This window comes from Muntiacus reevesi, chromosome 7 (genome assembly GCF_963930625.1).
Source record: "Muntiacus reevesi chromosome 7, mMunRee1.1, whole genome shotgun sequence".
NCBI classification, from domain to species: Eukaryota; Metazoa; Chordata; class Mammalia; order Artiodactyla; family Cervidae; genus Muntiacus; species Muntiacus reevesi.
In genome coordinates, this window is record NC_089255.1 from 78941128 (window position 1) to 79058937 (window position 117810).

At 39.7% G+C, this 117810-nt stretch overlaps 4 protein-coding genes and 2 pseudogenes across 5 annotated transcripts; 2 read left to right on the top strand and 4 right to left on the bottom strand.

The window, feature by feature from the left end:
- The first annotated feature begins 15644 nt into the window (after positions 1-15644).
- On the top strand, positions 15645-17874 carry ADAM21 (ADAM metallopeptidase domain 21). Its single transcript, XM_065942044.1, has one exon. It carries the CDS (start codon positions 15718-15720, stop codon positions 17872-17874), a length of 2157 nt encoding a protein of 718 aa, XP_065798116.1. The 5' UTR covers positions 15645-15717.
- An 11281-nt stretch (positions 17875-29155) lies between these two features.
- Positions 29156-30116, bottom strand: LOC136172654 (syntenin-1 pseudogene; annotated as a pseudogene).
- A 9452-nt stretch (positions 30117-39568) lies between these two features.
- On the bottom strand, positions 39569-41949 carry LOC136172656 (disintegrin and metalloproteinase domain-containing protein 20-like). Its single transcript, XM_065942045.1, is given in 3 exon segments — positions 39569-41816; positions 41818-41919; positions 41921-41949. Coding segments are annotated over 3 exon segments (2379 nt in total).
- Positions 41950-48898: 6949 nt separating this feature from the next.
- On the top strand, positions 48899-49538 carry LOC136171717 (histone H2A.V). Its single transcript, XM_065940617.1, has one exon. It carries the CDS (start codon positions 48962-48964, stop codon positions 49346-49348), a length of 387 nt encoding a protein of 128 aa, XP_065796689.1. The 5' UTR covers positions 48899-48961; the 3' UTR covers positions 49349-49538.
- Positions 49539-53187: 3649 nt separating this feature from the next.
- On the bottom strand, positions 53188-81068 carry MED6 (mediator complex subunit 6). 2 transcript variants are annotated; one of them, XM_065940527.1, is made up of 8 exons: positions 80961-81068; positions 76078-76237; positions 74937-75028; positions 73556-73638; positions 73148-73256; positions 71634-71749; positions 62459-62486; positions 61595-62000 (listed from the first exon to the last, which is right to left on the bottom strand). In XM_065940527.1, exons 1-8 carry the CDS (start codon positions 80980-80982, stop codon positions 61870-61872), a joined length of 741 nt encoding a protein of 246 aa, XP_065796599.1. In that variant the 5' UTR covers positions 80983-81068; the 3' UTR covers positions 61595-61869. The 2 variants fall into 2 exon arrangements, with proteins under 2 accessions (XP_065796600.1, XP_065796599.1); XM_065940528.1 differs by lacking the exons at positions 61595-62000; positions 62459-62486 and adding an exon at positions 53188-53223.
- Positions 62495-67444, bottom strand: LOC136171674 (proteasome subunit alpha type-2 pseudogene; annotated as a pseudogene).
- Positions 81069-117810: the final 36742 nt, after the last annotated feature.

The window sequence follows — 117810 nt, forward strand, 5'->3', positions numbered from 1 at the left end:
TGAGCGGGGACAAACCCAGTGTGGCCAAGACACTGCGAGCACTCCCCACACATGCCAGTGATATATGTTTGCAGTGTCCCTCCCTCTCCACAGTACGACTGAACAAGCAAGCCTAAAAAAGTGACCACCACTGCCCCAATGTGTCAGGGTGGAAATTAGACACTGAAGAGGCCAGGAAACAGAAGAGGCTAAAATAAACAGAGGGGACCACTTTGGAACTGACAGGTACAATAGATAAAACCCTGAAGTTAGCACCAACTACCTAGGAAGGGGAGTGTGGATCTTGAAAATGTAAGTCAGATCAAGGAACTATCTGAAAATGAACTGACCCCACACGGTCCACAACACCACCAGAGAAAGTCCTAGATATACTTTTACTATTATCATTTTTTTAATTAAAAAAATTTTTTTTAATTTTAAGTCCTCTATTATTCCTTTAATTTTCATTTTTATAACCTACTATTACTTTGCAAAAAAAAGACCCTATTTTTAAAGCAAACTTCATATATATATATTTTATAATTTTTGTGACTTTGTTTTCTCTTTAATATTGTATTTTTGAGAATCTAACCTCTACTCTAGATTTTTAATCTTTGCTTTTTGGTATTTGATATCAAATTTGTACCTTTAAGAACCCAATCTTCAATACCAATTTTTACTAGGGAGTGAGATTACTGACTTGATTGCTCTCTCCCCCTGTTGACTCTCTTTCTCCACCAGATCGCCTCTATCTCCTCCCTCCCCCTTCTCTTCTTTATCCAACTCGATGAATCTCTTTGTGGGTTCCGGGCTGTGGAGAACACTTAGGGAACTGATTACTGGCTGGATCTGTCTCTCTCCTTTTGATTCCCCCTTTTATCCTCCTGGCCACTGCTGTCTCCTTCCTCCCTCTTCTCCTCTCTGTGTAGCTCTGTGAACGTCTCTGAGGGATCCAGACTGTGGAGAGCACATAGGGAAGTGATTACTGGCTAGCTTGCTCTCGCCCTTTTTGATTCCCCCTCTTCTCCTCCTGGTCACCTCTTCTCTCTCTCTCTCACCTCCCTCCTCCCTCTTCTCTCCTCTATGTAACTCTGTATACCTCTCTGGGTGTCACTCACTATGGAGAAACTTTTCATCATTAACCTAGATGGTTTCTCATCAGTGCTGTACAGATGGAGAAGTCTTGAGGCTCCTGTAAGAATAAGACTGAAAATCAGAGGGAGGAGGCTTAAGTCCAAAACTTGAGAACACCAGAGAACTCCTGACTCCAGGGAACATTAATCGATAGGAGCTCATCAAAAGCCTCCATACCTACACTGAAACCAAGCACCACCCAAGGGTCAGCAAGCTCCAGAGCAAGATATACCATGCAAATTCTCCAGCAACACAGGAACAAAGCCCTGAGCTCCAATATACAGACTACCCAAAGTCCCATCAAACCCATTGACATCTCAAAACTCATTACTGGACACTTCATTGCACTCCAGAGAGAAGTCCAGCTCCACCCACCAGAACACTGACACAAGCTTCTCTAACCAGGAAACCTTGACCAGCCACACGTCCAACCCCACCCACAGTGAGGAACCTCCACAGCAAAGAGGAACCACAAACTGCCAGAATATGGAAAGGCCACCCCAAACACAGCAACATTAACAAGATGAAAAGGCAGAGAAATACCCAGCAGGTAAAGGAATGGGATAAATGCCCACCAAACTCAACAAAAGAGGAAGAGATAGGGAATCTACCTGATAAAGAATTTTGGATGATGATAGTGAAAATGATCCAAAATCCTGAAAACAAAATGGAGTTACAGATAAATAGCCTGGAAACAAGGATCGAGAAAGATACAAGAAAGGTTTAACAAGGACCTAGAAGAAATAAAAAAAGAGTCAATATACAATGAATAAGGCAATAAATGAGATCAAAAACACTCTGGAGGGAACCAACAGTAGAATAATGGAGGCAAAAGATAGGATAAGTGAGGTACAAGATAGAATGGTAGAAATAAATGAAACACAGAGGAAAAAAGAAAAAAGAATTAAAAGAAATGAGGACAACCTCAGAGACCTCTGGGAAAAGTTAAACACCCCAACATTTGAATCATTGGAGTCCCAGAAGAAGAAGACAAAAAGAAAGACCATGAGAAAATACTTCAGGAGATAATAGTTGAAAATTTCCCTAAAATGGGCAAGGAAATAATCACTCAAGTCCAAGAAACCCAGAGAGTCTGAAACAGGATAAACTGAAGGTGAAACACCCCAGGACACCTATTAATCAAATTAACAAAGATGAAACACAAAGAACAAATATTAAAAGCAGCAAGGGAAAAACAACAAATAACACACAAGGGGATTCCCATAAGGATAATAGCTGATCTTTCAATAGAAACTCTTCAGACTCGAAGGGAATGGCAAGACATACTTAAAGTGATGAAAGAAAAAAACCTTCAGCCCAGATTACTGTACCCAACAAGGATATCATCCAAATATGAAGGAGAAATCAAAAGTTTTACAGACAAGCAAAAGCTGAGAGAATTCGGCACCACCAAACCAGCTCTCCAACAAATGCTAAAGGATCTTCTCCAGACAGGAAACACAGAAAGGGTGTATAAACTCGAACCCAAAACAACAAAGTAAATGGCAACGGGATCATACTTATCAATAATTACCTTAAATGTAAATGGGTTGAATGCTCCAACCAAAAGACAAAGGCTGGCTGAATGGATACAAAAACAAGACCGCTATGTATGTTATCTACAGGAGACCCACCTCAAAACAAAGGACACATACAGACCGAAAGTGAAGGGCTGGAAAAAGATATTCCACACAAATAGAGACCAAAAGAAAACAGGAGTAGCCATACTAATATCAGATAAAGTAGACTTTAAAACAAAGGCTGTGAAAAGAGACAAAGAGGGACACTACATAATGATCAAAGGATCAATCCAAGAAGAAGATATAACAATCATAAATATATATGCACCCAACATAGGAGCACTGCAATATGTAAGACAAATGCTAACAAGTATGAAAGGGGAAATTAACAGTAACACAATAATAGTGGGAGACTTTAATACCCCACTCACACCTATGGATAGATCAACTAAACAGAAAATTGACAAGGAAACACAAACTTTAAATGATACAATAGACCAGTTAGACCTAATTGATACCTATAGGACATTTCATCCCAAAACAATAAATTTCACATTTTCCTCAAGTGCACATGGAACGTTCTCCAGGATAGATCACATCCTGGGCCATAAATCTAGCCTTGGTAAATTTAAAAAAATTGAAATCATTCCAAGCATCTTTTCTGGTCACAGTGCAATAAGATTAGATGTTAATTACAGGAGAAAAACTATTAAAAATTCCAACATATGGAGGCTGAACAACACGCTGCTGAGTAACCAACAAATCACAGAAGAAATTTTTTAAAAATTCAAAATATGCATAGAAATGAATGAAAATGAAAACACAACAACCCAAAACCTATTGGATGCTGTAAAAGCAGGGCTAAGGGGGAAGGTTCGTAGCAATACAGGCTTACCTCAAGAAACAAGAAAAAGGTCAAATAAATAACCTAACTGTACACCTAAGGCAACTCGTAAAGGATGAAATGAAGAACCCCAGGATTAGTAGAAGGAAGGAAATCTTAAAAATTAGGGCAGAAATAAATGGGAAAGAAACAAAAGAGACCATAGCAAAACTCAACAAAGCCAAAAGCTCAGTCTTTGAGAAGATAAATAAAACTGACAAACTATTAGTCAGACTTATCAAAAAACAAAGGGAGAAAAATCAAATGAACAAAATTGGAAATGAAAATGGAGATATCACAACAGATAACACAGAAATACAAAGATTAAGAGACTATTATCAGCAACTATATGCCAATAAAATGGACAACTTGTAACAAATGGACAAATTCTGAGAAAAGTACAATTTTCCAAAACTGAACCAGGAAGAAATGGAAAATCTTAACAGACCGATCACAAGCACAGAAATTGAAACTGTAATTAGAAATCTTCCAGCAAACAAAAGCCCCAGACCAGATGGTTTCACAGCTGAATTCTACCAAAAATTTAGAGAAGACCTAACACCTATCTTACTCAAACTCTTCCAGAAAATTGGAGAGGAAGTTAAACTTCCAAACTTCATCACCATAATACCAAAACCTGACAAAGATGCCACAAAAAAAGAAAACTACAGGCCAATATCACTGATGAATATAGATGCAAAAATCCTTAACAAAATTCTAGCAAACAGAATCCAAAAACATATTAAAAACAAATCATACATCATGACCAAGTGGGCTTTATCCCAGGGATGCAAGGATTCCTCAATATCCGCAAATCAATCAATGTAATATACCACATTAACAAGTTGAAAGATAAGAACCATATGATTATCTCAATAGATGCAGAGAAAGCCTTTGACAAAATTCAACATCCATTTATGATAAAAAAAAAAAAAAACCTTCAGAAAGCAGGAATAGAAGGAACATACCTCAACATAATAAAAGCTATGTATGACAAACTCACAGCAAACATTATCCTCAATGGTGAAAAATTGAAAGCATTTCCCCTAAAGTCAGGAACAAGACAAGGGTGCCCACTCTCACCACTACTATTCAACTTAGTTTTGGCCACAGCCATCAGAGCAGGAAAAGAAATAAAAGGAATCCAGATTGGAAAAGAAGAAGTAAAACTCTCACTATTTGCAGATGACATGATCCTCTACATAGAAAACCCTAAAGACTCCACCAGAAAATTACTAGAGCTAATCAATGAATATAGTAAAGTTTCAGGATATTAAATTAACACACAGAAATCCCTTGCATTCCTATACACTAACAATGAGAAAACAGAAAGAGAAATCAAGGAAATAATTTCATTCACCATTGCAATGAAAAGAATAAAATACTTAGGAATAAATCTACCTAAAGAAACAAAAGATCTATATATAGAAAACTATAAAACATTGGTGAAAGAAATCAAAGAGGACAAAAATAGATGGAGAAATATACCATGTTCATGGATCAGAAGATTCAACATAGTGAAAATGAGTATACTACCCAAAGCAATCTATAGATTCAACGCAATCCCTACCAAGCTACAAACGGTATTTTTCAGAGAACTAGAACAAATAATTTCACAATTTGTATGGAAATACAAAAAAACTCAAATAGCCAAAACAATCTTGAGAAAGAAGAATGGAACTGGAGGAATCAACCTGCCTGACTTCAGTCTCTACTGCAAAGCCATAGTCATCAAGATAGTGTGGTACTGGCACAAAGACAGAAATATAGATCAATGGAACAAAATAGAAATCCCAGAGAAAAATCCACATACCTATGGACACCTTATCTTTGACAAATCAGGCAAGAATATACAATGGAAAAAAGAGAATCTCTTTAACAAGTGGTGCTGGGAAAACTGGTCAACCACTTGTAAAAGAATGAAACTAGAACACTTTCTAACACCATACACAAAAATAAACTCAAAACGGATTAAAGATCTAAATGTAAGACCAGAAACTATAAAACTCCTAGAGGAAAACATAGGCAAAACACTCTCCAATATGAACCATAGCAGGATCCTCTTTGACCCCCCTCCTGGAATATTGGAAATTCTGGTTTCCTTGGTGCGTATGCCCAGAAGTGGTATTGCTGGGTCATATGGTAGTTCTATTTCCAGTTTTTTAAGAAATCTCCACACTGATTTCCATAGTGGCTGTACTAGTTTGCATTCCCACCAACAGTGTAAGAGGGTTCCCTTTTCTCCACACCCTCTCCAGCATTTATTGCTTGTAGACTTTTGGATAGCAGACATCCTGACTGGCGTGTAATGGTACCTCATTGTGGTTTTGATTTGCATTTCTCTGATAATGAGTGATGTGGAGCATCTTTTCATGTGTTTGTTAGCCATCTGTATGTCTTCTTTGGAGAAATGTCTGTTTAGTTCTTTGTCCCATTTTTTGATTGGGTCATTTATTTTTCTGGAATTGAGCTTCAGGAGTTGCTTGTATACTTTTGAGATTAATCCTTTGTCTGTTTCCTCATTTGCTATTATTTTCTCCCAATCTGAGGGCTGTCTTTTCACCTTACTTATAGTTTCCTTTGTTGTGCAAAAGCTTTTAAGTTTCATTAGGTCCCATTTGTTTATTTTTGCTTTTATTTCCAGTATTCTGGGAGGTGGTTCATAGAAGATCTTGATGTGATTTATGTCGGAGAGTGTTTTGCCTATGTTCTCCTCTAGGAGTTTTATAGTTTCTGGTCTTACATTTAGATCTTTAATCCGTTTTGAGTTTATTTTTGTGTATGGTGTTAGAAAGTGTTCTAGTTTCATTCTTTTACAAGTGGTTGACCAGTTTTCCCAGCACCACTTGTTAAAGAGATTCTCTTTTTTCCATTGTATATCCTTGCCTCCTTTGTCGAAGATAAGTTGTCCATAGGTTCGTGGATTTATCTCTGGGCTTTCTATTCTGTTCCATTGATCTATATTTCTGTCTTTGTGCCAGTACCATACTGTCTTGATGACTGTGGCTTTGTAGTAGAGTCTGAAGTCAGGCAGGTTGATTCCTCCAGTTCCATTCTTCTTTCTCAAGATTACTTTGGCTATTCGAGGTTTCTTGTATTTCCATACAAATTGTGAAATTATTTGTTCTAGTTCTCTGAAAAATACCATTGGTAGCTTGATAGGGATTGCATTGAATCTATAGATTGCTTTGTGTAGAATAGCCATTTTGACAATATTGATTCTTCCAATCCATGAACACGGTATGTTTCTCCATCTGTTTGTGTCCTCTTTGATTTCTTTCATCAATGTTTTATAGTTTTCTGTGTATAGGTCTTTTGTTTCTTTAGGTAGATATACTCCTAAGTATTTTATTCTTTTTGTTGCAATGGTGAATGGTATTGTTTCCTTAATTTCTCTTTCTGTTTTCTCATTGTTAGTATATAGTAATGCAAAGGATTTCTGTGTGTTAATTTTATATCCTGCAACTTTACTATATTCATTGATTAGCTCTAGTAATTTTCTGGTGGAGTCTTTAGGGTTTTCTATGTAGAGGATCATGTCATCTGCAAACAGCGAGAGTTTCACTTCTTCTTTTCCTATCTGGATTCCATTTACGTCTTTTTCTGCTCTGATTGCTGTGGCCAAAACTTCCAACACTATGTTGAATAGTAGTGGTGAGAGTGGGCATCCTTGTCTTGTTCCTGATTTCAGAGGAAATGCTTTCAATTTTTCACCATTGAGGGTGATGCTTGCTGTGGGTTTGTCATATATAGCTTTTATTATGTTGAGGTATGTTCCTTCTATTCCTGCTTTCTGGAGAGTTTTAATCATAAATGAGTGTTGAATTTTGTCAAAGGCTTTCTCTGCATCTATTGAGATAATCATATGGTTTTTATCTTCCAATTTGTTAATGTGGTGTATTACATTGATTGATTTGCAGATATTAAAGAATCCTTGCATTCCTGGGATAAAGCCCACTTGGTCATGGTGTATGATTTTTTTAATATGTTGTTGGATTCTGTTTGCTAGAATTTTGTTAAGGATTTTTGCATCTATGTTCAGCAGTGATATTGGCCTGTAGTTTTCTTTTTTTGTGGCATCTTTGTCTGGTTTTGGAATTAGGGTGATGGTGGCCTCATAGAATGAGTTTGGAAGTTTACCTTCATCTGCAATTTTCTGGAAGAGTTTGAGTAAGATAGGTGTTAGCTCTTCTCTAAATGTTTGGTAGAATTCAGCTGTGAAGCCATCTGGTCCTGGGCTTTTGTTTGTTGGAAGATTTTTTATTACGGTTTCGATTTCCTTGCTTGTGATGGAGGAAGATTCTTTACCAGTTGAGCCACAAGGGAAGCCCTGAAAAGATGCTAAACATCAATAATTAGAGAAATTAAACTCAAAACTACAATGAAGTGTAATTTCACACTGGTCACAGTGGTCATCATCAAAAAAATCTACAAACTGTAAATGCTGGAGACATTCTAGAGAAAAGGGAATCCTCCTACACTGTTGCTAGAAATGTAAATTGGTACAGACACTATGGAGAACAGTACAGAAGTTCCTTTAAAACCTAAAAATAGAGCTACAGTGTGTGATCCAGCAATCCCATTCCTGGGCATATATTTTGGGAAAAAAACCTAATTTGAAAAGACACATGCACTTCAATGTTCATTGCAGCACTATTTACAATAGCCAAGGCAAGGAAGTAGCCTAAGTGTTCATCAAGAGAGATATGGGTAAATAAGATGTAGTATATATATATATATATATATATATATATATATATATACACACACACACACACACACAATGGGATGTTATTCGGCCATAAAAAGGAATGAAACAATGCCATTTGCAGCAACATAGATGGACCTAGAGATTATCATACTAAGTGAAGTAAGTCAGATAGAGAAAGTCAAAATTCATATAATATCACTTATATGTGGAATTTAAAAAGTGGTTAAAATGAACTTATTTACAAAACAGAAATAGATTCACAGACTTTGAAAACAAACATATATATATATGTAGTTATCAAAGAAAAAATTAGGAGTTTGGGATTAATATACATATACACTATTATATATAAGGGCTTCCCTCATAGCTCAGTTGGTAAAGAATCCGTCTGCAATGAAGAAGACCCCAATTTGATTCCTGGGTCAGGAAGATCCACTGGAGAATTCCTGTGGATTCTTGGGCTTCCCTTGTGGCTCAGCTGGTAAAGAATATGCCTGCAATGTGAGAGACCTGGGATCAATCCCTGGCTTGGGAAGATCCCCTGGAAAAGAGAAAGGATACCCACTCCAGTATTCTGGCCTGGAGAGTTCCATGGATTGTATAATCCATGGAGTCCCAAAGAGTCGGACACAACTGAGCAACCTTCATTTTCACTTACTATATATAAAATAGACAACTAAAAGTACCTACTCTATAGTACAGGGAACTCTACTCAATATTCTATAATAACCTATATGGGAAAAGAATCTGAAAAAGAATGGATACATGTATATATATATATATATATAAATGAATCACTTTACTGTACATGTGTAACTAACACAGCCTTGTATATCAACTACACCCTGTTATAAAATAAAAATTAAATTAAGCAAAACCAAAAAGACAACCTACTGAGTAGGTGGCAATATTTGCAAATAATATGACCAATAAGGGATTAATACCCAAAGTATATAAACAACTCATACAACTCAACATCAAAGAAATAAACAGCCTAATTTAAAAATGAGCAGAGAACTAAACAGACATATTTCCAAAGAGGAAAGGCAGATGGCCACAGGTACAGGAAAAGATACCCAACATTGCTAATGATTAGAGAAATGCAAATCAAAACCACAGTGACATCACTTCACACTAGTCTGACCGGCTATCATCAACAGAAAGACAAATAACTAATGTTGGTGAGCATGTGGATAAAAGGGAACCCTCATACACTGTTGGTAGGAATGTAAATTGGTGCAACCACTATGAAAACAGTATGAAGGTTTCTCAAAAACTAAAAGATAGAACTTCCATATGACCCAGGAATGTACTTCTGGGTGTATACCTTAAAAAGCACAAACATTAATTCGAAAAGATACATGCACTCTATTGTTAATAGCAGCATATGGAAACAACAGAAGTGTCCATCGACAGAGGAATGGATAAAGAAGATGTGCTATATACATATAATGTAATACCACTCAAGTATAAAAAAGAATGAAATTTTGCCATTTGCAGCAACATGCATGGACTTTGAGGGCTTTACGTTATGTGAAGTCAATCAGAAAGAGAAAGATATATATTGCATGATATCACTTATAAGTGGAATCTAAGAAAACAGCAAACTAGTTACTATAAAATAAAAGATTCACAGATATAGAGAACAAATGGGTGGTTATTACTGTTGGATAGGAAGGAGGGATTTATAGGAATAGGGATGTGTGAAGTGCAAACTATTCAGGGTAAGACAGGTTCAAAGATGCCTTGTACAACCCAGGGAATATAGCCAATATTTTGCAATAACATTAAATGAAAAGTAACCTTTTAAAATTATATAAAAATAAAAAATATTAATCCAATGACCCTTGATTCAAACTGATATTTGCTCCAACTCTTAAAATTTAACAAAACAGATGATTCAATGTCTAAAATAAATAAATAGCAGACTAAGTGATAAAAAAAGAACACATAAGTGATCTGGAAGATAGAATAATGGAAATCACCCAATCAGAACAGCAGACAGGAACAAAACAAAACAAAAGCAATCTATGACATCATTATTTGAACCATCACTACAAACAAAGCTAGTGGAGATGATGCAATTCCAGCTGATCTATTTTAAATCCTAAAAGATGATGCTGTGAAAGTGCTGCACTCAATATGACAGCAAATTTGGAAAACTCAGCAGTGGCCATGGGACTGGAAAAGTTCAGTTTTCATTCCAATCCCAAAGAAGGGCAATGTCGAAGAATGTTCAAACCACTGCACAATTGCACTCATCCCACATGCGAGCAAATAATGCTCAAAATTCTCCCAGTCAGGCTTCAACAGAACATGAACTGAAAACTTGCAGATGTTCAAGTTGGATTTAGAAAAGGCAGAGGAACTAGAGGTCAAATTGCTAACATCCATTGCATCATCAAAAAAGCAAGAGAGTTCTCAAGAAAACATCTATTTCTGCTACATTGACTGTGCTAAAGCCTTTGACTGTGTGGATCACAACAAACTGTGGAAAATTCTGAAAGAGATGGGAATACCATACCACCTGACCTGCCTCCTGCAAAACCTGTATGCAGGTCAAGAAGCAACAGTTAGAACTGGACATGGAACAAAAGACTGGTTCCAAACTGGGAAAAGAATATGTCAAGGCTGTATATTGCCACCTTACTTATTTAACTTAGACGCAGAGTACATCATGCAAAATGCCAGGATGGAGGAAGCACATGCAGGAATTAAGATTGCCGGGAGAAATATCAATAACCTCAGATATGCAGATGACACCACCCTTATGGCAGAAAGCGAAGAAGAACTAAAGAACCTCTTGATGCAAGTGAAAGAGAAGAGTGAAAAAGCTGGCTTCATACTCAACATTCAAAAAACTAAGATCATGGCATCCAGTCCCATCACTTGATGGCAAACAGATGGGATACAATGGAAACAGTGACAGACTTAATTTTTTTGGGCTCCAAGATCACTGGGGATGGTGACTGCAGTCATGAAATTAAAAGATGCTTGCTCCTTGGAAGAAAAGCTATGACCAACCTAGTTCAGTTCAGTTCACTCAGTCATGTCCAACTCTTTGAGACCTCATGGACTGCAGCATGCCAGGTCTCCCTGTCCATCAGCAACTCCCAGAGTTTACTCAAACTCATGTCCATTGAGTTGGTGATGCCATCCAACCATCTCATCCTCTGTCATCCCCTTCTCCCACCATCAATCTTTCCCAGCATCAGGATCTTCTCCAATGAGTCAGTTCTTCACATCAGGTGACCAAAGTATTGGAGCTTCAGCTTCAACATCAGTCCTTCCAATAAATATTCAGGACTTATTTCTTTTAGGATAGACTGGTTGGATCTCTTTGCAGTCCAAGGGACTCTCAAGGGTCTCCTCCAACACCATAGTTCAAAAGCATCAATTCTTCGGCGCTCAGTTTTCTCTATAGTCGAACTCTCACATCCATACATGACTACTGGAAAATCCATAGCCTTGACTAGATGGACCTCATCAACAGTTTCTTTAGTTCCTCTTTGCTTTCTGCCATTATAGTGGTAACATTTGCATATCTGAGGTTGTTGATATTTCTCCTGGCAATCTTGATTCCAGCTTGTGATTCATCCAGCCTGGCATTTTGCATGATGTACTCTGCATCTAAGTTAAACAAGCAGGGTGACAATATACAGCCTTGCAAAGTATAGAGAAATACAAATGAAAACCACAATGAAGTATCACCTCACACCAGTCAGAATGGTTATTATCAAAAAGTCTACAGATAAAAAATGATGGAGAGGCTGTGAAGAAAAGGGAACACTCCTATACTGTTGGTGGGAATGTAAAGTGGTTCAGCCACTATGGAAAACAGTATGGCGTTTCTTTTAAAAAACAAAAAATAGAACTACCATGTTATCCTGCAATCCCACTCCTAATTATATATCCTGAAACACCAATTCAAAAAGATACATGCACCCCAATGTTCATAGCAGCAGTATTTACCATAGATAAGACATGGAAACAACCTGAGGACCCATCAACAGATGACTGGCTTAAGAGGATGTCATATATACATATATATATATGTGTGTGTGTATATATTTATATATATGTATATATTTATATATACATATATATATTGCAAATGGCAATATTTCATTCTTTTTATGCCTGAGTGGTGTTCCATTGTGTGTGGGTGTACACACACTCACACACACATGCATATGTATATGTGTGTGTGCATATGCATGTGTGTGCATGCATGTACACCCACACACAATGGGACACCACTCAAGCATAAAAAGAATGAAATATTGCCATTTGCAGCAACACGGATAAACCTAGAGAATATTATATTTAGTGAAGTAAGGCAGACAGACAAATATTGTATATTACTTGTAAGTGGAATCTAAAAAACAGTATAAACGAATCTATGTACAAAATGGAAACAGACTCAAAGAAATAGTAAATAAACTTATGGTTACCAAAGGGGATGAAAGTGAAGAAGGATAAATCAGAAATATGGGATTAATAGATACAAACTACTATACATAAAACAGATAAGTAACAATGATCTAGTGTATAGTACCGGGAACTATATTCAGTACCCACTAGTAAACTACAATGGAAGATAAGAAAATAATCTTAAATATCTATCTAAATAATTTGGCTGTACACCTGAAACTAAACACAATGTTGTAAATCAACTCAACTTCAATTTAAAAAGCTTGACTTAAATAACAAATACAAAAACAAAAAACCACATTGAAAAACCCTCCTGGTTTTCAGATGGGTTGTCTATATGCTTGCTAGCATTAGTTATGATGAAGGTAGGATTTTTGTTGGAGAACAATTCTATCAGTCAGGTGTCAAATCTTTGAAGTCTGTGCAAGAATGATAGAGACTGGCTGATGGAAGAGTGAGAAAGAAAGGTTAAAACTTACTGTAGTCAGAAGCAGTTGGATAAATGGTCTGGATTTGACTTGGTGAACTGTGGGCAACAGGAACCCAGCCTGTGGACCATAAAGACATATGACTTCTATGATATGGGTTTCTCTAGAGTGAGCTTTAGGGCAGCAGTAAATTGTGAGGAAGCTCAAGTTTAAGAAGGTAAGTATATGTAGGGAGCTTTGTGCAGAGGTGAGGATTGATTTTGGTTGTCTCTCTCTGTCTGCCTGCCTGTCACTTTCAACAAATGAAAACTGCAGAAGTAATAGGGCAAGTTGTATGTAGGGATGATAAAGAGGAATTCAAATTAAAGTAAAAGAAGTATTGACTAGGAATGGATTTAGAATCCAGGAGATGATTGGTACTGGGTCAAACATCTTCATTTTCATACCACCTATGAAAGGCTTCTTAGATTAGCTTGGCTTAGTTGCTCTTCAAAGGACATTGAACTTACCTTGGCAGTACATTTATCATAGTCATGGATGAAATCAGATTTTTGAGCCTGAAGCATCTACAAGAGGAGAGGCCACTTTAAGAAAAAGAATAGAAAATTACAATAAGGAAAAAATGTACATTTATTTAGCATGGGAAGAAGTCACAACAAACAATAACTTTCAAAAGTTTGAAAATACCATAAGCATCACAAAAAAATTCAAAAACCCAATACTTCCATTAACTTCCTAACACACATCTATGTTTCCCTACAGTTTTATAATCACTTCCTCTCTAGCTGCCTCCCTCATGAGAATTATTTTGTTATATTTTCTCTGGAGGGAACAGAATGTAATTGCCTGTCCCTAGTGTATTCAACCAAAATTTCTTTTTTATTATTGATATGTAGAAAAATTCAGCTTTACAACTTGTTACTGGTAAAAACAATAAAAATTACCTAAGTTATTGAATTTTAGGAAACACTTACCAAGTCTTTAATATATGAACCATTTTATTTCAGGGCACTTCAAATTTTTTTGTGTAGTAACTAATTTTGAACACTCTTACATGGATGACTCTCATAAACTGCATTACTAAGCACCTCCTAGGGGTTTATGGAGGTCTATACAATGAGGGTCCCTGAATCATTAACTTTATTACTCAGATTAATCTGATTCAGATCCTATTATAATAATCTGATTATTTGTCTTTTTCCCACAGGCTCAATGCTTCTTAGCCTCTTTTTTGTCACTTAACTGAGACTATGATGATATCTATAAACAATCTCCTCAGCCATAGAAAAGGGCACATAATATATAAAGTATTGAATACAATGTTATAGAGCCTTCTAAAACTTATTCTTGCTCTCGCCACATATTTCTGCACTAAATTGATAATCTGCTTAATGCACTGTATTTTAATTTTATTTCCCTAGTATCTAGCACAATGTCCTACATTTTGTATGCTCCAGACATAAATTAAAGAAATTAATGAATGTAGCCAGGCAGATTGTATACCAGGTAATACAGAAATTCTTCACTTTCAAAAACTGTTGGTAAATACATTTTAGCAGACATTGGGAATTTTCCCCTGCAGTCTTAAAATACCAGGCACTCTGATGCCTTTGCCCCTAGAAGACAGAATTCCTTTTCTCAAACTTTTAAATTTCATGAATTCTTATTATCCCTTCTGAAGTTATTTCCTCTTGTATTTCATATTCTCCTACAGGTAACTGGGGAGAACAACCTCGTTTTCCTCATTCCTTTAGAAAATGTCAGTATTTATGACTTTTTTCTCTTATAAAAATTATATTCACATATGAATACATTTTAAGTGGCATTCATCTGTAACCCAAGTACTTCACCACCACTCCCTTACCCCACCCACCTTTTCCATTTTTCGCTGTATGGAGGGCTATACTAGGTATTATAGACCCTATAATAGAGGGGATATTAAAATGAGTTAAAATCATAAACCTTGCACTAAATGACTCAATGAATGAAGGAGAATATCACAAGGAGATAAGCAAATAACTTGAGATAAATAGTCTAAAGTAAATCATAAGACTGATGCAAATTGACATAAGGATTGTGATGGTCTCTGACCTCTCCACTTTTGGCAGGAGAAAGTAACAAGAGTTATGCAAGGGCAACAGGCACAAACCAACACAGTTTTGGACAAATTGAAATACAGTGTCACTGTACTCTGAAGTTTCTTTAGTTTTGCTTTAACTTTATATTAAGGAGATTTTTATACAACCTATCTGTGTTTGAGATAATTGTATAATGAAAACCCAAGTGCCTATCATCCAGTTCCAACAACTATCTGCTATCGATAGGGCCAATATTGTTTTATCTTTGTCCCCTCTAACTTTACATCCCCAGTTATTGAAAGCACATCCAAAGCTTTTTGCTGCATTAATCACTCTTGACACATTCAGATTCTATCCCCTATTTTCCTTACCCAATCCCACTACCATCCCGCACCCTTCTTTTTATTTTCACTTTTCAGCACTGCCCACTCTGATGATCACACTCTGACAGGACACAGATCCTTAAAGCTGAGCTCAGAGGGAGGAGCAAGGTCAGCAGTGCCTGAGAAGTTCTTCTCTGGACAGATGGCTCCACAGTGGCTGCTCCATCATGGTGACTGGTGAGGCCATAGTGTCCATGCGACTTGTTGAACTGCTCTGGCTTGAGGTGTCTCTGTTCTCTTCTGGTCTCTCCCAGGAAAGGCACTCTCAAAGCCTCAACTCCCCAGATGTGGTGATTCCCTTGAAGGTTACCAACAGGGGCAGAGGTCCAAATGCTCCAGGTTGGCTCTCCTACAGCCTGCAGTTTGGGGGTCAGAGACGTGTTGTCTACATAAGAGCTAAGAAGATCTTAGTTTCCAAACCCCTCCCAGTGTTCACCTACACGGACCAGCACGCCCTTCAGCAGGATCAACCTTTTGTTTCTAATGACTGCTATTATCATGGTTATGTGGAGGGGGTCCCCGAGTCCCTTGTTGCCCTCAGTACTTGTGCTGGGGGCTTTCAAGGAATGCTGCGGATAAATGACTTTACCTATGAAATCAAGCCCATCAGACACTCTACTAGATTTGAACACCTGGTTTATAAGGTAAACACTAAAGAGACACAGTTCTCGCCTATGAAATGTGGCTTAACAAATAAAGCAGCACACCAGCAGCTGGAATTCGAAGAGGCTGAGAGATTAACTCTGAAACAAAATTCTGCTTATAACCGGTGGGCCCATTTGTGGTTTCTGGAGCTGGTTGTGGTGGTCGATCACAATTTCTTCATTTATTCTCAAAGTAATTTCTCAAAGGTGCAGGAGAATGTATTTGTTGTTGTCAACATAGTGGATTCCATTTATCAGCAGTTGGGAACCTATGTGATTTTGATGGGGATTGAGATTTGGAATCATGGAAATGTTTTTCCACTGATAAGCATAGAACAGGTTCTGGAGGACTTCTCTCAGTGGAAACAAATCAGTCTTTCCGAGCTACAGTATGATGCTGCACATATTTTCATTGAAAATTCACTTATAAGTGTCCTCGGTATAGCCTATGTGGCAGGAATATGTCGCCCTCCTCTCGACTGCGGAGTTAATAATTTCAAAGGAGACCCCTGGTCTGTTTTTGCCCTCACCGTAGCTCATGAGTTAGGTCATACTCTGGGTATGCAGCATGATGAAGAATTCTGTGTGTGTGGACAAAGAGCTTGCATCATGAATGCTATCAGGTTGCCAGCAGAGAGATTCACGAATTGTAGCTATGCAGAATTTACAAAGACCACTTTAAACCAGGGATCATGTCTGCACAATCCTCCGATTCCAGGGGCAGTCTTCATGCTGAAGCGCTGTGGGAATGGTGTGATTGAAGGAGGAGAGCAGTGTGACTGTGGATCTGTAAAGCAGTGTGAACAAGAGCCCTGTTGTCTGCTGAACTGCACGCTAAGACCTGGGGCTGCTTGTGCTTTCGGGCTTTGCTGCAAAGACTGCAAGTTCATGCCGTCAGGGGAGCTCTGTAGACCTCAGATCAATGAATGTGACCTTCCAGAGTGGTGCAATGGGACATCTCATCAGTGCCCAGAAGATGTCCACGTGCAGGACGGGATTCCCTGCAGTGACAGTGCTTTTTGCTATCAAAAGAGCTGTAATAGCCGTGATGAACAGTGCAGGGAGATTTTTGGTGAAGGTGCAAAGAGTGCATCTCAGAGATGCTATAAAGAAATCAACTCCCAGGGAAACCGTTTTGGCCACTGTGGTGTAAATGGCACAACATACTTAAAATGCCCTATTTCAGATAGCTTTTGTGGGAGGGTTCATTGTGAGAATGTGAGAAATATCCCCCACCTGAGAGATCACTCAAATTTTCAACATACTCACATCAATGGTGTCACCTGCTGGAGTATAGACTATCACTTAGAGATGAGTATACCTGATGTTGGTGAAGTGAAAGATGGCACCATGTGTGGTCCAGGAAAGATCTGCATACACAAGAAGTGTGTCAGCCTATCTCTTCTGTCACAGGTCTGCTTGCCTGAGACCTGTAACATGAAGGGGATATGCAATAACAAACATCACTGCCACTGCGGCTATGGGTGGTCCCCGCCCTACTGCCTACACAGAGGCACTGGAGGTAGTGTTGACAGTGGCCCAGCATCTGCCAGAAGAATTTTCTTGCCAATAGTTGTGCCTCTTGGTTTGTTTGTTTTGCTTTTGCCTTTAATTGCTGTATTTATGTATCTTCAAAAATGTTTTAGACCCAAGAAGACTAAGACTCACTCTCCCAAATAAGAATATGACTGTAACCTCATAGTCTATACATTAAGTTTTAGTCTATTGGCAGTAGAAATATTCCAACATGCCTGAAACTGAACACATTTCTGACAGTTTGCAGAAAAATGCAGAAACCTTGCCTTCTGTCAGTATCAAAAATGTTGCCATCAAGCAAAGGTAATTCCTAACATATTCCTATCTACTGTTCATGGTTGTAAGCGGCAAATAAAATTCATTTCCTGCAAGTGAGTCCTCTTTGTGTTTCTTGAGCACAGATATGACTTAGGAAAGGCAGGAGATAGACATCTGGGGACCCAGGGATGAGTTTGCCTCTTTTCATTTCTTCCCAAAGTAACTTCTCAAAGGCACACAGGATGTATTTGCTGTTGTCAGCCTAGTGGATTCCATTTATCAGCAGTTGGGTACTGATGTGATTTTGATTGGGATTGAGGTTTGGAATCATGGAAATGTTTTCCCATTGAAATGCACAGAACAAGCAAAGACTACAATGCAATTCATGCCATCAGTGGAACTTTGTAGATATAAGGTCAACAAGAGTGATCTTCCAGAGTGCTGCAATGGGACATCTCATCAGCACCCAGAAGATGTACATGTGCAGGACAGGTTTTCCCTGTAGTGACAGTGCATACTGTTACCAAAAGTGAAATAATAAAGTTGTAAAATTACTTAATTAATTTTCTAATACTGTGATCCAAAATCTGAAAAGAAGGGTAACAATAATGGGGTAACAATAACCCCATCCAACCTCTAGGGGTTATTAGGTAAACAAAAGAGAGAAAGGAATGGTTTCTCATTAAAGTATAAACAAATTGTTTTTAACAAAAATTCCTGACACTGTTCCTTCTGCTTCCTAGCCAAGCTTATCTGCTCTAACACTTTGCCTTAATTTGGCAGTTTGTGTATCCTCTTAGAGGATTTTCTTTGAATACCAGAATATACTCTTCATGAGGGCAGAGTTGTTTTAACTGTTTTCTGCTCACTGTTGTGTCCCAATACCTAGAACAGTGCCAGATACACAATAAAAGTTTAAATGGACTATTAATTGCATAAAATTAATTAAAAATGAAAAAAAAATACTTTGGTCCTCTTTTAAAATCTACTATAGCTCTTCTTCAAAATTGAACTTTGAATATTTAAAATGTGTATTTATAATGCTCTTTTTGTACTTGTCCTTCGCTATCTTTTAGCCCCTGGTTTATGATCTCCTCAGTCTATTCTAAATATAGCTGGAAGTCTTGTCTCTTAAAAACACATTTCTGTATCAGATACCTTCTGTATATGGTCCAGACCACTTCTACATGCCTCTCTTTGTCAAATGAATTAAACTTTTTGATATCATTTTCCACTATCCTTTGTACATTTTGCATCCTCCAGCTATTTTCTGTTTTAAATATACTTAGCTGTGTCATACCTCTGCACATCTGTACATCAATTCCCATTCCCCAAATTCTGTTTACCACCCTCTCCAACCCCCTTGCCTTGGAAAACTCCCATTTTCCTCTCAACAGAGGTTAAACAAAACATCTTTGGAAAAGCATTTCCTTGTGAAATGCTTGTTCTGCTTGGGTGCTTCTGTCACTCTGCTCATCGCTTTGAGGCATTCCAGGAACAGATGAGGAATAGACAGCAACAATGGATCCCCCAGAAACAGAAGGAAGAAACCAATGTTAGCGGAGTCACAGAAACAGAGAAGCAAGAACCAAGGAAACCTGCTGATTAAATTTAGTTTTAGAACATAAATCAGAGATATACTCACACGTTTTCAGCATACATGATCATATGGAGACAAAAGGCAGCTGCTCCAATTTATTGTTTCTCTTTTGAAATTATTTTGTGTATGTTGTCGTTGTTCAGTTGCTAGGTCATATCCAGCTCTTACAACCCCAAGGAGCCCGTTAGGCTTCTCTGTCTATGGGATTTTCCAGGCAAAAATACTGGAGTGGGTTGCCATTTCCTTCTCCAGGGGATCTTCCCAACCAGTGATGGAACACACGTCTCCTACATTGACAAATGGATTCTTAACCGTTGAACCACAAGGTAAGCTCCTGTTTTTGTATAAAAATATTAAATTTGGTTACAGTAAAATTTATCAGTCTAATATTATTTTACATTCACTGGGTTTACATTTTTCACTTGCGGTAATTTTGAGATAATCCTTTTTATTTTCTAGGATTATGCTGACTTCAGTTTTCAAGCTCAAATTTGGACTTTATTTTGCTATAAGAAATTAAATCCTCAATTATCTACTAAGAAAAAAACCCTCAAATTGTCAGAGAGCAAATAGAATCATCAAGAAGTAAAATTTCTTAAATATATTAAAAAATTAAACACATATCCATTGTAGCAATGGACATGCAAAATAGAATTTGTATAATTGAGAGTTTCTTTCTATAGATCAGAATTGAAAAGCGGAAACAATGAGAAAAAACAGAATGCTCAAATATTTTTCCTTTAAACTTCTTTATGACTTAGCATGGCTAGATTAGGAAATTAGAAAACAAAACATATCCTTACCTAGGAGTGCCGCCAGGGTTAGCAGAATCACAATGTGTTTCATTCCTTTTCTTTTATGGAAATACAAAAGAATGCAGAAAATTAATATTTCTAAAATCTTAAAAGGGAAAAGATAGGAAGAGGAAAGTGTAAATTATTCTACACAAAGTCTTCAGAATGCCACACTTCTCCTTTTGATTTTGCAACGATTATCGTATGAGGGTTGAGGGTGATTAGTGTTCCCAAGAACAATTCTAAATGTATGAGAACAACATAAGGGGCCGCAGCCATCCAGACTGTAACGTCCCCTGCAGGGGAGTGACACCAGGCTCTAGCTCTTCAGTTCTCCCTGCCACCCCACTCTCATTTACCCAGTTGTATACCAGACATTCCCACATGCATGTTCAACAGTCATATCATATGAATATGGGCAACACTTACCTCTTTTTGAGGGGAAGGGCCTGTACCATGTGGCATGTGGGATCTTGGTTCCCTGACCAGGGATGGAACCTGTGTACCCTTCACTTGAAGTGTGGAGTCTTAACCACTGGACTGCCAGAGAAGTCCCAACACTTAACTTTTTTCTCCCCCTCTCCATCAACAAGGTTTAATTGTTATGGCTCATTCCAGTGATAACAAAAATAAAGAATCAATGGCACAACAACAATGACAAAAAAAGAAATGAAACAGAAACCCAACCATATGTTTTTTTTTTCAAATGGCTATCCAGTTGTTCCAATGTTTTACTAACAAATTAAGATTCTGTATTGTACTTTAATTTGTTAGAGTCATATTATTTTCCTTGCAGAGTTTTTTCAAGAAGTTGTAATGTTTGCAATATTTCTAATTTTAGGAAAAGCTGCATTGTTATTTTATGTTGGCTGAGTTAATTAGGGCTGAATCTGTCAATTATATCAAGATTAGTGGTTAAAATTAACCTCCTCATAATGAACATAGAGTCATAATTGGAGTTCCCTAAAAAGTATGCACTGAGATTAGGGTTTAGGTGGAGTTAATTTATGTGGGAGGCACAAAATTGAGTATATTATGAGCAAATTTCCCCTGTGGGCTACTGGAGCCATTCCCTGTAAACTCTCTAAGTCATGTGAAACACACTTTAGAATATTCCTCCATGGTGTATAAGGCTGTCAGAAAAAGAAGTGAGATACAGTATTTGAAGTAGGAAACTGCCACAGGATGGAAAATTGTCACAGCAGGAAACTGCCTCCTGCACAGTAAACTTAGGTGGAACAGGGAGGTGGAAGGTGGATCATCATCTACTGTACCCAGGTTCCCTAGAAAATAGATGCTGAGTCAAGGATTACATGCATTTGATCTTCTGTGGTATGATGACAATTCCTATATAGACTAGTGGCTTCTGACTTTACAGCAGTGTATTTGGCCAATCCACGGAGCAGGCTAGAAGCAAAAAGGAGTTGATACATCTGGAAGCAACTCTTAATCAATGAGAAAGATTTTGCAAATAAATCTCACCATTTCCCCAGTCCTCATGGAACAATTCTGAGGTGTCTGACAGTGTCTCTCAGAGAGTCCACAGTAGAACTGTGTCCTAGTTGCTCATGTGGTCACTCACTAATATATGCTTGATTTACTTTTATCCCTTCCCTGTCTCAGTTGTAAAGTTGGGCATGCTATGAAAGTCCCAAGACCTCTATAACAATGTTTACAGAGAATCTCAGCCTACAGACTGTGCTGAAAATAATACCCAAGATTTGTCACACAGCTGAAAAATTATAAAGATTTAGATCTCTGGTATGTTTCCTATGTAAAAATTAAAAGTTCTCTTAGGAGAGAAGTGTTACCTTAAGATTTTGGATGAGAACATTTGAGGGGATGCACTTGAAACCTTGAATCGTGAGATTTTCTTGAACACTCTAGGCCAGCAGAACTCATTCCTTAATGCTTGCTATAAGAGAGCATCCTCTCATTGCCTGGAGACCAGGCTTCACCAAAGATTATGCTTACACTCCTGAAGATCTGTCCTTAATTTTCCCTCATAGCATCTAGACCAATAACTAGGGTCAGTCCTCAAAATGGTCTAAGTGGGGCTGTACAGCTCTTAGTATGAGAGGAACTGGATCATTGCTCAAAAGAACTATGGGAAGTGGCTAATATATGACCTTAGGAGTCAGGTAGAGTGCCTGAAGAACTATGGATGGAGGTTCGTAATGTTGTATAAGAGGTGTTGATCAAAACTATTCCCAAGAAAAAGAAATGCAAAAGGTCAAAATGGTTATCTAAGGAGGCTTTGACAGAGCAAGATGGAGCTCCATCAAACTGATGGAGCAAGATGGCAGAGTAGAAGGACGTGTGCTCATCTTCTCCTGTGAGAACTTCAAAATTGCAACTTGCTGATGAAAAACCATTGACAGGAGAATGTTGGATCCCACCAAAAAAAGATACCCCATGTCCAAGGGCAAAGGAGAAGCCCCAGCAAGATGACAGGAGGGGCAAAATCATGTCTAGAATCAAACCCCATACTCACCAGAGATGCTTGGAGGGCTGAAACAAAACCTTGTGCACACTACACCCAGAGACCCCACAGAGACTGAGCCAGACTGGCCTTGGGGTGCTTGAGTGTCTCCTGTGGGGTCACAGGTCAGCAGTGGCCTGCCACAGGGGCAGGGGCCCTTGCTGCAGCAGACCTGGGTCACACAGGGTGTAGCATAAGCCCTCTTGGAGGAAGTCACCATTAACCCCACCATCGAGCCACCAAGCAGACAACTCACAAACTGCAGAACAATCATACCAAATAAATTCTCACACTGTTAAGAAAGCTCTAGGAACCACAACAGATTTCCCAACCTGGGGGTCTGGCAAAGGGACTGAGAACCCCCAGGGAATTTGACTTTGGAGGCCAGTGGGATTTGATTACAGAATTTACACAGGACTGGAGAAACAGACTCTTGGAGGGCACAAACAAAACCTTGTGCGCACCAGGACCCAGGAGAAAAAGAGCAGTGACCCCACAAGAGACTGACCCAGACTTGCCCATGAGTCTCCAGGAGACTCTAGCGGAGGCATGGGTCAACAGTGGCCTGTTGCAGGGTCAGGGGCACAACAGTGTGTGCACAAGACCTTTTGAAGGAGGTCGCCATTATCTTCATTCAGTACTGTTGAGTCGCCCAGTCATGTCCAACTCTTTATGACCCCATGGACTGCACCACATCAGTCTTCCCTGTCCATCACCAACTCCCGGAGCTCACTCAAATTCATGTCCATCGAGTTGGCAACGCCATCCAACCATCTCATCCTCTGTCATCCCCTTCTCCTCCTGCCTTCAATCTCTCCCATCATTGGGGTCTTTTCCAGTGAGTCAGTTCTTTACATCAGGTGACCAAAGTATTGGAGTTTCAGCTTCAGCATCAGTCCTTCCAATGATTTCCTTTAGGGTTGACTGGTTGAATCTTCTTGCTGTCCAAGGGACTCTCAAGAGTCTTCTCCAACACCACAGTTCAAAAGCATCAATTCTTTGGCCTCAGCTTTCTTTATAGTTCAACCCTCACATCCATACATGACTACTGGAAAAACCATATTTTTGACTAGCAAAGTAACGTCTCTGTTTTTTAATATGCTGTCTAGGTTGGTCATAGCTTTTCTTCCAAGGAGTAGGCGTCTTTTAATTTCATGGCTGTAGTCACTATCTGCAGTGATTTTGGAGCCCCCAAAAATAAAGTCTCTCACTGTTTCCACTGTTTACCCATCTATTTGCCATCAAATAATGGGACCAGATGCTATGATCTTAGTTTTTTGAGTGTTGAGTTTTAAGCTAGGTTTTTCACTCTCCTCTTTCTCTTGCATTAAGAGGCTCTTTAGTTCTTCTTAGATTTCTGCCATAAGGGTGGTGTCATCTGCATATCTGAGGTTATTGATATTTCTCCTGGCAATCTTGATTCCAGCTTATACTTCATCCAGCCTGACATTTTGCATGATGTACTCTGCATCTAAGTTAAATAAACAGGGTGATCATATACAGCCTTGATGTACTCCTTTCCCGATCTGGAACCAGTCTTTTGTTCCATGTCCATTCTAACTGTTGCTTCTTGACCTGCATACAGGTTTTGCAGAAGGCAGGTAAGTTGGTTTGGTATTCCCATCTCTTGAAGAATTTCCCACAGTTTGTTGTGATTCACAGTCTAAGCCTTTAGCATAGTCAATGAAGTAGAAATAGATATTTTCCCAGAATTCTCTTGCCTTTTCCATGATCCAATGGATGTTGGCAATTTGATCTCTGGTTCCTCTGCCTTTTCTAAATCCAGCTTGAACATCTGGAAGTTCTCAGTTTACGTACTGCTGCAGCTTAACTGGAAGGATTTTGAGCATTACTTTGTTAGCTCAAGTGAAATTTCACTTTGTGAAATTTGTGCAATTTGTATAATTGCAATGTGAAATGAGTGCAATTGTATAGTAGTTGGAACATTCTTTGGCATAGCCCTTCTTTGCAATTGGAATGAAAACTGACCTTTTCCAGTCCTGTGAGTTTTCCAGATTTGCTGGCATATTGAGTGCTGCACTTTAACAGCATCATCTTTTAGCATTTGAAATAGCTCAGCTGGAATTCCATCACCTCCACTAGCTTTGTTTGTAGTGATGCTTCCTAAGGCCCACTTGACTTCACACTTCAGGATGTCTGGCTCTAGGTGAGTGCACACCATTCTGGTTATGTAGGTAGTTAAAATCTTTTTGTACAGTTCTTCTATGTATTCTTGCCAGCTCTTCTTAATCTCTTCTGCTTCTGTTAGGTCCATACAATTTCTGTCCTTTATTGTGCCCAACTTTGCATGAAATGTTCCCTTTGTATCTCTAATTTTCTTGAAGAGATCTCTAGTCTCCCCCATTCTATTGTTTTCCTGTATTTCTTTGCATTGTTCACTTAAAAAGACTTTCTCACTTATCCCTGCTATTCTTTGGAACTCTGCATTCAGATGGGTTTATCTTTCCTTTTCTCTTTTGCCTTTTCACTTCTCTTCTTTACTCAGTTATTTGTAAGGCCTCCTCAGGCAACCATTTTGCCTTTTTGCATTTCTTTTTCTTGGGGATGGTTTGATCACTGCCTCCTGGACCATGTTACAAACCTCGGTCCATAGTTCATTGGCACTCTGTCTATCAGATCTAATCCTTTGAATCTATTTCTCACCTCCACTGTATAATCATAAAGGGATTTGATTTAGGTAATACCTGAATGTTCTAGTGGTTTTCCCTATTTTCTTCAATTTAAGTCTGAATGTTGCAATAAGTAGTTCATCACAGTCAGTTCCCTGTTTTGTTTTTGCTGACTGTATAGAGCTTCTCCATCTTTGGATGCAAGGAATATAATCAGTCAGATTTCACTATTGACCATATGGTGATGTCCATATGTAGAGTTGTCTCTTGTGTTGTTGCAAGAAGGTGTTTCCTGTGACCAGTACGTTCTCTTGGCAAAACTATTAGCCTTTGCCCGCCTTTATTTTTCAGCCCAAGGTCAAACTTGCCTGTTACTCCAGATATCTCTTGACTTTTAATTTGCATTCCAGTCCCCTATGATGAAAAGGACCTCCTTTTTTGGTGTTAGTTCTAGAAGGTCTTGTAGGTCTTCATAGAGCCATTCAACTTCAGCTTCTTCAGCTTTAGTGGTTGGGGCATAGACTTGGATTACTGTGATATTTAATGGTTTGCCTTGGAAATGAACTGAGATCATTCTGTTATTTTTGAGATTGCACCCAAGAACTGCATTTCAGAGTCTTGTGTTGACTATGAGGGCTACTCTATTTCTTCTAAGGGATTCTTTTCCACAATAGTAGATATAATGGTCATCTGAATTAAATTTGTCCATTCCTTTCCATTTTAGTTCACTGATTCCTAAAATGTCAATGTTCAATCTTGCCATCTCCTGTTTTGACAATATTTCAACATAAATCAACATGCCTTAAAATAACTTTTGGATAACAGGACAAATCATGAGAGATATTAGAAAATATTTCAACTGCATGAAAATAAACTTACTACATGTCAAATTTATATATTTATTCAAATAAAATATGTAATATGCAATTACTGTAGAATATTGCCTATTCTAGGATCTCACATAGATTTCAATAGTATGCATTCTTTTGAGAATTGCTTCTTTCACTCAGTATATTTTCGGAGATTCATCCATGCTACCTATTCATGAAGTCTTGATAGTATTGGTGTAAGAAAAGATATATAAATCAATGGGACAGAATAGGGAGTCCAGAAAGAGTTTTTCTTGCTTTGTTTTCATGATAGTTCATTAATAATGTGTAGAAAAGCAACAGATTTCTGTATATTAATCTTGTATCCTACAACTCTATTGGACAATCATTTTTTGCTGGAGACCTCAAAATTTTCTCCATATATTACCACATCATCTGCAAATAGTAACAGGTTACTCTTTCTTGGATAACATTTATTTCTTTTTCTCATCTGACTGCTATGGCGAGGACTTGCAATGATGTGTTAAATATAAATGGTTAGAGTAGGTATCACTGTCTTGTTGCTGATTTTAGAGAAAAAGTTTCAACATTGAGTATGACGTTAGCGTGGGTCTGTCATAGTGGCCTTTATTATGTTGAGATACATTCCTTTCATACCCACTTGGATGAAATTTTTTATCCTGAATGAGGTTGTCAAATTTTCTCAAATGCTTTTTCTGTGTCTATGGTGATGATTATGTGCTTTTTATCCTTCCTTTTGTTAATGTGGTATATGACATTGATTTTTTTCAAATGTTGAATCATCCTCACATCTCTGGAAGAAATCTTACCTGATCATGGTATTTAATCCTTTCTACATATTGTTGAATTTTCTTTTTTTAACTTTATTTACACATTTTCAATTAAAATAGAATAGGCATAAACCCAAGAGAGGGGAAAAAAATCAGGATGATGTACCGCTGTCATTCTGTGAGCAGGGAGGAGGCAGGAAATGGAACAGATGAGCAGAACAATGTTCTGAGACTGTCCTAGGGCAGCTAGGCTACACAACGTGTAAATGCCTCAATCAAGTCTTAGTCCACTTAATCTACACGTGAAAAAAGGAGTCAAGGTTCATCCTATTTAGTTCAAGAATTTTTACACTGAATATATAGTACTTCATTTCTCAGAAAGTGATACTTTTATAACGAAGAAGTTCCCATTGCACAAGGACTGCTGCTGCTGCTGCTAAGTCGATCAGTTGTGTCCGACTCTGTGCGACCCCATAGACGGCAGCCCACCAGGCTCCCCCATCCCTGGGATTCTCCAGGTAAGAACACTGGAGTGGGTTGCCATTTCCTTCTCCAATGTAGGAAAGGAAAAGTGAAAGTGAAATCGCTCAGTTGTGTCCAACTCTTAGCAACCCCATAGACTGCAGCCTAGCAGTCTCCTCTGTCCATGGGATTTTCCAGGCAAGAGTACTGGAGTGGGTCGCCAGCGTCTTCTCTGTCACAAGGACTAGAAAACCTCAAATGCAAGTAGATAGCTGTGCTAGCTCAGGATGTACCGTCAGACTGTGCAGCTTGTGTACATCTCATTTGAATGCAGAACTGCATCTGGTTTTAGAAAGGCAGCAATCACTACATCTTGGCTTTTATTCTAGATGCTTAACTTAGTTAAGGTGACAGTTCAAGTGCATTAAGTAGTTAAAATGTAATGACAATCGATACAGTCTCTTACAGCTACACACATTGTCTAATAATGCTTACATGGAATGAAACCGGTATTACTTAATTGGTGTGTGACACACACAGAAATGAAGAAAACTAACTCTAAATGTACTACAGTGACACAGTAAAAATGCAAATACACCGCAGAACTAAAGTGATCCGATAGCACTGCTTGATACCCAGGGTGAAGGTGATGGGTCTAACACAGAGCTGTGTCAGTCATCCCACTCACAAAGCTTGTGAAAAAATTAGTTTGGTTCAGTTCAATCACTCAGTCGTGTCCGACTCTTTGCGACCCCATGGACTGCACCATGCTAGGCTTTCTTGGCCATCACCAACTCCTGGAGCTCACTCAAACTCATGTCCATCCAGTCGGTGATGCCATCCACCCATCTCATCCTCTGTCATCCCCTTCTCCTCGTGTCTTGATTCTTTCCCAGCATCACGGTCTTTTCCAGTCAGTCAGTTCTTCACATCAGGTGGCCAAAGTATTGGAGCTTCAGCATCAGTCCTTCCAATGAATATTCAGGACTGAATTCCTTTAGGGTTGACTGGTTTGATCTCCTTGCAGTCCAAGGAACTTGCAAGAGTCTTCTCCAATACCACAGTTCAAAAGCATCAGTTTTTCAGCGCTCAGCTTTCTTTACAGTCCAACTCTCACATCCATACATGACCACTGGAAAAACCATAGCTTTGACTAGATGGACCTTTGTCGGCAAAATAATGTCTCTGCTTTTTAATATGCTGTCTAGGTTGGTCATAGCTTTTCTTCCAAGGAGCAAGCATCTTTTAATTTCATGGCTGCAATCACCATCTGCAGTTATTTTGGAGCCCAGTGATTTTGATCCTGTGATCAGGTTCCCAGGAAAGCATCAGGTTCCCAGGAAAGCAACTGGTCTGTGAAAGTCTTTTCAACTGTAAAACCAGGATAGGATTACAACTATCTTGATGTCTGAACAAGATACCTGATCGAACAGTAAGATTCCCAGCCCTACTGTAAGACATGAAGGTCCTCACACAGCAAATGCTCACTGGCTCCTGGAAGGCTTCATGTGCATAATATAAAGGTGAGTTGCCCAAGGCTTACAGAACTTCTGGGAAGTTTCCACTGTGCCCTGAATTCTAAACCTCAGGAATGGTGTGATCCATCAAGCTTTTCATTATGCTTGGAGGAATGGTGTGATCCATCAAGTTTTTCATCATGCTTGGCACCATCTGTTTAATAATGTGTCCAAAGATAAAAGCAGACATGATTATTACAGTAACTGTATTTAACTATATTTCCAGCTGTGGAGAGTACATCTGCGATTTGAGAGTCCTTCAGTCCAATGATGTTCTGTCCATTGACAGAACATTGTCCATTGTTGTGTTCTGTGAGAAGACCATTTCTAGCTGCAGAACTATCTTTCACAATGGACGTGATTTTACCATTTTTTAAAGACAAAGTCAACGAGTCCAGTACTATCCTTATTCAAGGTAATTGTCTGTTGAAAGGGCCTGTCACAAATGGTCATGGTGATCTTCTCCCCAAAAGCCTGTTTGAGCACCCTGAGTGCCTGATTCGAGCTCCGGCCTGCACAGTTCTCCTTGATCTGAAGCACCTAGTTCCCAAACCACAGAGCAACAGGGAGGACCAAGACTAGGCCTGGACGAGCTGAACAAATGCACCATTGTCTATGGATTTCAGCCTGAATCCGATTTTTTTTTTCTGTCCTAATCCTTACACAAGACGACTTCCCAGATTCCTTACTTAATCTCTGCTCTGCAGATTCCCATGTCACCACGAGTGACTGGAAGTTCATCCCAACCAACTGCCCATGACTTGGTGCTCCAGGAACCACGGCCCTATTTGCACGTATTTCTTCTTCATTTAAACTCAGGCCCATTACTGAGAGAACTCTGGATATAATTTAGGACAGAGATTTCCATCTGGAGAGACAGGAGCAGAGGCTTTGGATAAAATTGCTGGGTTTGCAGGGTTCGCAGAAAAGGCAGCCTGAGCCTGAATCACCTTGTCTACCTTCAGGTCTTCAGGAGACGGGTACAGAGACATTTGTGAAGTATTCTGTGAGCCAGCTGAGACCCACTCACTGTGGCTGCTGCCGCTGCTGCCAATCACTGGCTCAGACTTCTGAGAGCCCCAGTTTGCTAGTATTTTCTTGAGGATTTTTGCATCTATATTCATCAAAGATATTGGCCTGTAATATTCTTTTTCTGTAGTGCCTTTGGTTTTGGTGTCACAGTAATGGTGGCCTCATAGAATAAATCTGGAACTCTTCAATCTTTAATTTTTTGGAATAGTTTGAGAAGGATAGGTGATAATTCTTTGTTTGGTAGAATTACCCTGGGAAGGCTTCAAGTGTTGGACTTTTGTTTGCTGGAAGTTTTTGGATTACTAGTTCAATTTTACTACCAGTGATCAGCCTGTTTAGATTATCTTTTTCTTCCTGATTCTTTCTTGGAATAGTGTAGAAATTTAATATCTAGAAATTTATCCATGTCTTCTTAGGTTGTCGATTTGTTGGCATATATCTGTTCATAATATTCTCTTATGATTGAGTTTCTGTGATACTGTCTTAATTTATCAACCTGCATTTTTAATTTTGCTTATTTGGGTCCTTTATCTTTTTTTCTTTTCGTTAAAGGCTTATCAATTTTCTTTTTCTTTTCAAAAATCTAGCTCTTTGTGTCATTGGTCTTTTCTTTTCTTTTCTTTTTTTGGGGGGGTCTTTTCTATTAGTGGTTTGTTTGTTTTGGTCTTTATTTCCTCTCTGATCTCTATTATTTCCTTCCTTTTGCTGACACTGGGCCTTGTTTATTCTCTTCTAATTCCTTCAGATGGTCAATTAGGATGGTTATTTGTGATTTTTCTTGTTTGTTGTGGTAGGCCTATATCACTACAAACATCCCTGATCAAATGACTTTCACTGCATCCCATAGACTGTTGAAAGTTCTAGTTTTATTTTCATTTTTCTTGAGGTATTTTCTGAGTTTCTATTTAATTTCTTCATTGACACATTGTGTTTTTAGTAGTGTGTTTATTTAGTTCTGATGTGTTTGTGTTTTCCCCATTTTTCTTTCTGTAATTAATTTCTAGTTTCATACCATTGTGCTGGGGAAAAGGCCTGATATAATTTCTATCCTCTTAAACTTGTTGAGGTTTGTTGTCTTGTATGTGATCTATCCTGAAGAATTTTCTATATGCACTTGAAAAGACTACATTCTGCTGATTTAGGATGGAATTTCCTGTGTGTGTGTGTATATACACACACACACATATATATATTAAGTGCAACTGGTCTAATGTGTCATTTAAGGCCACTGTTTCCTTATTAATTTTCTGTCTGGATGATCTGTTCCTTGATTTAAAGGGGGCCATTAAAGTCCCTTACTATTAATGTACTATTGTCAATTTCTCCATTTATGTCTTTGAATGTTTGCTTTATATATTTGGGTGCTCACATTTACTTGCACATATGTTAACGAATGTTATATCCTCTTCTTGTATTGATTTATCATTATATAATGCTATTCTTTGTCTTTTATTATAGACTTTGTTTTAAAGTCAACTTTGTCTGATATGGATATTATTACCCCAGGTTTCTTTTCATCTCCATTTGCATGAAATATCTTTTTCCATCTCCTCACATTTAGTCTGTGTCTTTAGATCTGAAGTGTTTCTTTTGTAGGCAGCGTATAGATGGGTCTTTTTTTTTTTTAATCCAATTAGCCAACCTATGTCCTTTTTTAAAGATTTACGTATTTGGAGCTGTGCTGAGTTTTCACTGCTGTGCATGGGACTCCTCTAGTTTCAGTGAGCAGGAGCTACACTCGAGTTGCGGTGTGTGAACTTCTCATTGTGGTGGCTTCTCTTGTTGTGGAGCTTGGGCTTTAGGCGTGTGGGCTTCAGTAGTTCTGGCGTATGGACTCAGTAGTTGTGGCTCATGGGCTCTAGAACACTGGCTTTGTAATTGTGGTGCACAGGATTAGTTGTTCCATGGCAAGTGGGATCTTCCTGAACCAGGGATTGACTGTGTCCCCTGTATTGGCAGGTAGCTTCTTAACTACTGGGCTACCAGGGAAGCCCAACCCTACGTCTTTTGATTGAAGCATTTAATCCATTGACATTTAAAGTGATTACTGATAGGTATGTACATGCCATTTTGTTCTTAATGGTTGTTTTTGTAGTTTTTCTTTGTTCTTTTTTCTTGTCATTTGGTTTTCTTTAGTAATAAACTTGTGTTTCTTTCTCTTTAGTTTTACGTATCTATGGTGTATAGATTTGGTTGTTTTTTTTTTTTCCAATGAAGTACAGTTGATTTATAATGCTGTATTAGTTTGTATTATAAAGTGATTTGGATACACACACACACACACATATATACACACACAGGGAAGATCCCCTGGAGAAGGGCATGGCAACCCACTCTAGTATTCTTGCCTGGAAAATCCCACAGACAGAAGAGCCCGGCAGGTTACAGTCCATTGGGTCACTGTCAGGGGACATTTAACTTTAAGGAATCCAATATGTTGCATTTTTCTTCCTTTGTGTGCCATTTCTCAAGGATTCTCTGTACATTATCAGTTCCTATTCCAGGAACGAGTTAAGCTGCACTCAGCTCTCAGAACTGAGATCATGAGAAACTGTATCTGCTTGGATTCCTTTCAGTAACTCCCTTCAGGGACTCTTTTCTTCGTCAGTGACCTTGTATGTATTAGACTATCCATATTGTGACTATTGATAAAATTTCATCCTGTGTAATAGCTGAATAATCATCTTACTAAAGATATATAAGACTGCATTTCTGCTAATAAGATACCTTTGCTCCATCAGAGCTTGGGTCCCCGTGTCTTTCTCTCTCTTTCTCTCTCTCTCTCTCTCACCCTCCAGCTAATTCTCTGGAGCGTAGAAACCTGCCGAGTTCATTCTCCTGCCGCAGCTTTCAAGACCCACCTTGAGAGGGCGCCCTGTGCCTTCGTGAGCAGTGCAAGCCCTGTTCTAGGGTTTTATTGGTTCTCTGCGTAAACCAGAGAATATTAGCTTCTTTCTCTCTTTCACTTTCTTATTGTCGACTCTGGACCACCAGGTACTGGTCCATTAAAGGACTGCAACAGGTCGCAAAGACTTGGACATAACTAAAGTGACGTAACAACAAAGGGGAAGTACAATGAGTAACCCATGAAGATGTGTACTACACTCCAGAAGAACTATTTGAGTTTTCTAATTTATAGAAGCAGACATCAAGCCAACATGTGTGAGAATGAACACTGAGTATGTAGGATAACGGTAGAGGGATCATAAAGTTGGACTGATCTGAATTTATTGATATGAGCTCACTAAGCTGAGATTCTGCATTTAATGTTGCAGGTTGGGGTGTCAAAAAGGGCTCTAACAATTTGTTAGTTGGTTCTCTGAAACATGGACCAAAAGAAGGCCTACTGTGAGCCAACTGGAAATGCCCAGTGTCTTTTGGTTTAACATAGAAGGGATTCAGAGATTAGGGAGGCTGAAAAGTTAGAGTGAAGTCATTTAAGACCTGCTCACCCACACTGGGAGAGTCCAGAGGACATACCTTTCACTTAATATTTTCAGAAATAAATTTGTGAGAGGAGCTCAACATCATGGAAGGGTTCAATGATGGCCCTTCCCTGGAGGACAGATCTTTGAGTGGAAACCACAGCCACTCAATTGGGAAACTTAATGCAATAGGAATATGTGGATCCTAGGGTTGGACAGGGGCCAAGTGATGGCACTCAACCACAAAAGTCAAGGGAGGCATGGTTACCATGATGAACAGGAGAGCCAAAGTAGAATCAGAATAGTCAGGCTTATGCAAACCTATGGTCTTGGTGAGTTAATCATGATGTTCCTACAAGTGAAACAGGAATTCTCTCTTGAGCTAAATAAGCAGAAAAGTTCAAAGTCAAGTGAACAAAAGTCACTTGACTCAAATCAGGAAATGAGTCACAGCCACTCAATCAACTCCCAGACTTAAGCCAGTTTATAGACCCAAAACCCCTTGAATGAATGGGAGGTTAGTACCCCTTGAATGAATGGGAGGTTAGTTCCCCTTGAGGAAGGACCCTGGTAGACTAATGAAAATGTATACAGTAAACTTTTCTCCCAGCCTTCCGCAGAGGGACCTGTGGCCTTTTCAAAGGGTAACTGGACATTGAAGGGAAGCAAATAATCATACTTTCTGGAGACTACCGGACAGTGGCTCTGAACTGATACTGATTCCAGAAGACTCAAAGCATCACTGTGGCCCTCCAGTTACAGCAGGTGCTTACAGAGGTCAGGTAGTCAAGGGAGCTTTATCTCAGGCCCATCTCACAGTAGGTCCAGGGCCTCTCTGTACCCACCCTGTGCTTACTTCCCTACTTGTAGAATGTGTAATTGGAACAGACATATTTAGCGGCTGGAATCCTCACATTGGTTCCCCACTTGTGCAGTGAGGGCTATTATGGGAGAAAAGCCCAAGGGGAAGCCACTCGTACTGTCTCTACCTAGGAAAATAAATAAACCAAAAGTAACACCACATCCCTGGAAGAACTGCAGATACTGCTGCCACCATCAAGGACTTGAAGGACACAGTCCTTCACGCCACATTCTCATTCAACTCTAGCTGACCTGTGCAGAAGACAGGTGGATCTTGGAGAATGATAGTGGATTACTTCATTGTAAGCTTAAAGAAGTGGTGGCTCCAATTGCAGTTGCTGTACCAGATAGGATTTTGTTGCTTGAGCAAATTCACACGTCCCCTGGTACTTGGTATGTAGCTACTGAGGTGGCCAATGCCTTTTTCTGCATTGATGTCCATGAGGCCCACCAGAAGCAGTTTGCTTTCAACTGGCTAAGCCAGCAATACACATACACTGTTCTCCCTCAGAGACCTATCAACCACCCAGCCCTATGTCATAATTTAGTTTGCAGGGATCTTAATCAGCTTTCCCTTCCACAAGATATCATACTGGCCCATTATGTTGATATTACTATGTTGATTACATCTAGTGAGTTAGTTATAGTAACTACCCTAGGCTCATTGGCAAGACATTTGTATACCAGGGGGAGGGAAATAAATCTGACCAACATTCATTCCTACCTCAGTGAAATTTTTAGGGAACCTGTGGTGTGGATCATGTCAAGATATCACTTCTAAGATAAAAAGTACAACCAAGAAACAAGATCAATCCTCAATGGGACTCTTTGGATTTGGGAGGCAACATATTCCTCATTTGGTGTGCTACTCCAAACCATTTACCAAGTGACCTGAAAAGGTGCTACTTTTGAGGAGACCCAGAAGAAAAGGTTCTTCCCCAGGTCCAGCCTGCTATGCAAACTGCTCAGCCACTTGGGTCATATGATCCAGCATGTGGAGTGGTGCTTCAAAGTCTCTACAGCAGATAGGGACACCATTTGGAGACGCTGTCAGGCTCCTATAGGTGAATCGCACTGTGGTCCTTTAAGATTTTGGAGCAAGGCTATGCCATCACCTTTGGAGAACTACTCTCTTTTTGAGAAACAGCTCTTGGTATATTATAGGGCCATAGTAGATATGAATGCTTGATGATGGGCTTACCAAGTTGCCCATCATGAATTGGGTATTATCTGAGCCAGCACACCATAAAGTGGGCCTGCATAGTAAAATTTCATCATCCAATAGAAGTGATATATACAAGTCAGGCCTGAGCAGAGGAGCCTCATGGGGAGTCCCCTGTAATCAGATGACAGGGGAATAGAAGATCCGGGCCTGGTTTACAGATAGTTCTGCATGCTATGCATGGACCACCTGTATGTGAAGAGCTGCAACACTATGGCCCTTTGCTGGGACATTCCTGAAGCACAGTGAAGAAGGAAAATTCTCCCAGTGCACAGAATCTTGGGGAGTGCACTTCATTGTGCACATTGCTTGCAAGGAGAAATGGCCAGATCTGGGCCATTCATGGGCTGTGGCCAATGGTTTAGGGACATGTGAGGAACATGATGTGAAAATTGGTGACAAAAAAATACGGGAAGGAGGAATGTGAACGGGCTTCTCTGGTCAAAAAACATGAAGGTATTTTTGTCACACATGAATGCTCACCAAAGGGTTACCTCAGCAGAGGATTCTAATAACCAAGTGAATAGGATGACTCATTCTGTGGATACCAGTCAGCCTGTTTCCCTAGCTACCTATCATCACCCAATGGGCTCATTAACAAAGTAGCCCTGGTGGCAGGGCAGAGCTAATAGTTATACGTGGGTTCGGCAACATTGACTTCCACTCACCAAGAATGACCAGGCTATAGCCACCACTAACTGCCCAGTCTTCAGTGGCAGAGACCAACACTGAGCCTCCAATATGGCAATATTTCCTGGGGTGATCAGACAGCTTCCTAGTGTGTGCATCAGAAGGTGGTTCATTATACTGAACTGCTTTCAATATACAAGGTAAAGCGTTTTATTCCTACAGGAGTAGACACCTGGATGTAATCTGCCCCCCACACCCCACCCCACCCCACACCCAGTACTTCTGTGAAAGATACTATCCATGGACTTAAAGAATGCCTTATCCATCAGCATGGTATTCCACACAGCATTACTTCTGATCCAGAAATGTACTTCATAGAAAAAGAAATGTGGCAGTGGGTCCATGCTTATAAAATTCACTGGTCTTACCATGTTCCCCACCATCCTGAAGCAGCTGTCTTGACAGAACAGCCATTTGAAGACTCCGTTATAGTGCTAGCTAGGTGGCCATACCTTGCAGGATTGAAGCAAGGGTCTTCAGAAGGCGGCTTATGCCTGGAATCAATGTCAAATATATGGTGCTATTTCTCCATACCCAGGATTCAAGGGTCCAGGAATCAATGTGGGAATGGAATTGACCACACTCAGTATTAACCTTAGTGACCTACCAGCAAAATTTTTGCTTCCTAATATGATTTTACACTTTGCTAGCCTAGAAGTCTTAGTCCTAGAGGGGGAAATGCTTCCACCAGGAGACACAACAGTGATTTTATTAACAGAAAGTTAAGACTGCCACCTAGACAATTTGGTTTCCCATGCCTCTGAATCGATGAGTGGAACTATGGTGATGACTGGGGTGATGAGGGGAAATTGGACTACTATTCCACAGCAAAGGTAAAGAAGAGAAGGTCTGGAACACAGCAAATATCTTAGGGTATCTCTCAGTATTACCATGCCCTGTGATTAAGGTCAATGGCAGATTGGATTGGCCCAGACCCTCCAGGAATAAGGTTTGGATCACCCCCATCAGATAAAGAACCATGATTAGATAAAGTACTTGCTGAAGACAAAGGAACAAAATGGGTAGTAAAAGAAGATGGTCATAAATACCAGCTACAACCATATGAGCAGTTATAGAAACAAGGATTGGAATATGTCATGAGTATGTCATCCTTATTTTGGTATATTTTTATAATCGTATTTCTTGTCTTTCCTTGTTATTTCCTCTTATTCTACCATGTAGCATAAGGCATATTGAATTTATATCATAATATCTCATGATTAATTTCTCATTATAGTGTTCAAGTTACCAGAATTTGAGAAGAATAAATACCACCCAAGGACTTTACTTCCTCTTCTGAGGAAAGGGTAAATATAGAAATCTCCATAGCCTCTTGGTTCCGTCTCCCTGGGGAACTCTAACACAGGAGCCGTCCCAGGATGGACTGTACACAAAAACCAGAGACCTTTACAAGGGTCTGGGAACCAGGGGCTGGAAGTAGCAGTGGCACCACTTACCATCACTCCCTATGACTCACTGGTGTTTTCTACTTCCTGTCCCCTGCAACTCTGCGCTCCGCAGAGTCACCAAATGGGTCATATTTTTACCTTGGGACAAAGCTAAAGTCCCAATGGAAATGAAAGCTGCCGCCTGGGCACTCGGGGATTCTTGCATCCCTGTCGTAGCAAGAAGAGGCCAGTCTTGACGGGCATAGCTGAGCCTAATTACAGGAGGCAGGACAGGTGTGTAGAACCCAGGTGGTCTCAGGCGTCTCTTCCTATCCTCTAGCTCTATTGTGACTGTGACTGGATAGATTCAGCAATCCCAGACTGAGAAAGGCAACGCAATCAGACATTTGGGGACTTTAAAGATAAGGGCCTGGGTAATGACACAGGGTGAATATCCAACCCAAACCATCAGAACGCTATCTAGAGATGTGGGAAACTAGAATGCATAGTGGAGAGAGGCAGTAAGAATCAACCTCAGCTCCAAAACCAAACACAGTATTAGGGTCCATGTTTCATCCCACTAACTTCCCTCTTCTGTGGTTCCCCACAGGCAGAGGTGCCTGCCAGAAGCCCAGAGAAGCTGTTTTAAAACATAGAAAGAAAAGCTGATCAGAGCAATGTAAAGGTCAGACTGTGGAATTTCCAAATCAGCCACCTTCATCGTCCTTCCAGGAAGGTCTTGCTGACCAGCTGCCGGAATTATCAGCATAGAGCCTCCAGATATTAGCTCTTTGGGGTCAGCCTCAGTTGCTGAGGTGCATGGCCAAGCTCTTACCCTTCTTGGGGCACCCACATCCAGAGAATGGGCAAGGGGAAAGTATGAAGACCAGGCCATTTTAGCCCAATTCAAGACTAGTCTGTCAGGTAATATTCACTCCAGAGCTTGCTGCCAGGTTGGCCAAGGCTAAAATGGTAGTATTATTTCCATCTGTACAGCTAACTTCCTCCGCCCTTTCTCTCTAAACTCTAATTCCGTGTCTGCTGCTGGAGAATTCAAACTACACCATGAAGTAGCTACTGAAAGCACCTTGCAGCCACAGGGCCAAGGGAGCAAAAAGAAAGAAGTTAGTTCCTTCAAGCGCTGGTGGTTTCAGGAGGTCCTCTGAGAGCAGGGCCCAGGACATCTACGGAAGGCAAGTGACCAGCTGCTGCTGGTGCTCCAGCAATGCAGAGGAGAACCACACTGCTAACTCCAGAGCTACCACTGTGATCTCTCAAAGCATCAGTGGTCAGCTGCTGCTTGTACTTCTAATGAAGAATGAGGGTGGTTCTAACAGAGTCAACGAAACTGGAATCCAAAACCACGCTTGGCTACCAACATGTGAGACTAACTATTGGCACACTAGAAGGTAAACTCCCTTCTCTCTTCACCCACCATTCCAGGCTACTTTTACTGGCCCCCCTTTGGCGCAGCTCCCCAGAAAAGAGCTGGAAAAACAGGAATAGGGTATATAGTGGCACATCTTGGACATGACATATTAATAAGAGTACAAAGGTGGGAGGATATTTACAACTGGTAGACATTAGCATACAAATGCGACTTTGCCGTGACTTTGCTCAGGAAACATAAAGAGATGACTTCCAGAGGGAAAGAAATGAACTTTTAATATTGATTAATACACTGAAGAGTAAGTTAAGAATACGATAGGAATCCTTCAGTGAAATATTAATGCCTATGACCCTGCCATGAGAGATCTTTACATTTTTCTTAAAGCAGTCAGACATGCCTAATGCTCCTCTACTATTTGAAAGAAAAACTAGGGATTTCTTTATTTTTTGTGAATGAAGCAGGAGCCTTAGTCACCTTCTTCCTCCACCTCCTCTTCTTCCATTTCTTCCTCTGTCATCATTTCTGGCTCCTTTTTCCTTATACTCTTCTTACATAGCACAAGGAAGAAACATGCAAATAAACAAATCACAGGAATAAGCCACAGGTGCGTTTTCTCCGTTTTTGTCTGTTCTGCCCCTTCTGCCTGTTCTGGCTCATCTGCCTCAGCTCCCCCACCATCGTGGGAATTACCAGGTGGGCCACTACTATCACTGCCTCCCTTGCCTTCATCCTTGCAGTGAGGAGGTGCCCACCCAGGGTTGCAGTGGCACTGCTGCTTATTATTGCAGATCCCCTTCATGTGGCAGGTCTCAGGATGACAGGTTTGTGACAAAGGAACCATACTGACACACCTGCTATCAATACATATCTTTTTTTGACCACACATTGTGCCATCTTTCACCTGACCGATATCAGGTATGGACATTCCTATGTGATAATCGGTGCCCCAGCAAGTGGTGTCATTGACGTAAAACTGATACACTGTGGAATGTTCAATCAGATTAGGAATTACTCGCACATTTTCACACTGAAGTCTCCCACACAGGATATCAGAGACTGCACATTTTATGTACTCTATGTCACTGATACCACAGTGACCAAATCGATTTCCTTGGGTGTTGATTTCTTCATAGCAACTCGGAGATGCACTCCTTGCATCTTTGCCAAAAATCTCCCTGCACTGTTCATCATGGTTAACACAGTTCTTTTTATAGCAGTAGGCACTGTCACTACAGGGAAGCCCATCCTGCACATATACATCTTCTGGGCACTGATGCGATGTCCCATTGCACCACTCTGGAAGGTCACATTGATTGATCTGTTTTCTGCACAAAGTCCCTGCTGACCTGACCTTGCATTTTTTGCAGCAAGACCCAAAAGCACAAGCAGCTCCAGGCTTCAGAGTGCAATCCGGCAGACAGCAGTGATCACGTGCACACTGGCCTATGGTTCCACAGTCACACTCTTCTCCTTCTTCGACCACTAGGTTCCCACAAGACTTTATCCTAACAATATTTGCTGGATTTGGAGGAGAGTAAAGACAAACCCCATTCCTCATCACATTGTTCCAAAACTCGGCATAACTACAGTTGCTGAATTTATTCGTTACCATTTTGGCAGGATACATTATGCAGAACTGAAGTTCACACACACAAGATTGATTATCATGCAGCATACCTAAATTATGACCAAGTTCATGGGTAACAATAACTGCAAAATCATACAGACTATCATCTTCAAAAGCATCAACTCCACAGTTAAGAGGATACTGGCATACTCCAGCAACATAGGCAAGTCCAAGCTGCCTGCCAAATGATTTCTTTACCAAAAGATGGGCTGCATCATGTGGCAGTCGGTTATCAAGGTTAAAAAACTTCCAAAGAGCAAAATCCTCCAACATTTTATCCATGTTATCAGTGGCAATTAGGTTTCCTTCAGTCCAGATTTCAAGCCCAGTTAAAATTACATGAACATCCAAAGGGTGATACAGGCTATTTATTACATTGACAACATTAGCTATCTCATTTTGTATTACTGACACATTGCTTCCCGAGTGAACAAATCGAAGATTGTCCACAACCACTACCAGCTCAAGAAACCGCAAGTGGGTCCACCAGCCTGTATAAGAACTTTGCATCAGAGTGAAATTATGCAACTCCTGCAACTCCAATTGGCGTGCTATTTCCTCTTCTGTTAACCCACATCTCATCCGTGGGAACTGAGTATCATCGATGTCTATTCTATACACCTGGTGTTCAAATGTGGCAGAAAACCTAACTGGTTCAATTTCATAAGCAAGATCATTTATCTGTAGTATTCCTCGAAAACCTCCAGAACAGGTGCTGAGGGCAACCAGGGACTTGGGAACACCCTCCACATAGCCATGATAGTAGCAGTCATCAGGAACAAAAGGCTGATCCTGCTGGAGGGAACGCTGGTCTGTGTAGGTGAACACTGGGAGGGGTCTGGAAACTAAGAACTTCTTGACCTTCATGTGGGCAATGTGTCTTTGGCCCCCAAATCTCAGGCTATAGGAGAGCCAGCCTGGAACCTTTGCATTTCTGCCCCAGCCAGTCACCTTCAAGGGGATCACCAACTCTGGGGAAGAGAAGTGCTGGGAAGGCCTGGCCTGAGAGTGACCAGAAATGAACAGACACACCCCAGGCCAGAGCAGCAGAGGAGTGACTCTGAAGTGTACCAGGGCCTCAGCCACTGTCATTATGGAGCCACCTGCTCAGGGCAGAAGAGGGCGGGGCATCAGGCACTGCTGGTCTGGCTCCTCCCTCTGAGCTGTTGAGGGTGCAGGGATGATCTTTATGGATCTGTGTCCTGGAAGAACTGGACCATCAAAGCTGCAACGCTGAAGTGAAAATAGAAAGAAGATCTAGGATAGGGTGGTTGGGGCAGAGAGGGTAGGGGAGACAGGGAAAGAGAGGGAGAGAAAGTGATTTCAACTGGGACAAGACTTGAATCAGTAAAATTCCAGAGATTGTCTCATATCTATGTAAGGGCAAGGTATAAGGGAAGAGCAGGTTTACAGGGAAAGAAATGAAGGAAATTCATCATAGATGGGTAATTGTTGGATCCTGTTTTAATATAAGGACTCATTAATATACTATTCTCTAAGCATGTACACTGGCATGACATTTTTCATGTTAAAAAGATTGACATCTGACTTCCAATTACTCCTCCACCCAAAAGTCTACTGGTACTCTGCTACCTTCAGTAAGCATGTGGACAGCCCATCCAAAACTCACCGTTTTTTGGTTTCTTTATTCAGACAGTTTGCTCCATCTCCCCCTTCTTTTCTACAGACATCTTATCTAGCTCCCATTCTGCTTGAGGTTAGAAGTCAAAGTAAGTCTCACTTAAGGGACTCATGAGTTTTGGGAGTCCCCCCCTCAGTCCAGACAAACATGTATTTTATAACACATGCTTGTCTGCAAAAAACCCCTGGACATTCCAAGGAAGGCAGTTATATCGACAGAGTAATAGGAATGAGGCTGTTATTTGGGGACAAGTCAACAACCCAGTTGCCTCTAATCACAGCATGGAAGCAGCAGCCTTCTCTGCACCTAGCCCTGTTGCATCATGTTCTCAATCATAAGACACTCACTTTGGCTGTGTATAGATATATTCCATTCTATGTTTTACATGAATGGCGAGTTAGCTGAATTCTCTAGAGAATGTTAGACTGAAGAATTTAAACCTAGAGTCAGTTCACTAAAATACTCAGAGATCACAATTTGAATGGACTTACTTCATACCTATTGAAAACACAAATTTTAACTCAAGTAAAAGCTAATTTTGTTCATTTTCTGACATTCAGTTAAAAGTATCAATAATTTGCTTAACATTTGAAAACAAAAGATTAAAAAAAATTGGAGACACGTCAGAACATACACTAGTGGCCTGAATATTCTAAACACAGACACAAATGGGGTCAATCGTAGAGAGCATAAGACTACTCTCGGCATTACGATGTCAGGAACACCTGGATACTCCTAGATACTTTACCAGAACTAATGGATAGCTACTGGAAGCCAAGAACACTAGATGAAACTTCTAGGGGAAAGCATCTCTAATATAGGTCAAATCCTAATGACCAGATTTCCTTTCCATGTCTGCCTTCATGATATCCTTGGTATCTGCTACAGATTTGGGGATACTAAGATGGAAATGTGTGAGGTGAAAGGGGACTATTAAAAACAAAGCATTATAAAGAGGAAAATAACTTATATTAAGTTATTTCATCAGAAATGGGATGTGGTAACAAGAGAAAATTTCATTGCCAAGGATCTTTAAGTCATACCAGTCTTTGTCACTATTGTACCATTAATTACGTTGAACTGGTGTCACTCCAAAGCCCTTCCTCTCTAACATTACCTGCACTTCAAGCAGTGTCAGAATCTTCTTCAGCATCAGTAATTAACTCTTTCTTCTATTCCCAGCAGCTACTTCAAACTCCTCAAGACCTCTATCTTGCCTCGTCTCCACTCACTCTTGCTGCTAAGTCACTTCAGTCGTGTCCGACTCTGTGCAACCCCATAGACGGCAGTCCATCAGGCTCTGCCGTCCCTGGGATTCTCCAGGCAAGAACACTGGAGTGGGTTGCCATTTCCTTCTCCAATGCATGAAAGTGAAAAGAGAAAGTGAAGTCACTCAGTCGTGTCTGACTCAAGGCGACCCCATGGACTGCAGCCTACCAGGCTCCTCTGTCCATGGGATTTTCCAGGCAAGAGTACTGGAGTGGGTGCCATTGCCTTCTCCACTTACACTTACTTACTTCATTCAAAAGTGTTTGGTAGAGTTGGTTAAAAACTTAATAAAAACAAATTGATAGATTCTGCTACCAATCTGCTATATTTTTACTCTGATGAAGACTCATCCTTTGCTGTTGCATATAAAATACCTTAAACATCACACTGTATGTTTTGGGAGAAAAATTAGCAAAGTTACACTCTGTATTCAGTTTCTCCTTCTCACAATGAGGTTTAATAGCCAAACAAACAAGTGAAATATTACTCCTCTCCTAAAGATTTTAAATCTTCCCAGCTAGTTCTTTAAAACTTATATTTGAGCCTTGAGGGAAGAAAAAAAAAAGGATTATTAAAGTCCTTGGAGAAAGATCAATTTTATGAATAAAAAAATTTTATGAATGAAAATACTAGAAGATTCAGATTTAAGTTAAAAATTCATTAGATTAATATTTTAATGAAGTTTTTTTAGGTGCCAAATAGCCATCCAAATACCTTTTAATTATAGACAATCCTTTGCAAATAAGCAAAGGACATCCAAATAAATAGATGATGTACGACATAAAGAAGGAAAGTAAATTATCCAGTCTTGTTTTTAATTAACCACTTTTAGCACTAGGAATTTAATCCAGTAAGTCTGACTCAAAAGCCTATGCAATTCCTATTATTAAATAATTCCATTTAACTAGGGATCACTGGACTACTAATGCACAAACATGAAGTCTGTGTTTTTAGATCTCAAGATTTAGAACTCTACTTTCTTAGATTAAAATATCTTTCCATTATGTTTTCAAAAGAAAATACATTTTCACCAAAGAGAAGGGTCCTGGAAAGCTGTGCAGTTATAATTTCCAGGGCGCTGCACTGAAAAGACACTTTAAAAAAATCCAGAGCATTTATTTCTAGCTGTCTTTTCACTTTGCCATGTTGTACATACCCCTCCCAACAATTATGAAGACCCTTCTAAATGTCTTTTTTTTAATTCACATGTGCATATGGACCAAAGTATTATAAGTATGATTTCATGTATGAGGGAGTTCTTAAAGGTACATACCATTAGTTACTTTTCCTCCCCCAAGTCTGAGTTCTGAAACTGCTCCTTCATTGACAGATGGGCAGCAGTTACAGTAATCGGCAATTCCAAGAACCATCAGATGTTGTGATCTACATATCAGCAGGTCAAAGGTGGTGTACTCAAGCATTCTGCTTACTGAAGGAAGGCATTTCGGGGATGCAGAGAGCCATTGTAAATCTTACTCTTGGTCACAGCGAATTCAGGGTTTCTTACACTTAGGTCACCAGTGTCATGAGAAGAATGTAGTGAGCCACAACTAAATAAAACAACAGAAAATATCAGAGAGCGTCACACAAATCATTTATCACCTCCTATATATTACCTGTCACCACAGACGCTATGAGCAGAACTCTGCCGACATAGCTTTTACTGATTATCAACTATTTTCTGAGTCCTAAAGCTAAAGTTTATACTTTGTCTATGGAGCTAGAGATGGGAATCTGCACATTATATTTCCCCATTTCTAGCTGAATTTCTGAAAAGTGCTGTCAAGAAAAGCCTGAGAGGGAGAATAGAAAGCCAAAGGGAAGGACAAGGGGCTCTTGCTGTTTGCCTGCTGTTACTGTCAGTGACTTTCCCCTCCGCCCTGAATGGTATCTTGCTCTGGTGATGAGAGTCAGTTACCACATTCCCAGAACCAGCTCCATCAATCCCTACCGAAGGCACCTAGTGGACAGTGCCCCCTCCCCAGAGGGCTCAGAACCAGATGTACAGAGCTATCTTCCAGTATCCATACCAGCCAGCCAGTATCTCTTTCTCAGATGTTTCAGGCTATACCACAAAGGTCCCTGATACAGGCTTGATAGCTCCATGAGAGGAGTAACCCTCTGTCTCTGAGATATGTGTCAGAGTTCTAGAGGACCTTCTTCCAAGTCCCTAAGGAACCAGTACCAGCTCAATATTACCTAATAGGAAGTATAGCTATCAACTCCATACAACTTTTCTGAGTTCCTAAATTACCAGAATTACCTGGGCTGGTAATGCTCTATCTTCTATTGTCCAGGTTCAGACCTATGAGGACACTGTGAGAGCTTCTAGGTTATGAAAACCCCAATCTCTTCCCTTTGTTCCCACAATCCTAGGGGTGCAACTCTCTCTGGTAATTCATACTCCTGTGTACCTCTGTGTTCCCTTTTTACCTTTTCAGCCCTCTAAAACCTTTTCAAGAATTCCTTATAATAATTACTCTTGGTGGATTTTTCTTTTCTGGACTAGATCTTGACAGATACAGGACTTGGTACCAAGAGTGCTGCCAAGAAAGATAGATAAAATGGGTCTCTGGGATTCGCTTAGGTATGTCCATGGCCTTAACACACTGCTGAACTCCTTTTGAATGGGGGATGGGCTCATAATGACATCACAATTAGTTAAATTTCTACTCAGTGTTGATTGTGATGAAGTGCCCTATTGAAGCAAGTGTGTGGGGGAACAAGGGAGGGCCGTGATGATGCCTAGAAGTATCTCAAAGACTGAGGGGTGGAATGGGTGTACTAAATTCTAATGGAGATTTTGCACAATGAGCTCAAGGCTCTAAGGTTTCAGCTCAGATTGCTGATAACAGTAGACTTAAAAAAAAAAAAATCTCTCCTTTAGCCACAGAGCCAACTTCAAACAAAACCAAAATTTAACTGTGGAGGTTCAGAATCACAGTATAAGTTGAATACTGAGATTTGCCAAGACTGTAGTGGGAAATCTGATTGAGACAAAAACAAACAAACAAACAAACAAACTTTGACCTTGTTAATGGGAGTTCCAGGTGGACTGGATTGGTTCTGAGTATCTAGATCCTCCCAAGTAACCCTGATGCTCCTTTACCAGGGAAGGTGCCTAGACTCCTCTTGTCTGAGAAGACTAGCCACCTCTAGCTAGAGACCCTGTAATTATCTCAGCTGGGGAAATTATCCCGCTGGGCATGTCTAATATCCTCAAGACATACTCCTACTGCCCTTTATTGGCTCTGAATGCAAATCAGAATCTAAATTTCCTCTGAATTGAGAGGAAAGAACTTCTATTCTACTCTAAATTAATGACAATAGTTTACTAATTTATATTGGCAAAAGAAAGGAAATAAACCATATTAATAGCAGAAAAGATGAAGTCGTTACAGAGATAAAGATATATTTAATATGATAAAATTCAGCAGGAGTTTGTATCTACTTAACAAATAGCTTTAAAATATATAAAGCGAACACCAACAGAACAAAAAGGAGTAGAAAAAATTCAAAATCTACCTGTAAGTGTTAACATTCTTTCAGCAACAAATACATTAGACCAAAAAAAAAAAGTATAAGATTTAAGCAAACTTAATCAAATTAACCTAATTGAAACAGGCTTCCCAGGTGGCCCTATGGTAAGAACCCACTTGCCAGTGCAGAAGACATAAGAGACGTGGTTCAGTCCCTGGGTTGGGAAGATCTCCTGGAGGAGGACATGGCAACCCACTCCTATTCTTGCCTGGAGAATCCCATGAACCGAGAAGACTGGCAGGCTACAGTCCATAGGGTTGCAAAGAGTCAGACATGACTCAAGCAACTTAGCACACAACCACACACATGATATTTACCAAAATAGACATATCTACAGTCATAAAGGAAGTCTTAACAAATGCTAAAAATAACTGTATAACATTCCTTACTTGCATAATTAAAATTGTATAAAGAAGAAAAAAAACCTAGAAAATAGTTATTTGCTTCAGAGTTAAAGAACAGCCATGATCCAAGCATGGTTTAAATGTATAACTGAAAATATTTTGGTCTGAATGAAAATATAACATATTACATTTGTAGAATGGAGTTAAAGCAAAAGCTTACATGAAAATTTCTGGCTTTGGGGATACATAGAAGGAAAGGAGAAAGACTAAAAATATTTTGTATAAGATACGTCACAAAACTTGAAAGATAACAGCTAATCAATCTTTAACAGCAGAATTAAAAAACAGAATACCAAAGACATAAAAAATAAACACTAAAAAGAAAATTAACGCCAAGTTCCTTGTAAAGAACTGATAAACACCTACCAACGATGATCAAGAAGTACACTGGAGAATCGAACTGGGGTATCCTGCATTGCAGGTAGATTCTTTACCAGCTGAACTACCAGGGAAGCCCATCTTTTCACAAAGACAAAAAAAATAATGAACATATAAACAACTTTATATCAATACATTTGAAAATTTTAGCAATACGGGAAAATGCCTTGAAAAACCACACTAACAAAAGTAACAAGAAAACTAAATGGTTCTATCTTAATTAGAGGTTGGATCTATAGTAAAAATATAAATTAAAAATAATATATCTTTTCACAAAACCCGTAGTACAGTGGAGTCTTCTGTTTTTGGCGGTAATACAAATGACTAAATAGTAATAAATCAGAGATTATCCTTATCAAGTTTTATTAATAAAGCTTCAACTGCTTCAACAATAGTAACCTGAGAGCAACTGTTTGAATCTGGAGGAATTACAAATATCTGTGCTATGATAAAACCTTTAATTATACTGGGATAATATACCAATTACACTTATATTTAACTCACCTGTTTCACGTGTACAAGTGGGTTGATCTTTAAGAGTTACTATTGAGTTTCCTAAACTAGGCAGCAGTGATTGTATTTACACTTGCTATTTCAGTTGTGATTTCTTTACTAAATAAGCCAAACCTAATATGAAGGTAATTATGCAAGGCTGAAAGCAAAAGATAAAATATGTGGATATTAAAAAGTAAAGAAAGTAGTCAATGCAAACATTATAAAAATAAATCACATTAAAAGATGACAAGGTATTGACAGTAATAAAAAGGTATAAATCAAGTAGAGAAACATCCAATATGATAAAAAAAAAAGAATAGGGACCATTCCACAGTGTTTTATATGCACATAACAGCATAGCTTCAAAACATACAAAGCATATGTTGAGAGATGAGAGATCATGAAGCAAGAGTTGAGATTAAAAAAAAAAAAGAGAACGGCGGTCGGTGCTGCACTAGCGGCGGCGGCGTCTCGGCGGGACCGAGGGCACGAGCGGCCGAGACCATGGCTGGAGGCAAAGCTGGAAAGGACAGTGGAAAGGCCAAGGCCAAGGCAGTGTCTCGCTCACAGAGAGCTGGGCTACAGTTTCCTGTGGGCCGCATCCATAGACATTTGAAGACTCGTACCACGAGCCACGGAAGGGTCGGTGCCACTGCTGCAGTGTATAGTGCTGCGATACTGGAGTACCTCACTGCTGAGGTGCTGGAGCTGGCAGGTAATGCATCCAAGGATCTCAAAGTTAAGCGGATCACTCCACGCCACTTGCAGCTTGCAATCCGTGGTGATGAAGAGTTGGATTCTCTTATCAAAGCTACCATAGCTGGGGGTGGAGTGATCCCTCACATCCACAAGTCTCTGATTGGAAAGAAGGGACAGCAGAAAACTGCTTAGAGAGTTGTTTTAACCAACCCTCTTCCTCCCTGTCATTGTACTGTAACGGGACAGAAGAAATAATGGGGTTATGTGGAATTTTTAAAACAGTTAAATGGAAAACCATAGACAATTACTGTAGACATGGTAAAAGAAACATTTGTACGTTCTTAGACTCGAAGTTTGATAAAAGTACCTTTTCATGTGGCAACAGTTGTGTTGATTGGCTAGGTTTCTCCCATGTGTTTTATACAAAAATGGAATTGATAAAAACCATTTTTTAAAAAAAAATAACGTCTCAAAACTGTTCTGTTTGTGCTCTGTTGGACATATTTTGCTCGTCCTTTGAAATTTTTAAAATTTTAAATTGGTTATATATTCAGAAAAATAAACTGGGAATCAACTTCTATCATGGTTGATACCATATTATATTGGATTTTAGATGCTACCTATTTGTAGTGTGTAACAGTTATTTTACATACCAATAAAGAAAGAAAACTGCTAATTAAACCATGATATGTCATCAATTATAAGTTGCATCCAAATTTCAGAGATCTTAGAATATAAAACCATGTCTAAGAACTGATGAAATACAAGAGTGAAATAATTTTAATTACTTAATGAGCACTTACTATGTGGCAGGTTCTGCACTAAGTGCTTTACTGATGAAATTTTATTACCCCCATCTTAAAGGTATGGAGGCTGAGGCTCACAGAAGTTATATGGCTTGCCAGAAAACATCTATTTAGTAGGTAGAAAAAGGCAGAACTAGGATACAAACCTAGATTTGACTGACTCCAGAACCTGCACCCTTAAACCTAGAATTGAAGTGAAGGTTATGAAAGTTGTCTGCTTTTGGCTTAAAATTCCAGCTTTTAGTGATCTTTTATTGGTACAGTAACATTCAGTAATTTGTACAATATTTTAAAAATTATTTTTGTCAGTTTCTAAGTAACTATTGTAAGATTTCAGTTAATGTACCAGTTAATGGTCCATCAGGAAATTATATTTTTTCTGCCTGGAAGTCTTCATTGACAATGGAACTTCTTGAATGTTTTCTAATATAACAGTATCAGTACAAAATTCTCATTTTTAAAAATTTATTTTATAATGGAAATTTTCAAAAATAAAGAGAATAGTATGATGAAAAAAAAAAAGAAAAGAAAAATCCAGGATCATATTCAAACAAGTTTACCAAGAGTAAGCATGCAAAAAAAGTAAAGACATAGAAGAATTAAACAACATTAATCAAATTGACCTTGATACATATAAAATACCATACTCAAAAACTGTAGAATACACATTATTTTCAAATGCATGTAGGACATTTACCAAGATTGATGATATCCAAAGCCACAAAGCATTTAAACAAACTTTAAAACATACAAATTGCACAGCGGATGTCCTTTCAATTTCCACTCTGACATGCAAAGATCATGCACTCTCATTCTCACAAAAAGAAAAACACTAAACTGAAAAGCAATGAGTTTTCTTCAGTTCAGTCACTCAGTCATGTCCGACTCTTTGCAACCCCATGAACCACAGCACGCCAGGCCTCCCTGTCCATCACCAACTCCCAGAGTCCACCCAAACCCATGTCCATTGAGTCAGTGATGCCATTCAACCATCTCATCCTCTGTCGTCCTCTTCTCCTCTTGCCCTCAATCTTTCCCAGCATCAGGGTCTTTTCAAATGAGTCAGCTCTTCACATCACGTTGACCAAAGTACTGGAGTTTCAGCATCAATATTAGTCATTCCAATGAACACCGAGGACTGATCTCCTTTAGGGTGGACTGGCTGGATCTCCTTGCAGTCCAAGGGACTCTCAAGAGTCTTCTCCTACACCACAGTTCAAAAGCATCAATTCTTTGGCCCTCAGCTTTCTTAATATTCCAAATCTCACATCCATGCATAACTATTGGAAATATCATAGCCTTGACTAGATGGACCTTTGTTGACAAAGTAATGCCTCTGCTTTTGAATATGCTGTCTAGGTTGGTCATAACTTTCCTTCCAAGGTGTAAGCATCTTTTAATTTCATGGCTGCAGTCACCATCTGCAGTGATTTTGAAGCCCAGAAAAATAAAGTCAGCCACTGTTTCCACTGTTTCCCCATCTATTTCCCATGAAGTGATGGGACTGGATGCCATGATCTTAGTGTTCTGAATGCTGAGCTTTAAGCCAATTTTTTCACTCTCCTCTTTCACTTTCATCAAGAGACTCTTTAGTTCTTCACTTTCTGCCATATGGGTGGTGTCATCTGCATATCTGAGGTTACTGATATTTCTCCCGGCAATCTTAATTCCTGCTTGTGCTTCTTCCAGCCCAGAGTTTCTCATGAGGTACTCTGCATATAAGTTAAATAAGCAGGGTGATAATATACAGCCTTGATGTACTCCTTTTCCTATCTGGAACCAGTCTGTTGTTCCATGTCCAGTCCTAACTGTTGCTTCCTGACCTGCATACAGGTTTCTCAAGAGGCAGGTTAAGTGGTCTGGTATTCCCACCTCTTTCAGAATTTTTCACAGGTTTTTGTGAGCCACACAGTCAAAGGCTTTGGCATAGTCAATAAAGCAGAAATAGATGTTTTTCTGGAACTCTCTTGCTTTTTCAATGAGCCAGCAGATGTTGGCAATTTGATCTCTGGTTCCTCTGCCTTTCTAAATCCAGCTTGAACATCTTGAAGTTCACAGTTCACGTACTGTTGAAGCCTGGCTTGGAGAATTTTGAGCATTACTTTATTAGTGTGTGAGATGAGTGCAATTGTGTGGTAGTCTGAGCATTCTTTGGGATTGCCTTTCTTTGGGATTGGAATGAAAACTGACCTTTTCTGGTCCTGTGTCCACTGCTGAGTTTTCCAAATTTGCTGGCATATTGAGTGCAGCACTTTCACAGCATCATCTTTCAAGATTTGAAATAGTTCAACTGGAATTCCATCACCTCCACTAGCTTTGTTTGTAGTGATGCTTCCTAAAGCCCACTTGACTTCACATTCCAGGATGTCTGACTCTAGGTGAGTGATCACACCATCATCATTATCTGGGTCGTGAAGATCTTTTTTGTATAGTTCTTCTGTGTATTCTTGCCACCTCTTCTTAATATCTTCTGCTTGTTAGGTCCATACCATTTCTGTCCATTATTGAGTCCATCTTTGCATGAAATATTCCCTTGATATCTCTAATTTTCTTGAAGAGATCTCTAGTCTTTCTCATTCTATTGTTTTCCTCTATTTCTTTGCATTGATCATTGAGGAAGGTTTTCTTATCTCTCCTTGCTATTCTTTGGAACTCTGCATTCAAATGGGTCTGTCTTTCCTTTTCTCCTTTGCTTTTGGCTTCTCTTGTTTTCACAGCTATTTGTAAGGCCTCCTCAGACAGCTGATTTGCTTTTTTGCATTTGTTTTCTTGGGGATGGTCTTGATCCCTGTCTCCTGTATAATGTCACGAACCTCTGTCCATAGTTCATCAGGCACTTTGTCTATCAAATCTAGTCCTATAAATCTATTTCTCACTTCCACTGTATAATCATTAGGGATTTGATTTAGGTCATACCTTAATGGTCTAATGGTTTTCCCTACTTTGTTCAGTTTAAGTCTGAATTTGGCAATAAGGCGTTCATGATCTCAGCCACAGTCAGCTCCCAGTCTTGTTTTTGCTGACTGTATAGAGCTTCTCCATCTTTGGCTGCAAAGAATATAATCAATCTGATTTCAATGCCGACCATCTGGTGATGTCCATGTATAGAGTATTCTCTTGTGTTGTTGGAAGAGGGTGTTTGCTGTGTGTTCTCTTGGCAAACTCTTATCAGCCTTTGCCCTGCTTCATTCTGTACTCCAAGGCCAAATTTGCCTGTTACTTCAGGTGTTTCTTGTCTTCCTACTTTTGCATTCCAATCCCCTATAATGAAAAGGACATCTTTTTTGGGTGTTCTAAAACTATTAAGAATAGACAGATCAATAGACCAGAACAGAAAGACTAGAAATAGACCCACACAAATATGGCAACAGATTTTTGACAAAGGTAAATCACTGGAGAAAGGGTAGACTTTTTATATACAGTGCTGGAACAACTGAATGGAAAACAAAAGAACTTAATTTCATGTCTTGCATCACATACAAAAAATAGTGTAAAATAGACCTCAGACCAATATGTAAAGCCAAAAACTATAAAACTTCTGTAAGTAAACACAGGAGAAATCTTTTAAACTGACAGCTGAAGGTTAAGCAATAATTTCTTAGATGTGGCAGTGAATAAAAAATTCATGATAGAACAAAGTGATAAGTTGAACTTCATCAAACCTACAAGTTTCTCTTTAAAATATTTTATTAAGAGAATTAAGAGACAAGCCACAGAGTGGGGTAAAATATTTTTTAAATGTACATTTGCTAAAGGACTATTCAAAATATATTTTTTAATAAAACCTCAAAACTCAGTAAGAAACAAATCCTCAAGAAATAAGCAAGAGATCTGAACATATACTTTACCAAAGAAGGTACATGGAAGGCTAATAAGCACAGAAAAAGATGCTCAACATCACTAGTAATAGGAAAATGCAAAATTAGCCACAATGTATATCACTATACACTTATTAGAATGGCTAAAATTTAAAAGACTGACCATACCAACTGATGGTAAAGATGCTGAGGGATTAGAATTCTTACATATATACTGCTGATGGAAATGTAGAATGTTACAACTACTTTGGAAAACAGTTCTGCAGTTTCTTAAAAAAGTTAAACATTCAACTACTATATATCCAGACATTCTACTCTCAAGTTTTTACCCAAGAGAAAAGAAAGTCCAGGTTTATACAAAGATATATACATGGAGGTGCATAGCAACTATTTGTTTAATAGTCAAAGTGGAAACGAAAAAAATGTCCACCTATTGACCGGAAAACAGATAGCAAATCATGGTGGTTTCAGGGATGTACACATATATAAAAATTTAGCTAGTTATATTACAGAAATCACAAGTCTGTGTGCCCAACACACAGTGAGGCCCATCAATACTAAACATTAGAGTTTGGAAGAGAGAAAGGTTCATTACAGATTCATACAAAGAGATGTGTGGCTCATGCACTGAGAACCTCAAAGTTACTGAAAGCTTCCAGCAAGTCCATGTAAAAGCCAAAGGTGAGGGATGGTTGTGTTTAGTTATTGCAGACTTCTCGGTGTCAGGTGCTTTGTTCTTGAGGTCCGGTCACGGTCAGGTAATTATGTTCCTGTAAATCTCTACCAGATGAATGTTATTCTCTGTCCTGACCAGAAAGGGCAAAGTCCCAAGGCGCAACTTTCCCTCCAAGGTCCCAGCCCTGGCTAAAAGGAGGCGGATCTCAGATGGCAGCTCTTTCAGGGCCAGGTACCCACATCCTGCCCGCTTGTCATGCCTGAGAGAGCCAGGCATCCAGCTCAACTGGCCCTCAGTCTCCTCAGACCGCCCAAATGGGGAGACCAGGTCTCACAGACTATGACCAGATAGATGGCCACTGCTATTAGGTCACAGAGACAGGGATGGGGGAAGGGGTTCACTGTTGCCTCAAGGCCTGGACCAAGGCTAGTGGAGGGCCTTAGTGAGGGCTCTGGAGCCGTGCGGGACATAGGGCCATCTGTTCCCTGGGCCCTCCAGCTCACCTGCTGGCCCAAGGCTTGGGTGAGCTGGGGGCCCTCCAGGAGAAGGCCTGGTTCTGCCTCTTACCTCCCTCTCCACCTGATGACCACCACACCACGCACCATTGACTGAATCACTTTCCCCAGTGGTCCCTCACTGAGATACAAGTGGGCAGGGCCCACTGAGAACCCCGAGCAATGGCTGAGCAAGACCCGCCGCCTTAGTTACAGGGTGCAGAGCAGTGAGGCACAGCAATGGCTGCCTGCTAGGAGCCGTGCTCACTCTGCTCTGCTGCAGTTACATAGTAGTTCACTATAGAATAAACAAACTGCAATAAAGCTGTTTTATTAAAGTAAAATTTAAAGGGGTGAAAAATAGCTCTGTCTCTCTCACACACACACACATACACACACACACTATTTACTCTTTACTGCAGGAGTTTAGCAAAAATGCAGTTAATACCCTCTTAGGCTTCCTCATGGAAACAGACTTAGGTTATTTATATCCCTTTTAGGAACAGTCAGTAGCTGGCTTTAGTAAAATTTTATCAGCCCATGGTGGGAACAAGTTACTGAAAATTAGTTTTGCCTATTTGTTCAGGACCAATACCAAGAAGTGAAGCAGGCTTGATCTCTCAATTTCCATAGCCTCTTCCAGAATGCTGACCCCCTAAGCTTCTCTCTTCCAAATTAAACTCCCTTCACCCCAGCGTACCCTTTTGCTGCTCTCTTCCCTACACCTCCTCACTCCTCCCCTCCAAGCCGCTTCAGTTGCCTGCTCAGTTTCCTCTTGTCACTCTACTTTTTTTCCCTGTACTTCTCCCTCTGGCCAGCTTTCAGACCCTGGAACCCCAGCTGCAGTTCCTTATAACGGACCAGCACTGAGGAACCGCCCCTTCCTCAGGGCCAGGGCGGCTGCCGCCCAACCCAGAAAGCTGGCTTCCCGCCTTGGAAGAGGGTTTGCTTAGGAAGCAAATTTTCGTACTCAAATCTCCATCACCCACCTTCCCAAGACCGCAGAGAGCTGTGCCGTAGCTCTTCGAAAGGCTGCCTATGATGGACAGCGGTGGGGCCTGGCGCCTGCGACTGCGCCCTCCGGCGGCTCAGGCTGCAGGTGCTCCTAGTCCGCCCGCAGGCTCCACGCAAATCCGGCCCAACTGGCACCGCGGCTCACCCAAAGTGGGGCTTCCCCAATGTCCCCAGCGCACGTGGAGCCTTCGAGGGTGGCTCAGGGTCTGGCCTCCAGCTGCACCCACGTCATTCGTCTACAGCCTAAGAAGCTCTTGGTTTCCAGACACCTACAGGGAGCAGGGTGGGTTCCAAGAGAATTAGCCCTTCATCCGGGATAACTGCTACTATCATGGTTACGTGAAAGGGCTCCCAATTCTCTGGCTGTCCAGCATTGGGGAACCTTTCGAGGGATGCCACAGATAAATGACCTCACTTACAAAATTGAGCCCTGAAGCACTCTACCACATTTGAACACCAGTTGTTAGATAAGATACTAACAAGGGTCAGTTTTCATGAAATGCAGCTTCGAGGAAGAAATAACTATGTCAGAAGCTGGAGTTCAAGGCAGTTTAAAACTGCCACAATGCCACAAAACTGCCATTCCCTTGGCTGCTGAACTCACTGGCCCTTTGTGGAGTGTGCTTATGGTGGTGGACAATCACAGTTTCAATTATTCAAATGTCTCCAAGGCCACGGAAGATATATTAAATGTGCCTAATGTAACAGATCCAATCTGTCTACAGCTATGTCTTCACATTTCTGTAATTGGGACTGAGATTTGGAACCACGGGAATCTTATTAATGTCAACCAAGACATGAGTCAACTTCTTGACAGCTTCAAGTGAACTGAAGTGTTCATCTCTACCCCCATTTGCCACGTTTCTGGGCATGTTTGTGTGCAAGGACTTTTCTAATGTATTTAAGTTGGCTTGAATCTCAGGGATATGCTACCATCATTTTGGGCTAGCAGTTTATAAATGCCTCAAAGGTAAATCAATTGCTTTCATTTTGCAGTGGTCATTGTTCAACAAGGGTCATAATCTTAGTATGTCTTACACATAGGAATTCTGTTTATGTGAGAAAAAACATTGCATCATGAATGTCTATAGTACAAATACCAGTGCTTCTGGCAACTGCTGTTATGGAAGTTACTTTAACCTCATTAATTACATGGGACTGTGTGTGATGAATACACCAGCTTCTCAAAACATCACCCATCAGAATAATGTCATAACAAGGAAGCGGAAGTTGAAAAAGTATGCTGTGACTGTGGATCAGAATGTCAGTGCAGAAAGGATCCTTGTGTACTTCTTGTAAATTGAAACCTTGGGCAGGCTGCTTTTGGATCTTGCAATGTAAAATGTAAGTTTGCTTCTCTTGGAATGTTCTGTAGAGCACAAGAATGTAACTTTCCTGAGTGGTAAAATGGAAGTTCAAGGTGACACCCTGACAATTTCTATGTGCAGGATGGGATGTCTTGTGGTGACATTTTGTGTTACAAAATGTGTAACCACCACAATAAACAAGGTCAATACATTTTTGATCAAATGGCAAGGAGTGCCCCCTGAGCTGATACAAATTAATGCACAAGGAGATAGTTGAGGCCAATAAGGTGTGGAAATTCAACATACAAAAGATGTCTTCCTTCAAATGTTTTGTGTGAAAGAGTACAGCATGAATATATAAACAATTCCCAATCTAAAGTAACACAATGTCATAATTCAGATAACACTGTTAAAGGTATCAAGTATCGGGAAGCCAGCTACCACTTCAGGACGGATACAGTTGATACTGGAGAAGGAAAAGATGGCACCCTGTGTGCTCCAGGGAAAGTATGTATAAGGAGGAGATGTGTCAGTTATTTGACCCTCAACTCTGTAAATTAGAGACATGTCATTAACAGAGGAGCAGGCAATGATAAAAGATATTGCAACTACTGATTGGAGTATGCTCCTCCCTATTGTGACTTTACAGGCCTTGGAGAATGCAAAATAATGAAGCTTATAGATAATCAGAAGAGTACATTTTCATAACTGCAATGTAGAGAGAAACCTCAAACAAGACACAAAAAAGCATTAATAAAGGAGACTGACAAACTAAGCTATGTTAAAATTAGAAACACTTGATCATTTTTCAGTTCAGTTCAGTTCAGTTGCTCAGTCATGTCCGACTCTTGGCGACCCCATGAAATGCAGCACGCCAGGCCTCCCTGTCCATCAGCAACTCCCAGAGTTCACCCAAACTCATGTCCATTGAGTCGGTGATGCCATCAAACCATCTCATCCTCTGTCGTCCTCTTCTCCTCCTGCCCTCAATCTTTCCCAGCATCAGGGTCTTTTCAAATGAGTCAGCTCTTCGTGTCAGGTGGTCAAAGGACTGGAGTTTCAGCTTCAACGTCAGTCCTTCCAATGAACACCGAGGACTGATCTCCTTTAGGGTGGACTGGCTGGATCTCTTTGCAGTCCAAGGGACTCTCAAGAGTCTTCTCCAACACCACAGTTCAAAAGCATCAATTCTTCGGCGCTCAGCTTTCTTTATAGTCCAACTCTCACATCCATACATGACTACTGGAAAAACAATAGCCTTGACTAGATGGACCTTTGTTAGCAAAGTAATGTCTTTGCTTTTTAATATGCTGTCTAGGTTGGTCATAACTTTCCTTTGAAGGAGCAAGCGTCTTTTAATTTCATGGCTCCAATCACCATCTGCAGTGATTTTGGAGCCCAAAAAATTAAAGTCAGCCACTATTTCCATATCTATTTGCCATGAAGTGATGGGACCGAATGCCATGATCTGAATGTTGAGCTTTAAGCCAACTTTTTCACTCTCCTCTTTCACTTTCATCAGGAGGTTCTTTAGTTCTTCTTCACTTTCTGCCATAAGGGTGGTGTCATCTGCATATCTGAGGTTACTGATATTTCTCCCGGCAATCTTGATTCCAGCTTGTGCTTCTTCCTGCCCAGCGTCTCATGATCATTTTTTTTTCCTCATGATCATTTTTAGGTCACCATTAAACGGTAATAAGGCAAACCCGAGTGGACTTACACACTGGCTTTAAAAATACATTTAAAAACAATACATGTAAGGACTCTTGTCCATGCATACAAAGGACTCTTCTGACTTTGGAAGACAAACAGACAAAACATACTTCACAAAAATGGACACACTTCACAAAAAAGAATATTCAAATAGTCAACAGTCACAGGAAAGAATGCTTAATTAACATCATTATATCACTAGGAAATACAAATTTCAGCCTCAACAAGATACATAAGATGGGTGGTAGTTGTACTATTCAGTCACCTAGTCGTGTTTGACTCTTTGTGACCCCATGGACTTCTGCAAGCTAGGCTTCCCTGTCCCTCACTATCTCCCAAAGTTGGCTTTTCACATCAAGTGGCCAAAGTATTAGAGCTTCAGCTTTAGCATCAGCATCAGTTCTTCCAACGAATATTCAGGCTTGATTTCCCTTAAGATTGCTTGGTTTGATCTCCTTGCTGTCCAAGAACTTTAAAAAGAGTCCTCCAGCATCACCGTTCAAAAGCATCAATTCTTTGGCACTCAGCCTTCTTTATGGTCCAACTCTCATATATGTACATGACTACAGGAAAACCCATAGTTTTGACTATATGGATCTTTGTCAGCAAAGTGATATCTCTGCTTTTTAATATGCTGTCTAGGTTTGTCATAGCTTTCCTTCCCAGGAGCAGTGTCTTTTAATTTCATGGTTGCAGTCACCATCTGCAGTGATTTTTGGGATAGCTTTTAATATATACAGAATAAACTGATACATGTGTGGACGGACGTGTATTCATTCATGTCACACACACACACACACACACACACACACACACAATCCTTTTCTTTTTTTTTGGCCATGCCATGCAGCATGCAAGATCTTCCTTCCAGAACCAGGGATCGAACCCATGCCCCCTGTAATGGCAGCACAGAGTCTTAACCATCAGGCCACCAGAGAAGTCCCAGTACATATCTATTTATTAACTCCATCAGCTAAAAGAGCCCAGAAGCCATGGCACCCCAGTAGCAAATGCACACACCTAGCACACAGATCTTGATTTCCAAATATATTCTCTATTAAAAAGGAGGGATCCTTAGAGAGATGGCTGACTCTAGGGTTTTTGAGATGAACTTGGGGTATCTTATTGTGCCAAAACATAAAAGAAGATACTCAAGGAATGACAGGATTATGTCAAAAGGACCACAGGAATCAGTTTGAACCAGTTCCCATTGGCCCAATCTAGGACAATTTGAGCATCAGTATAAATTAATGATGGTGAAGAAATACAACATATTGAACAAATGAGATTCCAGGCATCTATAGTGATATAAACAAATAAGTACTGGCGTTGGGGGGGGGGGGGTGCGGGTGCAGCTCTTACTTATAACAGAAAGTCAAGTAATAAACACAGAAAGAAGAAATTAGAAAACCACCATCTGGCAACCGTAATAGTAATAAATGATTCAGGTAGGAATGATCAATGAAAGCTGCTGGACGGTAAAAGTTTTGAGGAATAACATGGTATTTACAGAGCCTCAAACTACTTTCCCACCCCCTACCCCCACTTCATACTTAAAATTACGAAAAGAAAAATTCTAACTTTACAGTGGAGTACCTGACAAACACTACCTTAACTAAGTATTCCAAGTTAACATCACCAGCAATGGAAGTCGGTATTTTCATATTTTGTTACTACTGTAACAGCAAAATAAAACCTTTGCGAAAAACAACCTGGCAATATGGACTAACAACAACAAAAAAAGTACAGATTCTAGTGATTCTACTGCTGTGAGTCTATACTAAGGAAATAAATGTTAAATGTAATCACTGCGTGCGTGCATGCTAAGTTGTTTCAGTCGTGTCCAACTCTGTACGACCACATGAACTGCAGCCTGCCGGCCCCTCTGATCCTGGGATTCTCCAGGCAAGAATACTGGAGTGGGTTGCTGTGTCCTCCTCCAGGAGACTTTCCCGACCTAAGGATCGAACCTGTGTCTCTTGCGTCTAACCTGCATTGGCAGGCGGGTTCATTACCACTAACACTACCTGGAAGCCCCAAAATCACTACAGTCTTATTTAAATAATGCAAACTGGGAAAAACTTAAGTACAACACAGGGAGAGCTTAAGAAAAGACATACAATCATTCACAGAATTATTCAGTCAATAAACTATAAATAGTCTATAAAAACTAGGTAACCATGGCATAGTGCATACAACAGACAAAACATGATAAAGTAAAACAGTATGAACAGAAAAACTACAAACTATTGTTTTGAAAATATCTCACACAGGAACTTTCCTGGTGGTCCAGTGGTTAAGACTGCATGCTTCCATGCCACGCAGTGAAGCCAAAAAAAAAAAAAAAGAATCTACACATAGAAAAAGAAGACAAAAGAAAATTCACAACATTGCTACGGTATTTGTGAGACAGTGGTTTCAGTGAATAAGGTGGTTTTGCCTTTATCTTTCACACTGTTAGTAACTTTACTATTTTAATACTGAGGAATATGCAACTAAGAATAGAAAATCAGCTTAGCTGCTACTTTAACAAAAATCCTTTGTGTTCGCAAAATGTACCTGGAAATATTTCAGAGGGAAAATGGCGGGGGTGGGGGTGGAGTCAAGATAAAGTAATTTATACAAATACCTTTATTTTGTTTTTAAACATATATACCAGTAAACATGTGAGACAGAAAGCTGCTTAAGTCCAGAAGGGAAAAGGTTACAAAAGATACATTAAAAATATTTAGGTTGAAAGCATGAGCATCCTTACATTCTTTCTTAAAGAATAAGCACATTCTATACAAATGATTGTGACAAAGAATTTTAAAGTTCAAGAGCCTGTCACAGTAATGAGGTAAAACGTGGACAAGAGTTTTGCCAGCTTCTCTCTTCTCCAATACTCACTGAAGTCTCATTCGTTTTTCAGGTGGGCCTTTAGTGCCCACTGTCTGTTGCACATTCTTTGCGGTCTCCTTCTCCTCAGATTTTACAGTCTCTGGTAGAGGTTCTGCCTCTTTCTTTGTCTGATCCACTAGACATCAAAAGCAGATATTTTTTGGAGGGGGTGGTGGGTGGAGGGATGAGACCAGTTTAGACAATGGTTAATGTGAATGGGTCAGACTCTCAAAGTCATTTAAACTACTTGTCCCAAGTTCTAGATTTAGCTGTTTAATCAGGTAGATGTTTAAGAACCAATTCATTTTACCTGGTAAAACCTCAAACCTGGTAATACAAGCAAATTATGATACAACCTCAAATCACCTCAGCTCTTCCATGCATCCTCAATACCTATTCATCCCACTCCAATTCATCTTTTAAATACTACTATAATTACCACAAAAACATCATCTTTTGGCAATTCAGCAAATCAAAACAAAGGTTAGAAGTAACAAATTACCATTAGAGAGTTGAAAAGGACAAAATGACAATTCATCTCACATGTTATAGTTACTATTATTTCAAGTTTAATAATTATCAGATGAACCATACCTGGGACAGGCTTTTCTCCAGACTTTTGCTGCATTTTAAGAAAGAGTACAGGAGGGAGATGGAGGAAAAGGAGAAAAAAAACAGGGAAGGTTAGCAAAGCTTTCTTCTTCTTGACTTCACAATTTGCATTAAAATTATACCTGCATGCAAATTATATTATAAATGACTTCATGAAGAAGAACTACTATCCATGTACCATAAAAAGTAAACTTATAATTTTCTACTTCTTATCCCCCAGTTCAGAAAAGACACAAATGTAAAACTAGAACAAAAGATTCAAACATTTTATTTATTTATTTTTTTTTTTCAAACATTTTTAAAAAAAAGAAAAATCTTGAACATCCACAAAGTCCTTTGTGTCTGCACCGAGGCTATATATTTTTAAAAAGTAGCTAAGGAGAATCCAATGAGAGGGAATAAAGGAGTTTTTCAGAACTCTATAGACTTACTTGCTTAGGGGAAACGAGCTATAAGTAAGCAGAATGAAACCTGGATGACTGATTTTTAAAGTTGGCAGGTATGGGAAGTAAAGAAATAGAGGTACTTTTCTCTGACTATAAGACTTCTGTTGAGTGAGTGCACTATTAGAAATCAAACTGCAGGAAAAAATGATGAGGCACTAGGAGTCAGGAACAAGGTCAGATCCTTCATTCAGCATGGCAATTCTTTTACTTGAGTGGGCCCTGTTGTCTCTGGGATCTCACTACCCAAGTTAAATACTTTAAAACACTTTCCTCCTCCCCCTTCTCCTTCTTCCTCCTCAAGGCTCACAACCTACCCTTCACCATCAGCCAAGGAAGCTGTCAACATCCCAAGCTCTCTCCCTTCTACCTACCTTCAAACTTATAATACCTTTACATGCAGACATACATACATGAGAAATACTTCTCTATACTTCCCTGTCATCTCAGAATAAAAGTATAATGCTGGGAAGGATTGGGGGCAGGAAGAGAAGGGGACGATAGAGGATGAGAAGGCTGGATGGCATCACCGACTCAATGGACGTGGGTTTGGGTGGACTCTGGGAGTTGGTGATGGACATGGAGGCCTGGCATGCTATGATTCATGGGGTTGCAAAGAGTTGGACACGACTGAGTGACTGAACTAACTTAACTAATAGAACACTTAATGCCTCTGTTTAATGAATTTCCTTCTGAATTTATACGCCCTCCCTAAGCTTTCTTTTCTATTCCTATGACTAAAGGCTTCAAAATTTTCTGTTACCACATGCTCCAGAGTCATGCTGCCCACTGCCTACCAACTCACTCCAACTACAAGTTCTGGGAACCACTACACTTAATAAGACCAAAATTGAGTTCCCCATTATTACCCACTGTACAGAAAAGGTTAACACAGAAGGCCTGAGGCTACGATCCTTAGAAGGGCCAGCTTGCAAGGCTGGCCTTTGACTGGTATCTGGAAACTTGGATTTCAGGAGGGTTCCCACCATTTCCTAACTGATAATGGCAGTTCATTATGCCTAGACTGTTTGTATTTACAATGCTGTTTTTGCTTCCTTCAAAGAGTGTGGTGGAATTTTGGTATGTGCTAGCTGCGTGGGTGCTAAGTCCCTTCAGTTGTGTCCAACTCTGTGCAACCCTATGAACTATAGTCCGCCAGGCTCCTCTGCCCATGGAATCCTCCAGGTATGAATACTGGAGTGGGTTGCCATGCCCTTCTCCAGGGGATCTTCCCAGCCCAGGGACTGAACCCGCATCTCATGTCTCATGCATTTGCAGGCGGGTTCTTTACCACTAGTGCCACCCGAGAAGCCGACATGTGTTAGGAAAAGGGCACCTGAAAAACCTCCCAAAATCTGGGCACCAAGTCTCTAACAGACTTCCTAGGGCAGAAATATCACAAACATGTTGCTGCATTTTCACTGTTGAAATGATTATATCCTGTATGACTCGGGTTATGGGTTTAAAATAGTGACTGAACACTGGACTACAGAGTTAACAATAAACTCCTTTGTGGAGCATATAAAGTTCTTCTAAATATGACTTTAATCCAATTTTTAAGTCTCATATTTCACCACTCTTCCCTTCATAAAACATGTAAGAGTGATCAAACTTCAGAGTATTTTCTGGTTCTTTTTTTTTTTTTACAAGTACATTGCAGTATAGTTGATATGCAAAAATAAGGCACGTATTTGATATACACAACTTGGTGGGTCTGGACACATACATACACCTGTGATACCATCACCACAATCAAGGTAATAAACATATCCATCACCTCCAAAAGACTCCTTTTGCTCCTTTAGTTTGGAGTTTTGTGTGTATGTGTGCATGCACGCTTAGAATACTCAACATGAGATCCACCCTCTTAGCAAGTTTTTAAATGCACAACACCATATTGTTAACTATAAGCAGTATGTTATACAGCCTATCTCTACAACTTATTCATCTTTATAGAGCTGTAACTACATCCTTTTTACAACTCCTTATTTTCCTCTTCCTTCATCCTCTGGCAACCACTATAATGTTTTCTGCACCTGTAAGTCTGACTACTGAATATTTTAGATACCTCATATAAGTGAAATCATATAGTATTCATCCTTCAGCGACTAACTTATCTCACTTAGCACAATATCTCCCAGGTTCATCCATGATACCGCAAATAGTACAATTTCCTTCTTTTTCTAAGACTGAATAATATTTAACTGTATGTCTATCCCACAGTTTCTTTTTTTTGGGAAGTTAATTTAAGAGTTTATTATAAGTCTCATTTTAAAAACATCAGTCCATCAAACCATGTAGAAGTATGCAAAAAGTCTGCAAAACAAAACATACTTTAAACATGTTTAAGTAGAGAAGTTATCTGAAATTCTGGATTTTCAGTCACTTCATTATTCATATTATTATGCAATGGCAGCCAAATAATCCTTAACTTCAGTTGGGGTAAGCCTCCTAAATCCGGCTTCATTGCAGATTCCAACTTCTATATTATCTTCTGTCATCTGCCCTTCAAAGCTTTCCTTTAGGGTTAATATGACTGTATGAATGGCATCTTCATGTTCCAGATCTTCATTGTATCTTTCCTCAAAGAAAGCTTTCCCATTCACATAGTTCTTTCCCATTGCTGTGGCTTTCCAGGCAAAGTAAGCTCCAGATGGATCTGACTGAAATAAATATGGTCATCTCTCATTCCAACCACAGATAAGTAAAGAAACCCCAAATGGGCGAACACCACCTGACTGGATGTATTCCTGCATCATGGAAGTTACTCTCTGGACCAGCTGAGCTGTGGGAATGGGTTCTTGGTAAATGAGATAGTTCTGTTGAGCTAGTTTTCAAGCTCTGTGCTCAAGTACCCTGTAATCTGGGCCCATGCCACTATACACCAAACCTATACGTGGTGATTGCTTCCACTTTGTGGACACTTTGCTCATCATACAGAATGGGCTTCTGTTTCTTCTCAGTTGCCAAGACCACGCCATTTGCAGCTTTAATTCCCACTGAAGGAGCTCCTCCAGCTACAGCAGCCAAAGCATATTCTATCTGGACAAGTTTACCAGACGGGCTGAATGCAGTCAGCAAAAAGCTATAACCATGCTCCGCCATCTTTACCTGAAGACCTTATCCCAGATTCTTTATCCATTCATCTGCTGATGAACATTATGGCTGCTTCCAGATTTTGGCTATTGTGAATAATGCTAAAATATTCACAATAATTATACATGTGGGAGTACAGATAACTCAGATTTCAAACTGTATTACAAAGCCACGAAACCCGAACAGTATGGTATTGGAATAAAAACAGACACAGAGCAATGGAACAAAATAGCCCAGAAATAAACCCATGTTTATATGGTCAATTTACACCACACACAAAAATTAACTCAAAGTGGATTAAAGACTTAATGTAAGACCTGAAATCATAAAACTCCCAGAAGAATAGACGGTAAGTTCCCTGACATCAGTCTTGGTGATGACTTTTTGGGTGTGACACCAAAAGCAAATGCACCAAAAGCAAACATTAACAAGTGGGACTATATACATCAAACCAAAGAGCTTCTTCACAGCAAAGTAAATCATCAACAGAATGAAAAGTCAATCTACAAAATGGAAGGAAATATTTGCAAATCTCATATCTGATAAGTTAATATCCAAAATATATAAAGAACTCATACAAGTCAACAGCATAAAACAAACAATTCAGTTAAAAAATGGGCAGAGGACCTGAATAGATATTTTTCAAAAAAAGATACACAGATGGCCAACAGATACATGAAAGGTGCTCACCATCACTAATCAACACAGCACCATAAAGCAATTACACTCCAATTAAAAATAAAAAGACAATTGGTGAGAATGTTTTAAAAAAAAAGAGGGGAGGAACACTTGTGCACTATTGGGGGAAATCTAGTTAGCCACCATAGAAAACTATATGAAGGTTCCCCTAAAAATTAATAACAGAACTACCATATGACCCAGCAATCCCATTTCTGGGTATATATTCAAAGGGAATGAATACAAGACCTTGAACAGATACCTGCATTCCCATGTTCACTAAAGCATTATTCACGAAAGTTAAGATATAGGAAACAACCTATATATCTGTCAACAGAAAGGATAAAGATATGATGTGTATGTGTGTGTGTATGTGTGTGACAGTGAGACTTATGTGATACAAACACACAATGGAATATTATTCAGCCGTGAGAAAGGATATTCTCTCATTTGTGGAAAAAAAACAGATGAACTGAAAGACCATTATACTAAGTGTTGAATAATTCAGACAGAGAAAGGCAAATATGGTATCATTTACATGTGGAATCTAAAATATTCAAACTCATAGAACAGAGTGGTTCCCGCCAGTGGTTGAGGGAGTGGGGGAAATGGGGAGATGCTGGTCAAAGGTAAAAGATGAAATGAGTTCTGGGAATCTAACGTGCAACTTGGTAATTACTGCTAATATTACTGTAGTATATATTTGAAAGTTGCTAAGAGTAAGAGCTGACTTGTTGGAAAAGACCCTGAGGCTGGGAGGGATTGGGGGCAGGAGGAGAAGGGGACGACAGAGGATGAGATGGCTGGATGGCATCACCGACTTGATGGACATGAGTTTGAGTAAACTCCGGGAGTTGGTGATGGACAGGGAGGCCTGGCGTGCTGCGATTCATGGGGTCGCAGAGTCGGACATGACTGAGCGACTGAACTGAAGAGTAAGGAGATTAAACCAGTCAATCCTAAAGGAAATCAACTCTGAACATTCATTAGAAGGATGATGCTGAAGCTGAAGCTCCAATACTTTGGTCACCTGATGTGAAGAGCTGACTCATTGGAAAAGACCCTGATGCAGCAAAAGACTGAAGGCAGGAGGAGAAGGGGACGACAGAGGATGAGATGGTTGGATGGCATCACTGAATCAATGGACAAGAGTCTGAACAAACTCCAGGATACAGTGAAGGACAAGGAAGCCTGGAGGGCTGCAGTCCATGGGGTTGCAAAGAGTCAGACATGACTGAGTGACTGAACAACAAGAGAGTAAAACTTAAATAAACTCACTATAAAAAAGAAATAGTAATTATGTGACATGACAGTTCAGTTCAGTTCAGTCGCTCAGTCGTGTCCCACTCTTTGCGACCCCATGATTCGCAGCATGCCAGGCCTCCCTGTCCATCACCAACTCCCAGAGTTTACTCAAACTCGTGTCCATCGAGTCAGTGATGCCATCCAGCCATCTCATCCTCTGTCATCCCCTTCTCCTCCTGCCCCCAATCCCTCCCAGCATCAGGGTCTTTTCCAATGAGTCAACTCTTCACATGAGGTGGTCAAAGTATTGGAGTTTCAGCCTCAGCATCAGTCCTTCCAATGAACACCCAGGACTGATCTCCTTTAGGATGGACTGGTTAGATCTCCTTGCAGTCCAAGGGACTCTCAAGAGTCTTCTCCAATATCACAGTTCAAAAGCATCAATTCTTTGGCACTCAGGTATTAGGTAATGCTATGGTGGTAATCATTTTGCAATATGTAAGTGTATCAAATCCACAGGTTGTACATGTTAAATTTACACAACATGGTACACCAATTATATCTCAATAAAGTTGATAATAAAAAGTTTATCTCTTTTTTTTTTGATGCTATTTTAAATGGAATTTTCTTGCTATCTTTTACTGATAGTTTGTTGTTAGTATACAGACATGCAACTAATTTTTGGGTTTTGATTTTACATCCTGAAACGTCACTGAATTCATGTATTGGTTCTAACAGTTTTTTAATAGAGCCATTAGGGTTTGCTATGCAAGCAGACAATTTTACTCCTTTCCTATTTGAATCCCTTTATTTTCTTGCTGCCTAATTTCTCTAGCTAGGCCTTCTAATACTGTGTTGAATAGAAGTATGGAGAATGTGTATCTTTGTCTTGTTTTTCATCCTAAGAGAAAATGCTTTGTTCTTCACGACTGAATGATAGCTGTGAGTCTGTCACAAATGGCTTTTACTATGTTGAGGTATGTTCCTTTCATACCTTTGTTTTTATCATAACAGGATACTGAATTTTCCCAAATGCTTTTTCTGCATCTATTGAGATGATTATGTGATTTTTATCTTTCATCCTGATAATGTAGTGTACTATAATGATTGATTTTGGTATGCTGGACCATCTCTGCATCCCAGGGATAAATCCCTCTTGTTCATGATATATGATCCTCTTAATGGGCTATTGCATTTAATTTGCTAGAATTTCACTGAGAATTTTTGCACCTATTTTTAGCAGGAATATTGGTCTGCAGTTTTCTTGTCTTCTAGTGTCTGTATCTTTGGTATCAGAGCAATGCTGGCCTCATAAAATGAATCTGGAAGTGTTCCCTCCTCTTCAGTTTTTTGGAAGCATCTGAGAATGATTGGTGTTAATTCTCTTTAAATATTTGGTAGAATTCACCCATGAAGTCATCTCTTCCTGGACTTTTCTTTATTGAGAGGTTTAGGATTACTGATTCAGTCTCCTTACTCATTATTGGTCTGTTCAGATTTTCTATTTCTTAATGAGTCAGTCTTGGTAGGTCATGTATCGAGGAATTTCTTACAGGTTATCCAATTTCTTGGTATATAAACTGTTTACAGTAGTCTCTTGTGATCATTTTATTTCTGTGGCTTCAGTAGTAATGTCTCAAATTTTATTTGAGTCTTTTTTGTTAGTCTAGCTAAAATGTAGCCAATTTTATCTTTTGAAAACAGCAGCTCTTCATTCCTTTGCTTTTTTACTGTTTGCTTGTTTTTAAATCAAAGTACAGCTGGTTTAAAATGCTGCATTAGTTTCTGGTGCACCACTGATTCTTTCTATTACTTTTCTATTCTCTATCAGTGAAAGTTAAACAACATACTCCTGAACAACCAATAGGCCAAAGAAGGAAGAAAAAAGGAGAATCAGAAATTATATGGAGAGAAATGAAATTGAAAACATAACATATCAAAACTTATGGGACAGCAAAAGAAGTACTAAGAGGGAAGTTTACAGTAATAAAACCCTTCACTAAAAAGAAGGAAAGATCTCGGAAAGTGTAACTTTCCACCTCAGGAAATTAGCAAAAGAACAAACAAGGGATTTTCTTGGTTTCTGGGTATATTTTCATCAATAATTTTTCATGTTTCTTGTTTTGCATTTTCCATTTCCCTCTTCTAAATCAGCACTGACCAAAAAAAATGTGAGCTACAAATGCAACTATATATGTAATTTTAAATTTTCTAGTAGTCACATTTTCAGAAACAGATGAACTTTAATATTTTTAACCAAATGTATTTCAAATAGTATCCTAGACATATAACCAATATTTTTAAACTAGACATTTTATATATATTTTTATGTACTAAGTCCTTGAACCCAGTATGTCTTCCACACATACCACAACTCAATATGGACTAGGTGTGTTTCAAATGCACAATAGTCACATGTGCTGAGGGTCTATTGTACTGTGTAGGTCTAGATGTTCTGCCTCCAGCATTCCTAGTATATATACCATGTACTCACAGAATGAATGGTCAACCACACCTAATCTCTTACACTCTGTAGTCACTACTCATTATCTTACATACAGCTGTAACTTATTTATTTATTCAACCGACATTGTTTCATCTTCAAATTCATGAGATTTCTCTAAACTGACTTTTCTGTTCTGAGTTCCAACTGGGCCTCTGCTCCCTTCAGAACCATATCACCATTCCAACAGCGCATCTCATCCAGTAGAGTCAGAGAAGGGGGAAGGGGAGGTCTGTTCTAACATCATCTCAGGGTGCGAAAAATTCCAATCAGAAACTACCCTTGAAAATCTCTTAAATAGGCCCAAAACAAGAAAAACAGTATCTATGACCTTAGGTCTAAGTATCTAACTTATATCTGACTCTTGCAACCCCAAGGACTGTAGCCCATCAGGCTCCTCTGTCCATGGGATTCTCCAGGCAAGAACACTGGAGTGGGTTGCCATTTCCTTCACCAGGGGATCTTCCTGACCTGGGATCGAACCCAGGTCTCCTGCTTGCAAGCCAATTCTTTACCAACTGAGCTACGAAGGAAGCCCATCTAGGACCCTGTGTGTATACAATCCTGTGAAGACAAATAAGAGCTGAGACAAATCATGAGAATAACATGTTCACATATTCCATTTCACACCTACTTCTCTGCCAAAGCTCATTTAGTAGACCTGCTATTGCTGTTGGAATACCCAAATTAACATAATAGAATTCATTTTAATTTCAACACCAGTAGGATAGAAGCCTATTTATTTTTACTCCTGCCTCCTCCATTTGCCATGCCAAACCCTCCACATCAAATGTGCTAATCTGTTACAAAAGTTTAAGCTAGTCTATCATTTAACGACCAAATATCCACTATATTCAGGCTAGAAGGTAGCATACAGAGGGACAGCATGAGTTCCAAATTCAGTTTTGTTACCAACACGTTCAGTAACCTTCTGAATATATTATCTGTAAGCAGGCCTCACAGTCTGTGAGGATTCCAAGAGGAATTAAACTTAAGAGCATAGAATAGTATTAATTTGGTTTCCTTTACCCATTTCTTCCATTAAGTCCTTGAAAAACTTTCTTTTGATTCAGAGTTTTTAACTAATGAGGAAATCAGTATGTTTAGATCACATCCAAAACAGTTCTTACTTAAAAATAAAAATGTCAGGAAAAAGTGCTGAATCAAAATTAACCACATGTATTCTCATTACCTGCACAAATTTGGGTGGAAATTTTTGTCTAAGATCTAGGAGTAAAGCATCCACACGCTGTCTCTGGAAAATAGAGCTTGGTTCTTCTTTCCTTTTAACTTTAGGTTTGACTTTATCTATTAAAATATGAAGTCCAAATCAAAACAATGATTACTTTGGTGCCTTATATTTTACAAATCTTTGTCTGCAACAAATATATTCAAATTTCATTTTTTTTAATGGCTGCTATTCCAAAGGCAATCCCCCTAAATACATTAAACACAGCATAAGGACAGAAGCATTCACATTCCCTCTCTGAAATGAGGTTAAAATTCTAACATTTAAAAGGTTGACATGTCTTTTAAAGATATTTAAGTTTTAGCTTGGATAGACACTGTTCTTACATTTTCATAATTATTTAATTATGAAAAACTTTAAGGCTACATTTTTCATAATTATCTAACACATTCTGATTATGTCTGAAATTATCTTATGTCTACTTTAAGTGTATTAAATTTGTTTTCCCACAAAACTTAATAGGCACAAATGGAAAATGTAATTTTCATAAACTTAAGCTACCATACTCAATTATGAAGACTATAATCCACTACAGACAACAAAACCAGACAACAAAAGATCATGAAAAGAGAAAAGAACTTACAAGAGAAATTCCGAAATTAATCATGTGTGGGATTTTCCCTGGGAGGGGAATGTGCTGGTGGATTGTTTCTAAAAGAAGGGTTCCAGTTAAGTTTTACCTCAAATACTTCATTAGGGGAAAGAGCTCTTGGGAGAAGTTTATTCAACTCATGCAAACTTTCCTAAATCAAATGTTGTCGCCAGCACCTACTATCAAGAATAAATACACCTACATCTCAAAGACCCTTTATTCCATGGGTCTGAATTTTATTTCAAGGCTATCTTTTCCATAGTAATTCATCCTAAGTTGCTATTTCTCTAAGAGAAATACAGAATATATGTATATTGCTGTAGATATGTTTCTAGAAGTATTTTTATTGGCAAAATATGGTGCAGAACAAGTAGTGGATTAGCAGCTATGGAAACTATAGACACCTGGCATCACAACAGGTGGTAATATGGAAAAATCAGAAACAGACTGGTAATTATCTGGAGATACGGCTTTAAGAGCATCTCCTCTAGCTCAAAGACTCAGATTTAGGTTCCAGGCTTCAAGATGACTCAAGAGTTAGGTAAGAAGGAAATATCATCATTACTCTTTCCTCATCATTGATTTCCCTTATGTTTTCTAAATATTTTAAAACTTTGAGTCAACTTATCAAAGACATCACTTACCAAAGAGATTAAAATTTATACCTGCTGTACCTATGCGAATGCTATGACTACCACATCTAGTTACAGGAAACCTAGCTCTGACAATGTTATCATCCTATGAAATCTTCCTATAAGAGGTAAAACACACCAAGAAATCATTGATAGCCATTTTTTGAAAGAAAAACAGCTTCATCCTCCAAGTAACAAAAAGTGTTTTAGGAGGGTCCAGGTGTCCCACCTACCTTGCTCTTCGTGATCTTTGAAGTGCCACCAATATCCTTTGGAAGGGTGATATCGACAGTATGACATAGCTTCATCAAAAGCTGACTGAATGCCATGCACTGCAGTAAGCTGATAAAGGGAAAACCAATTTTGAGTTTTTCATTAGTCATCCATAATTTACAAAGTAACTACAAAGTATTACATGTGCAAAGACAGTAATTCTTCTGCTTTTCAGAGCCTGAATCACTATGTATCTGGGGCTGTGGTATATACTTTGAACATGGAGCAGGCCCACAGGAGGCAATGCTTAAGACATTCTAATGGTCAACCCTTTATTCCAAGGGAGAGGAGTTCCTGTTTAATTCTTGGAAGCAAGGTAGTTCAGCTAGAAGTTTTCTGAAATGTTTAAAGAATGTAAAGACACTTACCACTCTAGAGTTTATAACTGACCCCAAGTCTGGTGCCTGATAGATCACTCCAGCAATAATATAGTAATCAGCCAGTGGGATAACTAAAGCAGTGGAAGAAACAAATGTTTATTAACACAGCTCTGCACACAAACTGCTAAATACACTTCCTTAAGAACAACTAAAGTTTGACATTTTCCCATATTAAAGTTTAAGGTGGGATTTGCCAATTCCTGCTTTTGTAAATAAAGTTATATAGAAAAATCACCACAACACTTCATTTGCATCATTATCTAAGGTTGCTACAGCACTAGTGGAGTAGTTTCAGAGACCATGAGGCCCACAAAGCCTAAATACTTAGTCTTTGTGATGTGGACCATCACAGAAGTGTGCTAACTTTTGCCCTAGGAGCGGTGCTTTTAAAACTTACTGACCATCTGAATCATCTGAGTATCTTGTTAAAATTAGACTCTTGAGACTCTTGAGTAGTAAGGACAATGCATTTCTAACAAATTCCTAAGTGATCCAAGGCTGCTGTCAGTCAACCACACTTTGGGGAATAAGACCTTAGAGCACGAGAGATTTAGGGTCCAGGATGAAGGTATCAGATGCACTGAACTTGGCTCTGTGCTCCAGTCCAAGGTTCTAAGGAATAAAACAGCTGCTTGAGGCTGGTGTCAACGTGGGTCACTTTTGTACTTGGAATCCTCCCATCATGGAAACTGTGTCCCTGGGGAGGGACTCTGATCTTTGATTTTGAAAGTTAGTTTGGATTCTTGACTCTGGAACCACAACTTCACTAGCAAAGTCATTCTATGGAATCAACACCAGGGTGAAGGTTGTTCTCAAAGATCTTGAAGAGAGTATGTAATTTAGGAGACGTAGCTGATCATTTCGGGAATCAGTGACTAGCTCTTTGATTCAGAATCAAGTCTGAATTCTATACTCTTCATACAATTTCTAAAGCAGTTTTTATTTGGTAATATAACCCAAATAAGACTTTTGGTTCAATGTGTCAATGAGGGTTTTCAGTTGATCTTTTACGAATCTGGTGCAACTGCATCTACCAGGAATTAAACATGATTTCCTTCTGAGAGACTAGAATTTTGACAGACAGAAGATGTCTACATGATCAGGCCTCAATAAAAATTCTGGACTCAAGAGTCTCCAAAGGTCTTCCCTGAGCAGACATCTTATGCACGTGGGGGTGCATTTCACTACTGGAGGGAGGGTGCACTTGGTCTGGCCCCTCACAGAAGGGAAAGCATGGGAAGCCTACACATGGATTCCCACAGATCCCTAAAACAGAAGTCAACCCAAAAACATAAGAACATACAGCTCAGGAGTCAATATAACATGATATTTTAAGAAGAAAATAATACCTGAAGTTTACACATTTTACCTTGAGTAGGGGACTGCCGCTGTTGCTTCCGAATGATAAAAAGAATGGGCTCTTGAGCGTGTAAAAGGATGTACTCGACTCCAACCATCTGACTGAAAACAGGAGACAAAACTTCAGAGACCTATGAAAGCCACCCAGACAACTCTGCACAACATTCAATTACTAGATAAAAGCGAAGCGACAGTGTAAATAGGATAAAACTTCCTGTGTGTGATATTAAAAATTGGCTGCTCAATAAAACTGGTTGTTTGTCCCAGGTAGGTGGAGTACAGATAAAGATTTGGTTTTTAAACAAAAATAAAATTTCTCTATAAAAATTCATGATGAACTTACATTAGAGTATTTTCAGTCATGAAAAGTACCCTGAACTTACATTTCAAAAAAGGCAAGTAAAATACCCATGATGCTTCCTGACCAAGGAGATCTACAAATATATATAAAATATAAAAATATACATGAACACTATGTCTGTCTTAATTATATATCTCTCCTGTATATTCTACCCAACCAGAAAACAAACCTTATCCTCACCTCCAACAAATTTTCTCCTGATATACTATATTTAAAAGCAACAACAAGATGCTTCAGTAAATGTAAATATTTATCTCACAATGAAAGCTATTTAAAATACCAGAAATTTAATTACCTGTAATCCACTCTCCCCATGTATAGCTGACAGATGAAAAACTCTATTACACAGTTGTTTCAGAGACTTTTGTATCAGTAATAAATTCTTAATTATTCAGCTTCTGAAGTCTGAAGAATCTTGCTTTGCATTAGTATGGCTAAACTTTTACTTGTCATACAAAAAAAATTTTCTATAAGCTGCACTATGGTTTAAAACATTAAATTAGATGTAGAGGAGATAATAAATACAGTTACCTGGTTAAGGACAACAGAGCTGCATTGTTAAAATCAATGACATCTACATCTAAACTTCATACTGCATTTTAAATGAACTATAATATAGGAAGTTATAAAGAAAAGACTTCCTAGGTTACAAGTGACTACTAATAATTCCTTTGCATGTCAAACTTGTACAAACAAAACTCTGGTTCTTCCAAAACTTCTACTCTGTACTTCATGATCCACAGCTGGAAAGAAATATTCATTAGATGCTACCTTCTGACTAATAACTTACTTTAAGTGCTCTAAAGTTAGCCTCTGCATTTTGACCACTTCGTTATTACATGTCCTGTCATAAAAAGGATTACTTCTTTCTGAAAAATAATCCAGGACACTTCCACTGTTCAAAATAGGGATCCAGGAACTGTCAACCCAAGAGATTCCCAGCAGATTATCTTCAAAAAAAGAAACAAAATGATAAAGGATGAGAAAAGAGAAAAAAATCCAATCCAACAAACATTTATTAAGCATATAACACAGGAGGCACTATGAATATAAGAATGTCATGGATCCTAAACTATATACCCTCACGGTCTAACAGAAGTGATAAGTATGCAAGAAAACAATGACAACACAACATTAAGAACTATAATAAAGGTGTGAATAAATATGTTATTGGAGCACAGTGGAGAGAGCAGAATACCTCACCTGAGGGAACAGAAATGATTTTTCATGGGGTGAGGAGAAGGTGGGTTTTAGCAGGTGAGTTTTAACACGATATGTTAAAGAATAAATAAGAGGCTCACCATGGGGAAAAGAGAAGCAAAGCAATTCCAAGCAGAGAGAATGTAAATACAAAGGTAGGGAAATATAAAAATATATGATTAAAGGTTTAGGTGAAGAAGTTATAGGACTTGAAATCTAGAGAAGTCTTTATTGGAAACCCTGAGTTTTTATAATGCTGGCAACTAATTCAAAAAATTTCAAACAATACTCATGCCAAAGAAAACACAGCCACTGCCACTAGTCTGAGACCTTCCAATTAAAGAGACAGATATAAGTTAGGAAGCTATTTTTATAGATGAGATAATAATGATGTAAAGGGGGCAAATGAAAAGTTGAATGCCCTTAATTACAGCTATGCAATTTCATGTTTTAAAGAATTAAACCTTAAGTTTTTCAAAATGGAAAAAGAAAAAGACAGACTTGGAAAGTAGGGCTAGACAGCTTTAATTGAGCTTTTATTGGGTAGCAGCTGCAATGCTTCATAACACTGACAGTACCAAATCCCACTGGGTGTTAAATCATGGATATCAAACTGCCTAAATAATACTGGCTGAAGGAGGTAGAACTGAAAAGTTCAATCTCTTCTAAACTGTAATTATTTCTGGCATCTATAAAGAAGTCAGACCTAATTCAAGGTGACAAGCAATTTAGAGGAAAATGAATCAAATTGAAAAAGCAATTACACAAAGGTAAAACATGCTGTGTACATTATAAAATAAAGGAGGAAAAATAGATGAAGCATGTTAAACGACCAAATAATCAGTAGAGACCACTGAGATGGCCCATCATAAATGGACCATGCCATAAACAAATATTTAACAGGCCAGGAAAAAATATTTTCAGAAATAGAAAGGTTTTCCAATGAAAAACAACTAAAGATAATCATTATTTTCAGCTTTAAACACTACAGTTCAGTTACTAAAGTTGTTTTCTTTAAATCAACTTTCTCACACTTTTCTTTTTTATTTCCTTAGGAACAATTATATAAAAGCATTTGCAGAATAACAATTTGAGATTGGTTTCTCCTTTACATAGTAACTATGTCTATACGGTGTTATAAATTATTGACAAACCATTATAGTATCACAGATCATTTCAGTATAGGCAGAAAAATAATCTGCAGAAGCAAATAAATGTATAATTATAGATTCTTCCTATCCACAATTATGGAGCATTAATAGATATGGGCATGAGGTGATGAGGACTTAGTGGAAGGCAATGGCAATAAACAGCAAGATAAAAACAAAAGAAACATTTTAAGGGGGGGAAAAGAGACAATTTTCTGAATGACCAATTATAAAGTCAGCAAGCTTAGGAACCAGCAAATGATTTATGGCATCAGACTCTCAGAATTAGGAAAAATTACAAATGTCATCTGATCCAAGTGACTTGACTGTTCAGTAAATTCTCTCTACAATTTTCTTCATCTAGCTATTTCTTGATCAGCAATTTTATGTCATATTTTCCTCATTTAGTAAACTAGTCAAATATAAAAAGTAAGGTGAGTATGACCTGGAGATAAATACAGAGAACAGTATTTACCACTTTTGAACACTAACAGTACAGACACTAACTACTTTACCCAATAACTTAAGATTGGTACTATTATTAATATTAGTTTACAAAAGAAAAACCTGAAATACAGCAAGGTTAACTCGTCAAGGTCACAGAATCACTAAATGGTAGAGTTGAGATTTGAAACCAGGCAGCTCAGCTCTAGAGCCCACACACGTCTATACTTGTCTGCCTCAAAACCAAAATACTGAGTAAGGAGAATTTCTGAGAGATGTCAGGGCTGATACTACAGATTTGGAGACCACTAGTAGAACAACGAGTGTACTGTAGAAGAGGGAGTCTAATCAAATTCATTTCCTCTTCTCCATTCCTTTTGCCAGTATCACATCTAATCTTCCAAGTGTCACTTGGACAGCAGCCTCCTTACGGGGCTTCCTGTCTCCAGATCTTCTCTCAATCCTATTCAGCCTTAAAAATGCCACTTATACATTTAAAAAAAATTAATTAATTGATTTTATTATTTTTGGTTCTGCTGGGTCTTTGCTGTGAGCAGGCTTTTTCTAATTGCTTAGAGCAGGGGCTATGCTTTGCTGCGGTGCATAGGCTTCTCACTACAGTGGGTTCTTTGTTGCAAAGCACGCCGGCTAACTAGCTGTGGCGCATGGGCTTACTTAGTTGCCCCGTGGCATGTGGAATTTTCCCGGACGAGGGATGAAACCTGTATCCCCTGGATTGGCAGGCAAATTATTAAACACTCGACCACTGGGGAAGTCCAACTTGTACATTTTTGAGTGAGAGCTGCATAATACGTCATGATATTCTATGCAAAATTTAATTATGTCACTTCTTACTTAAAGAACAGCAGTGCATCTACAGTCTAAAAGAACAAGGTCCAAATTCTTTCATGGCATTTCACAATCTAGCTCCACTATTCCTACCTCACTGCCCACAATTCACCATCACACAGCAGAATGGCACAAGGAAAAAGTATTGACAACTATAAGACTTCAGGCGAGTTAACCTCCCCATGCCTTACTTTTCTCATCTATAAAACAGGGATTAATATGTATGTAAAAGGTTTAGTACATTGTAAAAATCCAGTGTCAATTATGATGATGATGGTGGTAGTGCTGGTAGTCAATTTCATTTAAGATTAATATGACTGACCTTATTTCTGGCTTAACCAAGACTCTCCTAGTTTGGGCTTCTTTTTCTTTTTTTTCTAGTTTATACACTTTTTTGGAAAAAATAGAAACCTCTTTCATTCTCAAAAGGGTATAGGTTTACCAGAAAATTCAAAGGGTCATGCTAGATTAAACTCATTTCAAATGTTACTAATCTCTGCAAAGTCTTTCTCCAGTTTGCAAGGTAGAAATAATGGCTTCTTTCTCTATGTTCTCATAGCAATTTCTATATACTTCAATTATTAGTTATTAATAACCCACAAATACAAATGTGTTCCTATTAAATGCTGACAGTTTACAAAGATAAACTCAGTTTTAAGAAACTGGGGCTGTGGGTTACTAATCAAAACTAGCATAGGATCTGACTGGTAAGACTTAGAAAGTTTATTAATTCATGATTAAGGGCTAAGGGTAAGTTACTCTATTGATCATAAATTTGCACATACTCCAGTATCCAAAGATGTTCATTTACAAAATAGTTAACTGGGTGTAAAATAGAATACCTTAGCTCTCCCACATAGTAACTACCTAAGACCACAGCACAATAAAGAGAATACACTATCAAAACAAGCAGACTCCAACTACTACTTACCATCTCCACTGTTACCACCCTAGTCTGAGCTATCCCCAAATCCCCATGCATTACAAAAATGGCCTTCTAACTAGCTTCCCTAATTTCACCATTGCCCTCCTACACTGTTCTCAGCAGCCAAGGTGATCATAAAAAAAAGTAAGTTACATTATGTTCATCCTCTTTGGTGAGAACCCTCCAGTGTTTCTCCGTCTTTACTCAAAGGAAAAGCCAAAGACCTTACAACAGCCTACAATTCCTATGTGACCACGTCACCAATTCTGACTATACAGTCCACGGAATTCTCCAGGCCAAGAATAATGGAGTGGGTGGGTAGCCTTTCCCTTCTCCAGAGGATCTTCCCAACCCGGGGATCGAACCCAGTTCTCCCGCTTTGCAGGTGGATTCTTTACCAGCTGAGTCACCAGGGAAATCTAAAGTTATGAAAACTAAACAGTCTGATAGACTTTTTATTTTTTATTCAATTGCAAGCGAGAGCGTGTTGCCGTGGCCCTAACAAAGCTGTCTGACAACAAGCGAGTAATGAAATTAGGTACTTGATATTCTTACTTATAATGAAAGAAAAACATATAGTAAGCATTATTCAGAAATGCTGAACATCACTAGACATTTTGACAATATATAAATGACAATACATTTGCAATGCAGGTGCCAGACTCCAAACTGGTCAATAAAGAAAGAGGAATCTCAAACGTCAGGATTAAGGTGGCCCCCAGGCCAAGTCCCAAAGATGAACCAAACCCTGTGGCGGCTTATTATCCCACCCCCTTCTCTACCCAAAGGCCGTTCCTTCACCCGGATAGACAGCCCCAACCAATACTGTTTGAGAGATACGTATGTAGAACAACACCGCAGGTATCAGGGCTCAAAGCACAGGGCTTCTTCCAACCGCCTTCGTTTTAACGTCTCTAAGAGACACCTGAAGAACTGCAAAAATCTAGGCAGTTTCCCGCCAGATTAGAGCTGAGAGTCGTTCAGAAAAAAACAATCAAAAGAGCTTGGCAGACATCACAAAGGAACCAGAATTTTGCCCTCAAGAGCCATAAATCCCTAAACCAGGCCCCAGACAATCAGAAAACAAAGGATGATAACACAGGTTACCTCGGATATCCACCGCCGCCATAACTCCGAAAGCGTTCTCAGGTCCGTCTTCCGGCGCAGAGAAAACGTCACAACTCAGAGACGAAAGAGGTAGGCAGCAGAGCGGAAGAATGTCGAGGAGGAACCAAAGGAGGGCGAGGCGGACAGAAGAGGGGGTGGAGCGGCGACGGGGAGAGGGAGGGACTGAGACCGAGTGGGCGGGGATAGGGGGCGGGGCGGGGATGGGGGCGGGGCGGGGATGGGGGCGGGGCGGGGAGGGGAGGGGAGAAGGGGTTAGCAGAGCCTTGCTGTAAAGAGCTGCTACTGCTGCTAAGTCGGTTCAGTCGTGTCCGACTCTGTGTGACCCCATAGACGGCAGCCCACCAGGCTCCCCCGTCCCTGGGATTGGAGTGGGTTGCCATTTCCTTCTCCAGTGCATGAAAGTGAAAAGTGAAAGTGAAGTCGCTCAGTCGTGTCCGACTCTTAGCGACCCCATGGACTGCAGCCTACCAGGCTCCTCCGTCCATGGGATTTTCTAGGTAAGAGTACTGGAGTGGGTTGCCATTTCCTTCTCCATGCTGGAAAGAGAGAGCAGCTTCAAAGCAAGGAGAGGTGGAAGCAGGAGATGCTATCGGGTTAAAAATTTGGAGACTTTTGAGGAAAAAGGGACTGAGCAGAGGCCTGCCCAACGCCCATTACTGAGGGATTCGAAAATTCCACCTTGATCTGTGATCGTTTAAAAAAAACAAATTCTGATTGTGCAGAATTGGGGGTGGTAACGTTTTTAATTTTAAAAATTCTTTCAGGAGTATTCAATGAACTGCTCAGTTTAGGAGCCACTGTACTGTTCTTAGTCATTCAGTCGTGTTGGTTTCTTTGCGACCCCATGGACTCTGTAGCTTACCAGGATCCTCTGTCCATGGGGATTCTCAATGCAAGAATACTGGAGTGGGTTGCCATGCCCTCCTCCAGGGGATCTTCCCAACCCAGGGATCAAACCCAGGTCTCCCACATTGCAGGCAGATTTTTTTTACCATCTGAGCCACCAGGGAAGCCCAAGAATATTGTGGTGGGTGGCCTATCCCTTCTCCAGGGAGGTTTTCCCACCCAGGGCTCGAACCAGGGTCTCCTGCATTACAGGTAGATTCTTTACCAGTTGAGCTACCAGGGAAGCCCTTAGGGGCCACTGACCATTCTATTTTTCACCCTACCTCACGTGTGGGAATTGGACAGGACTAAGCAGGAGGAATTTGACAACTATTAGATTTATGTGACTAAGCCCATTAAAAGTCTAAACCATTGAAGAAAATATTACATACCTTTGAGACAAAATTTTCACAAGACAAGGCTTCCAGCACAAAACATTAACAAGATTAAAAGAAAGGGAATACCCTGGGTCCCTGAGTAAAGACCTAGTGTCCAAATTCCGGGTAATCTGGGCTAGATAGCAAGATGCCTTAGAGGGAACAATTCTGGAATGCGGAAACTATAGGAAGTCTTAGAAAGATTTTCAAGCTCCAGTGTGTCTCGATAAAAGCAAAATGTTGAGGATATTTGCAAGCAAGACACAGATTCCAAGCAGAGAACCCCAAAATCAGAAGAAGCCCCTTATATGGGGATGAAGTGTTAGTGTCTATATCTTCTCCAGAATTTAGGTAGTGTGAAGGTTCCCCCAGAATTTAAGCACAGAACAGTGGTAAGGGGTGGGGGAGGGGGGGTACAGGTACGGGGGGTGAGGGGCAGAATAACCATGAACTTACTGGAATTTTTGATGTTATAGACTGGGAATTAAAAACTTTTAACTCTAAGTGGCATAAAAATATATTGCTTTGTTTAATTCCAGTTTTTGAACTGGGATTTTATGCTTGAGATGGTATGTATACGTGTCCCAGTAAAAGTATGCACACACACAGAGCAGGGTTTAGTTTTCAAAGGAGGAAGGCCTGGTGAGGGCTGGTTGAGGAGGCATTCCAAAACAGGGGTTATCACATCCAATAAACAGAACTGTGAAACATCAAGCTTTCTATTTTGTTTATGTTTTCTTGTACTTTTATTAGGAGAAAATAACAGAACACAGATCCTTAGGTAATAAAACATATGGTAAGCATAGTAAGCCAGACCTGGGAGCTCAGCCTTTATCTTGTAGGCAGTGGGAGAAGTGAAATTGTGATTCCATTTTATCAATATGAAGATTATCCAAGGAACATGAGTTAGAGGCATTTATAAGACCAAGAACAGGGAGTCGGTTTAGGAGACTATGGCAAACAAATGATGTCTGCACTCATACAAAGGCAGTATTACCAGAGGGAAGAAAAAGGATGACAAGTATTTAGGATATAAAATCAAAAGGTAATTAGTGACTAGTAGATGAGCCTGATGAAGGAGAGGCAGGAAGTAAAAAATTATTCCCAGGATATAGTTTATAAGACTAAGTGCTCCTGGAGAAGGAAATGGCAACCCATTTCAATATTCTTGTCTGGGAAATCCCATGGACAGAGGAGCCTGGCCGGCTGGACTCCTGGCAGCTGGAATCAAGGTTGCTGGGAGAAATATTGGTAACCTCAGATATGCAGATGACACCATCCTAATAGCAGAAAACGAAGAGGAGCTATCTTTCACCTTGATGAAGGTAAAAGAGGAAAGTGAAAAAGCTGGCTTAAAACTCAACTTTAAAAAACAAAGATCATGGCATCCGGCCCCATCACTTGATGGCAAATAGGTAGGGAAAAAATGGGGAAGGAGACAGATTTTATTTTCTTGGGCTCCAAAACCACTGTGGACAGTGACTCTAGCCATGAAATTAAAAGATTCTTGCTCCTTGGAAGAAAAGTTATGATAAACCTAGACAGCATATTAAAAAGCAGAGACATCACTTTGCTGACAAAGGTTCATATAGTCAAAGCTATGGTTTTTCCAGTAGTCAGGTATGGATGTGAGAGTTGGATCATAAATAAGGCTGAGCACTGAAGAACTGATGCTTTTGAACTGTGGTGTTGGAGAAGACTCTTGAGAGTCTCTTGGACTGCAAAGAGATCAAACCAGTCAATACTAAAGGAAATCAAATCCTTAATATTCATCAGAAGGACTGATGCTGAAGCTGAAGCACCAATACTTTGGCTACCTGATGTGAAGAACTGACTCATTGAAAAGGACCCCGATGCTTGGAAAGATTGAAGGCAGGAGGAGAAGGGAACAACAGAGGATGAGATGGTTGGATGTCATCACCAACTCGATGGACATGAGTTAGAGCTTGCTCTGGAAGTTAGTGACAGACAGGGAAGTTTGGCATGCTTTAGTCCATGGAGTTGCAAAGAGTCAGACACGACTGAGCAACTGAACTGAACTGAGCTGAACTGACACAAATCTGGAGTATCTACTGATTCATGGACAAACCACCCAGAGAAACAATTTGCCTTCTCAGTATTCATTCATCTAATCATTTTTATTTATCCATTCAGCTGTCTGTTGTGGGTGTGTATCAAATGGCCTTGTGAACCAATATTGTCATACAAATTGGAAAGTGATGTAATAGATGTTACTACTACAGGCTTACAGAAGACAAATCAACTGTAAAACTGCTGAGGAGCGATGGAATAATGGGGAAATCATTCTATGCTTAAGATTTAAGGTTGTATTCTTAGATGATAAAACATAATTGTACACATGTCTATGCTCAAAGATGATATAAATAATTCATAATTAATTCTTGATGCAAATTTTATTATCCTTCTTACCAGAAAATTCTATCTACATAGAAGAGTTTGTCAGATATTAAAAGCTAGATTAGAAATCACTATGAGGGACTGACTTCCCTGGCAGTCCAGTGGTTAAGAATCTGCCTGCCAAGGCAGGGAACATGGATTCAATTCCTGGTGCAGGAACTAAGATCCCAAGGAGAAAAGCAACCACAATGAGAAGCCAGTGCACTGCACCTAAAGAGTAGCCCTTTCTCTCTGCAACTAGAGAAAGCCCTCATGCAGCAACAAAGACCCAGCACAAACCATTCCAAAAAAATTTAGAAATCACAGTGGTATGTGTAGCATTTTGATATAGAATGAAAATAAATTTAATTCTGACACATAGTTAAAATTGAAATAAATCAAATTTGAAATTAAAAACAAGTTCAAAGTGGTATATAAAAATCACAGTTGTGTGTATAAATTCAGTAAAAATATTTTTCCCCATACAGACATAATGAACATAAGTACAAAGAGTTTTACTAAGGTAGACTCTTTGAATTATTTGGTTATGTTAATATTGCTTATTATTAATGCAAAGCATTAAAAAATACCTGACTGGACTCTAAGAACCTCCAAAATACAAAAGCTTGATCCTGGCTCAAAAGTTCCTGATGGAATTATGGTTAAAAATATCATTATCACACGGCACATGGCAGTTCAATATCATTTGTTCAGCCATACTCCATGAGATACAACTGGAATAAATGCCAAGGGAAAAAGGAACTATAGTTGATAACAACTGTTACCTTGGTCATTTGTTTCACCCAAATTAATATAATCCTATGCATAAAAGGTGGTTAAGTTAAAACATAAAAGTTAGAACACAATTGAGTGGAGAAAATGTCAGCAAAAATAAAAAAACAGTCAATATTTACATATTAAGTACTTACAAGATGCCAGGCACAATGCTAAGCCCTTTAAAAAGATGACTGCATTTAATCTTCCCAACAACCTCATATGGTTTAAGGGTTTCCCTCATAGCTCAGTCGGTAAAGAATTTGCCTGCAATGCAGGAGACCCGGGTTCATTTCCTGGGTCAGAAAGATCCTCTGGAGAGGGAAATGGCAATCCACTCCAGTATTCTCACCTGGAGAATCCCATGGACAAAGAATCCCAGCTCACAGAACCAGACAGTAGAATGGTGGTTTTCAGGAGCTAAGGAAAATGGGGGAGAAATTGGTCAAGGGTATAAACTTTCAATTATAAGATGAATAAGTTTGGGGACTGTCACGGTGATTATAGTTAACTAATACTGTACTGTATACTTGCAATTGGTTATGAGAGTAGATCTTGTCTTCTCACCATGCAAGGCGATGGATGTGTTACCTAACTGGACTGTGGTAATCATTTCACAAGTATATGTATCATCACATTGTACAACCTAAATATATACCATTTTTATTTGCCAATCATACTTCAGTAAAGCTGGAAGGAAAAAGTCATCACCTTATGTATGAGGAAACAGAAGCTGAGGGAAGTTTAACAAGTCACTTGAGGTTACCGTGATCAATGGTGGAACCTAGGTCTCCAGTCTCCTGTTAATCACTCAGTCATGTCCAATTCTTTGTGACCCCATGGACTATAGCCCAATAGGTTCCTCTGTCTGTCCTCTTGCTTGGGATTCTCCAAGCAAGAATACTGGAGTGGGCTGCCATGCCCTTCTCCAGGGGATCTTCCCCACCCAGGGATTGAACCTGAGTCTCCCTGAATTGCAGGCAGATTCTTCACTGTCTGAGCCACCAGGGAAGCCTCCCTACTCTTTCCCATTTTGCTATTCTGCTTTTAACATATTGAACACAACAACCAAAATTAGAACTACTATGAAAAGATGATTATGATTTTTTCCTAGAAGAGAAAAAACAACAGGCACTTTGACTGGGAGAAGAGCTGGCACAAAGCCACAGAAGTGAACAGGATTTTGTTCAAAAGAGAGCAAGCATGTTGTGCATTGAGTGAACAATATGATAATGCTGGATGATGATGAAAGATCAGATCCTTAGGCCCCATTTGTTTCAGACCTTATTTGCTTAAGAGTTTTGACTTGATCCTAAAGGCATTGGCTAGTCAATAGAGGTTGTTATTTGATCATGGGAACTCATGCGTCACTGTGGAGGCTGAATTAGATGGAACCTGAGTGATAGTTCCTAACAGTTCAGACAAAAGCTGATGATGGACAAAACTAAGGCAGGAACTAACAAAGTAATGGAGATACAGACCTTGGAGGGATCAAAGAAACTTGCTCTCCTCTTCCCCAAGCCCACAGATAAAAGTACGTCAACTGGCTGTTGAATGTGTGCAAAAATGGGAATGGTCAGCAAAAAAGTGCTGAGTTTTTCCACACAACAATATTTCCTGCTGTGGGCTCTTCTTTACCAATCCATATGGGAAATTATTACTTCTAGACTTCAGAGGTAAAGGTAATTAACAAAATTCATTAGGCTTCCTGAGTGAAGAAGTGCAGTGTCTTCCAAGAAAATAATTAAACCACCGTGGGCCAAGAGCCTCATCTGTATAATTTAAAACTATGCAGCGGGTCATTGTTTATGTCTCAAATCTAGTCTACATGTAGCTAATTCATAATCATGCTTCACCTGGCCAAAAAAATTACATTATTCTGTAGGCCAAGCAAAACTATTTTAAAAAGAGGTTTCAATATCCTATCCAGTGTAGTTTAATGTGCATCTAGAGTATCCATTCTCCTTTTCTCAGAATATTTGAATCTTGCTAGAGTGAAAAGAAAAAAGTAGAATATATGGCATGTATAAGACAAAGCTCTTGTTTCAAGAGCCCAGAGTCCTTAATAGAACAAAGTTAGGATGGAACATTCTTGTATTTATTTAAAGGTCAGGAGACTGGGAAAACAGGCAGATGTGTGCCAAGCTGCCAGGTGTTGAGGTGTTCAATTAGAATTACAAGCCAAGATGAAAATAACAATCAAACCTCTTTATTCATTTCCTGCAACAGTGCAAGTGAGAGGTGAAAGAGAAAGGTATTGACTCACTAGCGTTTCACGTCCCCCCATGGAATGGCCTCAGGCAGGGATCAGTGGAAGCACAGATGGGAGATAAATCTCACTGTCAAGGAGCCCTGAACAAAAAGCTCCTGCTTTTTAATGGACCTGTGTGGCTATAGGAAAAAAGGAAAGAGCTGGGTGTGAAAAGTACTGAGTCAAAGTGAGAAAAACAGGCTCAACCAAGGGTCTTGGTCTTGGTAGAGGGCCTTGGAAAACATCTCAGCCAAGGTAGTTTAGTGGTTTATATGTTAAGTCGTGTCCAAATCTGTGTGACCCTATAGACTATAGTTGGCCAGGTTCCTCTGTCCATGGGATTCTCCAGGCAAAAATACTGGCATGGGCTGCCATTTCCTTCTCCAGGGGATATGGAGAACCCAGGGTATCCCTGGGTTTCCTTCCCAACCCAGGGATCGAACCCAGATCTCCTGCATTGCAGGCAGATTCTTTACCAACTGAGCTATAAAGGAAAGCTACTATCTCAGCCAAAGCCCTGAATAAAGAACATTGGTCTGAATGGAGGTACCAGGCTGGGGATGCAGATATGATCATGGCAGCCCAACGAGGCCTGATTTCATTGACTGCAACTCCCTCCAGAAAACTACAAAGCACTGGCTGTGCACCAAGTACGATGTAGAGAGGGCAGCTTCTCTTGTGAGGCCTGCCAGGCCTGACCATACACAGGATTCTGTCTTAGAGTCGCACTACTCAATGTGAATCCAGGAGAAACCAGACATGATAGTAAGTTGAAATAGCTTCATGTGTCCAGTGTGCCAATCTGCCAAAAGCCATAAATAGTGAATAGAGAGCATAAAGAAAATTTTTTGGTCTAATGTTATGCAGCTACTAAATGTTGCCATCTTGATTTTGTGCTTTTTATCAGAGAAGCCCAAGTACAGAGTTTAGGCCCAGGGTTTGGGTAGTGAAAGGAGAAACTGGGATTTTCCCTCCTGTTCTCTAACTTTGCTGATGTCTCACCTTTCTGTACATTAGACTTTGAGAAGAGAAGGGAGGAGAGAAGGAGTGGTGCTCTGAAAATGTTTGACTTTCTCAGTCCGGTGAGGACTCACTGGGTCAGCCTTCACCACCTGGGAAGTAGACAGCAGCACATACAGCATAATTTCAGAGCAGTGGCAGAAGGTTCTTCATCTGGCCTGGTGCAACTTGTTTCACTAACATCTCTTCAATTTGTTCCCTAATTTCCATTCTCATTGCTTCTCGCTTAAGTTATTATAATAGACTTTGGATTACAGTCTCTGCATCTGGTTTATTTCCCCCCCTGGACCATTTGATAAGCCCTAAAAGACATAGAACCAGAGCTTCTCTGGAAGTTAATAATGTAGAGTTGGCAATTGAAGCTTATGGGAATGAGTAAGCTTTCCTAGACAGTGATGTAGCATTAAAAAACAACAATAACCAAACTCTTCCACTAACGAACTAGGGAGAGAGGACACATCCATTTTTTCCACTTACTCAATAGATAAGTATTATGAATATTTATTTATACCATTACCACACTAAAGATTAAGAAATCCTATCCAGGAAATAAGGAGGACAATAGGGTGGAGTTTTCAGCAAGGCTTTGTATGACATTTGAACTGACATGAAAGATGAAAAAGGTTTTTTTCCAGATATGGTAAGAAGGGGAGGAAAGAGAGGAGTAGGAAGGAGGAAGGAAAAGAAACAGAAATATTTAGACATGAAGCATCCTGGAATATTCAAAGTCTTGCAAACATTTCTCTATGTCTGGATAAGGTAGATTTTGAGTGAGATGAGTGAGCATAAGATACAATAGGAGGCAAATCGAAGCCCCGTAACTGGAGGGCTTATAGCCCATGATAAGTAGTTTGGGTTTTATTCAGTAGGCATTTGAGGAACCATTGGAGATTTTTTTACCTAGAGGAATAATAAGGTCAGATTTTTATTTTAGAAAGCCCGTCTGGCAAGTGTATGAAAGATGAGTTGAAGGACATAAGTGACTGAAGAGATTACTGCCAGTAAGTGGAAGTGAAAAAGAATATGGACTTGAGTAGGGAAAATAGCAATGGAATGAGAAGGAAGGAATGGATGTGATGGGCATCAAGAAAGTAGAATTTAAAGAACTTAGTGATTGAATGGATGTGAAAGTGAGAGAAGTCCAGGGTGACTCCCCAGTTATTTGGCTTGGATGAATGGATACATATCATTTGCTGAGAAAGGGAATAAAAGAGGAAAAGAGGACTTATTAGCATATTAAGCTTGAGATTGCTATAGAATATATAAAATAGTGTGGTCCAGATGGCAATTGGAATATGAGCTAGAGGTCAGAGGAAAGCTGTACCTGGGTATTGTTTAAAGCAAAGAGATCTCATATTTCCTCTCTGTAGCCAGGCCTGTGACTTTGTTCATGACCTCATCATCTCTCATAGCCTCCTCATTGATCTTCATTCTCTACCCTTTTCAGTTCATTCTTCACATTCCCATCAGAATTATATTTCTAAAATACAATTATGTACTCTGCCATTTAAAACTTCTCATGGCTCCCCCCTACAAGTCTGCAACAGAAAAATCCATACTTCTTGCTTTGGCTTTTAGAGATTAGAGCAGACTCACTAAAGACATTTATTTTTACATCATTCATTGTAAGGCTCTAACACTTTACAGTTATTCACAGGATATCTTGGAAGAGTGGTTCCCAAACATGTATGTTGATTACCCTCTGAAACAACAAAGTCAGATGGCCAAGATATTCTTCATGGTTGTCTTAAGATCTTAGACACATTAAGAAAATAATTGCTCTTCTTTACCAACTACGGCTTTGAATCCAAACCCTAATGCATTATCCTGGAGAACTTGAATTGCCACCCAGAATGGGCAATTCTCAAAACTCCAGGTGAAACACAAGTGGAAGTGTTTCCTTGGCCCCTTGCCCCATGACCTATTCCCTAATCATTACCCTCAGATACTTGTCATCTTAGTGATAACAAAAAGGAACTAAATAAATGACCCAAGGGAACAGAAATTTCTCCCTGCCCTCTAAATCTCTTAGAGATTTCACACTGGCAGCTGCTACAGCAAATTCTACTTAAAAGCATCTTTTGTTAGCTAACACAGTGAGGCCCCACAAAATATTCTTTGTAAAATCTTTATTGCTTCCCTTCCATAAAAACATGAAAAATGAACTTGCAGAGGGGTGCTGGTGCTCTTTACATTTTAACATCCCACAATCACCTGGAAGTAAAATAGTATTCCTTTTAAGATGGAGTATTTGTCTTCCAGTCCATCACCGACCCAGTTCCTTCATGGGAGTTAGGCCAGTGCTTCTCAGTCATTAATATACCTGCAAATCATCTGGGGAATCTCATTAAAATTCAGTTTCTGACTTCACAGGTGTGGAGCATGGTCCAAGATTTGCTCCAGCTAATTCTGCTACCACAGTCCAGAAACCACACTTTGGGTAACAAGGAATTAAGCAGGTATCATAGTAGTTAAGGGGCTTCTCTGGTAGCTCAGCTGGCAAAGAATCCACCTGCAATGCAGCAGAGCCATTTCAATTCCTGGGTTGGGAAGATTCCCCCAGAGAAGGGGTAGGTTACCCACTCCAGTCTTCTTGGGCTTCACTAGTGGCTCAGACAGTAAAGAATCTGCCTGCAATGTGGGAGACCTGGGTTCTATCCCTAGGAAGATCTCTTAGAGGAGGGCATGGCAACCCACTCCAGTATACTTTCCTGAGATTCCCCATGGACAGAGGAGCCTGGCAGGCTACAGTCCATGGGGTCACAAAGAGTCAGACTCAACTGAGCAACTAAGCACAGCACAGCAGCACATAGTAGTTAAGTGCTTCTCTGTGGAGTCAGCAGTCTGATTTTGGATTCTAGTTCAGCCACTTACTATTATAGTTGAACCTTTTGGGAAAATTTTCTACATTAGCTGTGCCTCAGCTTCCTCATTTACAAAATGGGTGCTAATAATAGTTCTTAAAGAATTCCAGAAAAGATTGAATCATTGTGTGTGACATTGTCAAAAGGATGCCTGCTACACAATAAGAAACCAATGAGTGTTAGCTATTATTATTCATTACTGAAGTTATAGTAGGTCACTCGCTTGCTTAAAATGATGGACTGATTTTCCATTGTCTTCAAGATGAAGTCCAAACTCCTTGGCATGGACTATAATCCCCTTTATGACTTGACCTCTATTTTCCTTTCCAACTTCTCTGACTTTTGTCCCTAGCAATGCACTCTCATCTTGATCCCTCTTGGCATGGAGTTCTCTCTACCTAGAATACCCTTCCTTTTCTCTATCCTGCCAACTCCTAGAAGTCCTTGAAAACTTAGTTGAGGCAACTCAAGTTAGTTGAGTTGGAATTCTTCCCAGAGCGTCCCCCATACCACTGTGAATTAGGTAACTCTCTTAAACATTCCCACAGCATCCATAGCACATCTCTCTCCATAACGCTTATCACATTACATCGTATTAGTCCAATTGTCCATGTCTTCTTGGGGGAAACTGTTGTGGGCATGAGCTTTCAATTTGTCCAGTGAGGAATTAATAAGTGAATAAATGACCAAGTATGTTTCTTGATGCTACTGTAGATCTCTATTGGCCCAAATCATTTGATTAGATCTCTTCTTTTATGATTTGTGGATCTCTGAACTTTAGGGATCCAGACAAGCTATAACCCATTCCTTCATCCCAGGATGCACCCATATTCATGATCCTGCCAAGTAACTGTTATCATAGCAGCCCTGTGGGCAAACAATGCACATGACACTGCACACGTTCTTACATTTCCAGATTAAAGAAGATGGCTTATGGATGTGGAAGATGGTGGTATGGATGTGGAGCTCAATCATCAGGTAAATGACTACCCAGCACAGTAATTTTAAGGGATTCACGGGTGACTCAGTGGTAAAGAATCTGCCTGCCAATGCAGCAGATGCAGGTTTGGTCCCTAAGCCAGGAAGATCCTCTGGAGGAGGAAATGGCAACCCATTCCAGTATTCTTGCCGGGGAAAATTCCATGGGCAGAGGAGCCTGGTGGACTACAGTCCAAGCAGTCACAAAGAGTTGAACATGACTGAGCACACATAGTAATTTTCAACCTAGATTTAGCAACTTCGATTCAAATTCATGCTAAGTGCTTTCCATAAGCCATATTCATTTAATCTTCTAAATTCATTTTCATGACTTGTGAAATTGTTTATGATCTACCTCCGGTTCACCTCTCCAACCAAGTTTCACTACACTTTCTGTGCTCCCACTACGTTGGCCTGTTTTTGGTTCCTGAAATAGCCAGCTGACCTCTGCAGGATCTTCCCACCAGCTAGTTCCTTGGATGGAGATACAGCTCCATCCCACACACCACTCCCACACCCTCAGAGACTGTAGATTATCTCTGCCCCCTTTTCACTTCCAGAATGCAAGCTCCTTGGCCAGTTCTTTGGTCCATCCCCCCCACCCCCCCCCCACTCTATTTCTAATACCAAGAATAATGCCTGGCCCATAGGAAGAGCTCAATAGTTATTTGTTGAATGCTGGCATGCTGTGGTTCATGGGGTCGCAAAGACTTGGACATGACTGAGTGACTGAACTGAACTGAACTGAGTGAATTAAGACCTCTTATCAGGTCTCTGTTTGACTGTATCCTTCATGCTTGCTGCATGTTAAGGGCAGCCTCCCTCCGCCTTTAATTCCTGTGAACTCTCACTGGATTTGTTTTATTTTATGGCATCTATCATGGCTTCTGAATATTTCCCTTTGTTTGTTCTTGTCTGTCCCCAGCCCCTGCCCCAGGCTGTGTTCTCTCCAACAGATTCTAAGTTCCATGTGGGAAGAAATGATATTAGTTTTGTTCAATGACTGGCACCTAGTAATTAGTTGATAAATTTCTTTTTTTAATACAAATTTATTTATTTTAATTGGAGGCTAATTACTTTACAATATTGTAGTGGTTTTGCCATACATTGACTTGAATCTGCTACAGGTATGCATGTGTTCCCCATCCTGAAACCCCTTCCCAGCTCCCTCCCCATCCCATCCCTCTGGGTCATCCCAGTGCACCAGCCCCAAGCACCCTGTCTCATGCATCAAACCTGGACTGGCGATTCATTTCACATATGATAATAAATATGTTTCAATGCCATCCTCCCAAATCATCCCACCCTCACCCTCTCCCACAGAGTCCAAAAGACTGGTCAATACATCTGTGTCTCTCTTGCTATCTCACATATAGGGTATTCATTACCGTCTTTCTAAATTCCATATACATACATTAGTATACTGTATTGGTGTTTTTCTTTCTGGCTACTTCACTCTGTATAATAGGCTCCAGTTTCATCCACCTCATTAGAAATGATTCAAATGTATTCTTTTTAATGGCTGAGTAATATTCCACTGTGTTTATGTACCATGGCTTTCTTATCCATTTATCTGCTTATGGACATCTAGGTTGCTGCCATGTCCTGGCTATTATAAACAGTGCCGCGATGAACATTGGGGTACACGTGTCTCTTTCAATTCTGGTTTCCTTGGTGCGTATGCCCAGCAGTGAGATTGCTGGGTCATATGGCAGTTCTATTTCCAATTTTTTAAGGAATCTCCACACTGTTCTCCATAGTGGCTGTACTAGTTTGCATTCCCACCAACAGTGTCAGAGGGTTCCCTTTTCTCCACACCCTCTCCAGCATTTATTGCTTGTAGACTTTTGGATAGCAGCCATTCTGACTGGCATGAAATGGTATCTCATCGTGGTTTTGATTTGCATTTCTCTGATAATGAGTGATGTTGAGCATCTTTTCATGTGTTTGTTAGCCATCTGTATGTCTTCTTTGGAGAAATGTCTGTTTAGTTCTTTGTCCCATTTTTTGATTGGGTCATTTATTTTTCTGGAATTGAGCTATGGGAGTTGCTTATACATATCTGAGATTAATTCTTTGTTGGCTGCTTTGTTTGCTATCATCTTCTCCCATTCTGAAGGCTGTCTTTTCACCTTGCTTATAGTTTCCTTTGTTGTGCAGAAGCTTTTAGGTTTAATTAGGTCCCATTTGTTTATTTTTGCTTTTATTTCCAATATTCTGGGAGGTGGTCATAGAGGATCCTGCTGTGGTTTATGTCGGAGAGTGTTTTGCCTATGTTTTCCTCTAGGAGTTTTATAGCTTCCGGTCTTACATTTAGATCTTTAATCCATTCTGAGTTTATTTTTGAGTATGGTGTTAGAAAGTGTTCTAGTTTCATTCTTTTACAAGTGGTTGACCAGTTTTCCCAGCACCACTTGTTAAAGAGATTGTCTTTTCTCCATTGTATATTCTTGCCTCCTTTGTCAAAGATAAGGTGTCCATAGGTGTGTGGATGTTTCTCTGGGCTTTCTATTTTGTTCCATTGATCTATATTTCTGTCTTTGTGCCAGTACCACACTGTCTTGATGACTGTGGCTTTGCAGTAGAGACTGAAGTCAGGCAGGTTGATTCCTCCAGTTCCATTCTTCTTTCTCAAGATTGTTTTGGCTATTCGAGGTTTTTTGTATTTCCATACAAATTGTGAAATTATTTGTTCTAGTTCCCTGAAAAATACCGTTGGTAGCTTGATAGGCATTACGTTGAATGTATAGGTTGCTTTGGGTAGCATACTCATTTTCACTATATTGATTCTTCCGATCCATGAACATGGTATATTTCTCCATCTATTTGAGTCCTCTTTGGTTTCTTTCACAAATGTTTTATAGTATTCTATATATAGGTCTTTTGTTTCTTTTCCTTTTTGATTTATTTATATTACTTGGAGGCTAATTACTTTACAATATTGTAGTGGTTTTTTGCCATACATTGATATGAATCAACCATGGATTTACATCTGTTTCCCATCCTGAACCCCACTCCCACCTCCCTCCCCATCCTATCCCTCTGGGTCATCCTAGTGCACCAGCCCTGAGCACTTGTCTCATGCATCAAACCTGGACTGGCGATCTGTTTCACAATTGATAACAAACATGTTTCAATGTGATTCTCTCAGATCATCCCACCCTCACCTTCTCCCACAGAGTCCAAAAGTCTGTTCTATACATCTGTGACTCTTTTTCTGCCTTGCATATAGGGTTATCATTGCTGTCTTTCTAAATTCCATATATACGCGTTAGTATACTGTATTTGTGGGGTTTTTTTTTTCTGGCTTATTTCACTCTGTATAATGGGCTCCAGTTTAATCCACCTTATTAGAACTGATTCAAATGTATTCTTTTTAATGGCTGAGTAATATTCCATTGTGTATATGTACCACAGCTTTCTTATCCATTTGTCTGCTGATAGGCATCTAGGTTGCTTCCGTGTCCTGGCTGTTATAAACAGTGCTGTGTTGAACATTGGGGTACACATGTCTCTTTCAATTCTGGTTTCCTCGGTGTGTATGCCCAGGAGTGGGATTGCTGGGTCATATGGCAGTTCTATTTCCAATTTTTTAAGGAATCTCCACACTGTTCTCCATAGTGTCTGTATGAGTTTTCATTCCCACCAACAGTGTAAGAGGGTTCCCTTTCCTCCACACCCTCTCCAGCATTTATTGCTTGTAGACTTTTGGATAGCAGCCATTCTGTGAAATGGTACCTCATTGTGGTACCATTCCCAAAAATACAATATTTAAAAAAGAAAAAAATAAATAAAAACAAAAAACAAGCAAACAAACAAACAAAAAAACAAAGTCACAGAAATTATTTAATATATATATATGAAGTTTGCTTTAAAAATAGGGTCTTTTTTTTTTGCAAGGTAATAGTAGGTTATAAAAATGAAAATTAAAGGTGTAATGGGGACTTAAAAATTAAATTTAAAAAATTTTTAAATTTTTTAAAATTTTAAAAATGATAATAGTAAAAAATATATCTAAGACTTTCTCTGGAGCTGTTGTGGACAGTGTGGGGTCGGTTCATCTTCAGATTGTTTCTTGGTCTGGCTTGTACTTCTCAAGGTCTATAGGCCCCTTCCTATATAGTCGGTGCTAACTAAAGGGTTTTAATCTATTGCACCTGTCGTTTCCAAAGCGGTTCCCTCTGTTTATTTTAGCTTCTGTTTGCTGGTCTCTTCAGTGTCTAATGTCTGCCCTGCCACAAGGGGCATGGTGGTGGTCACTTTTTTTTTTTTAGGCTCGCTTATTCAGGCGTGCTTTGGGGAGGGAGGAACACTGTGAAAAAATATCACTGGCGTGTGCTCACAGTGATTCAGCCACACTGGGTTTGTCCCTGCTCATGGCATGTGTGTTTTCCCAGTCTACACTGCTCAGACTCCAGGTTGCTCTGCCGGGAACTGTTTGAGGTGGGCCTGGTTTACATGCACTTCCCAGGTCTAAGCCACTCAGGTTCAGGTTTTCAGGTACTCCACAAAGGCGCAGACTTGGTTGGGCCTGCGTTTTGCGCCTGTCCCAGGTCTGAGCAGCTCAGGCGACCAGGTGCTTGGCACGTGTATTTGCCCCCAGTTGAAGGATGCAGCTTATCCCCTCCCCCTTCCCAATCGCTTGGTTTTCTGGGTGTACAATGGGCGCGCCTTCTCAGGTGTGCCCTGTGTCTATTCTGGGGAGCTGGTCTCCTGCTGCGACCCTCCCGGCAGATGTCGATCATCTAGAATCCCAAGAAGTCTTGGTTAGCAAAGAAGTCTCCTTGCAGTTTGGTATAGGATGTCTCTCTGGGGCCTCCATTGCCCCGTTCTGGCTCTGGCTACCCTCGCCTGCCTGTCTCCGGCGGGGGATGGGCCAGTCCGCAGCCAGCTAGCTCTGCTCAATCCTTTGTTCTGTTAGCGTGCCTGGCGGTATCTTCGGTTAGGACTTTTTCCCAAATAGCTTTCCCACAGTCTGGGTTGCTATCTCAAGCTAGTTCCCTCAGACTGCCCTCAGGGCATTCAGGCCCGGTCCTTACCCTAAGCAATGCAGCCCGCTCTTCCTTGTCCCTCCCCCGCTTGCTAGTGGGGGATACGAGCGTCTGGGCTGCTGCTCTGCTGGGAGCTGCTGTTAGGCATGTAATCTGTAGGTTTTAATTATTTATTCATTTTTCCTCCTGGTTATTTTGCCCTCTGAGATTCCAAGGCTCGCTAAAGACCCACCAGAGAGAGTGTTTCCTGGTGTTTGGAAACTTCTCTCTTAATTTTCATTTTTATAACCTACTATTACCTTGCAAAAAAAAAAGATACTATTTTTAAAGCAAACTTTATATATATATAATTTTTGTGACTTTTTTTTTTAATATTGTATTTTTGAGAATCCACCTCTACTCTAGATTTTTAATCCTTGCTTTTTGGTATTTGTTATCAACTTTGAACCTTTAAGAACCCAATCTTCAGTACCCATTTTTACTTGGGAGTGGGATCACTGGCCTGATTGCCCTCTCCCCCTTTTGACTCTCCTTTTTCTCCACCAGATCACCTCTATCTCTCCCCACCCCCTTTTCTTCTCTACCCAACCCGGTGAATCTCATTGTGTGTTCCAGGCTGTGGAGAACACTTAGGGAACTGACTACTGGCTGGATCTGCCTCTCTCCTTTTGGTTCCCCCTTTTATCCTCCTGGCCACCTCTGTTTCCTTCCTTCCTCTTCTCTCTGTGGAACTCCGTGAACATCTCTGAGGGATCCAGACTGTGGAGAGCACATAGGGAAGTGATTAGCTGGCTAGCTGGCTCTCTCCCCTTTTAATACCCCTTCTGCTCCTCCTGGTCACCTCTATCCCCCTCCTCCCTCTCCTCTTCTCCATGTAACTCTGTGTACCTCTCTGGGTGTCCCTCACTGTGGAGAAACTTTTCATCATTAACCTAGATGTTTTATCATCTGTGCTGTATCGATGGAGAAGTCTTGAGGCTACTGTAAGAATAAGACTGAAAACCAGAAGCAGGAGGCTTAAGTCCAAATCCTGAGAACACCAGAGAATTCCTGAATCCAGAGAACATTAAACGACAGGAGCTCATCAAACGCCTCCATAACTACACTGAAATCTAGCACCACCCAAGGGTTAGCAAACTCCAGAGCAAGATATACCATGCAAATTCTCCAGCAACATAGGAACATAACCCTGAGCCTCAATATACAGGCTGACCAAAGTCACACCAAACCCACTGACATCTCAAAACTTATTACTGGACACTTCATTGCACTCCAGGGAGAAGAAATCCAGCTCCACCCACCAGAACACTGACACAGGCTTCCCTAACCAGGAAACCTTGACAAGCCACCTGTCCAACCTCACCCACAGCAAGGAACCTCCACAATAAAGCAGAACCACAAACTGCCAAAATACGGAAAGGCCGTCCCAAACACAGCAACATAAGCAAGATGAAAAGGCAGAGAAATACCCAGCAGGTAAAGGAACAGGATAAATGCCCACCAAACCAAACAAAAAAGGAAGAGATAGGGAATCTACCTGATAAAGAATTCCAAATAATGATAGTGAAAATGATCCAAAATCTTTAAAGCAAATTGAAGTTACAGATAAATAGCCTGGAGACAAGGATCGAAAAGATGCAAGAAAAGTTTAACAAGGACCTAGAAGAAATAAAAGAGTCAATATATAATGAATAATGCAATAAATGAGATCAAAAGGGAAGCAACAGTAGAATAATGGAGGCAGAAGATAGGATAAGTGAGGTACAAGATAGAATGGTAGAAATAAATGAAACACAGAGGAAAAAAGAAAAAAAGAATTAAAAGAAATGAGACAACCTCAGAGACCTCTGGGACAATGTTAAATGCCCCAACATTCGAATCATAGGAGTCCCAGAAGAAGAGGACAAGATGAAAGACCATGAGAAAATGTTTGAGGAGATAATAGTTAAAAACTTCCCTAAAATGGGGAAGGAAGTAACCACCAAAGTCCAAGAAACCCAGAGAGTCCGAAACAGGATAAACCCAAGGCGAAACACCCCAAGACACATATTGACCAAGTTAACAAAGATGAAACACAAAGAACAAATATTAAAAGCAGCAAGGGAAAAACAACAAATAACACACAAGGGGATTCCCATAAGGATAACAGCTGACCTTTTAAGAGAAACTCTTCAGGCCAGAAGGAAATGGCAGGACATACTTAAAGTGATGAAAGAAAATAACCTACAGCCCAGGTTACTGTACTCAGCAAGGATCTCATTCAAATATGAAGGAAAAATCAAAAGTTTTACAGACAAACAAAAGCTGAGAGAATTCGGCACGACCAAACCAGCTCTCCAACAAATGCTAAAGGATCTTCTCCAGACAGGAAACACAGAAGGGGTATATAAACATGAACCCAAAACAACAAAGTAAATGGCAATGGTATCATACTTATCAATAATTACCTTAAATGTAAATGGGTTGAATATCCCAACCAAATGACAAAGACTGGCTGAATGGATACAAAAACAAGACCCCTATATATGTTGTCTACAAGAGACCCACCTCAAAACAAGGGACACACACAGACTGAAAGTGAAGGGCTAGAAAAAGATATTCCATGCAAAAAGAGACCAAAAGAAATCAGGAGTAGCAATACTCATATCAGATAAAATAGACTTTAAAACAAAGGTTGTGAAAAGAGACAAAGAGGGACACTACATAATGATCAAAGGATCAATCCAAGAAGAAGATATAACAATTATAAGTATATATGCACCAACATAGGAGCACTGCAATATGTAAGACAAATGCTAACAAGTATGAAAGGGGAAATTAACAATAACACAATAATAGTGAGAGACTTTAATACTCCACTAACACCTATGGATAGATCAATTAAACAGAAAATTAACAAGGAAACACAAACTTTAAATGATAAAATACACCAGTTAGACCTAATTGATATCTATAGGACATTTCACCCCCAAACAATGAATTTCACTTTTTTCTCAAGTACACACAGAACCTTCTCCAGGATAGATCTCATCCTGGGCCATAAATCTAGCCTTGGTAAATTCAAAAAAATTGAAATCATTCCAAGCATCTTTTCTGACCAAGATGCAGTAAGATTAGATGTTAATCACAGGAGGAAAACTACTAAAAATTCCAACATATGGAGGCTGAACAACATGCTGCTGAATAACCAGCAAATCACAGAAGAAATCAAAAAAGAAATCAAAATATGCATAGAAATGAATGAAAATGAAAACACAACAACCCAAAACCTACAGGACACTGTAAAAGCGGTGCTAAAGGAAAGGTTCATAGCAATATAGGCTTACCTCATGAAACAAGAAAGAAGTCAAATAAATAACTTAACTCTACACCTAAATCAAGTAGAAAAGAAAGAAATAAAGAACCCCGGGGTTAGTAGAAGGAAAGAAATCTTAAAAATTAGGGCAGAAATAAATGCAAAAGAAGCAAGAGAGACCATAGCAAAAACCAACAAAACCAAAAGCTGATTCTTTGAGAAGGTAAGTAAAATAGACAAACCATTAACCAGACTCATCAAGAAACGAAGGGAGAAAAATCAAATCAACAAAATTAGAAATGAAAATAGAGAGATCACAAGAGATCACAGAAATACAAAGATCACACAAGAGATCACAGAAATACAAAGGATCATAAGAGACTACTATCAGCAACTATATGCCAATAAAGTGGACAACTTGGAAGAAATGGACAAATTCTTAGAAAAGTACAACTTACCAAAATTGAACCAGGAAGAAATAAAAAATCTCAACAGACCCATCACAAGCATGGAAATTGAAATTGTAATCAGAAATCTTCCAGCAAACAAAAGCCCAGGACGAGACGGCTTCACAGCTGAATTCTACCAAAAATTTAGAGAATAGCTAACACCTATCCTACTCAAACTCTTCCAGAAAATTGCAGAGGAAGGTAAACTTCCAAACTCATTCTATGAGGCCACTATAACACTAATACCAAAACCTGACAAAGATGCCACAAAAAAAGAAAACTATAGGCCAATATCACTGATGAACATAGATGCAAAAATCCTTAACAAAATTCTAGCAAACAGAATCCAAAAACATACTAAAAAGATCATACATCACGACCAGGTGGGCTTTATCCCAGGGATGCAAGAATTCTTCAATATCCACAAATTGATCAATGTAAGACACCACATTAACAAATTGAAAGATAAAAACCATATGATTATCTCAATAGATGCAGAGAAAGCCTTTGACAAAATTCAACATCCATTTATGATAAAAACCCTCCAGAAAGCAGGAATAGAGGGAACATACCTCAACATAATAAGAGCTATATATGACAAACTCACAGCAAACATTATCCTCAAAGGTGAAAAATTGAAAGCATTTCCCCTAAAGTCAGGAACACGACAAGGGTGCCCACTCTCACCACCACTATTCAACATAGTTTTGGCCACAGCCATCAGAGCAGAAAAAGAAATAAAAGGAATCCAGACTGGAAAAGAAGAAGTAAAACTCTCACTGTTTGCAGATGACATGATCCTCTACATAGAAAACCCTAAAAGACTCCACCAGAAAATTACTAGAGCTAATCAATGAATATAGTAAAGTTGCAGAATATTAAGTTAACACACAGAAATCCCTTGTGTTCCTATACACTAACAATGAGAAAACAGAAAGAGAAATTAAGGAAACAGTTCCATTCATCATTGCAATGAAAAGAATAAAATACTTAGGAATAAATCTACCTAAAGAAACAAAAGACCTATACATAGAAAACTATAAAACATTGGTGAAAGAAATCAAAGAGGACACAAATAGATGGAGAAATATATCATATTCATGGATCAGAAGAATCAACATAGTGAAAATGAGTATGCTACCCAAAGCAACCTATAGATTCAACGCAATCCCTACCAAGCTACCAACAGTATTTTTCAGGGAACTAGAACAAATAATTTCACAATTTGTATGGAAATACAAAAAAACCTCAAATAGCCAAAACAATCTTGAGAAAGAAGAATGGAACTGGAGGAATCAACCTGCCTGACTTCAGTCTCTACTGCAAAGCCACAGTCATCAAGACAGTGTGGTACTGGCACAAAGACAGAAATATAGATCAATGGAACAAAATAGAAAGCCCAGAGAAACATCCACACACCTATGGACACCTTATCTTTGACAAAGGAGGCAAGAATATACAATGGAGAAAAGACAATCTCTTTAACAAGTGGTGCTGGGAAAACTGGTCAACCACTTGTAAAAGAATGAAACTAGAACACTTTCTAACACCATACTCAAAAATAAACTCAGAATGGATTAAAGATCTAAATGTAAGACCAGAAGCTATAAAACTCCTAGAGGAAAACATAGGCAAAACACTCTCCGACATAAACCACAGCAGGATCCTCTATGACCACCTCCCAGAATATTGGAAATAAAAGCAAAAATAAACAAATGGGACCTAATTAAACCTAAAAGCTTCTGCACAACAAAGGAAACTATAAGCAAGGTGAAAAGACAGCCTTCAGAATGGGAGAAGATGATAGCAAACAAAGCAACTGACAAAGAATTAATCTCAGATATGTACAAGCAACTCCTGAAGCTCAATTCCAGAAAAATAAATGACCCAATCAAAAAATGGGACAAAGAACTAAACAGACATTTCTCCAAAGAAGACATACAGATGGCTAACAAACACATGAAAAGATGCTCAACATCACTCATTATCAGAGAAATGCAAATCAAAACCACGATGAGATACCATTTCATGCCAGTCAGAATGGCTGCTATCCAAAAGTCTACAAGCAATAAATGCTGGAGAGGGTGTGGAGAAAAGGGAACCCTCTGACACTGTTGGTGGGAATGCAAACTAGTACAGCCACTATGGAGAACAGTGTGGAGATTCCTTAAAAAATTGGAAATAGAACTGCCATATGACCCAGCAATCTCACTGCTGGGCATACGCACCAAGGAAACCAGAATTGAAAGAGACACGTGTACCCCAATGTTCATCGCGGCACTGTTTATAATAGCCAGGACATGGCAGCAACCTAGATGTCCATAAGCAGATAAATGGATAAGAAAGCCATGGTACATAAACACAGTGGAATATTACTCAGCCATTAAAAAGAATACATTTGAATCATTTCTAATGAGGTGGATGAAACTGGAGCCTATTATACAGAGTGAAGTAGCCAGAAAGAAAAACACCAATATAGTATACTAACGCATCTCTGTGGAATTTAGAAAGATGGTAATGATAACCCTGTATGCGAGACAGCAAGAGAGACACAGACGTATTGACCAGTCTTTTGGACTCTGTGGGAGAGGGTGAGGGTGGGATGATATGTGAGAATGGCATTGAAACATGTATTTTATCATATGTGAAACGAATAGCCAGTCCAGGTTTGATGCATGAGACAGGGTGCCCAGGGCTGGTGCACTGGGATGACCCAGAGGGATGGGATGGGGAGGGAGCTGGGAGGGGGTTTCAGGATGGGGAACACATGTACACCCATGGTGGATTCAATCAGTGTATGGCAAAACCAATTCAATGTTGTAAAGTAAGATAAATAAATAAATTTTTTTTAAATGAATGAAAGTTAAAAAAAAAAAAGAAAAGAAAATTAAAGGAGTAATAGAGTACTTAAAAATAAAAAATAATTTTTAATTTAGAAATGATACTAGTAAAAATATATTTGGTAAATTTCTTTCTTCAATAGTTCAGTGAAAATTAATTAACCAAAGAAGAATAATGGCATTATTTTTCTAGTTTATCTGATGTAAGAAATCCTACAAAAGTTTTTCATTTGCAGTTTTAAAATAGAAGCAATTAGTATTAACCACAGAAAGTTGGAGTAAGAAAAAGTCTTAGATGTCATGAGGCCCATTTTCCTTACTTTGTAAATGAGTAAATTAGGGCATAGGAAGGAGAAGTGACTTGCGCAGCTAATTAGTAGCAGGATTGGAAGTAAAACCCAGGCTTTCTAAGCCTACATGATTCATCCCCCGAGTTAAAAAATGTATTAAGTACCTACCCCGTTGAATGATTTTGACTTACGTGCTTTGTCACCCTGATGGCAACTCCAGGTGTTCATTCAAAGGCAGATGCAAGTAAAAGATGGAGTCCAGATTGCTACTTCTAAGGATAAGGTTTTTCCATTTATAAAGGCATATTTGGCTTTAGTAAGAAAAAGTGCATCCACTTCTATTTAAGCTAATGAGCTCACTTGTAGCCTGTTTCTGGGGGTGGTGGTTGTAATTAGAACCAATTACACAAAAACCTCATTTTGATAATCATGTATTGTCAACAAATGACTCATAGTTTTGATATCTGAAGTCGGTTAGGAAAAAAGTAAGTGCACACTGGATCATACATTCTCAGTGTGGGCAATGAAAACTGGTTCTTGGAGGAGTATAAAAAAACTCACTCTCTTTATGTATAAAGCACAGATATATATGCAGTGCATAAATAAATATATAGTATATCCGTCCTGAGACCACATATTAAATAATTCCTTTCGTATGAAATTCAGAAAGGCAGATCTATGAAAATAGAGAGTGGGCATGAAGTTAGGGACCTGGGGTGATAATTAATGGGTACAGGGTTTTATTTGGGGGTTGATGAAAATGTTCTTAAATTATTGTGGTTATAATTGTACAACTCTGTAAATATACTAAAAGTCATTGGTTTGGACACCTTAAACAGGCAAATTTTATGGTATGTAAATTACATCTCAATGAAATTGTTTAAAAAAACCCACAAAACTTCCCTCAAAAGCGGGAGGGAGGGATGGAGGGTGTCAATTAGGAGAAAGCCTCTGAAAAGTTTCTCTGATGAGACAGTAATGGAAAAAAAAAGAGAAACACTGCCTTGGACCCAAAAAAATGAATTTCATTTTAAATCTCTGAATTCCCAGTTCAAACATCCATGATGACACAGTTCACTTTGCTTGAACAGTTCCTGGGTTAATTCTCCTCAAGCCAGGAATGTCCTCTGGGCCTCATCACTACCAGTAGGTGGAGTCTGGAATTAGTTTTGCTGCCCAGCACCTGGTCTGTAAGAATGGTGGGGCTGAGAAAAGGACTTGAGGAAGACACATGTTATGGGGCTCAGGAATCATGGCTGCCCTGCCCGAGTCATATTAGAAACTGTCTCCTAAAAACTAGGTTGCTTAGGCTGCTTGCCAATGCTAGAGGGTCTTTGAGCACTTAACTGTCTAACTCAAAGTCAGAGGGTAAGTTCTCAGGCAAATAGACCCTGAGGTGGTTAACAAGCATGGCTTTTCTTATGGAGTTCTCTGGGGATCAACTTCTGTGGAAAAGAGCAGGAATCAGCTGGTGAAAAGTTGAGCTGTGATGCAGGCCTGACAATGGCTTTAACCTGCCTCAAGAGAAGCGCTACCACTGGGATAGCCCTTCTGAGTTGTCCCAACAACTGAGCATAAGACCTTCACTTCTGAAGGAGTATCCGGGTGGTGCATCACAGCATTCGTCTCACTCATCATCTCACAAGGGTCAGAAGTGGAGTGTTAAAGAACACTAACAGAAGCTCATTGAGTATCTTGGTTGCTATAACTAAAGTTCACGGCAGGAAGTGACTTCCCAGATGAATTCACCCTTTCAGTCACAGAACCATAGAGGATGAACTTGTATAGCATCACAAAGAATATGCAACTAACATTAGCTAATATCACAAATTTATATTGATATTATGACAAAATAGATGACCCAGCCATCAAGGAAGCCACATCCATCAATATACAAATAGTTCATAAATACTACCAATAATGTACATTTTAATACCATGCATCTATATGCATGTGTTGTGTTATCTGGCATGCAATATGTTGGGTATGATAAACCCTAAGACATATTGCCACATATAATGTAAAAAGCTATACAAATATGTTCAGTTTTTTCATATATATTTAAGAATATTGCAGCAACATGGATGGACTTGGAGGGCATTATGCTAAGTGAAATAAGTCAGACAGAGAAAAACATATACTGTATGACATCACTTCCATGTGGAATGCAAAAAATAAACCAGTGAATATAACAAAAAAAAAGTAGACTCATAGAGAACAAGTTAGTGGCTACTAGTAGGAAAAACAAAGGGGAAAGAAGCGATAAAGAGGTAGTGGATTAAGAAGTACAAATTATTAGGTATAAAATAAGATGCAAAAATATATTGTATAACATGGGGAATATTGTTGTTCAGTCACTAAGTTTTGTCTGGACTGCAGCATGCCAGGCTTCCCTGTCCTTTACTATCTCCCAGGGTTTGCTCAAACTCATGTCCATTGAGTCAATGATGTTATCTAACCATCTCATCCTCTGCCACCCTTTCTCCTCTTGCCCTAAATCTTTCCCAGCATCAGGGTCTTTTCCAATAAGCTGGCTCTTCGCATCAGGTGACCAAAGTACTGGAGCTGCAGCTTCAGCATCAGTCATTCCAACAAATATTCAGGGTTGATGTCCTTTAGGATTGACTGGTTTGATCTCCTTGCAGTCCAAGAGACTCTCAAAAAAGTCTTCTCCAACACCACAATTCAAAAGCATCTTCTTCAGCGCTCAACCTTCTTCGTGGTCCAACTCTCACATATGTACCTGACTACTGGAAAAACCATAGCTTTGACTATACAGACCTTTGTTGGCAAAGTGATGTCTCTCCTTTTTAATACTCTGCTTGGTTTGTCATAGCTTTTCTACAGCCAATATTTTCAATAACCATAAATGGAATATAACCTTTAAAAACTGTGAATCACTGTATCATATACCTGTAACATATAATATTGTACAAGTATACTTCATTTTTTTTTAAAGAATGTATTAAGATTTCCCATGTTCTGTCAAACACAGTTCTGGGAAACCTTGCTCTTACCAAAAGCCACTCCCATACATAAACCTTCCATGCTGTGCTGCTACTATGTCTTCCTGGTCCCTTGTTACTCTCTCTGTTGAAAACTCTCTATTTAGAAGACATAAAGAATTCAGAGAGTTTATAGAAGGGCTTCTAGAACATTGTGAACTCTATAGAATTGAATGCAAAATTTGTTCTTCGTTACCTTTGTACGGTTTTTTAGGACAAGAGTTCATAACCTCATCAGATTCTCAAGTGGGTCCATCCTTTTGAGTTTATTCATCATTTCATCTTCCATAATGTTCTTTATCCTGTGTTCCTATATTCACTTGGTATTTTATTTTCCATCATATTATGAGCAAGAATAATTCCCTCATCTCTTCAGAGTGTCCACCGAAGACCATCAGAGGAACACTCTGAGTTCCCCTGAAAAAATATTTCTCTCAAACAGATACCACTTGGCTGAAGATGTTTGTTAATATTCACTGCCTAACAGTGGACATATTGCAACTGGATCCATCTCTAATATATTCAAGAAGCTCCCTAGAGTTGTTGATATGACTGTCCAAGATGACAGTGTCTTCATTTACATATACTCCAGGTATGGCTCTAGAGAGAAATCCCCTGGGCCTGGTAAATTATATAACCAAGTGAAAGTGAAGTTGCTCAGTTGTGTCCGACTCTTTGTGACCCTGTGGACTGTAGCCCACCAGGCTCCTCTGTCCATGGGATTCTCCAGGCAAGAGTAGTGGAGTGGGTTGCCATTTCCTTCTCTAGGGGATCTTCCCAACCCAGGGATCGAACCCGGGTCTCCCTCATTGCAGGTAGATGCTTTATCCTCTGAGCCACCAGGGAAGCCCAAACCCCCCCCCCCAAATGGTATTGTAGTTTGGTCTTTTATGTATAGATGCCATGTACCAGCACTTCACCAAATGCTACATAAATAATCTCATTCCACTGATGTAACATGTCTATGAGATGAGTATTTTCTGAAACTAATTCAGCAGAGCTCACAGAAGAAATGGGGGGGAAAGGTCAGTAAACAGAAATTTCCTAGAAAGATATTCCCTATCAGTTTATTTGTGCTACACAGGAAAACTTGTCCCAGACACAGGAAGAATTTTCCACTTCTCAGGTTATAAAAAACCAAATCTACACAGTGACCAAAATATACAAGTCTAATAAAGTCTTTCCCACAGATGTAATTTTATGGTTAGTAATGAAGGATTTAAGAGGTCTGGTTTGTCAGAGGATTAACTAAGCCACAAGAATGAAAGCTCCTCTAAGGATTTCTGTCTGATGTTCAGGATAGGGTCCAGCACATAGTAGATGCTCAATGAATATTTCTGGGTTGTACAATGCAAGCATAGTGTGTCAAATGTCATTTCTAATTATTTCAATGAGAAGCCCAATAAGTTTATAGATTCTTGAATCTGTAAGGGATGGAAACTTGACATCTCAAGCCATTGGCATAGTCAGCATTTCAGTGCTCCTGCATCGAGCAGTTGGCTCTCTCTTTCTTCAGCTCCTTGCACTGAACTGGGCATGTGATAAGATGACAAACCTCAGTGGTAGACTTATCAGGGATGCAGATTAAGAGAGAAGTTCAAGATTATTCAATTTCTGGTTACATGTGGATATCTCTAACTATGGCTGATTTTACCTTAAGAGAGTTCTAATACTTTAAAAATATTTTTGTGTTATTATTCATAATTTATTTTTTAAAAAATAGTTATTTGTAACCTCTTGTGCCAACCACTATGCCGATGACAGAGAAATACAGTGAATAAGATAGACATGGTCTCAATATTTCAGACTGCAGAGAGATATGGACAAAAAATAAGAATTAAATTCCATTGTAATTGAAGCTATGATGGAGAAAGCAGAGCAATCAGAGAGTATAAAAAGAGGGTGCAAAACAAAGAAGAGAGATGAGGAAGACTGTCTGGAGGAAAGGATGTCTAAGCAGAGACAAGAAAGAAGACTAGGAATTCACCAGCTGAACAGGAGAGGTAGGAAACTGCAAGGCAGGGAATTCCTTGGGAATTCTGGTGGTTAAGACTCCACGCTTTCCCTGCCAAGGGCCTGGGTTCAATCCTTGGTTGGGGAACTAAGATCCCACAAGCCACTTGGTGTGGCCAAAAAAGAAAAGAAAATGCAAGATAGAAGGAGGAGCATGAACTAAAGCTAAGAGGCAGGAGAGAACAAGAAAGTGAATGTTCAGAATGACTGGAACATAGAATATGTGAAGATCTGGAGGGATGAGGCTAGAACAGAGATCAGGTGCAAGATTACTATAAACTACATCAAGGAACTAAGAGCAGTAGGGAACTAGAGGAAAATTTTAAGGAAGTGAGTGACAAGGTCAGGCTTGAATTAGGAAGTCTGTTACTATAAACTAAGCCTGAAAAGACAATGACCTCCACTAAGGAAGTAACAGTAAGAAATGAAGGAAGTAGAATAGGTGGGTTTTGTTTCAGTTGTATTTCAAGTACCACTGAATTGTCCAAGTGAATATGTCTACAGCCAAGTAAAATCCATGGATCCCATATGTAAATTTAGGAGCCCTGGTAATCATTGAGTATAAAGTAGAACACGGCAGCTGTATCAAAGATATTAAAGGAAACAGGTACGATGGGTACTTTTTATTGTTCCATCATGAGCTTGAGTTGATTTAATATTCTGTTCTGGCTTCCTGCCCTTACTTGCTGTATAAAGACCTCTCCAAAACTTGGCGTTTATTCTGAAGCAGATCCTATCTGCCAAACTCTTCTGCATCCTTTTCATTCCAGGCAGTTACCAGGTCTACATGTGAGAAAAGTGAGGGTGGCACTGAAGGTCACATTGTTTGCTAGTAACAACACAAACAACTAATGTGTTAAATATTTGGAACAGGGTGATGCTGAAGCTGAAACTCTAATGCTTTGGCCACCTCATGAGAAGAATTGACTCATTGGAAAAGACTCTGATGCTGGGAGGGATTGGGGGCAGGAGGAGAAGGGGACGACAGAGGATGAGATGTCTGGATGGCATCACCGACTCGATGGACATGAGTTTGAGTAAACTCCGGGAATTGGTGATGGACAGGGAAGCCTGGCGTGCTGAGATTCATGGGGTCGCAAAGAGTCGGACACGACTGAGCAACTGAACTGAACTGAACTGAATGCCTAAACAATTTTTACCGCTGTCACAGACACAGTCTCATATCTCCCTCTTCTGAGCCTAATTCATCCTTGTGAAAACCTTCAGGTATTCTCCTAGGGAAGAGCCCAGCCTTGACTAGAATGACGGTATCCTCTGTCTGAACATAAGTTAGGTTGACCTCTATTGTTTAGAAAGCATGTTAGACCATCAAATTCAAACTTTAGTAAGCTTCTTTCAACTCCAAACTCCTCTGCAATGCATGGGCATACTGAGTTGTGTCCAACTCTTTGCAACCCTATGGACTGTAACCCACCAGGCTCCTCTGTCCATGGAATTTTCCCTGCAAGAATGCTGGAGTGGGTTGCCATTTTCTCCTCTAGGGGATCTTTCCGATCCAGGGGTTAAATGTGTTTCCTGCATTGCAGGCATATTCTTTACCTCTGAGCCTCCAGGGAAGCCCCAAACTCCTCTATATACCCCATTTTTAGAAAGCACTAAAATGGTTTTCTAGTTTGGCACCAAACCACTCTATATTTCAGTTTATATCTCAGTTACTCAGATATTGAGGTAAGTACATACAACATTTTTTTCATGTAAACCTCACAATGATCCTAGAAAGGATACTGGGGTTTTAAGAGGTTAAATATCTTTCTCAAGCTCATGGAGCCCACATTCTTTAGCTATAGTGGCTCCCACTTTCTATAATCTTAATCTTAATGGTAGCAATAATTACCACAAAAATAATTAACATGTTGCTGCTGCGTAGGTGTTTCAGTCATGTCCTACTCTGTGTGACCCTATGGACTGCAGCCCGCCAGGCTCCTCTGTCCATAGGATTCTCCAGGCAAGAATACTGGAGTGGGTTGCCATGCCCTCCTCCAGGGGATCTTCCTGACCCAAGGATTGAACCCAGGTCTCCTGTATTGCAGGCAGATCCTTTACCACTGAGCCACCAGGGAAGCCCAATTAATATATAACAAGTATTTATTATGCCCTAAAAACTCAATGAAACACCTGACATAAATTTTGGCATTTAATCCTCTCAACAATTTTATGAAGTGTTGGGTTGGCCAAAAAGTTGATCTTATGGAAATGTCTGAGTGAACTTTCTGGCCACCTCAATACTATAGTCTCCAATCTTAAGATGAGGATTCTGAAGCCTATAAAAGTTGTCACTTTTTGACTGCACACAGGTGATAAGTGGCAAAGCCAGGATTTGAACACAAAAGCCTGGCTTCAGAGTCCTCACTGTAATCACTACACTTTGGTCAGGGTAACCTCTGATGTCCCTCTCCCACTACCTAACCCCGGCTGCCACCTATTCAATGATTCAGTGATTTGTTCCTATACCATGGAGCCTTATGACATTTTATTTCACACAAGTTACATCATTAAAATTATAGGTTTTGAATGGCTGTGTTGAGTTCATCTGGTTTAACAAGTTTTGTCTAGCTTAAGCTCTAGAAGTAGCTAAGAAAGAAGAAGCAGGTAGAGCCAGTTACAGGTTGGCCCAGGACAAAGGTGAGGCCAAGAGATTTATTTTTCAACCCTGAAGGGGCATGGAAAGAGCTCAGTCTTGGCTTTCCCTCCACAGCTTGGAGAGCTTAGTACCTTCCCAAATAGCAGGAGCCACCTTTACCAGCAGGAGTCTCTGCTTCACAAAGCAATATCTCCTTGGCTCTACTTTTGGCTCCAGAAATGCAAAGCTAGCTGGATTACCTTTGCAGTGCTCAGGAGGAACTCTAGAGCCCAGATTTACCAGGAAAACAAAATAAAATAACATTTCATCTTTTTATGGCTTTTAAATGATTTTTTCAAAAATATCCTGAGCTTGAAAAGTGAAAGTCGCTCAGTAGTGTCCCACTCTGTGGCCCATGGACTACACAGTCCATAGCATTCTCCAGGTCAGAATACTGGAGTGGGTAGCCTTTCCCTTCTCCAGGGGATCTCCCCAACCCAGGGATCAAACCCAGGTCTCCCACATTGCAGGAAGATTCTTTACCAGCTGAGCCACAATGGAAGCCCAAGAATATTGGAGTGGGTAGCCTATCCCTTCTCCAGGGGCATCTTCCCAACCCAGGGATCGAACTGGGGTCTCCTGCATTGCAGGCAGATTCTTTACCAACTGAGCTTTCAGGAAGCCCATCCTGAGCGTAGTGCTACCCAAAACCTTCAAGCTAATTCACAAGACTTGGAAATGAACACTTGGCTTGCTTTTTTGTACCTGCCCCCTGGCTGTCTGATAGCCCTCACTGCATACTATGATAGCCCTCATAGTACCTATGTATTGCCCTTCAAGCCCCTCATTCAGGTCTATTCATTCTGAAGATTCTGAACTCTTCTCTAGACCTCCTTTCCCACATGCCAAGGTGTCCCTGATAATGCTAGAATTTTTGAGAATTAAATAACAGGCAACTCAAAACAATATAGTACCTACCTTCCCAGCACAGAAAAGTACTTGACGAATTTGGAATTAATGGATCAACTACAGTACAACTTGGTTGCTGGAAAATAGAAGTAAAGAAAGATTGGAAGGATGAAAAATGAAAGAGGTAAAGAAAAAGAGAGAAGTTGGTAATAAGCTTTCTCTATATGGTGTAATATATGCTTTCACATGTTTCTCTCTTAATAGTAGCCTTAGGCAGCCTCCTTAAACCACACTAGTGAGCATGAACTTTGATTTATTGAGAAAGTTCAGAGAGCCCTGGATTTCTGGTGTTAATACTTCAGGTATTTTACAATTCCTGTATAAGATTATCTGATATACATAAGAGAAAGAAGTATAAATGAAGCTTTATGTTCATCCTAATTCTTTTTCTCTGCCCTACCAACTTTTATGTCCAAATATGTCCCTCCCAGGCCCACACCTCAGCCCTGAATTTACTGACAAAGCCTCTGCAGCCTGTGAGTGGGAAGGCTGAGGCAAAGTGTAAGGAAAGGAAATAAATAATGAATGATAAGCTTGGCTGGTGACAGATTGTTGCCACAGCAGCAGAATCTGCAGAAGTTTAGATGCAATTCTGCATATCTGAAGAGATCTTGAGAACAAGAGAAGGAAAAGAAAATGTGTCCATCTTCAGTAGCTCCTTAAAAAGTCTACCCTTCACATGTGGTTGTCACAAGGCAACCGACAGTCCCATGCAGTCCAAACATTTGAGGTGGTCAGTAGTGTGATTGGAGTTGTGTGAGAACAGCTGCCTGCTCAGGAAAAACTCTCTTACTGGGCCTGAAATGTTCTATTCATTCACCAAACCTTGATGATTTCCCAGTTTCAACATCATAATATCAGGGCAACCATATTATACCAGTTAGGTGCTCACATTTGAGAGATTCGAATAGAAAAGGGATTGATTAAAGGCTAAGAATTGTACTATAAAGAAAGCTGAGTGCCAAAGAACTGATGCTTTTAAACTGTGGTGTTGGAGAAGACTCTTGAGAGTCCCTTGGACAGCAAGGAGATCCAACCAATCCTTCCTAAAGGAAATCAGTCCTGAATATTTATTGGAAGGACTGATGCTGAAGCTGAAACTCCAATCCTTTGGCCACCTGATGTGAAGAACTGACTCATTGGAAAAGACCCTGATGCTGGGAAAGATTGAAGGCAGGAGGAGAAGGGGTCACCAGAGGATGAGATGGTTGGATGGCATCACCGACTCGATGGACATGAGTTTGAGCAAACTCCAGAAGTTGATGATGGACAGGGAGGCCTGGCATGCTGCAGTCCATGGGGTTGCAAAGAGTCAGACATGACTGAGTGACTGAACTGAACTGAACTGAAAGGCTAAGGGGGGAAGAGAGTGATGTCAGCAAGATGTTGGACTAAGAAGCTTCAGGCCCTCCTTCCCCACAGAGACACCAAGTTAACAATACATGGACCAGAATACCTCTGTGAGAACTCTAGGGACAAGTCAAGAAGCCACAGCACCCAGGTCACTGTGAAACAAGAAGAGCTTTCAACAACAGGGGAGGGTAAATTTACAGCATTTGGCATACCCATCCCTGTCCTTCCTCTGCATCATAGTGCTGAGCAACTGGGAAATCTCTCAGACCAAGACTCCCTTTTAATATGGAATCAGAAGAGTGGACCATATATCTAGCATTCCAGCTTGTCTGGAGGGTTACCTGAGAGACTGGTTTCCATCTTGCCTGACTTGGACCACTGAAGGTGCTTGTGCCTGAGTTTGGAAACTGCTGAAAACCGAGGCAAGCAGTGTGTTAGAGCTGCAGAACCACAGGTAGGCACTAGGGGGAGCAATAGGTCACAAAAGGTTTGCGATTTCCTACAACTTGCAGTGGAGCTGACTGGTGAGCACACAAAGGCTGGGAGAGGTGGTTATTCTTTTTAAATCCTAGCAAAATATTGTAAGGTACACAAAGAACATTGGAAACATGGGCCAATTCCCTAATAAAAATAAAACTCCAGAAACCGACTCTGAAAAAACACAAAATTATGAGCTGTCATAATTATTATTAACTGGCATAAAGATGCTCTCAATGAGGTAAAAGAAAACACAAGCAGAAAACTAAATGAAATCAGGAAATGATTCCTAAACAATATGAGAATGTCAACAAAGAGAAACTATAAAAAGAAGAACCAAACAAAAATTCTGGAGTTCAAAAATGCAAAAGTACTGAAAAATTGATTCAGTTCAATTCAGTCGCTCAGTCATGTCTGACTCTGTGACCCCATGGACTGCAGCACGCCAGACTTCTCTGTCCTTCACCATCTCCTGGAGCTTGCTCAAACTCATGCCTATTGAGTCGGTGGTGCCATCCAACCATCTCATCCTCTGTCAGCCCCTTCTCTTCTTTCCTTCAATCTTTCCCAGCATCAGGGTCTTTTCAAATGAGTCAGTTCTTCACATCAGGTGGCCAAAGTATTTGTCTAAAAAGTCATTAGAGGAGTTATATCAGATTTGACAGGCAGAAGAAAGAACCAATGAACTTGAAGGTAAATCATTTAAAACCATTGATTCAGAAGAGTAAAAAGGAAAAAAAAATGAAGAAAACCAAAGAGAACAAAAAGTAATTAATGTACACTATCTGCAGCAGTAATATACATATTAGCGATTCATAGAATAAGAGAGAGAAGTTGGCTGAAAGCTTACTTGAAGAAATAATGGCAAAGTTTCCCAAATCTGAGGAAATAAGTGAACATACAGATTCAAGACGCTGAAAGAAACCAGTCAGGATAAATCTAACAAAAACCACATTGAGCTTCATTGCAATCAACTGTCTAAAGTCAAAGATAAAGAAAGAATCTTGAAAGTGGCAACAAAAAACAGTTTGTAACATGCAAGAGAGCTTTCATAAGAAATCAGCAGATTTCTCAGCAGATACTTTGCAGGCCAGAACAGAGTAGCATCATATACTCAAAGTACTGAAAGAAAAAAAAATCTATCAACCAAGAGTACCATATTCATTAAAACTATCCCACAAAAATTAAGGAAAAACTAAGACTCTCCCAGATAAACTAAAACTAAAGAAGTTTATTGCTACTAGACTTGCTCCACAAGAATGATCAAAGAGTCCTTCAAGTTGAAACAAAAGGAGAACAGGCAGCAACACAAAGATGTACGAAAACATAAGATGCTCCAGTAAAGGTAAGTACATGAACAAATATTTTAACAGTAACCTGTACTATTGTAATTTAGGTACACAGAACTTAAATGACAAAAACATTTTAAAGATAACTATAGATCAGTATTAAAAGATATATAATATCTAAAACTATAGTTTGTGATATCAATAGCATAAAGTGGAGTGGTGAGGCTGTAAAACAGCGGAATTTTTGTGTGCAATTGAAGTTGTATCAGTTTCAAATAGAATGCTGTCACTTTAAGATGTTTTTGTAATTGTAGTGATAACTACAGGAAAATGGTATGTGAGGTACTGGGTCAAATTTACAAAAACCAAAAATGGAATGGTGACTACCAGGGTCTGGAGAAAGGGGAGGAGAGTTGTTTAATGGGTATAGAGTTTCAGATTTACAAGGTGAGCAAGGTCTGGGGATCTGCATTAGAACCATATGAATATACTTAACACATCTGAACAATACACACAAAAATGATTAAGATGGTAAATTTTATCCTTTTACCACAATAGGAAAAGGAATGGAAAAGTATGCATATGAAGGGAAAGTTCATGTTCAATGGGTATAGAGTTTCAGTTTTGTGAGATGAAAAGAATTTGGGAGATGGATGGCAGTGATGGTTGTATAACAATTTGCATGAATGTAATACCACTGAACTGTGCACATAAAACTGGGTAAGATAGTATGACAAAGAAACCACACATGTACAACCTCACACACCAACATCAGAGCAGGTCTCAGCACTTGACTGAATAGGCTACTGCCAAGCAGATAGAATTTGAGAGTAAAAGGGTTGCTAATAGCTCCAAATAGCTTGCCCTATTTATAAGACTTCCCTCATAGCTCAGTCAGTAAAGAATCTGCCTGTAGTACAGGAGACCTGGGTTAGATTCCTGGGTTGGGAAGATCTGCTGGAGAAGGAAATGGCAACCCACTCCAATATTCTTGTTTGGGAAATCCCATAGATAGAGGAGCCTGGCAGGCTATAGTCCATGGGATCACAAGACTTAGACACGACTTAGTGACTAAACCACCACAATTAACAAGAAATTTTACCATTAAAGACTTAACATCTTAAAACAATATTTGTAAAAGGGTCATGACAGAATGAACTTCTCTGGTGGCTCAGATGGTAAAGAATCTGCCTGCAATGCGGGAGACCTAGGTTTGATCCCTGGGTTGGGAAGATGCTCTGGAGAAGGGAAGAGCAACCCATTCCAGTATTCTTACCTGGAGAATTTCATGGACAGAGGAGCCTGACGGGCTACAATCCATGGGGTCACAAAGAGTCGGACATGGTTGATAGAATAACACACACACACACATGACAGAATACAGAATCTTACTCTAATGGTCCATCTGAAAAGACTTTTAATACAGAGACTACTTACAAAAGTATGGGCATGGTTATTAGATCCAAGAAAGAATGTTGAACCTACCACAGATCATCAAGAGAAGGAAGATATTGGGGCAAAAGGCAGAAATTGTGTTTGCTGTTGCTTTGCAGTCACTAAGTCGAGTCCAACTCTGTGCAGGCTTGTGGACCACAGCAGGCCAGTCTCCTCTGTCCCTCACTACCTCCCGTAGTTTGCTCAAATTCATATCCATTGAGTCGGCGATACTATCTAACCATGTCATCCTCTGCCGCCTCCTTCTCTTTTTGCCTTCAATCTTTCGCAGCATCA

What these genes read in the sequence shown, in the direction of transcription:
- ADAM21 (XM_065942044.1), top strand. Translation starts at nt 15,718, where the DNA reads ATGGTGACTGGTGAGGCCATAGTGTCCATGCGACTTGTTGAACTGCTC.
- LOC136171717 (XM_065940617.1), top strand. Translation starts at nt 48,962, where the DNA reads ATGGCTGGAGGCAAAGCTGGAAAGGACAGTGGAAAGGCCAAGGCCAAG.
- MED6 (XM_065940527.1), bottom strand. Translation starts at nt 80,982, where the DNA reads ATGGCGGCGGTGGATATCCGAG. An exon ending in CTAACTTTAGAGCACTTAAA is followed by an intron (nt 75,029 to 76,077) that starts GTAAGTTATTAG and finishes TCCTGTTTTCAG; the next exon opens with TCAGATGGTTGGAGTCGAGT. An exon ending in TTCCACCCAAATTTGTGCAG is followed by an intron (nt 62,487 to 71,633) that starts GTAATGAGAATA and finishes CTTAAAATGCAG; the next exon opens with CAAAAGTCTGGAGAAAAGCC.